This window comes from Oncorhynchus nerka, linkage group LG7 (assembly GCF_034236695.1).
Source record: "Oncorhynchus nerka isolate Pitt River linkage group LG7, Oner_Uvic_2.0, whole genome shotgun sequence".
NCBI lineage: Eukaryota > Metazoa > Chordata > Actinopteri > Salmoniformes > Salmonidae > Oncorhynchus > Oncorhynchus nerka.
Window position 1 is genome coordinate 35,466,919 of NC_088402.1, and position 144,179 is coordinate 35,611,097.

General features: G+C 43.4%; 14 protein-coding genes and 1 pseudogene across 14 annotated transcripts; all 15 read left to right on the top strand.

The window, feature by feature from the left end:
- Window positions 1–9,002: 9,002 nt before the first annotated feature.
- On the top strand, window positions 9,003–11,314 carry LOC135572628 (mucin-5AC-like; the record flags this gene model as incomplete). Its single annotated transcript, XM_065021053.1, has 5 exons — window positions 9,003–9,467; window positions 9,516–9,699; window positions 9,832–10,127; window positions 10,219–10,313; window positions 11,023–11,314. Coding segments are annotated over 5 exons (1,332 nt in total), but the record flags the coding sequence as incomplete, so codon positions are not given.
- On the top strand, window positions 11,314–25,637 carry LOC135572629 (mucin-5AC-like; the record flags this gene model as incomplete). The annotated part of the gene is made up of 10 exons (XM_065021054.1): window positions 11,314–11,342; window positions 12,409–12,755; window positions 22,106–22,255; window positions 22,403–22,698; window positions 22,796–23,338; window positions 23,681–23,753; window positions 23,889–24,515; window positions 24,606–24,742; window positions 25,130–25,368; window positions 25,421–25,637. Coding segments are annotated over exons 1-10 (2,658 nt in total), but the record flags the coding sequence as incomplete, so codon positions are not given.
- A 1,065-nt stretch (window positions 25,638–26,702) lies between these two features.
- On the top strand, window positions 26,703–29,457 carry LOC135572630 (mucin-2-like; the record flags this gene model as incomplete). Its single annotated transcript, XM_065021055.1, has 3 exons — window positions 26,703–27,627; window positions 27,865–28,785; window positions 28,898–29,457. Coding segments are annotated over 3 exons (2,406 nt in total), but the record flags the coding sequence as incomplete, so codon positions are not given.
- A 477-nt stretch (window positions 29,458–29,934) lies between these two features.
- Window positions 29,935–30,621, top strand: LOC135572327 (integumentary mucin C.1-like; the record flags this gene model as incomplete). The annotated part of the gene is made up of 2 exons (XM_065020040.1): window positions 29,935–30,059; window positions 30,231–30,621. Coding segments are annotated over 2 exons (516 nt in total), but the record flags the coding sequence as incomplete, so codon positions are not given.
- Window positions 30,622–31,121: 500 nt separating this feature from the next.
- LOC135572631 (mucin-2-like) lies at window positions 31,122–32,622 on the top strand (the record flags this gene model as incomplete). The annotated part of the gene is made up of 3 exons (XM_065021056.1): window positions 31,122–31,698; window positions 32,074–32,288; window positions 32,590–32,622. Coding segments are annotated over 3 exons (825 nt in total), but the record flags the coding sequence as incomplete, so codon positions are not given.
- A 605-nt stretch (window positions 32,623–33,227) lies between these two features.
- On the top strand, window positions 33,228–39,840 carry LOC135572632 (mucin-2-like; the record flags this gene model as incomplete). The annotated part of the gene is made up of 5 exons (XM_065021057.1): window positions 33,228–34,172; window positions 36,900–37,185; window positions 38,011–38,505; window positions 38,609–38,778; window positions 39,049–39,840. Coding segments are annotated over 5 exons (2,688 nt in total), but the record flags the coding sequence as incomplete, so codon positions are not given.
- A 1,812-nt stretch (window positions 39,841–41,652) lies between these two features.
- LOC135572633 (integumentary mucin C.1-like) lies at window positions 41,653–43,369 on the top strand (the record flags this gene model as incomplete). The annotated part of the gene is made up of 2 exons (XM_065021058.1): window positions 41,653–42,240; window positions 43,265–43,369. Coding segments are annotated over 2 exons (693 nt in total), but the record flags the coding sequence as incomplete, so codon positions are not given.
- Window positions 43,370–44,022: 653 nt separating this feature from the next.
- On the top strand, window positions 44,023–48,547 carry LOC135572634 (mucin-5AC-like; the record flags this gene model as incomplete). The annotated part of the gene is made up of 3 exons (XM_065021059.1): window positions 44,023–44,946; window positions 47,696–47,723; window positions 47,997–48,547. Coding segments are annotated over 3 exons (1,503 nt in total), but the record flags the coding sequence as incomplete, so codon positions are not given.
- Window positions 48,548–49,440: 893 nt separating this feature from the next.
- Window positions 49,441–50,568, top strand: LOC135572325 (integumentary mucin C.1-like; the record flags this gene model as incomplete). Its single annotated transcript, XM_065020038.1, has 2 exons — window positions 49,441–50,104; window positions 50,534–50,568. Coding segments are annotated over 2 exons (699 nt in total), but the record flags the coding sequence as incomplete, so codon positions are not given.
- Window positions 50,569–52,548: 1,980 nt separating this feature from the next.
- On the top strand, window positions 52,549–53,181 carry LOC135572326 (integumentary mucin C.1-like; the record flags this gene model as incomplete). The annotated part of the gene is made up of 1 exon (XM_065020039.1): window positions 52,549–53,181. A coding segment is annotated over one exon (633 nt), but the record flags the coding sequence as incomplete, so codon positions are not given.
- Window positions 53,182–56,959: 3,778 nt separating this feature from the next.
- Window positions 56,960–57,923, top strand: LOC135572635 (integumentary mucin C.1-like; the record flags this gene model as incomplete). Its single annotated transcript, XM_065021060.1, has 2 exons — window positions 56,960–57,602; window positions 57,892–57,923. Coding segments are annotated over 2 exons (675 nt in total), but the record flags the coding sequence as incomplete, so codon positions are not given.
- Window positions 57,924–58,132: 209 nt separating this feature from the next.
- Window positions 58,133–59,128, top strand: LOC135572324 (mucin-2-like; the record flags this gene model as incomplete). The annotated part of the gene is made up of 2 exons (XM_065020037.1): window positions 58,133–58,160; window positions 58,239–59,128. Coding segments are annotated over 2 exons (918 nt in total), but the record flags the coding sequence as incomplete, so codon positions are not given.
- Window positions 59,129–62,908: 3,780 nt separating this feature from the next.
- On the top strand, window positions 62,909–65,847 carry LOC135572637 (mucin-5AC-like). The gene is made up of 3 exons (XM_065021061.1): window positions 62,909–63,573; window positions 63,634–64,230; window positions 65,640–65,847. Exons 1-3 carry the CDS (start codon window positions 62,909–62,911, stop codon window positions 65,845–65,847), a joined length of 1,470 nt encoding a protein of 489 aa, XP_064877133.1.
- A 4,533-nt stretch (window positions 65,848–70,380) lies between these two features.
- Window positions 70,381–79,244, top strand: LOC115123035 (mucin-2-like). Its single transcript, XM_065020460.1, has 7 exons — window positions 70,381–76,537; window positions 77,334–77,482; window positions 77,675–77,805; window positions 77,890–77,951; window positions 78,105–78,205; window positions 78,381–78,559; window positions 78,688–79,244. Exons 1-7 carry the CDS (start codon window positions 70,410–70,412, stop codon window positions 78,781–78,783), a joined length of 6,846 nt encoding a protein of 2,281 aa, XP_064876532.1. The 5' UTR covers window positions 70,381–70,409; the 3' UTR covers window positions 78,784–79,244.
- A 54,144-nt stretch (window positions 79,245–133,388) lies between these two features.
- On the top strand, window positions 133,389–138,546 carry LOC115123036 (zona pellucida sperm-binding protein 4-like; annotated as a pseudogene).
- The last annotated feature ends 5,633 nt before the right edge of the window (window positions 138,547–144,179 follow it).

Consider the following 144,179-nt stretch of genomic DNA (forward strand, 5'->3'; position numbering starts at 1 on the left):
AAATTGTTGCATTTATATTTTTGTACAGTGTATATTATTCTTATTAACACAATTAAGTTCAACTCACTATAAAACTAGAATTCTGGAAATCCAAGATGATTTCCTCCGTTGTTGGGTTCACCATGTGGGGTCATTGTGAACCTCAATCATAGTTAGCAGCTGATTACAAAGTACCTTGACATGTCTTTTCTTAGAGATTCATAAACTGAATCTACATTTAAAAGAAACAGCTATGTTATGTTTATTAAAATATTTTGGAACTAGCAGGTATGTGAGTGTAGGTCTGTTAAATAAAAAAGTCTGAGTGATCACTTTAGGCCACTGACTAAATCAAATGAATGGCTCAAAAGTTAAGTAAATTAAGTGTAATTAAGCAAGTTTTGGGCTATAGAAAATCTTGAAAAATGTTTGTCACCTGACCAGTTTTCAGTACAAGAAGGTCAGTAACTGGGGAAAAAAACAATTGTAATTATACTCTCAAAGAGATTCACCTACCCATCTTTTGTCCCTACCTGTCACGTTCTGACCTTAGTTCCTTTGTTATGTCTTTGTTTTAGCTAGGTCAGGGCGTGAGTTGGGGCCTAGGATAGGATAAAGTAATCCTTCTCACCCCCCCCCCCCCTTAAAAGACCTAGATGCACTATTGTAAAGTGGCTGTTCCACTGGATGTCATAAGGTGAAAGCACCAATTTGTAAGTCGCTCTGGATAAGAGCGTCTGCTAAATGACTTAAATGTAAATGTAAATGTGGGTAGTCTATGTTCTTTTTCTATGTTTTCTGTTTTGTGTCTGCACCAGACAGAACTGTTTCGGTTTAATTTTTCGTTCTCTTGTTGTTTTTGTATTTAAGTGTTCTGTTCTATTAAATATCATGAACACTTACCACGGTGCGTATTGGTCCGATCTCTCATACTCCTCGTCAGAGGAGGACGAATCCCGTTACACTCCCCTTTTCACAGTATCTTTTGACCCTCCCACAAGTTTTCTTCAGAACACCTAACCAGTTTTCTTTCACCTGACCGGATTTCAATACCTCGCCAGTATCTTGGAAAAAAAAAAGATATATTATCCATAGACTGTATATTATTATATGACATAGCAGTGACCCCACCACTTTAGTTAACAGCTGGGAAAGGAGGTTGGATAAATGTAACCACTCTCAAATTCATGGATGCAAGGAATGACCATCAATGAGGTAAAAATGATGAGGACCAAGGCAGTCTTCAAAATATTGAAATGCCTTTATTTTAGTGTAGTTTCATGTTCAATAGAACAAATTAAAAAAACATATTTTAACACCTTTCATCATTATAGCAGTCGTCAGGCAGAGATACAAGTAAGCACTGTGATTATTATTATTTGACCCTGCTGTCATCTATGAACATTTGAACATCTTAGCCATGTTCTGTTATAATCTCTGGCCTTTCTAGGGAGTTTTTTCTCGCCACCGTGCTGCTACACATGCATCACTTGCTGTTTGGGGTTTTAGGCTGTGCTTCTGTACAGCACTTTGTGACATCAGCTGATGTAAGAAGTGATTTATAAATACATTTGATTTGATTTAAATAAAAATGCAATATTCTGATATGTAATTGATTATAAAGGGTTTAGCAAGTCACAGAATTAGTAATCTGTGGACAGCAACACCTAAGACAACAGTAAATGATCAGAAACGTGAAATCACAGTTCACATATCCAAAGTAGTGCTAAGAGTAAGTGTAAGAGTAGGTTGTACAATTCACATCTGATAAATATAAATAGTTGCGGATTGTTACAATTGGGTCCCTGCAATATGTTTGGTTCGGAGTTCAACATTGGGTGGCGGTCTCAAAATGGTCTCTCAATAGCCATTTTGTAGGGCTCACATCCTTAGGTTGTCCTCTGTCCTGGGGAAATGTAACTACTCAAATTCATAGACTTTTATGGATGCAATAATTAATACTTACCAATCCCGGATTGTCCATTTAAAGACTACCCAATCACTTTTTTATTAAAAAATGTTTTTATTCAGCCACGAGATAAAGACTTAGATTCATTTCTCTGAACATATTATCTGTGAAGTCCAAAAAAGAAAGGGTATTTTGCACACAAATAATAGACAGAATTTCAGAAATATTATAAAAAGTGTTTTTATTGCTTTTCACCAGGCACACACGGATGTTTTGGTGTCAACCTTCAGTTTCAATAATCAATGTTAAATAATTTTAGCATCTGAGAAAAGTGCCTTACAAATATATTATTCTTATTAATACAATTGATGATGTCCAACTCTGCATTAAAATAGACATTTTCTCCATTGTTGGACTCACCATGTGGGGTCTTTATGACCCTCAGTCATAGTTAGCAGCTGATTACAAAGACCCTTGATATCTCTTTTGTTAGAGATTCATAAACTTAATTTACTGATTAGAGAAACAGCTAGGTTATGTTAATAATATATATACGAAATAGCAGGTGTGTGAGTGTAGGACTGTTAAATAGAAAAAGGCGTAATTATAAACTTAGGCCACTGACTAAATAAAAGTATGTTTTTGACTATAGAAAATTTAGATTTTTTTTTATTGTTGCCTGACCAGTTTTCAATACAATAAGGTCAGTAAGTGGGGAAAACGAAATTGTTATTATACTCGCACACCGATTCACCTGCCCATATTTCGTTCCTCCCTTTTTCATATTATCTTTTGTCCCTCACAAGTTTTTTTGTCATAACACCTAACCAGTTTTCTTTCACCTGACCTGTTTTCAATACCACGTCAGTATCTTGGGAAAAAACAAAAACAGTATTATCCACAAGACCTTTCACATGCATTCAGCCGCCCATCCATTGTCCCTCCCTTTTTTCATAATCTTTATCTTATATTTTGTGCCTCCCAAAATATTTACGTCACTTGAAAGGTGAAGAATTTGTGGCATCAAAACAGCCCTAGAGGAATATAAATAGAAACTAGAAATACATTGACATGACAGTATACAAAGGAACAGTTCAATTGTAAGATTGAAATGGCAAACACAACTACAAGGATAATAACATTTTAGAGTGGATAGAAGCTAGATATTGTGAATATTTATTGTCAGTGACCAATTCCTTCCTCAATTGATATTTGGAGAAATTACAGAAATAAGGAGACTGGCAGTAAAGTGTTTTCTGTAGGTAAGTAATGACCTTTACTGTATAATGTAATCTATACATGGAAAAGCTTAGATTTTTTAACATATTTTAGTTGCACACAGTAAAAAATGTAATAGAAAATAAAACACAAGGTAGGTACACATGTCACATGAGGAAGAGAAACCCAAAATGGGCTTATACATTTACATTTACATTTAAGTCATTTAGCAGACGCTCTTATCCAGAGCGACTTACAAATTGGTGCATTCACCTTATGACCTCCAGTGGAACAGTAGTGCATCTAAATCTTTTCAGGGGGAGGGGGGGTGAGAGGGATTACTTTATCCTATCCTAGGTATTCCTTAAAGAGGTGGGGTTTCAGGTGTCTCCGGAAGGTGGTGATTGACTCCGCTGTCCTGGCGTCGTGAGGGAGTTTGTTCCACCATTGGGGGGCCAGAGCAGCGAACAGTTTTGACTGGGCTGAGCGGGAACTGTACTTCCTCAGTGGTAGGGAGGCGAGCAGGCCAGAGGTGGATGAACGCAGTGCCCTTGTTTGGGTGTAGGGCCTGATCAGAGCCTGGAGGTACTGAGGTGCCGTTCCCCTCACAGCTCCGTAGGCAAGCACCATGGTCTTGTAGCGGATGCGAGCTTCAACTGGAAGCCAGTGGAGGGAGCGGAGGAGCGGGGTGACGTGAGAACCCCGCTCCTCCCCCCTTCTATCCTTATAAGAAAGGATAGAAGTCCTACATGGATAATGTAAATGAAAAACATTGGTTATTGGTTAAAAACAACTATGGTTATTATGTATGTGTTCTATATGAAAACCCATCCACTTTGATGAACTACAACTACTACTGTCACAGAATATATATAGGATTCAGAATTTCTGGCAGACCGCTTGGAAACTTGAAATGACTTTTCCTCTTTTATGAAGTAACGGTTACATGATTTAAGTGATATGCATTCATCAGTATAATGGATGGATGTGGATTCCTTTCAAAAGCTTACACTATAGTTACGTGTGAGAGGATATTAAGCATAATTATTTATCCTCCTGTCTTCTTTATATGAATACAATAACATGTAGCCAAGTCCTGTGTTGCCATAATGAATGACACAAACATGTCTCCCATCTAAATCTACCACCTTTCCTTTTGAAGAATATAGACATTGGATTTATGAGCTTTATGATAGCCAAGTTTAAATACAAATGTTTCTTAAGCAGTAAAAGGCTGATTTCTCTTGACAAAATACAACCCTAATGTAGATGTTACTGTATTATTTGATGTATTATGTGTTATATTTGGAAAAACACTCCACTTTTGATGAACTGCATCTATTACTGTCACAGAATATGTATAGGTTTCAGAGTGTATTGCTGGGTGCTGGTAGACTGTTTGAAAACTAGAAATTACTTTTCTTCTTTTATGAAGTAACATGATTGACGTGCTACAGTAAAAGGTAGATTTCTCATAGAAAAAATACAACACAAATTTAGATTTTACGATAAAATTTCACTAGGGTGTATAAATTCATTTTTACAGCAGCCTACTATACAAAAAAGTATAGAAAACTTTTTGAGATCTTTACACCTCTTGATCTGGCAAACCTAAATGAGTTAAAGTGCACACGTTTCCTTACCAAGTTACACATTAAGTTTAACTTGAATGGAGTCCACCGTTGCACATTAATAGTGGTTCATATGAACAGTCAATAAAATTGATATTTTTCTTTCTGTTCAGAAAACAACTGCATCAACTGGGTTCAAAATGAAGGCAGAGAAAGTGACAGCTACTTTCACCATGGGTATGTAGTAAACTGAATTTCATTCTGTAGTCATGTTTCCAACTGTTTTACTGAATGCTAACTTCATGTCAACTAGTGTATTAATCCGAAATCAAAATATAAATGATCAAAAAGGCAGGATGCTGACATAAAATGTAATTATACTAATGAGCAACGATGTATTTTTTTTTGCATATGATGTTACAATGAATATAATTTTTTTGTAGTGTGGATAATTTTAAATGTTGCCTAATCTACTGTCAAATGTCACACCTCGATTAAATACATACATATTTAAAGGGAAAATTACTAAAGTGTAAGAGGAAAACATAATTACATGGCTATATATTTCTTCAATTATATTAACACGCTACTTACTGTAATGACAAATGTGATATCTTGTAAACAAACAAAAAATACAACTCAAGTGTGTTAATCTCTGTAAGGTATTATACAGTGCCTTCAGAAAGTATTCACACCCTTTCACTTTTTATACGTTGTTGAATTCCAGCCTGAATTTAGAATGGATTAAATTTAGATTTTTATGTCACTGGCCGACAGTCAATACCCGATAATGTCAAAGTGGAGTCATGTTTTTCAATTTTTTAAAACAAATTAATAAAAAATGAAAAGCTGAAATGTCTTGAGTTCATAAGTATTCAACCCCTTTCGCTATGGCAAGCCTACATAAGTTCAGGAGTAAAAATTTAATTTACAAGTCACATAATAAGTTGCAAGGACTCACTCTGTGTGCAATAATAGTGTTTAACATGATTTTTGTGTGACTAAGCCATCTCTGTACCCCACATATACAATTATCTGTAAGTTATCGAGCAGTGAATTTCAAACACAGATTCAACCACAAAGACCAGGAAGGTCTTCCAATGCCTCACAAAAAAAGCAGACATTGAATATCCCTTTGAGCATGGTGAAGTTATTAATTCAACTTTAGAAGGTGTATCAATACACCCAGTCACTACAAAGACACAGGCATCCTTCCTAATTAAGTTACCGGAGAGGAAGGAAAACTCTCACCATCAGGCCAATGGTAACTTTGAAACAGTTTAATGGCTGTGATAGGAGAAAACTGAGTATGGATAACAACATTGTATTTAATCCACAATACTAACCTAATTGACAGAGTGTAAAAGACAGAAACCTATACAGAATATGCAATTCACTTTTTGTCCTGAATATGTTTGGAGCAAATCCAATACAACACATTACTGAGTACCACTCCATATTTTCAAGCATAGTGGTAGATGCATCATGTTATGGGTATGCTTATAATCATTAAGGACTGGGGAGATTTTAAGGATAAAAAAGAAATGGAATGGAGCTAAGCGCAGGTGAAATCCTAGAGGAGGATCCTAGAGGAGTCTGCTTTCCACCAGACACTGGGAGATGAATTCTCACCTTTCAGCAGGACAATAACCTAAAAAGCGAGGCCACATCTACACTGGAGTTCATAATCAAGAAGACAGTGTGAATGTTCCAGTTTTGACTTGAATCTACTATGTAAATGTTTGTCTAGCAATGATCAACAACCAATTTGACAGAGCTTGAAGAATTCTGAAAAGAATAATGAGCAAATGTTGCACAATCCAGGTGTGGAAAGCTCTTAGATTGACACAAGGTGTTTTTACAAAGTATTGACTCGGGTGTGAATGCTTATTTAAATGAGATATTTCTGTATTTTATTTTCAATACATTTGCAAAAATGTTCTCAACATGTTTTCACTTTGTCATTATGGCTTATTGTGTGTAGATGGGTAAGAATTATTTAAAAAAAATACATTTTGAATTCAGGCTGTAAAACAACAAAATGTGGAATAAGTCAAGGGGTATGAACACTTTCTTAAGGCATTGTAGGTAATATTCTTAACAATCATTTACTCTTTATTTTTTGACATTTTTACATCATTATTTATTTTCTGAAAAAAATAAGGAGTGTGACTAAAATGTATAATTATTTAGTTTTATATGAAAATAATCAGAATATTTAAAAACTGCACTATCCAGATGAAGAGTAATCTTGGAAATATTGATAGTGTGCGCAATAAACATTTTAACCCTTCATCTCACAAACCACAGTGTTCTTATGTTGGATTATACATGGAGTTTCTTCGACAACCGCATCTTCAACAACTGCATCAACTGCAACTGCAGATCTTATTACGACAAAAACAACTGCAGCTCCTACGGCAACAACTGTTGCTCCATCGACAACTGTAGCTCCAACGACAACTGCAGCTCCAACGACAACTACAACTGCAGTACCTAATACAAAAACCACAACTGCAGTTCCTAATACAACTGTAGCTCCTACAACAATTAATACAGCTCCTACTACGACTACAACTATAGACCCGACTACAACTGTAGCTCCTACGGACACTACAAAGGTAACACCTACAATGACCACTGTAGCTCCCAGGCCACCTGCAGCTCCTACGACAACTGAAGCTCTGACGACAACAACTGCTGCTCCTACGACCACTACAACTCCAAAACCTACTACGACAGAACCTACTCCTATGACTGCTACGACTGCAGAACCTAACACGACAACCAGTGCAGCTCCTACTACAACAACTTCAGCTCCTACGACAACCACAACGACAGCACCTACAACAACTGTAGCTCCAATGACAACTGCAGCTCCTACGACAACTGAAGCTCTGACTACAACAACTGCTGCCCCTACGACCACTACAACTTCAGAACCTACTACGACAACCACTGCAGCTCCTACTACAACAACTGCAGCTCTTACGACAACAACGACTGCAACACCATCTACAACAACTACAACTTCAGCTCCTACGACAACCACAACAACAGCACCTCCAACAACTGTAGCTCCCATGACAACTGCAGCTCCTACAACAGCTTTACCATCTACGACAACCAGTGCAGCTCCTACTACAACAACTGCTGTTCTAACGACCACAGTGACTGCAGAACCTTCTACAATAACTACAACTTCAGCTCCTACGACAACCACAACAACAGCACCTACAACAACTGTAGCTCCCACAATAACTGCAGCTCCTACAACAGCTTTAGCATCTACGACAACCACTGCAGCCCTAACAACAACTGCTGCTCCTACGACCACTACTGCTCCAGAATCTATTACGACAACCACTGCAGCTCCTGCTACAACAACTACAACTTCAGCTCCTACGACAACCACAACAACAGCACCTCCAACAACTCCCACAACAACTGCAGCTCCTACAACAGCTTTAGCATCTACTTCAACACCTGCAGCCCTAACTACAACAACTGCTACTCCTACGACCACTGTAACTCCACAACCTACTACGACAACCAGTGCAGATCCTACTACAACAACTGCTGTTCTAACGACCACAGTCACTGCAGCACCTTCTACAATAACTACAACTTCAGCTCCTACGACAACCACAACAACAGCACCTACTACAACACCTGCAGTTCCTACAACTGTAGCTCCCACGACCACTCCACCTGATGTACTTACTACAACAATCACAACTACAGCTCCTGATACAACAACTTTAACTTCTACGTCAACCACAGCAGCTGCCTCTGCGACAACCACTGCAGCTGTAACTACAACAACTGCTGCTCCAACGACCACTACAACTCCAGAACCTATTACGACAACCACTGCAGCTCCTGCTACAACAACTACAACTTCAGCTCCTACGACAACCACAACAACAGCACCTCCAACAACTCCCACAACAACTGCAGCTCCTACAACAGCTTTAGCATCTACGACAAACACTGCAGCCCTAACTACAACAACTGCAGCTCCTGCTACAACAACTACAACTTCAGCTCCTACGACAACCACAACAACAGCACCTCCAACAACTCCCACAACAACTGCAGCTCCTACAACAGCTTTAGCATCTACGACAACCACTGCAGCCCTAACAACAACAACAGCTGCTGCTCCTACGACCACTACAGCTCCAGAACCTATTACGACAACTTCTGCAGCTTCTGCTACAACAACTACAACTTCAGCTCCTACGACAACCACAACAACAGCACCTACAACAACTGTAGCTGCCACGACAACTGCAGCTCCTACAACAGCTTTAGCATCTACGACAACCACTGCAGCCCTAACTACAACAACTGCTGCTCCTACGACCACGGCAACTCCACAACCTACTACGACAACCAGTGCAGCTCCTACTACAACAACTGCTGTTCTAACGACCACAGTGACTGCAGCACCTTCTACAATAACTACAACTTCAGCTCCTATGACAACCACAACAACAGCACCTACTACAACACCTGCAGTTCCTACAACTGTAGCTCCCACGACCACTCCACCTGATGTACTTACTACAACAATCACAACTACATCTCCTGATACAACAACTGTCATTTCTACATCAACCACAGCAGCTGCATCTACGACAACCACTGCAGCTCTAACTACAACAACTGCTGCTCCAACGACCACTACAACTCCAGAACCTATTACGACAACCACTGCAGCTCCTGCTACAACAACTACAACTTCAGCTCCTACAACAACCACAACAACAGCACCTACAACAACTGTAGCTCACACGACAACTGCAGCTCCAACAACAGCTTTAGCAGCTAAGACAACCACTGCAGCCCTAACTACAACAGCTGCTGCTCCTACGACCACGGCAACTCCACAACCTACTACGACAACCAGTGCAGCTCCTACTACAACAACTGCTGTTCTAACGACCACAGTGACTGCAGCACCTTCTACAATAACTACAACTTCAGCTCCTACGACAACCACAACAACAGCACCTACTACAACACCTGCAGTTCCTACAACTGTAGCTCCCACGACCACTCCACCTGATGTACTTACTACAACAATCACAACTACAGCTCCTGATACAACAACTTTAACTTCTACGTCAACCACAGCAGCTGCCTCTGCGACAACCACTGCAGCTGTAACTACAACAACTGCTGCTCCAACGACCACTACAACTCCAGAACCTATTACGACAACCACTGCAGCTCCTGCTACAACAACTACAACTTCAGCTCCTACGACAACCACAACAACAGCACCTCCAACAACTCCCACAACAACTGCAGCTCCGACAACAGCTTTAGCATCTACGACAAACACTGCAGCCCTAACTACAACAACTGCAGCTCCTGCTACAACAACTACAACTTCAGCTCCTACGACAACCACAACAACAGCACCTCCAACAACTCCCACAACAACTGCAGCTCCTACAACAGCTTTAGCATCTACGACAACCACTGCAGCCCTAACAACAACAACAACTGCTGCTCCTACGACCACTACAGCTCCAGAACCTATTACGACAACTTCTGCAGCTTCTGCTACAACAACTACAACTTCAGCTCCTACGACAACCACAACAACAGCACCTACAACAACTGTAGCTGCCACGACAACTGCAGCTCCTACAACAGCTATAGCATCTACGACAACCACTGCAGGACTAACAACAACAACTGCTGCTCCTACGACCACTACAGCTCCAGAACCTATTACGACAACCACTGCAGCTCCTGCTACAACAACTACAACTTCAGCTCCTACGACAACCACAACAACAGCACCTCCAACAACTCCCACAACAACTGCAGCTCCTACAACAGCTTTAGCATCTACGACAAACACTGCAGCCCTAACTACAACAACTGCAGCTCCTGCTACAACAACTACAACTTCAGCTCCTACGACAACCACAACAACAGCACCTCCAACAACTCCCACAACAACTGCAGCTCCTACAACAGCTTTAGCATCTACGACAACCACTGCAGCCCTAACAACAACAACAACTGCTGCTCCTACGACCACTACAGCTCCAGAACCTATTACGACAACTTCTGCAGCTTCTGCTACAACAACTACAACTTCAGCTCCTACGACAACCACAACAACAGCACCTACAACAACTGTAGCTGCCACGACAACTGCAGCTCCTACAACAGCTATAGCATCTACGACAACCACTGCAGGACTAACAACAACAACTGCTGCTCCTACGACCACTACAGCTCCAGAACCTATTACGACAACCACTGCAGCTCCTGCTACAACAACTACAACTTCAGCTCCTACGACAACCACAACAACAGCACCTCCAACAACTCCCACAACAACTGCAGCTCCTACAACAGCTTTAGCATCTACTTCAACACCTGCAGCCCTAACTACAACAACTGCTACTCCTACGACCACTGTAACTCCACAACCTACTACGACAACCAGTGCAGATCCTACTACAACAACTGCTGTTCTAACGACCACAGTCACTGCAGCACCTTCTACAATAACTACAACTTCAGCTCCTACGACAACCACAACAACAGCACCTACTACAACACCTGCAGTTCCTACAACTGTAGCTCCCACGACCACTCCACCTGATGTACTTACTACAACAATCACATCTACAGCTCCTGATACAACAACTTTAACTTCTACGTCAACCACAGCAGCTGCCTCTGCGACAACCACTGCAGCTGTAACTACAACAACTGCTGCTCCAACAACCACTACAACTCCAGAACCTATTACGACAACCACTGCAGCTCCTGCTACAACAACTACAACTTCAGCTCCTACGACAACCACAACAACAGCACCTCCAACAACTCCCACAACAACTGCAGCTCCTACAACAGCTTTAGCATCTACGACAAACACTGCAGCCCTAACTACAACAACTGCAGCTCCTGCTACAACAACTACAACTTCAGCTCCTACGACAACCACAACAACAGCACCTCCAACAACTCCCACAACAACTGCAGCTCCTACAACAGCTTTAGCATCTACGACAACCACTGCAGCCCTAACAACAACAACAGCTGCTGCTCCTACGACCACTACAGCTCCAGAACCTATTACGACAACTTCTGCAGCTTCTGCTACAACAACCACAACAACAGCACCTACTACAACACCTGCAGTTCCTACAACTGTAGCTCCCACGACCACCTCACCTGCTGTACTTACTACAACAATCACAACTACATCTCCTGATACAACAACTGTAATTTCTACATCAACCACAGCAGCTGCATCTACGACAACCACTGCAGCTCTAACTACAACAATTGCTACTCCAACGATCACTACAAATCTAGAACCTATTACGACAACTACTGCAGCTCCTGCTACAACAACTACAACTTCAGCTCCTACGACAACCACAACAACAGCACCTACTACAACACCTGTAGTTCCTACAACCACTCCTCCACCTGCTGTACTTACTACAACAATCACAACTACAGCTCCTGATACAACAACTTTAACTTCTACGTCAACCACAGCAGCTGCCTCTATGACAACCACAGCAGCTCTAACTACAACAACTGCTGCTCCAACGACCACTACAACTCCAGAACCTATTACGACAACCACTGCAGCTCCTGCTACAACAACTACAACTTCAGCTCCTACGACAACCACAACAACAGCACCTCCAACAACTGTAGCTCCCACGATAACTGCAGCTCCTACAACAGCTTTAGCATCTACGACAACCACTGCAGCCCTAACAACAACAACTGCTGCTCCTATGACCACTACAGCTCCAGTACCTATTACGACAACCACTGCAGCTCCTGCTACAACAACTACAACTTCAGCTCCTACGACAACCACAACAACAGCACCTCCAACAACTCCCACAACAACTGCAGCTCATACAATAGCTTTAGCATCTACGACAACCACTGCAGCCCTAACAACATCAACTGCTGCTCCTATGACCACTACAGCTCCAGAACCTATTATGACAACCACTGCAGCTCCTGCTACAACAACTACAACTTCAGCTCCTACGACAACCACAACAACAGCACCTCCAACAACTCCCACAACAACTGCAGCTCCTACAACAGCTTTAGCATCTACGACAACCACTGCAGCCCTAGCTACAACAACTGCAGCTCCTGCTACAACAACTACAACTTCAGCTCCTACGACAACCACAACAACAGCACCTCCAACAACTCCCACAACAACTGCAGCTCCTACAACAGCTTTAGCATCTACGATAACCACTGCAGCCTTAACTACAACAACTGCTGCTCCTACGACCACTGTAACTCCACAACCTACTACGACAACCAGTGCAGCTCCTACTACAACAACTGCTGTTCTAACGACCACAGTGACTGCAGCACCTTCTACAATAACTACAACTTCAGCTCCTACGACAACCATAACAACGGCACCTACTACAACACCTGTAGTTCCTACAACCACTCCACCTGCTGTACTTACTACAACAATCACAACTACAGCTCCTGATACAACAACTTTAACTTCTACGTCAACCACAGCAGCTGCCTCTGTGACAACCACTGCAGCTCTAACTACAACAACTGCTGCTCCAATGACCACTACAACTCCAGAACCTATTACGACAACCACTGCAGCTCCTGGTACAACAACTACAACTTCAGCTCCTACGACAACCACAACAACAGAACCTCCAACAACTGTAGCTCCCACGATAACTGCAGCTCCTACAACAGCTTTAGCATCTACGACAACCACTGCAGCCCTAACAACAACAACTGCTGCTCCTATGACCACTACAGCTCCAGAACCTATTACGACAACCACTGCAGCTCCTGCTACAACAACTACAACTTCAGCTCCTACGACAACCACAACAACAGCACCTCCAACAACTCCCACAACAACTGCAGCTCCTACAACAGCTTTAGCATCTACGACAACCACTGCAGCCTTAACTACAACAACTGCTGCTCCTACGACCACTGTAACTCCACAACCTACTACGACAACCAGTGCAGCTCCTACTACAACAACTGCTTTTCTAACGACCACAGTGACTGCAGCACCTTCTACAATAACTACAACTTCAGCTCCTACGACAACCATAACAACAGCACCTACTACAACACCTGTAGTTCCTACAACCACTCCACCTGCTGTACTTACTACAACAATCACAACTACAGCTCCTGATACAACAACTTTAACTTCTACGTCAACCACAGCAGCTGCCTCTGCGACAACCACTGCAGCTCTATCTACAACAACTGCTGCTCCAACGACCACTACAACTCCAGAACCTATTACGACAACCACTGCAGCTCCTGCTACAACAACTACAACTTCAGCTCCTACGACAACCACAACAACAGCACCTCCAACAACTGTAGCTCCCACGATAACTGCAGCTCCTACAACAGCTTTAGCATCTACGACAACCACTGCAGCCCTAACAACAACAACTGCTTCTCCTATGACCACTACAGCTCCAGAACCTATTACGACAACCACTGCAGCTCCTGCTACAACAAGTACAACTTCAGCTCCTACGACAACCACAACAACAGCACCTCCAACAACTCCCACAACAACTGCAGCTCCTACAACAGCCTTAGCATCTACGACAACCACTGCAGCCCTAACTACAACAACTGCTGCTCCTACGACCACTGCAACTCCACAACCTACTACAACAACTACAACTTCAGCTCCTACGACAACCACAACAACAGCACGTACTACAACACCTGTAGTTCCTACAACCACTCCACCTGCTGTACTTACTACAACAATCACAACTACAGCTCCTGATACAACAACTTTAACTTCTACGTCAACCACAGCAGCTGCCTTTGCGACAAACACTGCAGCTCTAACTACAACAACTGCTGCTCCAACGACCACTACAACTCCAGAACCTATTACGACAACCACTGCAGCTCCTGCTACAACAACTACAACTTCAGCTCCTATGACAACCACAACAACAGCACCTCCAACAACTCCCACAACAACTGCAGCTCCTACAACAGCTTTAACATCTACGACAACCACTGCAGCCTTAACTACAACAACTGCTGCTCCTACGACCACTGTAACTCCACAACCTACTACGACAACCAGTGCAGCTCCTACTACAACAACTGCTGTTCTAACGACCACAGTGACTGCAGCACCTTCTACAATAACTACAACTTCAGCTCCTACGACAACCACAACAACAGCACCTACATCAACTGTAGCTCCCACAACAACTGCAGCTCCTACAACAGCTTTAGCATCTACGACAACCACTGCAGCCTTAACTACAACAACTGCTGCTCCTACGACCACTGTAACTCCACAACCTACAACAACAACTACAACTTCAGCTCCTACGACAACCACAACAACAGCACCTACTACAACACCTGTAGTTCCTACAACCACTCCACCTGCTGTACTTACTACAACAATCACAACTACAGCTCCTGATACAACAACATTAACTTCTACGTCAACCACAGCAGCTGCCTCTGCGACAACCACTGCAGCTCTAACTACAACAACTGCTGCTCCAACGACCACTACAACTCCAGAACCTATTACGACAACCACTGCAGCTCCTGCTACAACAACTACAACTTCAGCTCCTATGACAACCACAACAACAGCACCTCCAACAACTCCCACAACAACTGCAGCTCCTACAACAGCTTTAGCATCTACGACAACCACTGCAGCCCTAACTACAACAACTGCAGCTCCTGCTACAACAACTACAACTTCAGCTCCTACGACAACCACAACAACAGCACCTCCAACAACTCCCACAACAACTGCAGCTCCTACAACAGCTTTAGCATCTACGACAACCACTGCAGCCTTAACTACAACAACTGCTGCTCCTACGACCACTGTAACTCCACAACCTACTACGACAACCAGTGCAGCTCCTACTACAACAACTGCTGTTCTAACGACCACAGTGACTGCAGCACCTTCTACAATAACTACAACTTCAGCTCCTACGACAACCACAACAACAGCACCTACATCAACTGTAGCTCCCACAACAACTGCAGCTCCTACAACAGCTTTAGCATCTACGACAACCACTGCAGCCTTAACTACAACAACTGCTGCTCCTACGACCACTGTAACTCCACAACCTACAACAACAACTACAACTTCAGCTCCTACGACAACCACAACAACAGCACCTACTACAACACCTGTAGTTCCTACAACCACTCCACCTGCTGTACTTACTACAACAATCACAACTACAGCTCCTGATACAACAACATTAACTTCTACGTCAACCACAGCAGCTGCCTCTGCGACAACCACTGCAGCTCTAACTACAACAACTGCTGCTCCAACGACCACTACAACTCCAGAACCTATTACGACAACCACTGCAGCTCCTGCTACAACAACTACAACTTCAGCTCCTACGACAACCACAACAACAGCACCTCCAACAACTGTAGCTTCCACGATAACTGCAGCTCCTACAACAGCTTTAGCATCTACGACAACCACTGCAGCCCTAACTACAACAACTGCAGCTCCTGCTACAACAACTACAACTTCAGCTCCTACGACAACCACAACAACAGCACCTCCAACAACTGTAGCTCCCACGATAACTGCAGCTCCTACAACAGCTTTAGCATCTACGACAACCACTGCAGCCCTAACAACAACAACTGCTGCTCCTATGACCACTACAGCTCCAGAACCTATTACGACAACCACTGCAGCTCCTGCTACAACAACTACAACTTCAGCTCCTACGACAACCACAACAACAGCACCTCCAACAACTCCCACAACAACTGCAGCTCCTACAACAGCTTTAGCATCTACGACAACCACTGCAGCCTTAACTACAACAACTGCTGCTCCTACGACCACTGTAACTCCACAACCTACTACGACAACCAGTGCAGCTCCTACTACAACAACTGCTGTTCTAACGACCACAGTGACTGCAGCACCTTCTACAATAACTACAACTTCAGCTCCTACGACAACCACAACAACAGCACCTACATCAACTGTAGCTCCCACGATAACTGCAGCTCCTACAACAGCTTTAGCATCTACGACAACCACTGCAGCCCTAACAACAACAACTGCTGCTCCTATGACCACTACAGCTCCAGAACCTATTATGACAACCACTGCAGCTCCTGCTACAACAACTACAACTTCAGCTCCTACGACAACCACAACAACAGCACCTCCAACAACTGTAGCTCCCACGATAACTGCAGCTCCTACAACAGCTTTAGCATCTACGACAACCACTGCAGCCCTAACAACAACAACTGCTGCAACTATGACCACTACAGCTCCAGAACCTATTACGACAACCACTGCAGCTCCTGCTACAACAACTACAACTTCAGCTCCTACGACAACCACAACAACAGCACCTCCAACAACTCCCACAACAACTGCAGCTCCTACAACAGCTTTAGCATCTCGACAACCACTGCAGCCCTAACTACAACAACTGCAGCTCCTGCTACAACAACTACAACTTCAGCTCCTACGACAACCACAACAACAGCACCTCCAACAACTCCCACAACAACTGCAGCTCCTACAACAGCTTTAGCATCTACGACAACCACTGCAGCCTTAACTACAACAACTGCTGCTCCTACGACCACTGTAACTCCACAACCTACTACGACAACCAGTGCAGCTCCTACTACAACAACTGCTTTTCTAACGACCACAGTGACTGCAGCACCTTCTACAATAACTACAACTTCAGCTCCTACGACAACCATAACAACAGCACCTACTACAACACCTGTAGTTCCTACAACCACTCCACCTGCTGTACTTACTACAACAATCACAACTACAGCTCCTGATACAACAACTTTAACTTCTACGTCAACCACAGCAGCTGCCTCTGCGACAACCACTGCAGCTCTATCTACAACAACTGCTGCTCCAACGACCACTACAACTCCAGAACCTATTACGACAACCACTGCAGCTCCTGGTACAACAACTACAACTTCAGCTCCTACGACAACCACAACAACAGCACCTCCAACAACTGTAGCTCCCACGATAACTGCAGCTCCTACAACAGCTTTAGCATCTACGACAACCACTGCAGCCCTAACAACAACAACTGCTGCTCCTATGACCACTACAGCTCCAGAACCTATTACAACAACCACTGCAGCTCCTGCTACAACAAGTACAACTTCAGCTCCTACGACAACCACAACAACAGCACCTCCAACAACTCCCACAACAACTGCAGCTCCTACAACAGCTTTAGCATCTACGACAACCACTGCAGCCTTAACTACAACAACTGCTGCTCCTACGACCACTGTAACTCCACAACCTACTACGACAACCAGTGCAGCTCCTACTACAACAACTGCTTTTCTAACGACCACAGTGACTGCAGCACCTTCTACAATAACTACAACTTCAGCTCCTACGACAACCATAACAACAGCACCTACTACAACACCTGTAGTTCCTACAACCACTCCACCTGCTGTACTTACTACAACAATCACAACTACAGCTCCTGATACAACAACTTTAACTTCTACGTCAACCACAGCAGCTGCCTCTGCGACAACCACTGCAGCTCTATCTACAACAACTGCTGCTCCAACGACCACTACAACTCCAGAACCTATTACGACAACCACTGCAGCTCCTGGTACAACAACTACAACTTCAGCTCCTACGACAACCACAACAACAGCACCTCCAACAACTGTAGCTCCCACGATAACTGCAGCTCCTACAACAGCTTTAGCATCTACGACAACCACTGCAGCCCTAACAACAACAACTGCTGCTCCTATGACCACTACAGCTCCAGAACCTATTACAACAACCACTGCAGCTCCTGCTACAACAAGTACAACTTCAGCTCCTACGACAACCACAACAACAGCACCTCCAACAACAGCCTTAGCATCTCGACAACCACTGCAGCCCTAACTACAACAACTGCTGCTCCTACGACCACTGCAACTCCACAACCTACTACAACAACTACAACTTCAGCTCCTACGACAACCACAACAACAGGACCTACTACAACAACTACAACTTCAGCTCCTACGACAACCACAACAACAGGACCTACTACAACACCTGTAGTTCCTACAACCACTCCACCTGCTGTACTTACTACAACAATCACAACTACAGCCTCTGATACAACAACTTTACCTTCTACGTTAACCACAGCAGCTGCCTCTTCGACAACCACTGCAGCTCTAACTACAACAACTGCTGCTCCAACGACCACTACAACTCCAGAACCTATTACGACAACCACTGCAGCTCCTGCTACAACAACTACAACTTCAGCTCCTACGACAACCACAACAACAGCACCTCCAACAACTGTAGCTCCCACGATAACTGCAGCTCCTACAACAGCTTTAGCATCTACGACAACCACTGCATCCCTAACTACAACAACTGCTGCTCCTACGACCACTGCAACTCCACAACCTACTACAACAACTACAACTTCAGCTCCTACGACAACCACAACAACAGCACGTACTACAACACCTGTAGTTCCTACAACCACTCCACCTGCTGTACTTACTACAACAATCACAACTACAGCTCCTGATACAACAACTTTAACTTCTACGTCAACCACAGCAGCTGCCTCTGCAACAAACACTGCAGCTCTAACTACAACAACTGCTGCTCCAACGACCACTACAACTCCAGAACCTATTACGACAACCACTGCAGCTCCTGCTACAACAACTACAACTTCAGCTCCTACGACAACCACAACAACAGCACCTCCAACAACTCCCACAACAACTGCAGCTCCTACAACAGCTTTAGCATCTCGACAACCACTGCAGCCCTAACTACAACAACTGCAGCTCCTGCTACAACAACTACAACTTCAGCTCCTACGACAACCACAACAACAGCACCTCCAACAACTCCCACAACAAATGCAGCTCCTACAACAGCTTTAGCATCTCGACAACCACTGCAGCCTTAACTACAACAACTGCTGCTCCTACGACCACTGTAACTCCACAACCTACTACAACAACTACAACTTCAGCTCCTACGACAACCACAACAACAGTACCTACATCAACTGTAGCTCCCACGACAACTGCAGCTCCTACAACAGCTTTAGCATCTACGACAACCACTGCAGCCCTAACTACAACAACTGCTGCTCCTACGACCACTGTAACTCCACAACCTACTACAACAACTACAACTTCAGCTCCTACGACAACCACAACAACAGCACCTCCAACAACTCCCACAACAACTGCAGCTCCTACAACAGCTTTAGCATCTACGACAACCACTGCAGCCTTAACTACAACAACTGCTGCTCCTACGACCACTGTAACTCCACAACCTACTACGACAACCAGTGCAGCTCCTACTACAACAACTGCTGTTCTAACGACCACAGTGACTGCAGCACCTTCTACAATAACTACAACTTCAGCTCCTACGACAACCACAACAACAGCACCTACATCAACTGTAGCTCCCACAACAACTGCAGCTCCTACAACAGCTTTAGCATCTACGACAACCACTGCAGCCTTAACTACAACAACTGCTGCTCCTACGACCACTGTAACTCCACAACCTACAACAACAACTACAACTTCAGCTCCTACGACAACCACAACAACAGCACCTACTACAACACCTGTAGTTCCTACAACCACTCCACCTGCTGTACTTACTACAACAATCACAACTACAGCTCCTGATACAACAACATTAACTTCTACGTCAACCACAGCAGCTGCCTCTGCGACAACCACTGCAGCTCTAACTACAACAACTGCTGCTCCAACGACCACTACAACTCCAGAACCTATTACGACAACCACTGCAGCTCCTGCTACAACAACTACAACTTCAGCTCCTACGACAACCACAACAACAGCACCTCCAACAACTGTAGCTTCCACGATAACTGCAGCTCCTACAACAGCTTTAGCATCTCGACAACCACTGCAGCCCTAACTACAACAACTGCAGCTCCTGCTACAACAACTACAACTTCAGCTCCTACGACAACCACAACAACAGCACCTCCAACAACTGTAGCTCCCACGATAACTGCAGCTCCTACAACAGCTTTAGCATCTACGACAACCACTGCAGCCCTAACAACAACAACTGCTGCTCCTATGACCACTACAGCTCCAGAACCTATTACGACAACCACTGCAGCTCCTGCTACAACAACTACAACTTCAGCTCCTACGACAACCACAACAACAGCACCTCCAACAACTCCCACAACAACTGCAGCTCCTACAACAGCTTTAGCATCTACGACAACCACTGCAGCCTTAACTACAACAACTGCTGCTCCTACGACCACTGTAACTCCACAACCTACTACGACAACCAGTGCAGCTCCTACTACAACAACTGCTGTTCTAACGACCACAGTGACTGCAGCACCTTCTACAATAACTACAACTTCAGCTCCTACGACAACCACAACAACAGCACCTACATCAACTGTAGCTCCCACGATAACTGCAGCTCCTACAACAGCTTTAGCATCTACGACAACCACTGCAGCCCTAACAACAACAACTGCTGCTCCTATGACCACTACAGCTCCAGAACCTATTATGACAACCACTGCAGCTCCTGCTACAACAACTACAACTTCAGCTCCTACGACAACCACAACAACAGCACCTCCAACAACTGTAGCTCCCACGATAACTGCAGCTCCTACAACAGCTTTAGCATCTACGACAACCACTGCAGCCCTAACAACAACAACTGCTGCAACTATGACCACTACAGCTCCAGAACCTATTACGACAACCACTGCAGCTCCTGCTACAACAACTACAACTTCAGCTCCTACGACAACCACAACAACAGCACCTCCAACAACTCCCACAACAACTGCAGCTCCTACAACAGCTTTAGCATCTACGACAACCACTGCAGCCCTAACTACAACAACTGCAGCTCCTGCTACAACAACTACAACTTCAGCTCCTACGACAACCACAACAACAGCACCTCCAACAACTCCCACAACAACTGCAGCTCCTACAACAGCTTTAGCATCTACGACAACCACTGCAGCCTTAACTACAACAACTGCTGCTCCTACGACCACTGTAACTCCACAACCTACTACGACAACCAGTGCAGCTCCTACTACAACAACTGCTTTTCTAACGACCACAGTGACTGCAGCACCTTCTACAATAACTACAACTTCAGCTCCTACGACAACCATAACAACAGCACCTACTACAACACCTGTAGTTCCTACAACCACTCCACCTGCTGTACTTACTACAACAATCACAACTACAGCTCCTGATACAACAACTTTAACTTCTACGTCAACCACAGCAGCTGCCTCTGCGACAACCACTGCAGCTCTATCTACAACAACTGCTGCTCCAACGACCACTACAACTCCAGAACCTATTACGACAACCACTGCAGCTCCTGGTACAACAACTACAACTTCAGCTCCTACGACAACCACAACAACAGCACCTCCAACAACTGTAGCTCCCACGATAACTGCAGCTCCTACAACAGCTTTAGCATCTACGACAACCACTGCAGCCCTAACAACAACAACTGCTGCTCCTATGACCACTACAGCTCCAGAACCTATTACAACAACCACTGCAGCTCCTGCTACAACAAGTACAACTTCAGCTCCTACGACAACCACAACAACAGCACCTCCAACAACTCCCACAACAACTGCAGCTCCTACAACAGCTTTAGCATCTACGACAACCACTGCAGCCTTAACTACAACAACTGCTGCTCCTACGACCACTGTAACTCCACAACCTACTACGACAACCAGTGCAGCTCCTACTACAACAACTGCTTTTCTAACGACCACAGTGACTGCAGCACCTTCTACAATAACTACAACTTCAGCTCCTACGACAACCATAACAACAGCACCTACTACAACACCTGTAGTTCCTACAACCACTCCACCTGCTGTACTTACTACAACAATCACAACTACAGCTCCTGATACAACAACTTTAACTTCTACGTCAACCACAGCAGCTGCCTCTGACAACCACTGCAGCTCTATCTACAACAACTGCTGCTCCAACGACCACTACAACTCCAGAACCTATTACGACAACCACTGCAGCTCCTGGTACAACAACTACAACTTCAGCTCCTACGACAACCACAACAACAGCACCTCCAACAACTGTAGCTCCCACGATAACTGCAGCTCCTACAACAGCTTTAGCATCTACGACAACCACTGCAGCCCTAACAACAACAACTGCTGCTCCTATGACCACTACAGGTCCAGAACCTATTACAACAACCACTGCAGCTCCTGCTACAACAAGTACAACTTCAGCTCCTACGACAACCACAACAACAGCACCTCCAACAACAGCCTTAGCATCTACGACAACCACTGCAGCCCTAACTACAACAACTGCTGCTCCTACGACCACTGCAACTCCACAACCTACTACAACAACTACAACTTCAGCTCCTACGACAACCACAACAACAGGACCTACTACAACAACTACAACTTCAGCTCCTACGACAACCACAACAACAGGACCTACTACAACACCTGTAGTTCCTACAACCACTCCACCTGCTGTACTTACTACAACAATCACAACTACAGCCTCTGATACAACAACTTTACCTTCTACGTTAACCACAGCAGCTGCCTCTTCGACAACCACTGCAGCTCTAACTACAACAACTGCTGCTCCAACGACCACTACAACTCCAGAACCTATTACGACAACCACTGCAGCTCCTGCTACAACAACTACAACTTCAGCTCCTACGACAACCACAACAACAGCACCTCCAACAACTGTAGCTCCCACGATAACTGCAGCTCCTACAACAGCTTTAGCATCTACGACAACCACTGCATCCCTAACTACAACAACTGCTGCTCCTACGACCACTGCAACTCCACAACCTACTACAACAACTACAACTTCAGCTCCTACGACAACCACAACAACAGCACGTACTACAACACCTGTAGTTCCTACAACCACTCCACCTGCTGTACTTACTACAACAATCACAACTACAGCTCCTGATACAACAACTTTAACTTCTACGTCAACCACAGCAGCTGCCTCTGCAACAAACACTGCAGCTCTAACTACAACAACTGCTGCTCCAACGACCACTACAACTCCAGAACCTATTACGACAACCACTGCAGCTCCTGCTACAACAACTACAACTTCAGCTCCTACGACAACCACAACAACAGCACCTCCAACAACTCCCACAACAACTGCAGCTCCTACAACAGCTTTAGCATCTACGACAACCACTGCAGCCCTAACTACAACAACTGCAGCTCCTGCTACAACAACTACAACTTCAGCTCCTACGACAACCACAACAACAGCACCTCCAACAACTCCCACAACAAATGCAGCTCCTACAACAGCTTTAGCATCTACGACAACCACTGCAGCCTTAACTACAACAACTGCTGCTCCTACGACCACTGTAACTCCACAACCTACTACAACAACTACAACTTCAGCTCCTACGACAACCACAACAACAGTACCTACATCAACTGTAGCTCCCACGACAACTGCAGCTCCTACAACAGCTTTAGCATCTACGACAACCACTGCAGCCCTAACTACAACAACTGCTGCTCCTACGACCACTGTAACTCCACAACCTACTACAACAACTACAACTTCAGCTCCTACGACAACCACAACAACAGCACCTACTACAACACCTGTAGTTCCTACAACCACTCCACCTGCTGTACTTACTACAACAATCACAACTACAGCTCCTGATACAACAACATTAACTTCTACGTCAACCACAGCAGCTGCCTCTGCGACAACCACTGCAGCTCTAACTACAACAACTGCTGCTCCAACGACCACTACAACTCCAGAACCTATTACGACAACCACTGCAGCTCCTGCTACAACAACTACAACTTCAGCTCCTACGACAACCACAACAACAGCACCTCCAACAACTGTAGCTCCCACGATAACTGCAGCTCCTACAACAGCTTTAGCATCTACGACAACCACTGTAGCCCTAACTACAACAACTGCAGCTCCTGCTACAACAACTACAACTTCAGCTCCTACGACAACCACAACAACAGCACCTACATCAACTGTAGCTCCCACGACAACTGCAGCTCCTACAACAGCTTTAGCATCTACGACAACCACCGCAGCCTTAACTACATTAACTGCTGCTCCTACGACCACTGCAACTCCACAACCTACTACAACAACTACAACTTCAGCTCCTACGACAACCACAACAACAGCACCTACTACAACACCTGTAGTTCCTACAACCACTCCACCTGCTGTACTTACTACAACAATCACAACTACATCTCCTGATACAACAACTTTAACTTCTACGTCAACCACAGCAGCTGCCTCTGCGACAACCACTGCAGCTCTAACTACAACAACTGCTGCTCCAACGACCACTACAACTCTAGAACCTATTACGACAACCACTGCAGCTCCTGCTACAACAACTACAACTTCAGCTCCTACGCCAACCACAACAACAGCACCTCCAACAACTCCCACAACAACTGCAGCTCCTACAACAGCTTTAGCATCTACACACCACTGCAGCCCTAACTACAACAACTGCAGCTCCTGCTACAACAACTACAACTTCAGCTCCTACGACAACCACAACAACAGCACCTCCAACAACTCCCACAACAACTGCAGCTCCTACAACAGCTTTAGCATCTACGACAACCACTGCAGCCCTAACAACAACAACTGCTGCTCCTATGACCACTACAGCTCCAGAACCTATTACGACAACCACTGCAGCTCCTGCTACAACAACTACAACTTCAGCTCCTACGACAACCACAACAACAGCACCTCCAACAACTCCCACAACAACTGCAGCTCCTACAACAGCTTTAGCATCTACGACAACCACTGCAGCCCTAACTACAACAACTGCAGCTCCTGCTACAACAACTACAACTTCAGCTCCTACGACAACCACAACAACAGCACCTCCAACAACTCCCACAACAAATGCAGCTCCTACAACAGCTTTAGCATCTACGACAACCACCGCAGCCTTAACTACATTAACTGCTGCTCCTACGACCACTGTAACTCCACAACCTACTACAACAACTACAACTTCAGCTCCTACGACAACCACAACAACAGCACCTACTACAACACCTGTAGTTCCTACAACCACTCCACCTACTGTACTTACTACAACAATCACAACTACAGCTCCTGATACAACAACATTAACTTCTACGTCAACCACAGCAGCTCCCTCTGCGACAACCACTGCAGCTCTAACTACAACAACTGCTGCTCCAACGACCACTACAACTCCAGAACCTATTACGACAACCACTGCAGCTCCTGCTACAACAACTACAACTTCAGCTCCTACGACAACCACAACAACAGCACCTCCAACAACTGTAGCTCCCACGATAACTGCAGCTCCTACAACAGCTTTAGCATCTACGACAACCACTGCAGCCCTAACAACAACAACTGCTGCTCCTATGACCACTACAGCTCCAGAACCTATTACGACAACCACTGCAGCTCCTGCTACAACAACTACAACTTCAGCTCCTACGACAACCACAACAACAGCACCTCCAACAACTCCCACAACAACTGCAGCTCCTACAACAGCTTTAGCATCTACGACAACCACTGCAGCCCTAACAACAACAACTGCTGCTCCTATGACCACTACAGCTCCAGAACCTATTACGACAACCACTGCAGCTCCTGCTACAACAACTACAACTTCAGCTCCTACGACAACCACAACAACAGCACCTCCAACAACTCCCACAACAACTGCAGCTCCTACAACAGCTTTAGCATCTACGACAACCACTGCAGCCCTAACTACAACAACTGCAGCTCCTGCTACAACAACTACAACTTCAGCTCCTACGACAACCACAACAACAGCACCTCCAACAACTCCCACAACAACTGCAGCTCCTACAACAGCTTTAGCATCTACGACAACCACCGCAGCCTTAACTACATTAACTGCTGCTCCTACGACCACTGTAACTCCACAACCTACTACAACAACTACAACTTCAGCTCCTACGACAACCACAACAACAGCACCTACTACAACACCTGTAGTTCCTACAACCACTCCACCTGCTGTACTTACTACAACAATCACAACTACAGCTCCTGATACAACAACATTAACTTCTACGTCAACCACAGCAGCTCCCTCTGCGACAACCACTGCAGCTCTAACTACAACAACTGCTGCTCCAACGACCACTACAACTCCAGAACCTATTACGACAACCACTGCAGCTCCTGCTACAACAACTACAACTTCAGCTCCTACGACAACCACAACAACAGCACCTCCAACAACTGTAGCTCCCACGATAACTGCAGCTCCTACAACAGCTTTAGCATCTACGACAACCACTGCAGCCCTAACAACAACAACTGCTGCTCCTATGACCACTACAGCTCCAGAACCTATTACGACAACCACTGCAGCTCCTGCTACAACAACTACAACTTCAGCTCCTACGACAACCACAACAACAGCACCTCCAACAACTCCCACAACAACTGCAGCTCCTACAACAGCTTTAGCATCTACGACAACCACTGCAGCCCTAACTACAACAACTGCAGCTCCTGCTACAACAACTACAACTTCAGCTCCTACGACAACCACAACAACAGCACCTCCAACAACTCCCACAACAACTGCAGCTCCTACAAAAGCTTTAGCATCTACGATAACCACTGCAGCCTTAACTACAACAACTGATGCTCCTACGACCACTGTAACTCCACAACCTACTACGACAACCAGTGATGCTCCTACTACAACAACTGCTGTTCTAACGACCACAGTGACTGCAGCACCTTCTACAATAACTACAACTTCAGCTCCAATGACAACCACAACAACAGCACCTACATCAACTGTAGCTCCCACGACAACTGCAGCTCCTACAACAGCTTTAGCATCTACGACAACCACTGTAGCCCTAACTACAACAACTACAGCTCCTGATACAACAACTTTAACTTCTACGTCAACCACAGCAGCTGCCTCTGCGACAACCACTGCAGCTCTAACTACAACAACTGCTGCTCCAACGACCACTACAACTCCAGAACCTATTACGACAACCACTGCAGCTCCTGCTACAACTACAACTTCAGCTCCTACGACAACCACAACAACAGCACCTCCAACAACTGTAGCTCCCACGATAACTGCAGCTCCTACAACAGCTTTAGCATCTACGACAACCACTGTAGCCCTAACTACAACAGCACCTACATCAACTGTAGCTCCCACAACAACTGCAGCTCCTACAACAGCTTTAGCATCTACGACAACCACTGCAGCCCTAACTACAACAACTGCTGCTCCTACGACCACTGTAAATCCACAACCTACTACGACAACCAGTGCAGCTCCTACTACAACAACTGCTGTTCTAACGACCACAGTGACTGCAGCACCTTCTACAATAACTACAACTTCAGCTCCAATGACAACCACAACAACAGCACCTACATCAACTGTAGCTCCCACGACAACTGCAGCTCCTACAACAGCTTTAGCATCTACGACAACCACTGTAGCCCTAACTACAACAACTACAGCTCCTGATACAACAACTTTAACTTCTACGTCAACCACAGCAGCTGCCTCTGCGACAACCACTGCAGCTCTAACTACAACAACTGCTGCTCCAACGACCACTACAACTCCAGAACCTATTACGACAACCACTGCAGCTCCTGCTACAACAACTACAACTTCAGCTCCTACGACAACCACAACAACAGCACCTCCAACAACTGTAGCTCCCACGATAACTGCAGCTCCTACAACAGCTTTAGCATCTACGACAACCACTGCAGCCCTAACTACAACAACTGCTGCTCCTACGACCACTGTAACTCCACAACCTACTACAACAACTACAACTTCAGCTCCTACGACAACCACAACAACAGCACCTACTACAACACCTGTAGTTCCTACAACCACTCCACCTGCTGTACTTACTACAACAATCACAACTACAGCTCCTGATACAACAACATTAACTTCCAACCACAGCAGCTGCCTCTGCGACAACCACTGCAGCTCTAACTACAACAACTGCTGCTCCAACGACCACTACAACTCCAGAACCTATTACGACAACCACTGCAGCTCCTGCTACAACAACTACAACTTCAGCTCCTACGACAACCACAACAACAGCACCTCCAACAACTCCCACAACAACTGCAGCTCCTACAACAGCTTTAGCATCTACGACAACCACTGCAGCCTTAACTACAACAACTGCTGCTCCTACGACCACTGCAACTCCACAACCTACTACAACAACTACAACTTCAGCTCCTACGACAACCACAACAACAGCACCTACTACAACACCTGTAGTTCCTACAACCACTCCACCTGCTGTACTTACTACAACAATCACAACTACAGCTCCTGATACAACAACTTTAACTTCTACGTCAACCACAGCAGCTGCCTCTGCGACAACCACTGCAGCTCTAACTACAACAACTGCTGCTCCAACGACCACTACAACTCCAGAACCTATTACGACAACCACTGCAGCTCCTGCTACAACAACTACAACTTCAGCTCCTACGACAACCACAACAACAGCACCTCCAACAACTGTAGCTCCCACGATAACTGCAGCTCCTACAACAGCTTTAGCATCTACGACAACCACTGTAGCCCTAACTACAACAACTGCAGCTCCTGCTACAACAACTACAACTTCAGCTCCTACGACAACCACAACAACAGCACCTACATCAACTGTAGCTCCCACGACAACTGCAGCTCCTACAACAGCTTTAGCATCTACGACAACCACCGCAGCCTTAACTACATTAACTGCTGCTCCTACGACCACTGCAACTCCACAACCTACTACAACAACTACAACTTCAGCTCCTACGACAACCACAACAACAGCACCTACTACAACACCTGTAGTTCCTACAACCACTCCACCTGCTGTACTTACTACAACAATCACAACTACAGCTCCTGATACAACAACATTAACTTCTACGTCAACCACAGCAGCTCCCTCTGCGACAACCACTGCAGCTCTAACTACAACAACTGCTGCTCCAACGACCACTACAACTCCAGAACCTATTACGACAACCACTGCAGCTCCTGCTACAACAACTACAACTTCAGCTCCTACGACAACCACAACAACAGCACCTCCAACAACTGTAGCTCCCACGATAACTGCAGCTCCTACAACAGCTTTAGCATCTACGACAACCACTGCAGCCCTAACAACAACTGCTGCTCCTAGACCACTAAGCTCCAGAACCTAACACAACCACTGCAGCTCCTGCTACAACAACTACAACTTCAGCTCCTACGACAACCACAACAACAGCACCTCATCAACAACTCCCACAACAACTGCAGCTCCTACAACAGCTTTAGCATCTACGACAACCACTGCAGCCTTAACTACAACAACTGCTGCTCCTACGACCACTGCAACTCCACAACCTACTACAACAACTACAACTTCAGCTCCTACGACAACCACAACAACAGCACCTACTACAACACCTGTAGTTCCTACAACCACTCCACCTGCTGTACTTACTACAACAATCACAACTACAGCTCCTGATACAACAACTTTAACTTCTACGTCAACCACAGCAGCTGCCTCTGCGACAACCACTGCAGCTCTAACTACAACAACTGCTGCTCCAACGACCACTACAACTCCAGAACCTATTACGACAACCACTGCAGCTCCTGCTACAACAACTACAACTTCAGCTCCTACGACAACCACAACAACAGCACCTCCAACAACTGTAGCTCCCACGATAACTGCAGCTCCTACAACAGCTTTAGCATCTACGACAACCACTGTAGCCCTAACTACAACAACTGCAGCTCCTGCTACAACAACTACAACTTCAGCTCCTAGACAACCACAACAACAGCACCTACATCAACTGTAGCTCCCACGACAACTGCAGCTCCTACAACAGCTTTAGCATCTACGACAACCACCGCAGCCTTAACTACATTAACTGCTGCTCCTACGACCACTGTAACTCCACAACCTACTACAACAACTACAACTTCAGCTCCTACGACAACCACAACAACAGCACCTACTACAACACCTGTAGTTCCTACAACCACTCCACCTGCTGTACTTACTACAACAATCACAACTACAGCTCCTGATACAACAACATTAACTTCTTCGTCAACCACAGCAGCTCCCTCTGCGACAACCACTGCAGCTCTAACTACAACAACTGCTGCTCCAACGACCACTACAACTCCAGAACCTATTACGACAACCACTGCAGCTCCTGCTACAACAACTACAACTTCAGCTCCTACGACAACCACAACAACAGCACCTCCAACAACTGTAGCTCCCACGATAACTGCAGCTCCTACAACAGCTTTAACATCTACGACAACCACTGCAGCCCTAACAACAACAACTGCTGCTCCTATGACCACTACAGCTCCAGAACCTATTACGACAACCACTGCAGCTCCTGCTACAACAACTACAACTTCAGCTCCTACGACAACCACAACAACAGCACCTCCAACAACTCCCACAACAACTGCAGCTCCTACAACAGCTTTAGCATCTATGACAACCACTGCAGCCCTAACTACAACAACTGCAGCTCCTGCTACAACAACTACAACTTCAGCTCCTACGACAACCACAACAACAGCACCTCCAACAACTCCCACAACAACTGCAGCTCCTACAACAGCTTTAGCATCTACGACAACCACTGCAGCCTTAACTACAACAACTGCTGCTCCTACGACCACTGTAACTCCACAACCTACTACGACAACCAGTGCAGCTCCTACTACAACAACTGCTGTTCTAACTACAGCACCTTCTACAATAACTACAACTTCAGCTCCTATGAAACCACAACAACAGCACCTACATCAACTGTAGCTCCCACGACAACTGCAGCTCCTACAACAGCTTTAGCATCTAACGACAACCACTGCAGCCCTAACTACAACAACTGCTGAACCTACGACCACTGCACTGCAGCAACCTACTACAACAACTACAACTTCAGCTCCTACGACAACCACAACAACAGCACCTACTACAACACCTGTAGTTCCTACAACCACTCCACCTACTGTACTTACTACAACAATCACAACTACAGCTCCTGATACAACAACTTTAACTTCTACGTCAACCACAGCAGCTGCCTCTGCGACAACCACTGCAGCTCTAACTACAACAACTGCTGCTCCAACGACCACTACAACTCCAGAACCTATTACGACAACCACTGCAGCTCCTGCTACAACAACTACAACTTCAGCTCCTACGACAACCACAACAACAGCACCTCCAACAACTGTAGCTCCCACGATAACTGCAGCTCCTACAACAGCTTTAGCATCTACGACAACCACTGTAGCCCTAACTACAACAGCACCTACATCAACTGTAGCTCCCACAACAACTGCAGCTCCTACAACAGCTTTAGCATCTACGACAACCACTGCAGCCCTAACTACAACAACTGCTGCTCCTACGACCACTGCAACTCCACAACCTACTACAACAACTACAACTTCAGCTCCTACGACAACCACAACAACAGCACCTACTACAACACCTGTAGTTCCTACAACCACTCCACCTGCTGTACTTACTACAACAATCACAACTACAGCTCCTGATACAACAACTTTAACTTCTACGTCAACCACAGCAGCTGCCTCTGCGACAACCACTGCAGCTCTAACTACAACAACTGCTGCTCCAACGACCACTACAACTCCAGAACCTATTACGACAACCACTGCAGCTCCTGCTACAACAACTACAACTTCAGCTCCTACGACAACCACAACAACAGCACCTCCAACAACTCCCACAACAACTGCAGCTCCTACAACAGCTTTAGCATCTACGACAACCACTGCAGCCCTAACTAAACAACTGCAGCTCCTGCTACAACAACTACAACTTCAGCTCCTTCCAACAACTCCCACAACAACTGCAGCTCCTACAACAGCTTTACATCTACGACAACCACTGCAGCCTAACAACAACAACTGCTGCTCCTATGACCACTACAGCTCCAGAACCTATTACGACAACCACTGCAGCTCCTGCTACAACAACTACAACTTCAGCTCCTACGACAACCACAACAACAGCACCTCCAACAACTCCCACAACAACTGCAGCTCCTACAACAGCTTTAGCATCTACAACCACTGCAGCAACCAACTGCAGACCACTAAGCTCCAGAACCTAACAACCACTGCAGCTCCTGCTACAACAACTACAACTTCAGCTCCTATGACAACCACAACAACAGCACCTCCAACAACTCCCACAACAACTGCAGCTCCTACAACAGCTTTAGCATCTACGACAACCACTGCAGCCTTAACTACAACAACTGCTGCTCCTACGACCACTGTAACTCCACAACCTACTACAACAACTACAACTTCAGCTCCTACGACAACCACAACAACAGCACCTACTACAACACCTGTAGTTCCTACAACCACTCCACCTGCTGTACTTACTACAACAATCACAACTACAGCTCCTGATACAACAACATTAACTTCTACGTCAACCACAGCAGCTCCCTCTGCGACAACCACTGCAGCTCTAACTACAACAACTGCTGCTCCAACGACCACTACAACTCCAGAACCTATTACGACAACCACTGCAGCTCCTGCTACAACAACTACAACTTCAGCTCCTGCTACAACAACTACAACTTCAGCTCCTACGACAACCACAACAACAGCACCTCCAACAACTGTAGCTCCCACGATAACTGCAGCTCCTACAACAGCTTTAGCATCTATGACAACCACTGCAGCCCTAACAACAACAACTGCTGCTCCTATGACCACTACAGCTCCAGAACCTATTACGACAACCACTGCAGCTCCTGCTACAACAACTACAACTTCAGCTCCTACGACAACCACAACAACAGCACCTCCAACAACTCCCACAACAACTGCAGCTCCTACAACAGCTTTAGCATCTACGACAACCACTGCAGCCCTAACTACAACAACTGCAGCTCCTGCTACAACAACTACAACTTCAGCTCCTACGACAACCACAACAACAGCACCTCCAACAACTCCCACAACAACTGCAGCTCCTACAACAGCTTTAGCATCTACGACAACCACTGCAGCCTTAACTACAACAACTGCTGCTCCTACGACCACTGTAACTCCACAACCTACTACAACAACTACAACTTCAGCTCCTACGACAACCACAACAACAGCACCTACTACAACACCTGTAGTTCCTACAACCACTCCACCTGCTGTACTTACTACAACAATCACAACTACAGCTCCTGATACAACAACTTTAACTTCTCGTCAACCACAGCAGCTGCCTCTGCGACAACCACTGCAGCTCTAACTACAACAACTGCTGCTCCAACGACCACTACAACTCCAGAACCTATTACGACAACCACTGCAGCTCCTGCTACAACAACTACAACTTCAGCTCCTACGACAACCACAACAACAGCACCTCCAACAACTGTAGCTCCCACGATAACTGCAGCTCCTACAACAGCTTTAGCATCTACGACAACCACTGTAGCCCTAACTACAACAACTGCAGCTCCTGCTACAACAACTACAACTTCAGATCCTACGACAACCACAACAACAGCACCTACATCAACTGTAGCTCCCACGACAACTGCAGCTCCTACAACAGCTTTAGCATCTACGACAACCACTGCAGCCCCAACTACAACAACTGCTGCTCCTACGACCACTGCAACTCCAACCAACTTCAGCTCCTACGACAACTACAAACCACCCTACTACAACCTTACTACAACAACTACAACTTCAGCTCCTACGACAACCACAACAACAGCACCTCTACAACCACTGCAGCTGTAACTCCAACAACTGCTGCTCCACCCAACTGCAGCACAACCTACAACTTTTACAACAGCTTTAGCCTCTACGACAACCACTGCAGCTCTAACACAACAACTGCTGCTCCAACGACCACTACAGCTCCAGAACCTATAACTGCAGCTCCTACGACCACTAACCACTGCAGCTCCTGCTACAACAACTACAACTTCAGCTCCTACGACAACCACAACAACAGCACCTCCAACAACTGTAGCTCCCACAACAACTGCAGCTCCTACAACAGCTTTAGCATCTACGACAACCACTGCAGCCCTAACTACAACAACTGCTGCTCCTACGACCACTGCAACTCCAACCAACCCCTACAACAACTACAACTTCAGCTCCTACGACAACCACAACAACAGCACCTCTACAACAACTGTAGTTCCTACAACACTCCACCTGCTGTACTTAACAACAATCACAACTACAGCTCCTGACAACAACTTTAACTTTAGCATCCTACGACAACCACTGCAGCTCTAACTACAACAACTGCTGCTCCAACGACCACTACAGCTCCAGAACCTATTACGACAACCACTGCAGCTCCTGCTACAACAACTACAACTTCAGCTCCTACGACAACCACAACAACAGCACCTCCAACAACTCCCACAACAACTGCAGCTCCTACAACAGCTTTAGCATCTACGACAACCACTGCAGCCCTAACAACAACAACTGCAGCTCCTATGACCACTTTACATCTCCAGAACCTATTACAACAACCACTGCAGCTCCTGCTACAACAACTACAACTTCAGCTCCTACGACAACCACAACAACAGCACCTCCAACAACTCCCACAACAACTGCAGCTCCTACAACAGCTTTAGCATCTACGACAACCACTGCAGCCCCAACTACAACAACTGCTGCTCCTACGACCACTGCAACTCCACAACCTACTACAACAACTACAACTTCAGCTCCTACGACAACCACAACAACAGCACCTACTACAACACCTGTAGTTCCTACAACCACTCCACCTGCTGTACTTACTACAACAATCACAACTACAGCTCCTGATACAACAACTTTAACTTCTACGTCACAGCAGCTGCCTCTGCGACAACCACTGCAGCTCTAACTACAACAACTGCTGCTCCAACGACCACTACAACTCCAGAACCTATTACGACAACCACTGCAGCTCCTGCTACAACAACTACAACTTCAGCTCCTACGACAACCACAACAACAGCACCTCCAACAACTCCCACAACAACTGCAGCTCCTACAACAGCTTTAGCATCTACGACAACCACTGCAGCCCTAACTACAACAACTGCAGCTCCTGCTACAACAACTACAACTTCAGCTCCTACGACAACCACAACAACAGCACCTCCAACAACTCCCACAACAACTGCAGCTCCTACAACAGCTTTAGCATCTACGACAACCACTGCAGCCTAACTACAACAACTGCTGCTCCTACGACCACTGCAACTCCACAACCTACTACAACAACTACAACTTCAGCTCCTACGACAACCACAACAACAGTACCTACTACAACACCTGTAGTTCCTACAACCACTCACCTGCTGTACTTACTACAACAATCACAACTACAGCTCCTGATACAACAACTTTAACTTCTCCTCAACCACAGCAGCTGCCTCTGCGACAAACACTGCAGCTCTAACTACAACAACTGCTGCTCCAACGACCACTACAACTCCAGAACCTATTACGACAACCACTGCAGCTCCTGCTACAACAACTACAACTTCAGCTCCTACGACAACCACAACAACAGCACCTCCAACAACTGTAGCTCCCACGATAACTGCAGCTCCTACAACAGCTTTAGCATCTACGACAACCACTGCAGCCCTAACAACAACAACTGCTGCTCCTATGACCACTACAGCTCCAGAACCTATTACGACAACCACTGCAGCTCCTGCTACAACAACTACAACTTCAGCTCCTACGACAACCACAACAACAGCACCTCCAACAACTCCCACAACAACTGCAGCTCCTACAACAGCTTTAGCATCTACGACAACCACTGCAGCCCTAACAACAACAACTGCAGCTCCTGCAACCACAACAACAGCACAACAACTACAACTTCAGCTCCTACGACAACCACTGCAAACAACAACTGCACTCCTCCAACAACTGTAGATCTCCAACCACAACAACAGCACCTGCTCCCACGAGCTCCTACAACAGCTTTAGCATCTACGACAACCACTGCAGCCCCAACTACAACAACTGCTGCTCCTACGACCACTGCAACTCCACAACCTACTACAACAACTACAACTTCAGCTCCTACGACAACCACAACAACAGCACCTACTACAACACCTGTAGTTCCTACAACCACTCCACCTGCTGTACTTACTACAACAATCACAACTACAGCTCCTGATACAACAACTTTAACTTCTCGTCAACCACAGCAGCTGCCTCTGCGACAACCACTGCAGCTCTAACTACAACAACTGCTGCTCCAACGACCACTACAACTCCAGAACCTATTACGACAACCACTGCAGCTCCTGCTACAACAACTACAACTTCAGCTCCTACGACAACCACAACAACAGCACCTCCAACAACTGTAGCTCCCACGATAACTGCAGCTCCTACAACAGCTTTAGCATCTACGACAACCACTGCAGCCCTAACAACAACAACTGCTGCTCCTATGACCACTACAGCTCCAGAACCTATTACGACAACCACTGCAGCTCCTGCTACAACAACTACAACTTCAGCTCCTACGACAACCACAACAACAGCACCTCCAACAACTCCCACAACAACTGCAGCTCCTACAACAGCTTTAGCATCTACGACAACCACTGCAGCCCTAACTACAACAACTGCAGCTCCTGCTACAACAACTACAACTTCAGCTCCTACGACAACCACAACAACAGCACCTCCAACAACTCCCACAACAACTGCTGCTCCTACAACAGCTTTAGCATCTACGACAACCACTGCAACCTTAACTACAACAACTGCTGCTCCTACGACCACTGTAACTCCACAACCTACTACAACAACTACAACTTCAGCTCCTACGACAACCACAACAACAGTACCTACTACAACACCTGTAGTTCCTACAACCACTCCACCTGCTGTACTTACTACAACAATCACAACTACAGCTCCTGATACAACAACTTTAACTTCTACGTCAACCACAGCAGCTGCCTCTGCGACAAACACTGCAGCTCTAACTACAACAACTGCTGCTCCAACGACCACTACAACTCCAGAACCTATTACGACAACCACTGCAGCTCCTGCTACAACAACTACAACTTCAGCTCCTACGACAACCACAACAACAGCACCTCCAACAACTGTAGCTCCCACGATAACTGCAGCTCCTACAACAGCTTTAGCATCTACGACAACCACTGCAGCCCTAACAACAACAACTGCTGCTCCTATGACCACTACAGCTCCAGAACCTATTACGACAACCACTGCAGCTCCTGCTACAACAACTACAACTTCAGCTCCTACGACAACCACAACAACAGCACCTCCAACAACTCCCACAACAACTGCAGCTCCTACAACAGCTTTAGCATCTACGACAACCACTGCAGCCCTAACTACAACAACTGCAGCTTCTGCAACAACAACTACAACTTCAGCTCCTACGACAACCACAACAACAGCACCTCCAACAACTCCCACAACAACTGCAGCTCCTACAACAGCTTTAGCATCTACGACAACCACTGCAGCCTTAACTACAACAACTGCTGCTCTCGACCACTGCAACTCCACAACCTACTACAACAACTACAACTTCAGCTCCTACGACAACCACAACAACAGCACCTACTACAACACCTGTAGTTCCTACAACCACTCCACCTGCTGTACTTACTACAACAATCACAACTACAGCTCCTGATACAACAACTTTAACTTCTACGTCAACCACAGCAGCTGCCTCTGCGACAACCACTGCAGCTCTAACTACAACAACTGCTGCTCCAACGACCACTACAACTCCAGAACCTATTACGACAACCACTGCAGCTCCTGCTACAACAACTACAACTTCAGCTCCTACGACAACCACAACAACAGCACCTCCAACAACTGTAGCTCCCACGATAACTGCAGCTCCTACAACAGCTTTAGCATCTACGACAACCACTGCAGCCCTAACAACAACAACTGCTGCTCCTATGACCACTACAGCTCCAGAACCTATTACGACAACCACTGCAGCTCCTGCTACAACAACTACAACTTCAGCTCCTACGACAACCACAACAACAGCACCTCCAACAACTCCCACAACAACTGCAGCTCCTACAACAGCTTTAGCATCTACGACAACCACTGCAGCCCTAACTACAACAACTGCAGCTCCTGCTACAACAACTACAACTTCAGATCCTACGACAACCACAACAACAGCACCTACATCAACTGTAGCTCCCACGACAACTGCAGCTCCTACAACAGCTTTAGCATCTACGACAACCACTGCAGCCCCAACTACAACAACTGCTGCTCCTACGACCACTGCAACTCCACAACCTACTACAACAACTACAACTTCAGCTCCTACGACAACCACAACAACAGCACCTACTACAACACCTGTAGTTCCTACAACCACTCCACCTGCTGTACTTACTACAACAATCACAACTACAGCTCCTGATACAACAACTTTAACTTCTACGTCAACCACAGCAGCTGCCTCTGCGACAACCACTGCAGCTCTAACTACAACAACTGCTGCTCCAACGACCACTACAACTCCAGAACCTATTACGACAACCACTGCAGCTCCTGCTACAACAACTACAACTTCAGCTCCTACGACAACCACAACAACAGCACCTCCAACAACTGTAGCTCCCACGATAACTGCAGCTCCTACAACAGCTTTAGCATCTACGACAACCACTGCAGCCCTAACAACAACAACTGCTGCTCCTATGACCACTACAGCTCCAGAACCTATTACGACAACCACTGCAGCTCCTGCTACAACAACTACAACTTCAGCTCCTACGACAACCACAACAACAGCACCTCCAACAACTCCCACAACAACTGCAGCTCCTACAACAGCTTTAGCATCTACGACAACCACTGCAGCCTTAACTACAACAACTGCTGCTCCTACGACCACTGTAACTCCACAACCTACTACGACAACCAGTGCAGCTCCTACGACAACCACAACAACAGCACCTACTACAACACCTGTAGTTCCTACAACCACTCCACCTGATGTACTTACTACAACAATCACAACTACAGCTCCTGATACAACAACTTTAACTTCTACGTCAACCACAGCAGCTGCCTCTGCGACAACCACTGCAGCTCTAACTACAACAACTGCTGCTCCAACGACCATTACAACTCCAGAACCTATTACGACAACCACTGCAGCTCCTGCTACAACAACTACAACTTCAGCTCCTACGACAACCACAACAACAGCACCTCCAACAACTGTAGCGCCCACGATAACTGCAGCTCCTACAACAGTTTTAGCATCTACGACAACCACTGCAGCCCTAACAGCAACAACTGCTGCTCCTATGACCACTACAGCTCCAGAACCTATTACGACAACCACTGCAGCTCCTGCTACAACAACTACAACTTCAGCTCCTACGACAACCACAACAACAGCACCTCCAACAACTGTAGTGCCCACGATAACTGCAGCTCCTACAACAGTTTTAGCATCTACGACAACCACTGCAGCCCTAACAGCAACAACTGCTGCTCCTATGACCACTACAGCTCCAGAACCTATTACGACAACCACTGCAGCTCCTGCTACAACAACTACAACTTCAGCTCCTACGACAACCACAACAACAGCACCTCCAACAACTCCCACAACAACTGCAGCTCCTACAACAGCTTTAGCATCTACAACAACCACTGCAGCCCTAATTACAACAACTGCAGCTCCTGCTACAACAACTACAACTTCAGCACCTACGACAACCACAACAACAGCACCTCCAACAACTCCCACAACAACTGCAGCTCCTACAACAGCTTTAGCATCTACGACAACCACTGCAGCCTTAACTACAACAACTGCAGCTCCTGCTACAACAACTACAACTTCAGCTCCTACGACAACCACAACAACAGCACCTCCAACAACTCCCACAACAACTGCAGCTCCTACAACAGCTTTAGCATCTACGACAACCACTGCAGCCCTAACTACAACAACTGCTGCTCCTACGACCACTGCAACTCCACAACCTACTACAACAACTACAACTTCAGCTCCTACGACAACCACAACAACAGCACCTACTACAACACCTGTAGTTCCCACAACCACTCCACCTGCTGTACTTACTACAACAATCACAACTACAGCTCCTGATACAACAACTTTAACTTCTACGTCAACCACAGCAGCTGCCTCTGCGACAACCACTGCAGCTCTAACTACAACAACTGCTGCTCCAACGACCACTACCATTCCAGAACCTATTACGACAACCACTGCAGCTCCTGATACAACAACTACAACTTCAGCTCCTACGACATCCACAACAACAGCACCTCCAACAACTCCCACAACAACTGCAGCTCCTACAACAGCTTTAGCATCTACGACAACCACTGCAGCCTTAACTACAACAACTGCTGCTCCTACGACCACTGTAACTCCACAACCTACTACGACAACCAGTGCAGCTCCTACTACAACAACTGCTGTTCTAATGACCACAGTGACTGCAGCACCTTCTACAATAACTACAACTTCAGCTCCTATGACAACCACAACAACAGCACCTCCAACAACCGCTGCTCCTACGACCACTGCAACTGCACGACCTACTACGACAACCAGTGCAGCTCTTACAACAACAACTACAACTTCAGCTCCTACGACAACCACAACAACAGCACCTCCAACAACTGTAGCTCCCACGATAACTGCAGCTCCTACAACAGCTTTAGGATCTACGACAACTACTGCAGCCCTAACACCAACAACTGCTGCTCCTACGACCACTACAGCTCCAGAACCTATTACGACAACCACTGCAGCTCCTGCTACAACAACTACAAATTCAGCTCCTACGACAACCACAACAACAGCACCTCCAACAACTGTAGCTCCCACGACAACTGCAGCTCCTACAACAGCTTTAGCATCTACGACAACCACTGCAGCCCTAGCTACAACAACTGCTGCTCCTACGACCACTGCAACTCCACAACCTACTACGACAACCAGTGCAGCTCCTACTACAACAACTACAACAACTACAACTTCAGCTCCTACGACAACCACAACAACAGCACCTCCAACAACTGCTGCTCCTACGACCACTGTGACTCCACCACCTGCTACGACAACCAGTGCAGCTCCTACTACAACAACTGCTGTTCTAACGACCACAGTGACTGCAGCACCTTCTACAATAACTACAACTTCAGCTCCTATGACAACCACAACAACAGCACCTCCAACAACTGTAGCTCCCACGATAACTGCAGCTCCTACAACAGCTTTAGCATCTACGACAACCACTTCAGCCCTAACAACAACAACTGCTGCTCCTACGACCACTACAGCTCCAGAACCTATTACGACAACCACTGCAGCTCATGCTACAACAACTACAATTTCAGCTCCTACGACAACCACAACAACAGCACCTCCAACAACTGCTGCTCCTACGACCACTGTAACTCCACAACCTACTACGACAACCAGTGCAGCTCCTACTACAACAACTGCTGTTATAACGACCACAGTGACTGCAGCACCTTCTACAATAACTACAACTTCAGCTCATACGACAACCACAACAACAGCACCTCCAACAACTGCTGCTCCTACGACCACTGCAACTGCACGACCTACTACGACAACCAGTGCAGCTCTTACTACAACAACTACAACTTCAGCTCCTACGACAACCACAACAACAGCACCTCCAACAACTGTAGCTCCCACGATAACTGCAGCTCCTACAACAGCTTTAGGATCTACGACAACTACTGCAGCCCTAACACCAACAACTGCTGCTCCTACGACCACTACAGCTCCAGAACCTATTACGACAACCACTGCAGCTCCTGCTAAAACAACTACAACTTCAGCTCCTACGACAACCACAACAACAGCACATCCATCAACTGTAGCTCCCACGACAACTGCAGCTCCTACAACAACTGCTGCTCCTACGACCACTGCAACTCCACAACCTACTACGACAACCAGTGCAGCTCCTACTACAACAACTGCTGTTCTAACGACCACAGTGACTGCAGCACCTTCTACAATAACTACAACTTCAGCTCCTACGACAACAACAACTGTAGCTCCCACGACAACTGCAGTTCCTACAACAGCTTTAGCATCTACGACAACCACTGCAGCCCTAACAACAACAACTGCTGCTCCTACGACCACTACAGCTCCAGAACCTATTACGACAACCACTGCAGCTCCTGCAACAACAACTACGACTTCAGCTCCTACGACAACCAGTGCAGCTCCTACCACAACAACTGCTGTTCTAACGACCACAGTGACTGCAGCACCTTCTACAATAACTACAACTTCAGCTCCTACGACAACCACAACAACAACTGTAGCTCCCACGACAACTGCAGCTCCTACAACAGCTTTAGCATCTACGACAACCACTGCAGCACTAACAACAACAACTGCTGTTCCTACGACCAATACAGCTCCAGAACCTATTACGACAACCATTGCAGCTCCTGCTACAACACTTACAACTTCAGCTCCTACGACAACCACAGCAACAGCACCTCCAACAACTGTAGCTCCCACGACAACTGCAGCTCCTACAACAGCTTTAGCATCTACGACAACCACTGCAGCCCTAGCTACAACAACTGCTGCTCCTACGACCACTGCAACTCCACAACCTACTACGACAACCAGTGCAGCTCCTACTACAACAACTGCTGTTCTAACGACCACAGTGACTGCAGCACCTTCTACAATAACTACAACTTCAGCTCCTACGACAACAACTGTAGCTCCCACGACAACTGCAGTTCCTACAACAGCTTTAGCATCTACGACAACCACTGCAGCCCTAACAACAACAACTGCTGCTCCTATGACCACTACAGCTCCAGAACCTATTACGACAACCACTGCAGCTCCTGCTACAACAACTACGACTTCAGCTCCTACGACAACCAGTGCAGCTCCTACTACAACAACTGCTGTTCTAACGACCACAGTGACTGCAGCACCTTCTACAATAACTACAACTTCAGCTCCTACGACCACTACAGCCCCAGAACCTATTACGACAACCACTGCAGCACCTTCTACAATAACTACAACTTCAGCACCTATGACAACAACAACTGTAGCTCCCACGACAACTGCAGCTCCTACAACAGCTTTAGCATCTACGACAACCACTGCAGCCCTAACAACAACAACTGCTGCTCCTACGACCACTACAGCCCCAGAACCTATTACGACAACAACTGCAGCTCCTGCTACAACAACTACAACTTCAGCTCCTACGACAACCACAACAACAGCACCTCCAACAACTGTAGCTCCCACGATAACTGCAGCTCCTACAACAGCTTTAGCATCTACGATAACCACTGCAGCCCTAACAACAACAACTGCTGCTCCTACGACCACTACAGCTCCAGAACCTATTACGACAACCACTGCAGCTCCTGCTACAACAACTACAACTTCAGCTCCTACGACAACCACAACAACAGCACCTCCAACAACTGTAGCTCCCACGATAGCTGCAGCTCCTACAACAGCTTTAGCATCTACGATAACCACTGCAGCCCTAACAACAACAACTGCTGCTCCTACGACCACTACAGCTCCAGAACCTATTACGACAACCACTGCAGCACCTTCTACAATAACTACAACTTCAGCACCTATGACAACAACAACTGTAGCTCCCACGACAACTGCAGCTCCTACAACAGCTTTAGCATCTACGACAACCACTGCAGCCCTAACAACAACAACTGCTGCTCCTACGACCACTACAGCCCCAGAACCTATTACGACAACAACTGCAGCTCCTGCTACAACAACTACAACTTCAGCTCCTACGACAACCACAACAACAGCACCTCCAACAACTGTAGCTCCCACGATAACTGCAGCTCCTACAACAGCTTTAGCATCTACGATAACCACTGCAGCCCTAACAACAACAACTGCTGCTCCTACGACCACTACAGCTCCAGAACCTATTACGACAACCACTGCAGCTCCTGCTACAACAACTACAACTTCAGCTCCTACGACAACCACAACAACAGCACCTCCAACAACTGTAGCTCCCACGACAACTGCAGCTCCTACAACAGCTTTAGCATCTACGACAACCACTGCAGCCCTAGCTACAACAACTGCTGCTCCTACGACCACTGCAACTCCACAACCTACTACGACAACCAGTGCAGCTCCTACTACAACAACTGCTGTTCTAACGACCACAGTGACTGCAGCACCTTCTACAATAACTACAACTTCAGCTCCTACGACAACAACAACTGTAGCTCCCACGACAACTGCAGTTCCTACAACAGCTTTAGAATCTCGACAACCACTGCAGCCCTAACAACAACAACTGCTGCTCCTACGACCACTACAGCTCCAGAACCTATTACGACAACCACTGCAGCTCCTGCTACAACAACTACGACTTCAGCTCCTACGACAACCAGTGCAGCTCCTACTACAACAACTGCTGTTCTAACCACCACAGTGACTGCAGCACCTTCTACAATAACTACAACTTCAGCTCCTACGACAACCACAACAACAACTGTAGCTCCCACGACAACTGCAGCTCCTACAACAGCTTTAGCATCTACGACAACCACTGCAGCACTAACAACAACAACTGCTGTTCCTACGACCACTACAGCTCCAGAACCTATTACGACAACCATTGCAGCTCCTGCTACAACAACTACAACTTCAGCTCCTACGACAACCACAGCAACAGCACCTCCAACAACTGTAGCTCCCACGACAACTGCAGCTCCTACAACAGCTTTAGCATCTACGACAACCACTGCAGCCCTAGCTACAACAACTGCTGCTCCTACGACCACTGCAACTCCACAACCTACTACGACAACCAGTGCAGCTCCTACTACAACAACTGCTGTTCTAACGACCACAGTGACTGCAGCACCTTCTACAATAACTACAACTTCAGCTCCTACGACAACAACAACTGTAGCTCCCACGACAACTGCAGTTCCTACAACAGCTTTAGAATCTACGACAACCACTGCAGCCCTAACAACAACAACTGCTGCTCCTACGACCACTACAGCTCCAGAACCTATTACGACAACCACTGCAGCACCTTCTACAATAACTACAACTTCAGCACCTATGACAACAACAACTGTAGCTCCCACGACAACTGCAGCTCCTACAACAGCTTTAGCATCTACGACAACCACTGCAGCCCTAACAACAACAACTGCTGCTCCTACGACCACTACAGCCCCAGAACCTATTACGACAACAACTGCAGCTCCTGCTACAACAACTACAACTTCAGCTCCTACGACAACCACAACAACAGCACCTCCAACAACTGTAGCTCCCACGATAACTGCAGCTCCTACAACAGCTTTAGCATCTACGATAACCACTGCAGCCCTAACAACAACAACTGCTGCTCCTACGACCACTACAGCTCCAGAACCTATTACGACAACCACTGCAGCTCCTGCTACAACAACTACAACTTCAGCTCCTACGACAACCACAACAACAGCACCTCCAACAACTGTAGCTCCCACGACAACTGCAGCTCCTACAACAGCTTTAGCATCTACGACAACCACTGCAGCCCTAGCTACAACAACTGCTGCTCCTACGACCACTGCAACTCCACAACCTACTACGACAACCAGTGCAGCTCCTACTACAACAACTGCTGTTCTAACGACCACAGTGACTGCAGCACCTTCTACAATAACTACAACTTCAGCTCCTACGACAACAACAACTGTAGCTCCCACGACAACTGCAGTTCCTACAACAGCTTTAGAATCTCGACAACCACTGCAGCCCTAACAACAACAACTGCTGCTCCTACGACCACTACAGCTCCAGAACCTATTACGACAACCACTGCAGCTCCTGCTACAACAACTACGACTTCAGCTCCTACGACAACCAGTGCAGCTCCTACTACAACAACTGCTGTTCTAACCACCACAGTGACTGCAGCACCTTCTACAATAACTACAACTTCAGCTCCTACGACAACCACAACAACAACTGTAGCTCCCACGACAACTGCAGCTCCTACAACAGCTTTAGCATCTACGACAACCACTGCAGCACTAACAACAACAACTGCTGTTCCTACGACCACTACAGCTCCAGAACCTATTACGACAACCATTGCAGCTCCTGCTACAACAACTACAACTTCAGCTCCTACGACAACCACAGCAACAGCACCTCCAACAACTGTAGCTCCCACGACAACTGCAGCTCCTACAACAGCTTTAGCATCTACGACAACCACTGCAGCCCTAGCTACAACAACTGCTGCTCCTACGACCACTGCAACTCCACAACCTACTACGACAACCAGTGCAGCTCCTACTACAACAACTGCTGTTCTAACGACCACAGTGACTGCAGCACCTTCTACAATAACTACAACTTCAGCTCCTACGACAACAACAACTGTAGCTCCCACGACAACTGCAGTTCCTACAACAGCTTTAGAATCTACGACAACCACTGCAGCCCTAACAACAACAACTGCTGCTCCTACGACCACTACAGCTCCAGAACCTATGACGACAACCACTGCAGCTCCTGCTACAACAACTACGACTTCAGCTCCTACGACAACCAGTGCAGCTCCTACTACAACAACTGCTGTTCTAACGACCACAGTGACTGCAGCACCTTCTACAATAACTACAACTTCAGCTCCTACGACAACCACAACAACAGCACCTACATCAACTGTAGCTCCCACGACAACTGCAGTTCCTACAACAGCTTTAGAATCTACGACAACCACTGCAGCCCTAACAACAACAACTGCTGCTCCTACGACCACTACAGCCCCAGAACCTATTACGACAACAACTGCAGCTCCTGCTACAACAACTACAACTTCAGCTCCTACGACAACCACAACAACAGCACCTCCAACAACTGTAGCTCCCACGATAACTGCAGCTCCTACAACAGCTTTAGCATCTACGATAACCACTGCAGCCCTAACAACAACAACTGCTGCTCCTACGACCACTACAGCTCCAGAACCTATTACGACAACCACTGCAGCTCCTGCTACAACAACTACAACTTCAGCTCCTACGACAACCACAACAACAGCACCTCCAACAACTGTAGCTCCCACGACAACTGCAGCTCCTACAACAGCTTTAGCATCTACGACAACCACTGCAGCCCTAGCTACAACAACTGCTGCTCCTACGACCACTGCAACTCCACAACCTACTACGACAACCAGTGCAGCTCCTACTACAACAACTGCTGTTCTAACGACCACAGTGACTGCAGCACCTTCTACAATAACTACAACTTCAGCTCCTACGACAACAACAACTGTAGCTCCCACGACAACTGCAGTTCCTACAACAGCTTTAGAATCTACGACAACCACTGCAGCCCTAACAACAACAACTGCTGCTCCTACGACCACTACAGCTCCAGAACCTATTACGACAACCACTGCAGCTCCTGCTACAACAACTACGACTTCAGCTCCTACGACAACCAGTGCAGCTCCTACTACAACAACTGCTGTTCTAACCACCACAGTGACTGCAGCACCTTCTACAATAACTACAACTTCAGCTCCTACGACAACCACAACAACAACTGTAGCTCCCACGACAACTGCAGCTCCTACAACAGCTTTAGCATCTACGACAACCACTGCAGCACTAACAACAACAACTGCTGTTCCTACGACCACTACAGCTCCAGAACCTATTACGACAACCATTGCAGCTCCTGCTACAACAACTACAACTTCAGCTCCTCGACAACCACAGCAACAGCACCTCCAACAACTGTAGCTCCCACGACAACTGCAGCTCCTACAACAGCTTTAGCATCTACGACAACCACTGCAGCCCTAGCTACAACAACTGCTGCTCCTACGACCACTGCAACTCCACAACCTACTACGACAACCAGTGCAGCTCCTACTACAACAACTGCTGTTCTAACGACCACAGTGACTGCAGCACCTTCTACAATAACTACAACTTCAGCTCCTACGACAACAACAACTGTAGCTCCCACGACAACTGCAGTTCCTACAACAGCTTTAGAATCTACGACAACCACTGCAGCCCTAACAACAACAACTGCTGCTCCTACGACCACTACAGCTCCAGAACCTATTACGACAACCACTGCAGCACCTTCTACAATAACTACAACTTCAGCACCTATGACAACAACAACTGTAGCTCCCACGACAACTGCAGCTCCTACAACAGCTTTAGCATCTACGACAACCACTGCAGCCCTAACAACAACAACTGCTGCTCCTACGACCACTACAGCCCCAGAACCTATTACGACAACAACTGCAGCTCCTGCTACAACAACTACAACTTCAGCTCCTACGACAACCACAACAACAGCACCTCCAACAACTGTAGCTCCCACGATAACTGCAGCTCCTACAACAGCTTTAGCATCTACGATAACCACTGCAGCCCTAACAACAACAACTGCTGCTCCTACGACCACTACAGCTCCAGAACCTATTACGACAACCACTGCAGCTCCTGCTACAACAACTACAACTTCAGCTCCTACGACAACCACAACAACAGCACCTCCAACAACTGTAGCTCCCACGACAACTGCAGCTCCTACAACAGCTTTAGCATCTACGACAACCACTGCAGCCCTAGCTACAACAACTGCTGCTCCTACGACCACTGCAACTCCACAACCTACTACGACAACCAGTGCAGCTCCTACTACAACAACTGCTGTTCTAACGACCACAGTGACTGCAGCACCTTCTACAATAACTACAACTTCAGCTCCTACGACAACAACAACTGTAGCTCCCACGACAACTGCAGTTCCTACAACAGCTTTAGAATCTACGACAACCACTGCAGCCCTAACAACAACAACTGCTGCTCCTACGACCACTACAGCTCCAGAACCTATTACGACAACCACTGCAGCTCCTGCTACAACAACTACGACTTCAGCTCCTACGACAACCAGTGCAGCTCCTACTACAACAACTGCTGTTCTAACCACCACAGTGACTGCAGCACCTTCTACAATAACTACAACTTCAGCTCCTACGACAACCACAACAACAACTGTAGCTCCCACGACAACTGCAGCTCCTACAACAGCTTTAGCATCTACGACAACCACTGCAGCACTAACAACAACAACTGCTGTTCCTACGACCAATACAGCTCCAGAACCTAGTACGACAACCATTGCAGCTCCTGCTACAACACTTACAACTTCAGCTCCTACGACAACCACAGCAACAGCACCTCCAACAACTGTAGCTCCCACGACAACTGCAGCTCCTACAACAGCTTTAGCATCTACGACAATCACTGCAGCCCTAACAACAACAACTGCTGCTCCTATGACCACTACAGCTCCAGAACCTATTACGACAACCACTGCAGCTCCTGCTACAACAACTACGACTTCAGCTCCTACGACAACCAGTGCAGCTCCTTCTACAACAACTGCTGTTCTAACGACCACAGTGACTGCAGCACCTTCTACAATAACTACAACTTCAGCTCCTACGACAACAACTGTAGCTCCCACGACAACTGCAGTTCCTACAACAGCTTTAGCATCTACGACAACCACTGCAGCCCTAACAACAACAACTGCTGCTCCTATGACCACTACAGCTCCAGAACCTATTACGACAACCACTGCAGCTCCTGCTACAACAACTACGACTTCAGCTCCTACGACAACCAGTGCAGCTCCTACTACAACAACTGCTGTTCTAACGACCACAGTGACTGCAGCACCTTCTACAATAACTACAACTTCAGCTCCTACGACAACCACAACAACAACTGTAGCTCCCACGACAACTGCAGCTCCTACAACAGCTTTAGCATCTACGACAACCACTGCAGCACTAACAACAACAACTGCTGTTCCTACGACCACTACAGCTCCAGAACCTCTTACGACAACCATTGCAGCTCCTGCTACAACAACTACAACTGCTGCTCCTACGACCACTGTGACTCCACCACCTACTACGACAACCAGTGCAGCTCCTACTACAACAACTGCTGTTCTAACGACCACAGTGACTGCAGCACCTTCAACAATAACTACAACTTCAGCTCCTATGACAACAACAACTGTAGCTCCCACGACAACTGCAGCTCCTACAACAGCTTTAGCATCTACGACAACCACTGAAGCCCTAACAACAACAACTGCTGCTCCTACGATCACTAAAGCCCCAGAACCTATTACGACAACAACTGCAGCTCCTGCTACAACAACTACAACTTCAGCTCCTACGACGACCACAACAACAGCACCTCCAACAACTGTAGCTCCCACGATAACTGCAGCTCCTACAACAGCTTTAGCATCTACGATAACCACTGCAGCCCTAACAACAACAACTGCTGCTCCTACGACCACTACAGCTCCAGAACCTATTACGACAACCACTGCAGCTCCTGCTACAACAACTACAACAACTACAACTTCAGCTCCTACGAAAACCACAACAAAAGCACCTCCAACAACTGCTGCTCCTACGACCACTGTAACTCCACAACCTACTACGACAACCAGTGCAGCTCCTACTACAACAACTGCTGTTCTAACGACCACAGTGACTGCAGCACCTTCTACAATAACTACAACTTCAGCTCCTACGACCACTACAGCCCCAGAACCTATTACGACAACCACTGCAGCACCTTCTACAATAACTACAACTTCAGCACCTATGACAACAACAACTGTAGCTCCCACGACAACTGCAGCTCCTACAACAGCTTTAGCATCTACGACAACCACTGCAGCCCTAACAACAACAACTGCTGCTCCTACGACCACTACAGCCCCAGAACCTATTACGACAACAACTGCAGCTCCTGCTACAACAACTACAACTTCAGCTCCTACGACAACCACAACAACAGCACCTCCAACAACTGTAGCTCCCACGATAACTGCAGCTCCTACAACAGCTTTAGCATCTACGATAACCACTGCAGCCCTAACAACAACAACTGCTGCTCCTACGACCACTACAGCTCCAGAACCTATTACGACAACCACTGCAGCTCCTGCTACAACAACTACAACTTCAGCTCCTACGACAACCACAACAACAGCACCTCCAACAACTGTAGCTCCCACGATAACTGCAGCTCCTACAACAGCTTTAGCATCTACGATAACCACTGCAGCCCTAACAACAACAACTGCTGCTCCTACGACCACTACAGCTCCAGAACCTATTACGACAACCACTGCAGCACCTTCTACAATAACTACAACTTCAGCACCTATGACAACAACAACTGTAGCTCCCACGACAACTGCAGCTCCTACAACAGCTTTAGCATCTACGACAACCACTGCAGCCCTAACAACAACAACTGCTGCTCCTACGACCACTACAGCCCCAGAACCTATTACGACAACAACTGCAGCTCCTGCTACAACAACTACAACTTCAGCTCCTACGACAACCACAACAACAGCACCTCCAACAACTGTAGCTCCCACGATAACTGCAGCTCCTACAACAGCTTTAGCATCTACGATAACCACTGCAGCCCTAACAACAACAACTGCTGCTCCTACGACCACTACAGCTCCAGAACCTATTACGACAACCACTGCAGCTCCTGCTACAACAACTACAACTTCAGCTCCTACGACAACCACAACAACAGCACCTCCAACAACTGTAGCTCCCACGACAACTGCAGCTCCTACAACAGCTTTAGCATCTACGACAACCACTGCAGCCCTAGCTACAACAACTGCTGCTCCTACGACCACTGCAACTCCACAACCTACTACGACAACCAGTGCAGCTCCTACTACAACAACTGCTGTTCTAACGACCACAGTGACTGCAGCACCTTCTACAATAACTACAACTTCAGCTCCTACGACAACAACAACTGTAGCTCCCACGACAACTGCAGTTCCTACAACAGCTTTAGAATCTACGACAACCACTGCAGCCCTAACAACAACAACTGCTGCTCCTACGACCACTACAGCTCCAGAACCTATTACGACAACCACTGCAGCTCCTGCTACAACAACTACGACTTCAGCTCCTACGACAACCAGTGCAGCTCCTACTACAACAACTGCTGTTCTAACCACCACAGTGACTGCAGCACCTTCTACAATAACTACAACTTCAGCTCCTACGACAACCACAACAACAACTGTAGCTCCCACGACAACTGCAGCTCCTACAACAGCTTTAGCATCTACGACAACCACTGCAGCACTAACAACAACAACTGCTGCTCCTACGACCACTACAGCTCCAGAACCTATTACGACAACCATTGCAGCTCCTGCTACAACAACTACAACTTCAGCTCCTACGACAACCACAGCAACAGCACCTCCAACAACTGTAGCTCCCACGACAACTGCAGCTCCTACAACAGCTTTAGCATCTACGACAACCACTGCAGCCCTAGCTACAACAACTGCTGCTCCTACGACCACTGCAACTCCACAACCTACTACGACAACCAGTGCAGCTCCTACTACAACAACTGCTGTTCTAACGACCACAGTGACTGCAGCACCTTCTACAATAACTACAACTTCAGCTCCTACGACAACAACAACTGTAGCTCCCACGACAACTGCAGTTCCTACAACAGCTTTAGCATCTACGACAACCACTGCAGCCCTAACAACAACAACTGCTGCTCCTACGACCACTACAGCTCCAGAACCTATTACGACAACCACTGCAGCTCCTGCTACAACAACTACGACTTCAGCTCCTACGACAACCAGTGCAGCTCCTACTACAACAACTGCTGTTCTAACGACCACAGTGACTGCAGCACCTTCTACAATAACTACAACTTCAGCTCCTACGACAACCACAACAACAACTGTAGCTCCCACGACAACTGCAGCTCCTACAACAGCTTTATCATCTACGACAACCACTGCAGCACTAACAACAACAACTGCTGTTCCTACGACCACTACAGCTCCAAAACCTATTACGACAACCATTGCAGCTCCTGCTACAACAACTACAACGTCAGGTCCTACGACAACCACAACAACAGCACCTCCAACAACTGTAGCTCCCACGATAACTGCAGCTCCTACAACAGCTTTAGCATCTACGATAACCACTGCAGCCCTAACAACAACAACTGCTGCTCCTACGACCACTACAGCTCCAGAACCTATTACGACAACCACTGCAGCTCCTGCTACAACAACTACAACAACTACAACTTCAGCTCCTACGACAACCACAACAAAAGCACCTCCAACAACTGCTGCTCCTACGACCACTGTAACTCCACAACCTACTACGACAACCAGTGCAGCTCCTACTACAACAACTGCTGTTCTAACGACCACAGTGACTGCAGCACCTTCTACAATATCTACAACTTCAGCTCCTACGACAACAACAACTGTAGCTCCCACGACAACTGCAGTTCCTACAACAGCTTTAGCATCTACGACAACCACTGCAGCCCTAGCTACAACAACTGCTGCTCCTACGACCACTACAGCTCCAGAACCTATTACGACAACCACTGCAGCTCCTGCTACAACAACTACAACTTCAGCTCCTACGACAACCAGTGCAGCTCCTACTAGAACAACTGCTGTTCTAACGACCACAGTGACTGCAGCACCTTCTACAATAACTACAACTTCAGCTCCTACGACAACCACAACAACAACTGTAGCTCCCACGACAACTGCAGCTCCTACAACAGCTTTAGCATCTCTACACATCCACTGCAGCCCTAACAACAACAACTGCCGCTCCTACGACCACTACAGCCCCAGAACCTATTACGACAACCACTGCAGCTCCTGCTACAACAACTACAACTTCAGGTCCTACGACAACCACAACAACAGCACCTCCAACAACTGTAGCTCCCACGACAACTGCAGCTCCTACAACAGCTTTAGCATCTAAGACAACCACTGCAGCCCTAGCTACAACAACTGCTGCACCTACGACCACTGCATCTCCACAACCTACTACGACAACCAGTGCAGCTCCTACTACAACAACTACAACAACTACAACTTCAGCTCCTACGACAACCACAACAACAGCACCTCCAACAACTGCTGCTCCTACGACCACTGCAACTCCACGACCTACTACGACAACCAGTGCAGCTCTTACTACAACAACTACAACTTCAGCTCCTACGACAACCACAACAACAGCACCTCCAACAACTGTAGCTCCCACGATAACTGCAGCTCCTACAACAGCTTTAGCATCTACGACAACCACTGCAGCCCTAACAACAACAACTGCTGCTCCTACGACCACTACAGCTCCAGAACCTATTACGACAACCACTGCAGCTCCTGCTACAACAACTACGACTTCAGCTCCTACGACAACCAGTGCAGCTCCTACTACAACAACTGCTGTTCTAACGACCACAGTGACTGCAGCACCTTCTACAATAACTACAACTTCAGCTCCTACGACAACCACAACAACAACTGTAGCTCCCACGACAACTGCAGCTCCTACAACAGCTTTAGCATCTACGACAACCACTGCAGCACTAACAACAACAACTGCTGTTCCTACGACCACTACAGCTCCAGAACCTATTACGACAACCATTGCAGCTCCTGCTACAACAACTACAACTTCAGCTCCTACGACAACCACAGCAACAGCACCTCCAACAACTGTAGCTCCCACGACAACTGCAGCTCCTACAACAGCTTTAGCATCTACGACAACCACTGCAGCCCTAGCTACAACAACTGCTGCTCCTACGACCACTGCAACTCCACAACCTACTACGACATCCAGTGCAGCTCCTACTACAACAACTGCTGTTCTAACGACCACAGTGACTGCAGCACCTTCTACAATAACTACAACTTCAGCTCCTACGACAACAACAACTGTAGCTCCCACGACAACTGCAGTTCCTACAACAGCTTTAGCATCTACGACAACCACTGCAGCCCTAGCTACAACAACTGCTGCTCCTACGACCACTACAGCTCCAGAACCTATTACGACAACCACTGCAGCTCCTGCTACAACAACTACAACTTCAGCTCCTACGACAACCACAACAAAAGCACCTCCAACAACTGCTGCTCCTACGACCACTGTAACTCCACAACCTACTACGACATCCAGTGCAGCTCCTACTACAACAACTGCTGTTCTAACGACCACAGTGACTGCAGCACCTTCTACAATAACTACAACTTCAGCTCCTACGACAACAACAACTGTAGCTCCCACGACAACTGCAGTTCCTACAACAGCTTTAGCATCTACGACAACCACTGCAGCCCTAGCTACAACAACTGCTGCTCCTACGACCACTACAGCTCCAGAACCTATTACGACAACCACTGCAGCTCCTGCTACAACAACTACAACTTCAGCTCCTACGACAACCAGTGCAGCTCCTACTAGAACAACTGCTGTTCTAACGACCACAGTGACTGCAGCACCTTCTACAATAACTACAACTTCAGCTCCTAGGACAACCACAACAACAACTGTAGCTCCCACGACAACTGCAGCTCCTACAACAGCTTTAGCATCTACGACATCCACTGCAGCCCTAACAACAACAACTGCTGCTCCTACGACCACTACAGCCCCAGAACCTATTACGACAACCACTGCAGCTCCTGCTACAACAACTACAACTTCAGGTCCTACGACAACCACAACAACAGCACCTCCAACAACTGTAGCTCCCACGACAACTGCATCTCCTACAACAGCTTTAGCATCTACGACAACCACTGCAGCCCTAGCTACAACAACTGCTGCACCTACGACCACTGCATCTCCACAACCTACTACGACAACCAGTGCAGCTCCTACTACAACAACTACAACAACTACAACTTCAGCTCCTACGACAACCACAACAACAGCACCTCCAACAACTGCTGCTCCTACGACCACTGCAACTCCACGACCTACTACGACAACCAGTGCAGCTCTTACTACAACAACTACAACTTCAGCTCCTACGACAACCACAACAACAGCACCTCCAACAACTGTAGCTCCCACGATAACTGCAGCTCCTACAACAGCTTTAGCATCTACGACAACCACTGCAGCTCTAACAACAACAACTGCTGCTCCTACGACCACTACAGCTCCAGAACCTATTACGACAACCACTGCAGCTCCTGCTACAACAACTACGACTTCAGCTCCTACGACAACCAGTGCAGCTCCTACTACAACAACTGCTGTTCTAACGACCACAGTGACTGCAGCACCTTCTACAATAACTACAACTTCAGCTCCTACGACAACCACAACAACAACTGTAGCTCCCACGACAACTGCAGCTCCTACAACAGCTTTAGCATCTACGACAACCACTGCAGCACTAACAACAACAACTGCTGTTCCTACGACCACTACAGCTCCAAAACCTATTACGACAACCATTGCAGCTCCTGCTACAACAACTACAACGTCAGGTCCTACGACAACCACAACAACAGCACCTCCAACAACTGTAGCTCCCACGATAACTGCAGCTCCTACAACAGCTATAGCATCTACGATAACCACTGCAGCCCTAACAACAACAACTGCTGCTCCTACGATCACTACAGCTCCAGAACCTATTACGACAACCACTGCAGCTCCTGCTACAACAACTACAACAACTACAACTTCAGCTCCTACGACAACCACAACAAAAGCACCTCCAACAACTGCTGCTCCTACGACCACTGTAACTCCACAACCTACTTCGACATCCAGTGCAGCTCCTACTACAACAACTGCTGTTCTAACGACCACAGTGACTGCAGCACCTTCTACAATAACTACAATTTCAGCTCCTACGACAACAACAACTGTAGCTCCCACGACAACTGCAGTTCCTACAACAGCTTTAGCATCTACGACAACCACTGCAGCCCTAGCTACAACAACTGCTGCTCCTACGACCACTACAGCTCCAGAACCTATTACGACAACCACTGCAGCTCCTGCTACAACAACTACAACTTCAGCTCCTACGACAACCAGTGCAGCTCCTACTAGAACAACTGCTGTTCTAACGACCACAGTGACTGCAGCACCTTCTACAATAACTACAACTTCAGCTCCTACGACAACCACAACAACAAATGTAGCTCCCACGACAACTGCAGCTCCTACAACAGCTTTAGCATCTACGACATCCACTGCAGCCCTAACAACAACAACTGCTGCTCCTACGACCACTACAGCCCCAGAACCTATTACGACAACCACTGCAGCTCCTGCTACAACAACTACAACTTCAGGTCCTACGACAACCACAACAACAGCACCTCCAACAACTGTAGCTCCCACGACAACTGCATCTCCTACAACAGCTTTAGCATCTACGACAACCACTGCAGCCCTAGCTACAACAACTGCTGCACCTACGACCACTGCATCTCCAAAACCTACTACGACAACCAGTGCAGCTCCTACTACAACAACTACAACAACTACAACTTCAGCTCCTACGACAACCACAACAACAGCACCTCCAACAACTGCTGCTCCTACGACCACTGCAACTCCACGACCTACTACGACAACCAGTGCAGCTCTTACTACAACAACTACAACTTCAGCTCCTACGACAACCACAACAACAGCACCTCCAACAACTGTAGCTCCCACGATAACTGCAGCTCCTACAACAGCTTTAGCATCTACGACAACCACTGCAGCCCTAACAACAACAACTGCTGCTCCTACGACCACTACAGCTCCAGAACCTATTACGACAACCACTGCAGCTCCTGCTACAACAACTACGACTTCAGCTCCTACGACAACCAGTGCAGCTCCTACTACAACAACTGCTGTTCTAACGACCACAGTGACTGCAGCACCTTCTACAATAACTACAACTTCAGCTCCTACGACAACCACAACAACAACTGTAGCTCCCACGACAACTGCAGCTCCTACAACAGCTTTAGCATCTACGACAACCACTGCAGCACTAACAACAACAACTGCTGTTCCTACGACCACTACAGCTCCAGAACCTATTACGACAACCATTGCAGCTCCTGCTACAACAACTACAACTTCAGCTCCTACGACAACCACAGCAACAGCACCTCCAACAACTGTAGCTCCCACGACAACTGCAGCTCCTACAACAGCTTTAGCATCTACGACAACCACTGCAGCCCTAGCTACAACAACTGCTGCTCCTACGACCACTACAGCTCCAGAACCTATTACGACAACCACTGCAGCTCCTGCTACAACAACTACAACTTCAGCTCCTACGACAACCAGTGCAGCTCCTACTAGAACAACTGCTGTTCTAACGACCACAGTGACTGCAGCACCTTCTACAATAACTACAACTTCAGCTCCTACGACAACCACAACAACAACTGTAGCTCCCACGACAACTGCAGCTCCTACAACAGCTTTAGCATCTACGACATCCACTGCAGCCCTAACAACAACAACTGCTGCTCCTACGACCACTACAGCCCCAGAACCTATTACGACAACCACTGCAGCTCCTGCTACAACAACTACAACTTCAGGTCCTACGACAACCACAACAACAGCACCTCCAACAACTGTAGCTCCCACGACAACTGCATCTCCTACAACAGCTTTAGCATCTACGACAACCACTGCAGCCCTAGCTACAACAACTGCTGCACCTACGACCACTGCATCTCCACAACCTACTACGACAACCAGTGCAGCTCCTACTACAACAACTACAACAACTACAACTTCAGCTCCTACGACAACCACAACAACAGCACCTCCAACAACTGCTGCTCCTACGACCACTGCAACTCCACGACCTACTACGACAACCAGTGCAGCTCTTACTACAACAACTACAACTTCAGCTCCTACGACAACCACAACAACAGCACCTCCAACAACTGTAGCTCCCACGATAACTGCAGCTCCTACAACAGCTTTAGCATCTACGACAACCACTGCAGCCCTAACAACAACAACTGCTGCTCCTATGACCACTACAAGTCCTGAACCTATTATAACAACCACTGCAGCTCCGACTACACCAACTACTATTCTTACGACCACCAAGACTGTAGCACCATCTCCAACAACTACATCTTTAGCTCCTACGTCAACCACAACAACTGCACCTACTACAACACCTGCAGTTCCTACAACTGTAGCTCCAGCTACCACTACACCTGGTGTACTTACTACAACAGTCACAACTGCAGCTCCTGTTACAACAACTGTAGCTTCTACGTCAACCACAGCATCTGCCTCTACGATTACCACTGCAACTCTAACTAAAACAACGGCTGCTCCAACGACCACTACGTCTCCAGAACCTGCTCTGACAGAACCTACTCCTACTAATGCTATGATTGCAGAACCTACAATGACAGCCACTGCAGCTCTAACTAAAACAACTGCTGCTCCAACGACCACTACAACTCCTGAACCTATTATGACAACTGCTGCAGCTCCGACTACACCAACTGCTATTCTTACGACCACCACGACTGCAGCACCATCTTCAACAACTACAACTTTAGCTCCCTCGTCAACCACAACTACTGCACCTACTACAATACCTGCAGTTCCTACAATTGTAGCTCCAGCTACCACTACACCTGGTGTACTTACTACAACAGTCACAACTGCAGCTCCTGTTACAACAACTGTAGCTTCTACGTCAACCACAGCATCTGCCTCTACGATTACCACTGCAGCTCTAACTAAAACAACGGCTGCTCCAACGACCACTACATCTCCAGAACCTGCTCTGACAGAACCTACTCCTACTAATGCTACAACTGCTGAACCTACCACGACAGCCAGTGCAGCTCTAACTAAAACAACTGCTGCTCCAACGACCACTACAACTCCTGAACCTATTATGACAACTGCTGCAGCTCTGACCACACCAACTGCTATTCTTACGACCACCACGACTGCAGCACCATCTTCAACAACTACAACTTTAGCTCCTACGACAACCACTTCAACAGCACCTACTACAATACCTGCAGTTCCTACAATTGTAGCTCCAGCTACCACTACACCTGATGTACTTACTACAACATTCAAAACTACAGCTCCTGCTACAACAACTGTAGCTTCTACGTCAAGCATAGCAGCTGCCTCTACGATAACCACTGCTGCTATTACTACAAAACCTGCTGCTCCAATAACCACTACAACTCCCGAAACTAATACGACAGAACCTACTCCTACGACTGCTTCGACTGCAGAACCTATCACGACAGCCACTTTAGCTTCTACGACAAACTCTGCTGCTCCAACGACCACTACATCTCCAGAACCTGCTCTGACAGAACTTACTCCTACTAATGCTACGACTGCAGAACCTACCACGACAGCCAGAGCAGCTCTAACTAAAACAACTGCTGCTCCAACGACCACTACAACTCCTGAACCTATTATGACAACTGCTGCAGCTCTGACTACACCAACTGCTTATCTTACGACCACCACGACTGCAACACCATCTTCAACAACTACAACTTTAGCTCCTACGACAACCACTTCAACAGCACCTACTACAACACCTGCAGTTCCTACAACTGTATCTCCAGCTACCACTACACCTGATGTACTTACTACAACATTCATAACTACAGCTCCTGTTACAACAACTGTAGCTTCTACGTCAAGCATAGCAGCTGCCTCTACGATAACCACTGCTGCTATTACTACAAAACCTGCTGCTCCAATAACCACTACAACTCCCGAAACTAATACGACAGAATCTACTCCTACGACTGCTTCGACTGCAGAACCTATCACGACAGCCACTTTAGCTTCTACGACAAACTCTGCTGTTCTTACGACCGCAACGACTGCAGCACCTTCTACAACAACTACAACTTCAGCTCCGACGACAACCACAACAAAAGCACCTACTACAACACCTGCAGTTCCTACAACTGTAACTTCAGCGACCACTACATCTGATACATTTACAATAACAATCACAACTGCAGCTCCTGCTACAACAACTGTAGCTTCTACGTCAACCACAGCATCTGCCTCTACGATAACCACTGCAACTCTAACTAAAACAACGGCTGCTCCAACGACCACTACATCTCCAGAACCTGCTCTGACAGAACCTACTCCTACTAATGCTACGATTGCAGAACCTACCATGACAGCCACTGCAGCTCTAACTAAAACAACTGCTGCTCCAACGACCACTACAACTCCTGAACCTATTATGACAACTGCTGCAGCTCCGACTACACCAACTGCTATTCTTACGACCACCACGACTGCAGCACCAACTTCAACAACTACAACTTTAGCTCCCTCGTCAATGACAACAACTGCACCTACTACAATACCTGCAGTTCCTACAATTGTAGCTCCAGCTACCACTACACCTGCTGTACTTACTACAGCAATCACAACTACAGCTCCTGCTACAACAACTGTAGCTTCTACGTCAAGCATAGCAGCTGCCTCTACGATAACCACTGCTGCTATTATTACAAAACCTGCTGCTCCAATAACCACTACAACTCCCGAAACTAATACGACAGAACCTACTCCTACGACTGCTTCGACTGCAGAACCTATCACGACAGCCACTTTAGCTTCTACGACAAACTCTGCTGCTCCAACGACCACTACATCTCCAGAACCTGCTCTGACAGAACTTACTCCTACTAATGCTACGACTGCAGAACCTACCACGACAGCCAGAGCAGCTCTAACTAAAACAACTGCTGCTCCAACGACCACTACAACTCCTGAACCTATTATGACAACTGCTGCAGCTCTGACTACACCAACTGCTTATCTTACGACCACCACGACTGCAGCACCATCTTCAACAACTACAACTTTAGCTCCTACGACAACCACTTCAACAGCACCTACTACAACACCTGCAGTTCCTACAACTGTATCTCCAGCTACCACTACACCTGATGTACTTACTACAACATTCATAACTACAGCTCCTGTTACAACAACTGTAGCTTCTACGTCAAGCATAGCAGCTGCCTCTACGATAACCACTGCTGCTATTACTACAAAACCTGCTGCTCCAATAACCACTACAACTCCCGAAACTAATACGACAGAATCTACTCCTACGACTGCTTCGACTGCAGAACCTATCACGACAGCCACTTTAGCTTCTACGACAAACTCTGCTGTTCTTACGACCGCAACGACTGCAGCACCTTCTACAACAACTACAACTTCAGCTCCGACGACAACCACAACAAAAGCACCTACTACAACACCTGCAGTTCCTACAACTGTAACTTCAGCGACCACTACATCTGATACATTTACAATAACAATCACAACTGCAGCTCCTGCTACAACAACTGTAGCTTCTACGTCAACCACAGCATCTGCCTCTACGATAACCACTGCAACTCTAACTAAAACAACGGCTGCTCCAACGACCACTACATCTCCAGAACCTGCTCTGACAGAACCTACTCCTACTAATGCTACGATTGCAGAACCTACCATGACAGCCACTGCAGCTCTAACTAAAACAACTGCTGCTCCAACGACCACTACAACTCCTGAACCTATTATGACAACTGCTGCAGCTCCGACTACACCAACTGCTATTCTTACGACCACCACGACTGCAGCACCAACTTCAACAACTACAACTTTAGCTCCCTCGTCAACCACAACAACTGCACCTACTACAATACCTGCAGTTCCTACAATTGTAGCTCCAGCTACCACTACACCTGCTGTACTTACTACAGCAATCACAACTGCAGCTCCTGTTACAACAACTGTAGCTTCTACGTCAACCACAGCATCTGCCTCTACGATAACCACTGCAACTCTACCTAAAACAACGGCTGCTCCAACGACCACTACATCTCCAGAACCTGCTCTGACAGAACCTACTCCTACTAATGCTACGACTGCAGAACCTACCACGACAGCCACTGCAGCTCTAACTAAAACAACTGCTGATCCAACGACCACTACAACTCCTGAACCTATTATGACAACTGCTGCAGCTCTGACTACACCAACTGCTATTCTTACGACCACCACGACTGCAGCACCAACTTCAACAACTACAACTTTAGCTCCCTCGTCAACCACAACAACTGCACCTACTACAATACCTGCAGTTCCTACAACTGTATCTCCAGCTACCACTACACCTGATGTACTTACTACAACATTCATAACTACAGCTCCTGCTACAACAACTGTAGCTTCTACGTCAAGCATAGCAGCTGCCTCTACGATAACCACTGCTGCTATTACTACAAAACCTGCTGCTCCAATAACCACTACAACTCCCGAAACTAATACGACAGAACCTACTCCTACGACTGCTTCGACTGCAGAACCTATCACGACAGCCACTTTAGCTTCTACAACAACTACGACTTCAGCTCCGACGACAACCACAACAAGAGCACCTACTACAACACCTGCAGTTCCTACAACTGTAACTTCAGTGACCACTACACCTGATATACTTACTACAACATTCATAACTACAGCTCCTGCTACAACAACTGTAGCTTCTACGTCAAGCATAGCAGCTGCCTCTACGATAACCACTGCTGCTATTACTACAAAACCTGCTGCTCCAATAACCACTACAACTCCCGAAACTAATACGACAGAACCTACTCCTACGACTGCTTCGACTGCAGAACCTATCACGACAGCCACTTTAGTTTCTACGACAAACTCTGCTGCTCCAACGACCACTACATCTCCAGAACCTGCTCTGACAGAACTTACTCCTACTAATGCTACGACTGCAGAACCTACCACGACAGCCAGAGCAGCTCTAACTAAAACAACTGCTGCTCCAACGACCACTACAACTCCTGAACCTATTATGACAACTGCTGCAGCTCTGACTACACCAACTGCTATTCTTACGACCACCACGACTGCAGCACCATCTTCAACAACTACAACTTTAGCTCCCTTGTCTACCAATACAACTGCAACTACTACAATACCTGCAGTTCCTACAATTGTATCTCCAGCTACCACTACACCTGCTGTACTTACTACAACAATCACAACTGCAGCTCCTGTTACAACAACTGTAGCTTCTACGTCAACCACAGCATCTGCCTCTACGATAACCACTGCAACTCTAACTAAAACAACTGCTGCTCCAACGACCACTACAACTCCTGAACCTATTATGACAACTGCTGCAGCTCTGACTACACCAACTGCTATTCTTACGACCACCACGACTGCAGCACCATCTTCAACAACTACAACTTTAGCTCCTACGACAACCACTTCAACAGCACCTACTACAACACCTGCAGTTCCTACAACTGTATCTCCAGCTACCACTACACCTGATGTACTTACTACAACATTCATAACTACAGCTCCTGTTACAACAACTGTAGCTTCTATGTCAAGCATAGCAGCTGCCTCTACGATAACCACTGCTGCTATTACTACAAAACCTGCTGCTCCAATAACCACTACAACTCCCGAAACTAATACGACAGAATCTACTCCTACGACTGCTTCGACTGCAGAACCTATCACGACAGCCACTTTAGCTTCTACGACAAACTCTGCTGTTCTTACGACCGCAACGACTGCAGCACCTTCTACAACAACTACAACTTCAGCTCCGACGACAACCACAACAAAAGCACCTACTACAACACCTGCAGTTCCTACAACTGTAACTTCAGCGACCACTACATCTGATACATTTACAATAACAATCACAACTGCAGCTCCTGCTACAACAACTGTAGCTTCTACGTCAACCACAGCATCTGCCTCTCGATAACCACTGCAACTCTAACTAAAACAACGGCTGCTCCAACGACCACTACATCTCCAGAACCTGCTCTGACAGAACCTACTCCTACTAATGCTACGATTGCAGAACCTACCATGACAGCCACTGCAGCTCTAACTAAAACAACTGCTGCTCCAACGACAACTACAACTCCTGAACCTATTATGACAACTGCTGCAGCTCCGACTACACCAACTGCTATTCTTACGACCACCAAGATTGTAGCACCATCTTCAACAACTACAACTTTAGCTCCCTTGTCTACCAATACAACTGCAACTACTACAATACCTGCAGTTCCTACAATTGTATCTCCAGCTACCACTACACCTGCTGTACTTACTACAACAATCACAACTGCAGCTCCTGTTACAACAACTGTAGCTTCTACGTCAACCACAGCATCTGCCTCTACGATAACCACTGCAACTCTACCTAAAACAACGGCTGCTCCAACGACCACTACATCTCCAGAACCTGCTCTGACAGAACCTACTCCTACTAATGCTACGACTGCAGAACCTACCACGACTGCCACTGCAGCTCTAACTAAAACAACTGCTGCTCCAACGACCACTACAACTCCTGAACCTATTATGACAACTGCTGCAGCTCTGACTACACCAACTGCTATTCTTACGACCACCACGACTGCAGCACCATCTTCAACAACTACAACTTTAGCTCCTACGACAACCACTTCAACAGAACCTACTACAATACCTGCAGTTCCTACAATTGTAGCTCCAGCTACCACTACACCTGATGTACTTACTACAACATTCATAACTACAGCTCCTGCTACAACAACTGTAGCTTCTACGTCAAGCATAGCAGCTGCCTCTACGATAACCACTGCTGCTATTACTACAAAACCTGCTGCTCCAATAACCACTACAACTCCCGAAACTAATACGACAGAACCTACTCCTACGACTGCTTCGACTGCAGAACCTATCACGACAGCCACTTTAGCTTCTACGACAAACTCTGCTGCTCCAACGACCACTACATCTCCAGAACCTGCTCTGACAGAACTTACTCCTACTAATGCTACGACTGCAGAACCTACCACGACAGCCAGAACAGCTCTAACTAAAACAACTGCTGCTCCAACGACCACTACAACTCCTGAACCTATTATGACAACTGCTGCAGCTCTGACTACACCAACTGCTATTCTTACGACCACCACGACTGCAGCACCATCTTCAACAACTACAACTTTAGCTCCTACGACAACCACTTCAACAGCACCTACTACAATACCTGCAGTTCCTACAATTGTAGCTCCAGCTACCACTACACCTGATGTACTTACTACAACATTCATAACTACAGCTCCTGCTACAACAACTGTAGCTTCTACGTCAAGCATAGCAGCTGCCTCTAGGATAACCACTGCTGCTATTACTACAAAACCTGCTGCTCCAATAACCACTACAACTCCCGAAACTAATACGACAGAACCTACTCCTACGACTGCTTCGACTGCAGAACCTATCACGACAGCCACTTTAGCTTCTACGACAAACTCTGCTGCTCCAACGACCACTACATCTCCAGAACCTGCTCTGACAGAACTTACTCCTACTAATGCTACGACTGCAGAACCTACCACGACAGCCAGAACAGCTCTAACTAAAACAACTGCTGCTCCAACGACCACTACAACTCCTGAACCTATTATGACAACTGCTGCAGCTCTGACTACACCAACTGCTATTCTTACGACCACCACGACTGCAGCACCATCTTCAACAACTACAACTTTAGCTCCTACGACAACCACTTCAACAGCACCTACTACAACACCTGCAGTTCCTACAACTGTATCTCCAGCTACCACTACACCTGATGTACTTACTACAACATTCATAACTACAGCTCCTGCTACAACAACTGTAGCTTCTACGTCAAGCATAGCAGCTGCCTCTACGATAACCACTGCTGCTATTACTACAAAACCTGCTGCTCCAATAACCACTACAACTCCCGAAACTAATACGACAGAACCTACTCCTACGACTGCTTCGACTGCAGAACCTATCACGACAGCCACTTTAGCTTCTACGACAAACTCTGCTGCTCCAACGACCACTACATCTCCAGAACCTGCTCTGACAGAACTTACTCCTACTAATGCTACGACTGCAGAACCTACCACGACAGCCAGAACAGCTCTAACTAAAACAACTGCTGCTCCAACGACCACTACAACTCCTGAACCTATTATGACAACTGCTGCAGCTCTGACTACACCAACTGCTATTCTTACGACCACCACGACTGCAGCACCATCTTCAACAACTACAACTTTAGCTCCTACGACAACCACTTCAACAGCACCTACTACAATACCTGCAGTTCCTACAATTGTAGCTCCAGCTACCACTACACCTGATGTACTTACTACAACATTCATAACTACAGCTCCTGCTACAACAACTGTAGCTTCTACGTCAAGCATAGCAGCTGCCTCTAGGATAACCACTGCTGCTATTACTACAAAACCTGCTGCTCCAATAACCACTACAACTCCCGAAACTAATACGACAGAACCTACTCCTACGACTGCTTCGACTGCAGAACCTATCACGACAGCCACTTTAGCTTCTACGACAAACTCTGCTGCTCCAACGACCACTACATCTCCAGAACCTGCTCTGACAGAACTTACTCCTACTAATGCTACGACTGCAGAACCTACCACGACAGCCAGAACAGCTCTAACTAAAACAACTGCTGCTCCAACGACCACTACAACTCCTGAACCTATTATGACAACTGCTGCAGCTCTGACTACACCAACTGCTATTCTTACGACCACCACGACTGCAGCACCATCTTCAACAACTACAACTTTAGCTCCTACGACAACCACTTCAACAGCACCTACTACAACACCTGCAGTTCCTACAACTGTATCTCCAGCTACCACTACACCTGATGTACTTACTACAACATTCATAACTACAGCTCCTGTTACAACAACTGTAGCTTCTACGTCAAGCATAGCAGCTGCCTCTCGATAACCACTGCTGCTATTACTACAAAACCTGCTGCTCCAATAACCACTACAACTCCCGAAACTAATACGACAGAATCTACTCCTACGACTGCTTCGACTGCAGAACCTATCACGACAGCCACTTTAGCTTCTACGACAAACTCTGCTGTTCTTACGACCATAACGACTGCAGCACCTTCTACAACAACTACAACTTCAGCTCCGACGACAACCACAACAAAAGCACCTACTACAACACCTGCAGTTCCTACAACTGTAACTTCAGCGACCACTACATCTGATACATTTACAATAACAATTACAACTGCAGCTCCTGCTACAACAACTGTAGCTTCTACGTCAACCACAGCATCTGCCTCTACGATAACCACTGCAACTCTAACTAAAACAACGGCTGCTCCAACGACCACTACATCTCCAGAACCTGCTCTGACAGAACCTACTCCTACTAATGCTACGATTGCAGAACCTACCATGACAGCCACTGCAGCTCTAACTAAAACAACTGCTGCTCCAACGACAACTACAACTCCTGAACCTATTATGACAACTGCTGCAGCTCAGACTACACCAACTGCTATTCTTACGACCACCAAGATTGTAGCACCATCTTCAACAACTACAACTTTAGCTCCCTTGTCTACCAATACAACTGCAACTACTACAATACCTGCAGTTCCTACAATTGTATCTCCAGCTACCACTACACCTGCTGTACTTACTACAACAATCACAACTGCAGCTCCTGTTACAACAACTGTAGCTTCTACGTCAACCACAGCATCTGCCTCTACGATAACCACTGCAACTCTACCTAAAACAACGGCTGCTCCAACGACCACTACATCTCCAGAACCTGCTCTGACAGAACCTACTCCTACTAATGCTACGACTGCAGAACCTACCACGACAGCCACTGCAGCTCTAACTAAAACAACTGCTGCTCCAACGACCACTACAACTCCTGAACCTATTATGACAACTGCTGCAGCTCTGACTACACCAACTGCTAACCTTACGACCACCACGACTGCAGCACCATCTTCAACAACTACAACTTTAGCTCCTACGACAACCACTTCAACAGCACCTACTACAATACCTGCAGTTCCTACAATTGTAGCTCCAGCTACCACTACACCTGATGTACTTACTACAACATTCATAACTACAGCTCCTGCTACAACAACTGTAGCTTCTACGTCAAGCATAGCAGCTGCCTCTACGATAACCACTGCTGCTATTACTACAAAACCTGCTGCTCCAATAACCACTACAACTCCCGAAACTAATAAGACAGAACCTACTCCTACGACTGCTTCGACTGCAGAACCTATCACGACAGCCACTTTAGCTTCTACGACAAACTCTGCTGCTCCAACGACCACTACATCTCCAGAACCTGCTCTGACAGAACTTACTCCTACTAATGCTATGACTGCAGAACCTACCACGACAGCCAGAACAGCTCTAACTAAAACAACTGCTGCTCCAACGACCACTACAACTCCTGAACCTATTATGACAACTGCTGCAGCTCTGACCACACCAACTGCTATTCTTACGACCACCACGACTGCAGCACCATCTTCAACAACTACAACTTTAGCTCCTACGACAACCACTTCAACAGCACCTACTACAACACCTGCAGTTCCTACAACTGTATCTCCAGCTACCACTACACCTGATGTACTTACTACAACATTCATAACTACAGCTCCTGTTACAACAACTGTAGCTTCTACGTCAAGCATAGCAGCTGCCTCTACGATAACCACTGCTGCTATTACTACAAAACCTGCTGCTCCAATAACCACTACAACTCCCGAAACTAATACGACAGAATCTACTCCTACGACTGCTTCGACTGCAGAACCTATCGCGACAGCCACTTTAGCTTCTACGACAAACTCTGCTGTTCTTACGACCGCAACGACTGCAGCACCTTCTACAACAACTACAACTTCAGCTCCGACGACAACCACAACAAAAGCACCTACTACAACACCTGCAGTTCCTACAACTGTAACTTCAGCGACCACTACATCTGATACATTTACAATAACAATCACAACTGCAGCTCCTGCTACAACAACTGTAGCTTCTACGTCAACCACAGCATCTGCCTCTACGATAACCACTGCAACTCTAACTAAAACAACGGCTGCTCCAACGACCACTACATCTCCAGAACCTGCTCTGACAGAACCTACTCCTACTAATGCTACGATTGCAGAACCTACCATGACAGCCACTGCAGCTCTAACTAAAACAACTGCTGCTCCAACGACAACTACAACTCCTGAACCTATTATGACAACTGCTGCAGCTCCGACTACACCAACTGCTATTCTTACGACCACCAAGATTGTAGCACCATCTTCAACAACTACAACTTTAGCTCCCTTGTCTACCAATACAACTGCAACTACCACAATACCTGCAGTTCCTACAATTGTATCTCCAGCTACCACTACACCTGCTGTACTTACTACAACAATCACAACTGCAGCTCCTGTTACAACAACTGTAGCTTCTACGTCAACCACAGCATCTGCCTCTACGATAACCACTGCAACTCTACCTAAAACAACGGCTGCTCCAACGACCACTACATCTCCAGAACCTGCTCTGACAGAACCTACTCCTACTAATGCTACGACTGCAGAACCTACCACGACAGCCACTGCAGCTCTAACTAAAACAACTGCTGCTCCAACGACCACTACAACTCCTGAACCTATTATGACAACTGCTGCAGCTCTGACCACACCAACTGCTATTCTTACGACCACCACGACTGCAGCACCATCTTCAACAACTACAACTTTAGCTCCTACGACAACCACTTCAACAGCACCTACTACAATACCTGCAGTTCCTACAATTGTATCTCCAGCTACCACTGCACCTGATGTACTTACTACAACATTCATAACTACAGCTCCTGCTACAACAACTGTAGCTTCTACGTCAAGCATAGCAGCTGCCTCTACGATAACCACTGCTGCTATTACTACAAAACCTGCTGCTCCAATAACCACTACAACTCCCGAAACTAATACGACAGAACCTACTCCTACGACTGCTTCGACTGCAGAACCTATCACGACAGCCACTTTAGCTTCTACGACAAACTCTGCTGCTCCAACGACCACTACATCTCCAGAACCTGCTCTGACAGAACTTACTCCTACTAATGCTACGACTGCAGAACCTACCACGACAACCAGAGCAGCTCTAACTAAAACAACTGCTGCTCCAACGACCACTACAACTCCTGAACCCATTATGACAACTGCTGCAGCTCTGACTACACCAACTGCTATTCTTACGACCACCACGACTGCAGCACCATCTTCAACAACTACAACTTTAGCTCCTACGACAACCACTTCAACAGCACCTACTACAACACCTGCAGTTCCTACAACTGTATCTCCAGCTACCACTACACCTGATGTACTTACTACAACATTCATAACTACAGCTCCTGTTACAACAACTGTAGCTTCTACGTCAAGCATAGCAGCTGCCTCTACGATAACCACTGCTGCTATTACTACAAAACCTGCTGCTCCAATAACCACTACAACTCCCGAAACTAATACGACAGAATCTACTCCTACGACTGCTTCGACTGCAGAACCTATCACGACAGCCACTTTAGCTTCTACGACAAACTCTGCTGTTCTTACGACCGCAACGACTGCAGCACCTTCTACAACAACTACAACTTCAGCTCCGACGACAACCACAACAAAAGCACCTACTACAACACCTGCAGTTCCTACAACTGTAACTTCAGCGACCACTACATCTGATACATTTACAATAACAATCACAACTGCAGCTCCTGCTACAACAACTGTAGCTTCTACGTCAACCACAGCATCTGCCTCTACGATAACCACTGCAACTCTAACTAAAACAACGGCTGCTCCAACGACCACTACATCTCCAGAACCTGCTCTGACAGAACCTACTCCTACTAATGCTACGATTGCAGAACCTACCATGACAGCCACTGCAGCTCTAACTAAAACAACTGCTGCTCCAACGACCACTACAACTCCTGAACCTATTATGACAAGTGCTGCAGCTCCGACTACACCAACTGCTATTCTTACGACCACCAAGACTGTAGCACCATCTTCAACAACTACAACTTTAGCTCCCTCGTCTACCAATACAACTGCACCTACTACAATACCTGCAGTTCCTACAATTGTATCTCCAGCTACCACTACACCTGCTGTACTGACTACAACAGTCAAAACTGCAGCTCCTGTTACAACAACTGTAGCTTCTACGTCAACCACAGCATCTGCCTCTACGATAACCACTGCAACTCTAACTAAAACAACGGCTGCTCCAATGACCACTACATCTCCAGAACCTGCTCTGACAGAACCTACTCCTACTAATGCTACGATTGCAGAACCTACCATGACAGCCACTGCAGCTCTAACTAAAACAACTGCTGCTCCAACGACCACTACAACTCCTGAACCTATTATGACAACTGCTGCAGCTCCGACTACACCAACTGCTATTCTTACGACCACCACGACTGCAGCACCAACTTCAACAACTACAACTTTAGCTCCCTCGTCAACCACAACAAAAGCACCTACTACAACACCTGCAGTTCCTACAACTGTAACTCTAGCGACCACTACACCTGATATACTTACAATAACAATCACAACTGCAGCTCCTGCTACAACAACTGTAGCTTCTACGTCAACCACAGCATCTGCCTCTACGATAACCACTGCTGCTCTTACTACAACAACTGCTGCTCCAATAACCACAACATCTCCAGAAACGAATACGACAGAACCTACTCCTACGACTGCTACGACTGCAGAACCTACCAGGACAGCCACTTTAGCTTCTACTACAAACACTGCTGTTCTCACGACTGCAATGACGGCAGCACCTTCTACAACAACTGAAGATCCTACAACTGTAACTTCAGCGAGCACTACACCTGATATACTTACAATAACAATCACAACTGCAGCTCCTGCTACAACAACTGTAGCTTCTACGTCAACCACAGCATCTGCCTCTACGATAACCACTGCTGCTCTTACTACAACAACTGCTGCTCCAATAACCACTACATCTCTAGAAACGAATACGACAGAACCTACTCCTACGACCGCAATGACTGCAGCACCTTCTACAACAACTACAACTTCAGCTCCGACGACAACCACAACAAAAGCACCTACTACAACACCTGCAGTTCTTACAACTGTAACTTCAGCGACCACTACACCTGATATACGTACAACAACAATCACAACTGCAGCTCCTGCTACAACAACTCTAGATTCTACATTATCCACAGTTGCTGTCTCTACAATAACCACTGCAGCTCTAACTAAAACAACTGCTGCTCCAATGACCACTACAGCTCCTGAACCTATTATGACAACCGATGCAGATCCTACTACACCAACTCCTATTCTTATGGCCACCACGACTGCAGCACCATCTTCAACAACTACAACTTTAGCTCCTATGACAACAACTTCAACAGCACCTACTACAATAACTGCAGTTCCAACAACTGTAGCTCCTGCTACCACTACACCTGCTGTACTTACTACAACAGTCACAACTGCAGCTCCTGTTACAACAACTGTAGCTTCTACGTCAACCACAGCATCTGCCTCTACGATAACCACTGCAGCTCTAACTAAAACAACGGCTGCTCCAATGACCACTTCATCTCCAGAACATTCTTTGACAGAACCTATTCCTACGACTGCTATGACTGCAGAACCTACCACAACAGGAACTGCAGCTCCTACAACATATGCTGTTCCTAATAAAGCAACATCTGCAGCACCTTCTACAACAACTACATCTTCAGCTCCTACGACAACCACAACAACAGCACCTACTACAACACCTGCAGTTTCTACAACTGTAGCTCCCACGACCTTTACACCTGCTGTACTTACTACAACAACCACAACTACATCTCCTGCTACAACAATTGTAGCTTCTCTGTCAACCATAGCAGCTGCCTCTACGACAACCACTTCAGCTCTAACTACAACAAGTGCTGCTACTACGATTACTACAACTCCAGATTCTACAACCACAGAACCCACTCATATGACTCCTATAACTGCATATATTTCCAGAACAACAACTGCAGCTGCTACTACAACAACTACAACTTCAGCGCAAACAACAACCACAACAACAGCACCTACTACAACACCTGCAGTTCCTACAACTGTAGCTCCTACGACCACGACACCTGCTTTACCTACTATAACAATTATAACTACAGCTCCTGCTACAACTGTAGCTTCTCTGTCAACCACAGCAGCTGCCCCTTTGACAACCACTGCAGCTCCTTTGACAACCACTGCAGCTCTTACGAAAACAACTGTAACTCATACGACAACAGCTGTTGGTCCTTTGACCACCACAACTGTAGAACCTATTTTAACATCTACATCTGAAGCTACAACAACAACCACAATTACATCAGCTAGTACAGCACCTGCAGTTCCTACAGCAAATGCCGCTTCTACGTCTGCAGCTCTTACGACAACTACTGTAGGTCCTACAACCAATACAACTGGAGCTACTACAACAACTGGAACCACAGGTCCTACTACAATAAATATAGCTCCTACAACATCAACTGTAGCTCCTACGGCCTCTGTGATTGCAGAACCTACTACGACAACTCTACCTCCTACGACAACACCTGCAGCTGCTACCACAATAACTGTATCTCTTCCAAACACTACAACAGCAGTAATTATTACAAATCCCACAATTAAAGCTCTTACTACAATAAATGTTGCTCCCATGACAACCACAACAACAGCCCCTACAACAACCAGTGCTGTTCTAACTACAACAACTGTGGGTTCAACAACCACTACATCTGCCGCATCTCCTACATCAACCACAACAGCAGCACCTACAACGACAACAGTAGCTTTTACAACAAATGAAGCTCCTACGTCAATAAATGTAGCTCCTATATCCACTACACCTGCAGTACATACTACTGTAGCTTCAATGCCCACTACAACAGCAGCACCTACAATGACAACTGAATCTCTTATGACCAATACAAATGCAGCACCAACTACGACAACTGCCATTCTTACTACAACCACAACTACAGCTTTTACAAGAACTTCCACTATCCCTACTACCACCAGCACAATAGAAACTCCTACTACCGTAACTATAATGGCAGCTCCTATAACCACCACATCTTTAGCTTCTTCTACGACAACCAAAACATCAACTGCAATAATGACAACTACAAATACATCTCCAACAATCGCAACTCAACCTCTTAAAACCACCTCCATCAATGTTGCTTCTATTACAACAATTAATACTGCAGGCCCTACAAGCACCACCACAACTGGTAGTTCTCATTCTACAACAACGACTCCAACTGCAGCACCTACAAGTACAACCGCAATTGTACTTCCTACCTCGACAACCAGAACTGCAACTTATAACTCAACTTCTATGGCTTCAGTGACATCAACAACTAGGTAAGCAAGATCATTTATTATAATTATTCCACAATTCAATTAACACTTTGTCAGTCAAGGACCCTTTGCAACAATGAACCATGTATATCCATGCTTGTGGCTTTAACTAATGATGTTTTAATAAAAGCATTCAAAAGGTCAGCCTTTCATTTGAAAAACTCTTTGAGTGCATCAATCAGTGAAAAGGAGCAATATAAATCCAATCCATTATTATTAATGTGCATGATGAAGGCATGACCACTAGATTTCTTACATTCTTCTTCTAATTATTTAAACATTTTCAAAACATGATAAACTACAACAACTTAAATAAGAATAACTTAACATATAATAACGCATCAAAAATAATAGTAACTTTTGAACCGTTCAAGCTAGAGAGACCGAACCAACTTTCATATGTTCAGGCTATCCTTTCCTTTCCTATCCATCAATCAATCTTTCCATCGACTTTCTTTTTCCAATTATAACCAGTCACTACCATTACTACTGCAGTGACTACCAATCCTGTAACTTATTTTACAACCATGATTACTTTAAGACAAGCTAGCAAGCACACCCATTTTCATTAGGAAAGTAATTTTCTATGTATTATTATTTTCTCTTAGATTCGGCACATCAATCAATCTTTCCATCGACCTACTTTTTCCAATTATAACTTGTCACTACCATTACTTCTAGAGTGACTTCCTCTACTATAACTTATTTTTACAAACATAAATTACTTTTAGACTAGGTTGCAAGTACACACATTTTCTTTAGGAAATGTAATTTTCCATGTATTATTATTTTCTCTTAGATTCGGCACAGTGGTGGTTTTTGTTAAACTGATATTCAAGCTCAAAACACCAGTCCCCACTGAGGATGATGTCCTTGGTGCCGTCAAGAAGCAATTGACTCGTCAATTCAGGACCACTCAAACCACCTACCAGAATGCAACTTATATCAGTGAGTTCAACAAATTAGGCTTCATGAAGGCATTTATTTTCACTCTGTAAAATAATTTCTTAATAAGTAAACAGTCAATTGCTCCTGCTATCTAAATACTTCTTGAACGTTTTTTAATGTTGCTGAAACTCCTAAATTGTAGCAGTTTATTTGATCTGTTGCTTTAGTGACCATTTTTTTGTGTGCTCACAGAACTTACAGATACTTCATTTTCCATCAACCTTGGTTTCAAAATAACCAATGTAACCCTGGAGTCTCTAAGTCATAGACTCACATTCAACAACGAGACCTACATCAAGATACAGGATTCAATTAACAGTCTAGTAAGATAATGTACATAAGATACATCCATGGTCATGTTCAGGTCATGATAGTAATTGACAACTTGATGTTTTGTCCCCTTTTAGCTCCATAAGGTTCTCAGTGAACCAGACGGCAAACAGTTTCAATTTCCCAACGCCAACTTCATGTAAGTACAACGTCATAACCTTGAACCAACCCGTCTTTCTCAACTGCACTCTTTAAAATTTCTGCAGATTTCATTTAGCTGCTGCTGGTACAGCTAAACAGGATGAAAGGAACATGTTTAACTCTCACACAAAACCCATTTTTACGTCCACAGTGCTGATGGCACTGAGATCACGGCAAACGTGACGTATGTATACAAAGAGGAAGATGTCAACCACCCTAGTGGTTTTCTACAGGAAGTCTTAAAAGTCTCAGGTATGCTGCTTTTGTTACCATACGGTTGTCATTTCTATGTTTATTTATGACAGTGAGTTATCAAACACCATGTAACGTGTATAATACTCAATCTCGAAAACACTTATATATCAATGTTATATGACATATTACAAGTTTATAATCCCTCTAAAATGTATTTCCATTTCTATTCTAGGTCTCCTGACCACCACTGTTGCCCCAACAACAACTACCAACACCACACCACTTCCTACGCTTTTGCTGACCACTCCTTTCAATACCACAAGTGTTGGAGGTTTTCCTGGCTGGGCTTTGGCCATTATCATTCCTTGTGGCATCGCTATCATTCTGGTACCCCTGTGGATCCTGCTATGTGTACGTATAGGCTTGTGTTCACATGTGTACTGTGAAAATAGTTTACAAAGTATTTAATCAAATAAGCTGTTTAAATTCTGCAATAATATTTTGCATGTGAATCATGCTTCCCCATCTTTCTTTTGCAGTGTATGCTATGTGGCTGCTGTGCAGCTGTAAGGAGACGCTGGCACAGACGCAGATCTTACAATGTACAGTACACCACCAGAAACGGACTCTTCTGAGGTGACAACACTAACATCAGTAGGCAACTGTCATCACAAGAACAGCCAATTATCTACCTATATCTGCTAATCAGGAGGTTTCATTGGGTACTTGCATCTATTTTTTTTAACACAAAAAGAAAATTCATAATGGGCTTAATAATCCACAGGTGTTTTGTGCATTGTACAATTTTTTATGTTATACATCTGGTTGTTAATCAAAGTTACAGCTGAGCTGAACAGCATGTATGTTTATGTATTTCTTAGCTATGTAATTTATGTGGTTTCAAGCTGTGCTGTCCACTGACTAAAACGGTTTTCAGTTATTTATTGAATGTATAATAAGGTAGATTAAAATATTAATTTTAGTTTTGTTATTTCCTCTCTTGATGAACTATTAACTAACATATTTTCAACTGCAATAAAGTACCTGTTTCTTCAACACACAGTTTGACAAATGTAATAAAGACTTTGCAAATCAGTATTAAGAAAACATTTTATGAATTGGTTTGACTCATGAGGGTGATTACAGACAGCACATCTAAACATCAAAGGAAGTCAAGATTGTCCGACCTGGCACCTTACGCTCAGAAATATCTAACACAATTTAATATCTACAGTACTCATTCAAGGGTTTTTCTTTCTTTTTACTATTTTCTACATTGTAGAATAATAGTGAAGATATCAAAACTGTGAAATAACACATATGAAATCATGTATTAACCAAAAAAGTGTTCAACAAATAAAAATATATTTTAGATTCTTCAAAGTAGCTACCCTTTGCCTTGATGGCAGCTTTGCACATGGTTGGCATTCTCTCAACCAGCTTCACATGGAATGGTTTTCCAACAGTCTTGAAGTAGTTCCCACATATGCTGAGCTGCTTTTCCTTCAATTTGCAGTCCAACTCATCCTAACCATCTCTATTGGGTTGAGGTCGGGTGATTGTGGAGGTTAGGTCATCTGATTTAGCACTCCATAACTCTTCTTCTTGGTCAAATAGCCCTCACACAACCTGGAGGAATGTCGGGTCATTGCCCTGTTGGAAAACAAATTATAGTCACACTAAGCGCAAAGCAGATGGGATGGCGTATCGTTGCAGAATGCTGTGGGTGCCATGCTGGTTAAGTGTACCTTGAATTCTAAATAAATCACAGACAGTGTCACCAGCAAAGCACCCTCACACCATCACACCTCTTACAAGTCTCTTCTTATTATTGGTATCATTTAGTAGTTGTTTCTTTTCAGCAATTCGACCATGAAGGCCTGATTCATGCAGTCATCTCGCTCTCTTCTCTTCTCTCCCCTCTCACTAATGTCGAGAACTGTTCTATAATTTAACATGTTTCTAGTTTGTCTATCTTTTCTGTGTCTTTGTCTACATGTTTATATATGTTTACAACAAGCAAGGGGAAGATATCAGAATAGTGACATTGGGGAATAATAACATATTGTATGGGAAACATTTGTACTGTAGTGAAGCCGTCTCTATAGTAATGCAATGCCTCTTTCATGATCATGTGAAATGTCAGTTGCTATGGAAATGCTGGGATGTGTTTTTCAATTATGTTAAAGGTAATTACGATGCAACTATGATGGTGATACGTATCCTCAACACTTCACACAGGAGCAACAGATCAATAGACACTCCACCCAGACCAGCGAGACACCCTTCAAGACCTGCAGGGCCCCCTCCCCCCATGAACCTACACATAGAGGACTCACGCCAAGAGGACTTACATACAGACCACAGCACCCCCAGACACATCCACACCCCCACCCCAACCAATCAACACTCCCCCCACGTCAACCATGCCCACACCCCATTTAGGCCCCCTCAGATCAGACCTATGCTACTCCTGCCCACCCCATGCACCCCACCCCTGCAAAGAGGGCCTCAATATGGAAGTCACACATATGCCCAGGTAGTGAGCGGGCAAACAGGCCCAAACCCCACTCTTACACTCGGCCAAGCCAATGGCAGGTACCAGATGCTCAGCAGGCTCTGCTCACACTTACTGGCCTGAGGCTAAACCACGACCAACAACATTGGACGCATTATGGAACAAAAAGCCTTCACTATATCATCCTGGAATATCCAAGGCCTGAGGTCATCTGCCTTTGGCCTAAAGAGCAGGAACCCGGACTTCACCAAAGAAATCGGTAATACAGACATTGTCATCCTGCAAGAAACCTGGTATAGAGGAGACGGACCCACTGGTTGCCCTCTAGGTTACAGAGAGCTGGTAGTTCCATCCACCAAACTACCAAGTGTGAAACAGCGAAGGGACTCATGGTGTATGCTAATTTGGTATAGAGCAGACCTAACTCACTCCATTAAATTAATCAAAACAGGAACATTTTACATTTTGCTAGAAATTCAAAAGGAAATTATCTTAACAGAGAAAAATGTCCTCCTGTGTGCTACCTATATCCCCCCACTAGAATCCCCATACTTTAATGAAGACAGCTTCTCCATCCTGGAGGGGGAAATCAATCATTTCCAGGCCCAGCGACATATACTAGTCTGTGGCGACCTAAATGCCAGAACCGGACAAGAACCTGACACCCTCAGCACACAGGGGGACAAACACCTGCCTGCAGGTGACAGCATTCCCTCCCACATATGTCCCCCTAGGCACAACTATGACAACATAACCAACAAAAACGTGTCACAACTCCTGCAGCTCTGTCGCACGCTGGGTATGTACATAGTCAATGGTAGGCTTCGAGGGGACTCCTATGGTAGGTACACCTATAGCTTATCTCTTGGCAGTAGTACTGTAGACTACTTTATCACTGACCTCAACCCAGAGTCTCTCAGAGCATTCACAGTCAGCCCACTGACACCCCTATCAGACCACAGCAAAATCACAGTCTACTTGAACAGAGCAATTCTCAATCATGAGGCATCAAAGCCAAAGGAAATGCTATAGATGGACGGAATGCATTTTGGAAACCTACCAAAAAACAATTCGGCAAAAACAAAATCAATCCCTTTCAGACAATTTCCTGGGTAAAACGTTCCACTGTAATAGTGAAGGTGTAAACTTGGCAGTAGAAAATCTTAACTGTATATTTGACCTCTCAGCTTCCCTATCAAATCTAAAAATTTCAAATAGAAAAGCGAAGAAAATGAACAACAATGACAAATTGTTTGATGAAGAATGCAAAAATCTAAGAAAGAAATTGAGAAACCTGTCCAACCAAAAACATAGAGACCCGAAAAACCTGAGTCTACGCCTTCACTATGGTGAATCACTAAAACAATACAGAAAAACATACAACATTATAAAATCCATGTACACAAACAACAAGTGTGCGGTTAAAATAGGTCAAAAACACACACATTTCTTCACACAGGTTCGTGGGGTGAGACAGGGATGCAGCTTAAGCCCCACCCTCTTCAACATATATATCAACGAATTGGCGCGGGCACTAGAAAAGTCTGCAGCACCCGGCCTCACCCTACTAGAATCCAAAGTCAAATGTCTAATGTTTGCTGATGATCTGGTGCTTCTGTCACCAACCAAGGAGGGCCTACAGCAGCACCTAGATCTTCTGCACAGATTCTGTCAGACCTGGGCCCTGACAGTAAATCTCAGTAAGACCAAAATAATGGTGTTCCAAAAAAGGTTCAGCCCCCAGGACCACAAATACAAATTCCATCTAGACACTGTTGCCCTAGAGCACACAAAAAACTATACATTCCTTGGCCTAAATATCAGCGCCACAGGTAACTTCCACGAAGCTGTGAACGATCTGAGAGACAAGGCAAGAAGGGCATTCTATGCCATCAAAAGGAACATACATTTCAACATACCAATTAGGATCTGGCTTAGAATACTCAAATCAGTCATAGAGCCCATTGCCCTTTATGGTTGTGAGGTCTGGGGTCTGCTCACCAACCAAGACTTCACAAAATGGGACAAACACCAAATTGAGACTCTGCATGCAGAATTCTGCAAAAATATCCTCCGTATACAACATAGAACACCAAATAATGCATGCAGAGCATACTTAGGCCGATACCCACTAATTATCAAAATCCAGAAAAGAACTGTTAAATTCTACAACCACCTAAAAGGAAGCGATTCCCAAACCTTCCACAACAAAGCCATCACCTACAGAGAGATGAACCTGGAGAAGAGTCCCCTAAGCAAGCTGGTCCTGGGGCTCTGTTCACAAACACAAACACACCCCACAGAGCTCCAGGACAGCAGCACAATTAGACCCAACCAAATCATGAGAAAACAAAAAGATAACTACTTGACACATTGGAAAGAATGAACAAAATAAACAGAGCAAACTAGAATGCTATTTGGCCCTAAACAGAGAGTACACAATGGCAGAATACCTGACCACTGTGACTGACCCAAACTTAAGGAATGCTTTGACTATGTATAGACTCAGTGAGCATAGCCTTGCTATTGAGAAAGGCCGACGTAGGCAGACATGGCTCTCAAGAGAAGACAGGCTATGTGCTCACTGCCCACAAAATGAGGTGGAAACTGAGCTGCACTTCCTAACCTCCTGCCCAATGTCTGACCATATTAGAGAGACATATTTCCCTCAGATTACACAGATCCACAAAGAATTCGAAAACAAATCACATTTTGATCAACTCCCATATCTACTGGGTAAAATTCCACAGTGTGCAATCACAGCAGCAAGATGTGTAACCTGTTGCCACAAGAAAAGGGCAACCAGTGAAGAACAAACACCATTGTAAATACAACCCATATTTCTGCTTATGTCACATTCTGACCTTTATTTCCTTTGTTTTGTCATTATTTAGTATAGTCAGGGCGTGAGTTGGGGTGGGCAGTCTATGTTTGTTTTTCTATGATTTGGGTATTTCTATGTTTCGGCCTAGTATGGTTCTCAATCAGAGGCAGGTGTCATTAGTTGTCTCTGATTGAGAATCATACTTAGGTAGCCTGGGTTTCACTGTGTTTTTGTGGGTGATTATTCCTTTCTCTGTGTTTGCACCAGATAGGACTGTTTTTGGTTTTCACGTTTCTTGTTTTTGTATTCAGTTGTTCATGTGTACATTTACGTATTAAAAGAACCATGGACACTTACCACGCCGCATATTGGTCCTCTGATCCTTTTCGCCTCTCCTCTTCGGAAGAAGAGGAGGAAATCCCTTACAGCTTATTTATTTTGCCTTGTGTACTTTAACCATTTGTACCTTGTTACAAAACTGTATATATATATATATATACATATATATATATATAATATGACATTTGTAATGTCTTCATTGTTTTGAAACTTCTGTATGTGTAATGTTTACTGTTCATTTTTATTGTTTATTTCACTTTTGTATATTATCTACCTCACTTGCTTTGGCAATGTTAACACGTTTCCCATGCCAATAAAGCCCCTTGAATCGAATTGAATTGATACGATATGGATTACAATTATCATCCTCAAAATTGTGGGCTACATGCACTACATGTTACACACATAGACACTCAACCATGCAAATTGGCGGGGATATTATTTATTTGGACATCACACATTATAGTCTTACTCTTAAACAGACATCGTACACACTCACTAAATCACATCCAATATCATATACATCAACCTACTCAGATTTACTACACAAATAATATCTTGTCTCAATTGTCTAACATCTGAGGCATTGGCTCACAGGCAAACAGGCACGGGAATAAAACAAATATTGCTAGAATCTATTTATTGAATTCTGAATATCAAACATTTGAAAGCTCTAATTTTGACCATCATACTACCTTTTATGTTAGTAAGTTTAAAGCACTAATTATGGTCAGAGATACTGATACTGAGAATAGTATCTAGTTATGGTAAGGGGTGAAATAAGTATAGCCAGTTATAATTGGTTTAGCAGATTATATATGGGGAGTTTGGGGAGTCTCCCACATGCCCTTTGGCGAACACCAAACGTTTTTTGATTTAAAAAAAAAATTAAGCAATAGCTTTTTTCTGGCCACTCTTCGGTTAAGCCCAGCTCTGTGGAGTGTACGGCTTAAAGTGGTCCTATGGACAGATACTCCAATCTCAGGGAGCTTTGCTGCTCCTTCAGGGTTATCCTTGGTCTTTTTGTTGCCTCTCTGATTCATGCCCTCCTTACCTGGTCCGTGAGTTTTGGTGGGCGGCCCTCTCTTGGTAGATTTGTTGTTGTGCCATATTCTTTAACATGGGATGTTCAAAGTTTCTGATATTTTTTTATAACCCAACCCTGATCTGATCTGTACTTCTCCACAACTTTGTCCCTGACCTGTTTGGAGAGCTCCTTGTTATTCATGGTGCCACTTGCTTGGTGGTGCCGCTTGCTTGGTGGTGCCCCTTGCTTAGTGGTGTTGCAGACTCTGGGGTCTTTCAGAACAGGTGTACATATACTGAGATCATGTGACAGATCATGTGACACAGGTTGCACACAGGTGACTTTATTGAACTAATTATGTGACTTCTAAAGGTTATTGTTTGCACCAGATCTTATTTAGGGGCTTCATAGCAAAGAGGTGAATACATATGCACCCACCAATTTTCCGTTTTTTATTTTTTAGAATTTTATGAAACATATCATTTTTATTCATTTCACTCCACCAATTTGGACTCTTTTGTGTATGTCCATCACACGACATCCAAATAAAATCCATTTAAATTACAGGTTGTAATGCAACAAAATAGGAAAAACGCCAAGGGGGATGAATACTTCTGCAAGGCACTGTATCAAGCCTTTTTTTATATACTAATCGCGCCATTGTTATATTGTTTTAACTATTCCTATAGAAATGGTAGTCTTTCAGGTACTCAGCAGGAAGGTCTGATTTCACTATTATTAAAACAAGACCCAGATGGCAAATATAAAGATCCAGTCTATCTAGAAAACTGGAGGCCCCTTTCACTTTAATCTGGTGATGCTAAAATACTATTGGAATGCAAAGTACTTAGAATTAAAAAGGTTTTACCAGGTATTGTTCATCCTGTTCAGACAGGTTTTTTACATGGACGATACACAGGTGCTAATATATGACAACTACTAGAAATAACAGAACATCATAAAACATCTAAGAAGCCAGGCTTGATATTTATAGCAGATTCTGAAAAGGCCTTTGATAAAGTAAGAGTGGATTTTATTTATAAATGCCCAGATTTTTTTCAATTTCGGTGATTCTCTTATAAAATGGCTAAAACTAATATACAGCTACCCCAGATGTAAAATAATAAATAGCGGCTACTTCTCAGAGAGTTTTGAATTGTCAAGAGCAGTTAAACAAGGTTGTCCGTTGTCACCATATCTATTTATTATGGCCATTGAAATGCTAGCTATTAATATCAGATCCATTAACATTAGAGGATAAGAAATCCAAGGCTTAAAAACAAAGGTGTCCATGTATGCCGATAACTACATTTTTAAATAAGTCCGCATGCTAGACTAAAACCAAATTATGATAAGTGTACAATATTACGTATTGGATCTTTAAAAAATACAACTTTTACATTACCCTGCAGTTTACCTATAAAATGGGCTGACGGTGAAGTAGACATTCTTGGTATTCATATCACAAAATATATAAATGAGCTCTCCACAATGAATTTCAATAGAAAACTAGATCCTGCAACAATGGACATGTACATATCTGTCTATTTATGAAAAAAATGCCCTGATTAACTATTTGGTCATAGCTTAAATTCTTGTTAATATAACTGCACTGTCCAATTGACATGAGCTATTACTGCGAAAACAAATGCCATGCTATTGTTTGGGGAGAGCTCCTAACAACAAAACACTTTTTTCACCGGGATAGGTTTGATAAATTCACCACTGAAGGTGAATTGCGTACTTACATTCGGAAATCTTGCTCTGATTTATCATCCAAAGCATCCCAGATATAACATGAAGCGTCGTTTTGTTGGATAAAATCCTATTTGATATCCTAAAAAGGTCCATATATCATGCACGATAGATTTTGTACTTCCACTCGTTCAATTTGCAAAGAAAGGAATCTGTGAAAATCTCACCCGTTGTTTCAAAGAGTCAAATCACATTCATATGTATTCCTCAGAGATCCTAGAAGGTAACAAGACTTCACTATATCATTAGGGGTGTAGTATATCCTATAGGACACCATATGTGGTTTGAGAGCGACGCCTTCATGGCACGCCGATGACGTGGGCGGCCATCACTTGAACGACTGTATCTTTGTCAAACAAGCACCAATCTTGGTCAAACAAAGCTAGCTAGATAGCCAATGAGCTGGGCTTTACGGGAGTATCCGGAAACACGTACAGTTGAAGTCGGAAGTTTACATACACCTTTACCAGGTACATTTATACTCAGTTTTTCCACATTTCCTGACATTTAATCTTAGTAAAAATTCCCTGTCTAAGGTCAGTTAGGATCACCACTTTATTTTAAGAATGTGAAATGTCAGAATTATAGTAGAGAGAATGATTTATTTCAGCTTTTATTTCTTTCATCACATTCACAGTGGGTAAGAAATGTACATACACTCAATTAGTATTTGGTAGCACTGCCTTGAAATTGCTTAGCTTGGGTCAAACCTTTCAGATAGCCTTCCACAAGCTTCCCACAATAAGTTGGGGGACGTTTGGCCCATTCTTCCTGACGGAGCTGGTGTAACTGAATCAGGTTTGTAGGCCTCCTTGCTCGCACATGCTTTTTCAGGTCTGCCCACAAATGTTCAATAGGATTGAGGTCAGGGCTTTGTGATGGCCACTCCAATACCTTGACTTTGTTGTCCTTAATCCATTTTGCCACAACTTTGGAAGTATGCTTGGGGTCATTGTTCATTTCGAAGACCCATTTGCGACCAAGCTTTAACTTCCTGACTGATGTCTGATGTTGCTTCAATATATCCACATAATTTTTTCCCCTCATGATGCCATCTATTTTGTGAAGTGCACCAGTCTCTCCTGCAGCAAAGCACCCCCACAACATGATGCTGCCACCCCCGTGCTTCACGGTTGGGATGGTGTTCTTCGGCTTGCAAGCCTCACCCTTTTTCCTCCAAACATAACGATGGTCATTATGAAACAGTTCTATTTTTGTTTCATCAGACCAGAGGACATTTCTCCAAAAAGTACAATCTTTGTCCCTATGTGCAGTTGCAAACCGTAGTCTGCCGTTTCTATGGCAGTTTTGGAGCAGTGGCATCTTCCTTGCTGAGCAGCCTTTCAGGTTATGTCGATATAGGACTCATTTTACTTTGGATATAGATACGTTTCTACCTGTTTCCTTCAGCATCTTCACAAGATCCTTTGCTGCTGTTCTGGGATTGATTTGCACTTTTCGCACCAAAGTACGGTCATCTCTAGGAGACAGAATGCGTCTCCTTCCTGAGCGGAGTGACGGCTGCGTGGTCCCATGGTGTTTATACTTGCATACTATTGTTTGTACAGATGAACATGGTACCTTCAGGCTTTTTGGAAACTGCTCCCAAGGATGAACCAGACTTCTGGGGGTCTACAATTTATTTCTGAGGTCTTGGCTGATTTCTTTAGACTTTCCTGTGATGTCAAGATAAGAGGCACTGAGTTTGAAGGTAAGCCTTGAAATCATCCACAGGTACACCTCCAATTGACTCAAATGATGTCAATTAGCCTATCAGAAGCTTCTAAAGAAAATTTCCAAGCTGTTTAAAGGCACAGTCAACTTAGTGTATGTAAACTTCTGATCCACTGGAATTGTGATACGTTGAATTATAAGTGAAATAATCTGTCTGTAAACAATTGTTGGAAAACTGACTTGTGTCATGCATGTAGATGTACTAACCGACTTGCCAAAACTATAGTTTGTTAACAAGAAATTTGTGGAGTGGTTGAAAAACAAGTTTTAATGACTCCAACCTAAGTGTATCTAAACGTCCGACTTCAACTGTATACAATGAATATGAATTGGGTGGGTTGAGATTATTAAATATAAAAGCACTAAACCTCACCCTAAAAGCTTCACTTATTCCAAAGTTTTACTTGAACCCTAAATGGTTCTCAGGTAGATTACTAAGAAAAGCTCATTCATTGTCTAAAAATTGCCTTTTTGTGAAGATTGCCATGTCTGATTTTCGCTGAATTGAAAATGATGCTTTTCTCAAAGTATCTCTCTTTCAAACAAGCATTGCAGAGCCTACTACAATTTAAATTTCATTCCCCTGAAAAGATATAACTATTATTACAACAAATATTATGGCTGAACTCAAATGTGCTGGTTGATAAAATACCTGTATTTATGGGAAAGATGTTTGAAAGGGGTATTTTGTTCTTAAATGATATTGTAAATTGGAATGGTAGAGTTACATATTTCATGGAGTTATCAGAATTGTATTGGAAGGTCTGCTCAATCCAAGAGTACAACCAATTGATTACACCATTACCCCAAACATGGAGGAAGCAGGAGGCAGCAGGATGAGATTGGGAACTGGTCTGTCTGTCCAATATAAAAGATCAAAACTGGCTGAGGAATAAAAATAGCATAAATAGGGAAGTATACCATTTTAATTTGAGGACCAGGATGTTGACAACTGTGCTATACAGATTGCAAAATAGTTAGGAAGAGATTTTTGATGTACTGATTCCACGGTACAGGGTTTAAGAATTGATATATAAAACGACGCAGGATTCAAGAATTTGTGCTTTTCAGATAAAATTATTATATAGAATTACTGAAACCAACAAAATGTTGAATTTTTGGGGCATAAAATGGGGCGGCAGGGTAGCCTAGTGGTTAGAGCGTTGGACTAGTAACCGAAAGGTTGCAAGTTTGAATCCCTGAGCTGACAAGGTACAAATCTGTCGTTCTGCCCCTGAACAGGCAGTTAACCCACTGTTCCTAGGCCGTCATTGAAAATAGGAATTTATTCTTAACTGACTTGCCTAGTTAAATAAAGGTAAAATTAAATAAAATCATTGAAGCTCTGCAGGTTTTGTTGTGAGGATACAGAATCAATAAACCATTTGTTTTGTTATTGCCCTCAGGTAGCCCGTTTCTGGTCTCCGGTTCAGGAATGTCTGAAAATGCATAACATTGATCTAAAATTGACCCTAGAAATAGTACTGACGGGAGATCTGGAGAGACCGGGTCAGTCAATTACTAATATACTAATACTCTTAGTAAAAGTATTTATCTTCAACTCACAATCTGTGGATTCTATTTGATTAGATAGATTGAAACTGTGGGTTAAACATCACTGCATATTTGAATGATATACACTACCGTTCAAAAGTTTGGGGTCACTCCGGGATGTTGGCCTTCTAGGCAGAGTTGCAAAGAAAAAGCCATATTTCTGTCCAGTGTCTGTGTTCTTTGGCCCATCTTAATCTTTTCTTTTCATTGGCCAGTCTGAGATATGGCTTTTTCTTTGCAACTCTGCCTATAAGGCCAGCATGCCGGGGGTCACCTCTTCACTGTTGACGTTGAGACTGGTGTTTTGCGGGTACTATTTAATGAAGCTGCCAGTTGAGGACTTGTGAGGCGTCTGTTTCTCAAACTAGTCACTCTAATTTCCTTGTCCTCTTGCTCAGTTGTGCACCGGGGCCTCCCACTCCTATTTCTATTCTGGTTAAAGACAGTTTGCGCCGTTCTGTGTAGGGAGTAGTACACAGTGTTGTACGAGATCTTCAGTTTCTTGGCAATTTCTCACATGGAATAGCCTTTATTTTTCAATACAAGTATAGACTGACGAGTTTCAGGAGGCCAGTTTTATTGCTTCTTTAATCAAAACAACAGTTTTCAGCTGTGTTAACATAATTGAAAAGGGTTTTCTAATAATCAATTAGCCTTTTAAAATGATAAACTTGGATTAGCTAACACAACGCGCCATTGGAACACTGGAGTGATGGTTGCTGATAATGGGCCTCTGTACGCCTATGTGCAATGATTCCTCCTTTAAAAGTTGCGAGCTTGCACCGCGGGATTTAGAGGTACCCAGCGTCACGGCTTCATTGCTCCAGACCACCACAAGGGGAAGTTAGAGCAATCATTATGCATTTGGTCCCAAGGATTTTATATGACCAATCATATCGAGTGCCAATGACGAATTTTGACGTGAGCCACTCGTGCCTGGTGCCGTTCTTCAACAAAGATGGCTGACAAAACATTACGGAGGAACCAAATGTAAGTTGTTTTAACGTCATAATGAGTCAAGCAAAAAATTTACAATTGAGAGGAATATTTTAGTTCATGTAGAGACACATGTTTGTGCATATTTTTTTTGTCATCAAGTTAATTTACGAAAATCGCTATTTAGCTAGTTATCTGACTAGCTAACATTAGCCAGCCAGCTAGTGTTAGGAGAATGAATTTGTAATTAGTGTTGTTTAATGTTTTAGGGACTCCTGGGAAAACCAGCTAATCAGGCTGTTGTCTTGTGAAACAGTGGATGTAAAGAATCTAGCTAGCTGAAGCATTTACTGCAAATTGAATGTACAATTATGTAAGCTTGCCTTGTAATGCAGCTGAAGTAACATAGCTAACTATTTACTTGCTTATTGTGTAGTGGAGAATAAAAATAACTGTTGTGTATGGACCCTGAAACGTTTGGTATGAATATTAGTTCAGAACCTAGCTATGAACCTCAGCTATCATAGTTGTTGTATCAACTTCAAGTCTGAATGGCGTTAATGAAGCCTATGTGTAACCGGTGTGAAATGGCTAGCTAGTTAGAGGGGTGTGAGCTAATAGCGTTTCAATCGGTGACGTCACTCGCTCTGAGACCTTGAGGTAGTTGTAACGATGCTTCGAGGGTGGCTGTTGTCGATGTGTGCAGAGGGTCCCTGGTTCGAGCCCAGCACAGGGACGGAAGCAAAACGTTTACACAGTAGAATATAATAACTTTATTGTGTCTAGGGAGGCAAGTCCTATATACACATGTACTGTAGTTATTACCACGCATGAGATTCCCACATTGTAGCTTGTACATTGAATATATTCACTGATCATGTACTCTTCCTTGGCAAATAAAGGTGTGGTTCAGGTATGAATCTCTGAGACATTTTTCAGTGATATCAAACTCCATTATTTGAATGATGCTGTGTCTGCATGTATGTATTACTATTATAAACTTTAACAGTGTTTCACCACTTCTGCTCCTGGGACATCAATAAGTACACATTGTAACTATGCAATAGACTCGAAACATGATTGATATGTAATTCATATATACAGAAAAAAAAACTATGCATATCTAACTCCCTTCATCTGCATTAATCTGAGGACAGAGGATAGTATTTCAATAAGATACTTAATTTCAACCAGGGGAGAATGTGAAATGCTTTATTGAAAGAAGTTCATTATCCAGGTGTTATAAATATATAAATGCATTATAATTACGATAATTGTAATATTATATTATGAATACAAGTTCAAACTGTACTTCAATGCACATATGGTGTGCATTATAAAACGAGGAAGAAAGACAAGGTGGGGAGAGAGGTGTAGAACACAAAAAGGGAAAGAGGTAAGAACAGTGGCCGACAGCATATGATTCATGAATTACAGTGCTACCCTAATATTCTCTCAGTTCATCATAATTGCGGTGTTTCCTAACCAGCTTCGGGCCCCCAGTTGACCTGAAGGTTATCTTAAGAGCGGGTGAGGGATCGATGACGGGACTGGCTTCCTCTCTCACATGAAAACACACCTGCAGACGAGGGACAGATGAATAGAGAGAGCATGGTTAAGCATGGTTATTTTTATAATTTATTATTATTTCAATGTAAAGCATCTCTTTAATAATACTTCCTGTTGACCCGACCAAGTGACATCTCACCTATGATCATGCTGTGCCCTTTGTGTCAGCCAGTTCAGATGCGGGAGGGGTTCACCAAAACAGCTGATATAACCTACAGGATTTAGGGAGAAGGGGGAGAGGGATGAAGTGAAGAAGAGAGACTGTTATTGTGTGTGTGTGGTCTCACCTGGTGCCCGCACTTAGTGGCTACAGAGTACTTTATGCTGAAAAACAGACACGTGAGGACAAACAATAGAAGATAATGTCAATAGAAGATACTGTATGTGACACAGACTAATGGAGTGTACCTGAAACATGTAAATATAGAGGGCTATGTGTCTCACCACCACACCACCAGGGAAATCATGACTTGGCAGCAAAAGATAGTAACATATAGTCCAGTGAAAATGGCTGTGTTAATTGGGTGAAAATGTGAAAATTAGGAGCTGACATCTTAAGTTTTTTTTTATTAATGCATGTGAGACAGGTTCCATATACAACAAGACAGGCCGAGATGGAGAAAAATAACACAGAAAAGTTTAATTACCTCTGGTTATGGACACTTTTTCCAGCAATAAAGCTTCTACGGCCTGTTCCTCGGACAGTGAACATCTGGCAATATCTACATTTTCGACCCCTTGATCTGCTCGGTCTCTGAAAGTAAAGAAAACAGCTTATTTTTTTATAGATATGAAACAATAACTGAGATATGACCGTTCAATCTAAAGTAGCAGATGTCATTTTTAGGATACTTCAATACAGCCCAGTGCTGCTTACCTGAGATGCCGTCTCCATAGGTGTCCGCTTTGACTTCCTTTGTGTCAGAAAAAGTTGCTTTCAGAACAATAATTTTTGAAGAAAAATAAAAAAAGTTTTGCCCTCGACAAAAAAACACAAATGTACCTCCATATCATATAAAAATTTGCCTGTGAATAACCACACCTTCATACAAACGTGCTACTGTATGCAGAATTCTTGACGCACACCGAATATGCCGCCATATCCTGCCAGCACGTCCCCAAAAGCAAGCCATTCGGTGGAAGAGGGAAAGGAATGAGATTGGAACAACAATTTGTTGCAGGTTGGGGAGGGGGGCTAATAGCTGACCAATAGACTATTCAACCTTTACTAAAGAATAGTCTAATAGCTGAGCTAGGTGTGGGAAAAACCCCTCCTATCGTAGACCAGATTTGCCCTAACGACCTAGGGGTAGCTTCCCACTCAATGTAATAAATTAATGACTTTTCAGATAAGTTATCTTACACGTTATGTTGGCTGACAATTTGTTAGCTACGCTGTCTTTACGACAATAGAACGAGCCAAAATTCACCCAAGGCTGAAAAAACAGCTTAAGAACGTTGGCTAAACTGGAGTTACGGTTAGAAAAAAAAAATATCAGTTTTTATTTTACCACTACAATCTGATCGTCGGACGAAACTGGAAAAAAACCAATTGTGTAGAAAGTAAACATCCGCACCTCGATGGTGTCAACTGTGCTTATGTCTGCGTGATCAAAACGTAGGGAAAAAATAAAAACTTCTGACTATTTCTGGTCTAGTGATTGATGACAAACGAGCTCCCTGCCCAGACTTATATAATTACAACGAGGAGATTCTCCTGATTAAAATGTTGCCTGTGTAACAGTTTTGCTTCAATCCCTCTCCTCGCCCCTACAACTATTTTAAGATCTCAGAGCGAGTGACGTCACCGATTGAAACTCTATTAGCGCGCACCCTGCTAACTAGCTGGCCATTTCACACCGTTTACACCCGACTTGGGAAAAAAAACGAAATATAAACAGTAAGATATTTGGCGAAATAGACCGGCATGCCTCTCTATAGGAAAATGGGAGCTAGCTGCCCAGCTAGCTGCCCAGGCTTACAAAATTAGAAAGAGGAGATTCTCATGATTAAAATGGCGTCTGACTTGAAAAAAATCAAAATATACACATTGCGAGATATTTGGCGAAATAGACAGACATGCCTATATTTCTCCATAGCAAACAATGGGAAGACCGCAGAGTTCCAAAATAATTTTTGTTGTTTTCATTGCCAATAATGGCGAAGCATGCATTGTGAGTGTCACGATTGTCATGGGAAGTAGACCAAAGCGCAGCGTGGTGAGCGTACATGTATTTTTATTTAAGATAAATGTCGCCAACAAAAACAATAAACAATACAAAATGACAGTGTAGCTTAACAGTGCTATAGTGCCCCTAACAAAGCTAACTTCCCACAAATAACAAAGGGAAAAAAGGCTGTCTAAGTATGATTCCCAATCAGAGACAACGATAGACAGCTGTTCCTGATAAAGTCGGTCCCTCTCCTTGTTCGGGCGGCGTTCAGCGGTCGACGTCACTGGCCTTCTAGCCATCGCCGGTCCACTTTTAATTTTCCATTTGTTTTGTCTTTGTTTTACACACCTGGTGGGCTAGGTTTTTGCATTGTATTATTGATTCCTGGAGTAAATTATGTTTTTTACTCATATCTGCTGTCCTGCTTCTGAATCCTCTTCACCAGCTACACACAGGCTTATTACATGAATAGAACATTCTGAAGGCGAGTTGGTGCCACGGTGCACAATTAAACTAATAGGAGCTGGCAGGGTGAAAAATGCAGATGTTAATTTAGTTATGGATCCATAACGAATTACTATGGGAATAAATATCACTGATTTACAGAAATATTGGAACAAAGTTGTCTAAAGAAGGCAAAACAATTTATAACCCTCCCATCCTGTAGCCTACTCCCGACAATCACGTTGTACAGCTCCATATTTTCCTTTCCATCCTAATGGAAACCCTTAGGATTTCGTTTTCCGTTTTTTCTCTGAATGGAAACACCATGATATTAATCAAATTAATGAAGCCACATTTCTTAAAATCAATCCCATATACTATGTTATTACAAAAAAGGTTTTAATTTCTCTGATAATGCCAATACGGAATACTTCTCAAAGATGCCCTCTGGTGGTCAAACTTGCAATAACTTGCAGTAACAGAAGAAATGGCTGAGAATTAAATGAAGTGCCACAAAATGCTGCAGCAGCACGCAGGGTGTGCCGCAGTATGACGCAACTTTTAAAGGAGGAACCACTGTAAAAATCTGCTGTTTCCAGCTACAATAGTCATTTAAAACATTAAGAATGTCTACACTGTATTTATGATCAATTTGATGTTATTTTAATAACCAAAAATGTGATTTTCTTTCAAAAACAAGAACATTTCTACGTGACCCCAGACTTTTTAATGGTAGTGTATGTTGCGTAGAAATTCGATGAGGGTGGCCGGCAGAAATTGGTGGGATGGGCTGAGGGAAGCTCAGGGTTGGGATGTGCAATTGGAAACAAGTGGGAGGGGAGTTGCTGGGTGGGGGATAGAATGATGATAACAGTATAAAAAAGAAACATACAAATAAAGTAAAAATAAAACATAATAATAAGTCCGTTTGAATGACACTGAGGGGCAGTGTTTTTACAGCTAATGCTGGTTTGCCTGAGGCAGAGGCCGTGCAGGTGTTTGTACACATGTATATACGCACACTCTCATTCAAATGTACACATACACGGACACAGACACATGTAAATAGTGGCAGGCATGCACTCAAACATATACAGTTGGCCTTGCTGTTATGATTTTAGTTGTTCTTGATGTCCTTTTTTTGCATTGTTGTTTTCTGTTGTTAGGTTCTTATTTTTCTGAGTAAATAACCCACGGACACAAGAGAAGCTTTAACCAAGTTCAATTCTTCCCAAAGGTCCTGTACAGCTGTAATCAGACAACTGAACATTTGTCCCATCCAGATATTTATATCCCATTTAAGACACTCCTCCTTCTCTCCGATCCTTACATTTTATGGCTCTACAGGAAGCTAATAAAGAGGGTAACAGGATACCAAACATGTATTACTCTCTTAAGAGAATCTGTCCTCACCTCCTCACCTCCTCACCTCCTGACCTCAACCCCTCCTTCATCTAATCCACAAATATCCATCTGTCTTCCCTATATCAACACGTTGCTTTCCTCTCCTCCATCAAACACATTCCAAAGCCTTCTGGCTTTCTACAGAGAACCCTTAACTTTCTCCTTTGATTCTATGCTTCTTCTCTTCTTGGTAGTTGATGCATTGGGTGGGTTCTTGGGTGTGGGGAATGGAATTATTTTAATACATTTTTTTATTTTTTTTATTGGGGCGCGACTGTGGGAGGGATCTTGGAGTGTTCGGGTCCCCATTGTATGGCCTTGTGGGAGATCTGTTGATGTAACCTTGAGCAGGGCATTGACCCTTGATGCTTCTGTTTGTTGGATGACTGGTGTGGTGTTGTTGTTGAGCGGCTTCACTGCAAGTATACTGTATGTTTTGGATATTCGATAAAATGAAATACATATACAAAAAATATTTTTAAAAAGAAATACCACAAATTAACTTTTAACAAAGCATACCTTTTAATTGAAATGCATTCCAGGTGATTACCTCATGAAGCTGGTTGAGAGAATGCCAAGACTGTGCAAAGCTGTCATCAAGGCAAAGGGTGGCTACTTTGAAGAATCTCAAATATAAAATATATTTTGATTTGTTTAACACTTTTGTGGTTACCACATGATTCCATATGTGTTATTTCATAGTTTTGATGACTTCACTATTATCTTACAATGTAGAAAATAGTACAAATAAAGAAAGACCATTGAAAGAGTACCTTTGTCCAAACTTTTGACTGGTACTCTACTATGAGAACCACAACCTCGTTTGTCATTTTATTTTACATTTAGCATCACTCCGTCAAGGGAAATATCATATTCTTTCTAATAAAGATATCTACATATACTGTATTACAGGATGTTATGTATCCCTGGAAATAATCTGAATTTCTGTAAACATTTTGAAAACATAGCTTGTCCAAAAAAAGTGGTATTGAACCACGGAGAGGGTAAGTTAAGCCGTCTGCAAATGTATGTACTGAATGAAATATTACCACTACCCTTTTAAAACCATGTCTATTTTTATTTCCAAAACACAATTCAACACAATCACTCTTTTAACTCAGTCTTAACAACTAAAAAAACACATTGTACACAAATGCTTTTAACAACGGCCAGGCCCTGTTGTTACCTTATATTCCAGCTATAATGCCTTGCATTACGCCTAGGAATTAAACACTTCAATTTCCTCAATTTGCCATTGGCTCAATCATTGGCTCAACTTACCCCAACATTTTGACTATGTTAGCCCACACAGCTACAAGGATGCACTTTCACGCTAGGTTTAGAACCCCATATTGAAGCTTATAGAGACCCCAACTGTTGTCCAGAAAAATCTTTAAATTATTTACTTTGGTTTAGAAATAAGCATCATGAAACCTCAAACACAATAAATTCATTTGACTTTGTGAAAATCTGTTTTTTGGACCTTTTTTGGACAAATTTTTCCATGTGGTTTCTTCCTTCACAGACTCCATGAAATGATGGCCTCTTCCTAAATATTTGGTGAAATTATATATTTTTGGGGGGTGGCTCACTCTCCCCTAATACTGTAACATTGTGAAAATGATAATAATGCCCGTTCAGTGTAAGAGCTGTTTGAAAAGGCCGCCGGACATTTCAGCGGGATGGAGTTTTGGCCTGCCTGGTAACATCACCAAGTGGTAAATTAGTTAATAGACCAATAAGAAATATAGTCCCAAACCTCTCTGCTAATGTAATGTAACCTTTATTTAACAGGACAATGACCCAACACAACTCCAGGCTGTGTAAGGGCTATTTGACCAAGAAGGAGAGTGATGGAGTGCTGCATCAGATGACCTGGCCTCCACAATCACCCGAACTCAACCCAATTGAGATGGTTTGGGATGAATTGGACCGCAGAGTGAAGGAAAATGAGCCAACAAATTCTCAGCATATGTGGGAACTCCTTCAGGACTGTCAAAGCATTCCAGGTGAAGCTGTTTGAGAGAATACCAAGAGTGTGCAAAGCTGTCATCAAGGCAAAGGGTGGCTACTTTGAAGATTCTAAAATATATTTTGATTTGTTTAACACTATTTTGGTTACTACATCATTCCATATGTGTTATTTCATAGTTTGGATGTCTTCACTATTATTATACAATGTATAAAATAGTATTAAAAAAAGAAAAACCCTTGAATAAGTAGGTGTTTCCAAACTTCTGACTGGTATTTTATATAAAGCTAAGTACTTCCATGTCTAAGGGCTCTTTAAGTGAACATGACGGTCACTATGAATAGGACATTTTTACAGCTTGCTTCTCTATTACAGATATAAATCAAAGATGGATTAACAATATTTCCCCCGTCAATGCTTAAAGGAGAGCCAGAGATTCCAGTTTGGATGTTTTCTTTCCGAGGTAGGTCGTTACAGAAATGTGAAAAGGTTTGTCCTATTAAAGTGATAGCTCTACTGGATAATAAGGCCTTACATGCTTTATAAATCCGTGAGAAAGAACTTAGGTCAACATTCTCAGAGACATACTGACATTTAAAATAACATTTAATTAGATACAGTATGCACAAACTGTGTAAACAAAGATTTAATCTCGATCAAACTTTCAATCCAAGACAATCCAAGACTTCAATATATTTTTTCACACATGATAATGACATTGTCAAGTGACATTGTTGTGTTTCTCTTCAGAGCGGAATGTCTTCAGATTGTTTCCCTGTAAGGGCTACAGAGTTTTTACATCACAGTTTTTTACATCACATGAATGCTTATGGGTTTAATCAATTGAATACATTTTCCTTATCACTTATCTATACTCATTTAACAGAGACAATATCCAAACATAGATTTATGCTCGACATTGAAGATATCGAAAGCTAGATTAAAATTCTGGAGATGGGAGGATTTACGGGGCATTCACGCGCTCGTGGGAAGTGGGAAACTGGGTAGTGGGATGTCGTAAAGCCGACATGATTGTGTTCAAGTGCTTTTAAGGTTGGAACAAATCTTCAACTAATAAGATTTTAGATTGCTTGATAAGCTAACTAATAATGAAGTTAGCTAGCTTGCTTAACATTGACAACATGGTCAAACTAGCTACACTATCCATATTGATTGAAGTTAGTAATGGTCAAATATTGATTTGTTGTCATCTTTTGGTTTAAAAGGTAACAGTTCAGTGGTGAAAACGAACATTCCCGGTTTCCACTTGTAATTACAAATTGGAGCTTACTTATTTTCCACCATAATTTGCAAATAAATTCATTAAAAATCCTACAATGTGATTTTCTGGAATTTTTTCTCATTTTGTCTGTCATAGTTGAAGTGTACCTATGATAAAAATTACAGGCCTCTCATCTTTTTAAGTGGGAGAACTTGCACAATTGGTGGCTGACTAAATACTTTTTTGCCCCACTGTATAGCTTCATGGTCGGTTTGTTTAAGTGTTCTTCGTCTTATTAAAGAAGATGTATTCATCTCACGCTGCGCCTTGGTCTCATCCATACAACGAACGTGACAGTTGCATTCAGACCCCTTGACTTTTTCCCACATTTTGTTACGTTACAGCCTTATTCTGAAATTGATTAAATAGTTTTCCCCCCTCATCAATCTACACACAATACCCCATAACAACAAAGCAAAACAAGTTTTTCAAAAATGTTGCAAAAAATCCAACAAAATTAACTGAAATATCCCATTTACATAAGTATTCAGAACCTTTACTCAGTACTCTGCTGAAGCACCTTTGGCATCGATTACAGCCTTGAGTCGTCTTGGTTATGATGCTACAAGCTTGGCACACCTGTATTTGGGGAGTTTCTCCCATTCTTCTCTGCAGATCTTCTCAAGTGTACAAATATTTGGGGGTGTGGTTTGATGACAAGCCGAGCTTCACTGTTCATATGGAGAACTTGAAAAGGAAGCTCAAGCTGAGAATAGGTTTTTATTACCGACATAAGGCTTATTTTTCTCTGGAGGCCAGGAAGGAGCTGGTACGATGTACATTACTGGCGGTTTTAGATTTTAGTGATGTTATGTATATGCAGGACTCAACCACTACCCTGAGAGCACTTGATTCAGTATATCATGCGGCCTTCCGGTAATGAACCTATCAAAAACATCTAACACATCATTGTGATCTCTACAGTGCCATTGGCTTGTCGTCATTGACCTAGCGTAGGCTTAAACACTGGTATACACTGATAAAACACTGTTCGTTTTTAATCTGGTCAGTCAATAAATATAAATTACGTTCTCATTCTCATTTGCTTTTAACAGTACCAAGAATTAGAACAGCTCATGGTAGGAATAGTTTTAGTTACTCAGCTCTGTGATCCTGGAATTCTCTCCTGAACATTTAAAAATGTGATGATTTGGTCACGTTGGTGGAGTTTAAACAGCTGGTTAATGTAAATATCATGGAAGAGTGTAGTTGTCTTTAGTACAGCTGTTTTTTAGTTATGACATTCGTGTTTCTTTAAGTAATATGTCATTGTTGTACTGTATGAGTCTATAGTTTTGTTCAATGTTGTGTCAGTGTATGTAAGTTGTTTTATCTGAAACGTTGTTCCCCCGGCTGCTGTTGCACCAGGTCTCTCTTGAAAAATAGATTTTATCTCAATGAGAAAAACCTGTATAAATAAGGAACTCTGGAGCTCTGTCAGAGTAACCATTGGGTTCTTGGTCACCTCCCTGACCAAGGCCCCTCTCTCTCGATTGCTCATTTTGGCCGGGCGGCCAGCTCAAGGAAGAGTCTTGGTGGTTCCCAACTTCTTCATTTTAAGAATGATGCAGGCCACTGTGTTCTCAGGGACATTCAAATCTGCAGACATTTTTGGTACCCTTCCCCATATATGTGCCTCGACCTTACTTAGACAGGTGTGTGCCTTTCCAAATCATGTCCAATCAATTGAATTTACCACAGGTGGACTCATGCCAAAACATGTCAAAGATGATCAATTATTATGCTTCCAAGCACAACGGTGCAAGAACCCTACTGTTTTGGTATTGGTTAGTCTTATTATTCTCGTAGATTGGTAAAACATAAATGGTAGAACCCATCAAGAGTTACTGAGAATGTTCATGGGAGACAGACACAAATGTGTGTTCAAAAATCATTTGAAGTAGCTGTGTCATAAACAGGATAATCAACTCTGGTCTGTGAAATTCTACAGTAATAATCAACTGTATGGAGGTATAATGGTGTTGTGTCAGGTCGGCATCTCAGCCCTGCGTCGCTGATTATTTCCTTAGAACGCAACAGCCCAAAGTTGATTAAATTCCTTACAAACCTGTCTATCAAACCTATGTTTTCTTTCTATCCAGAGAACACCCACATCAGCTGTCAAAATGAACACACAGACTTTGAGAGCAAATTTTCATCTTGGGTATGTTCTGTTTGTTTTTACAATAAAAGAGTAATTAAGGACTATTTTTGTAGTGTAATTGAAAACATATCATAACATTTTGGACAATGTAATAGTGAGACATTATGGAAAAACACATTTGTGTCAAATTAAATGGCAGGCAAATTCTTTAAACGACTCTTAAAGAATAAATAGATCCAAACTAGGCTGATCGGGCACGGTGTTGTTATCACATTTATACAACGGGTTACCAACATATTCAAATAAATATTGACATATTTTTATTAAAACGTTTTTTTAAATGCATTTATTCATACTATTTCTTCCATCCTCAAGATATAGTCCCGACACAAATCTAGGGTTGTTAGAGATTTCCATAGATACAGAACAAAAATAATTAACGACTTTGTTCTGTATCTATGGACGTGACCCAGTCGTTCGTTCTAAATGTTCCATTGCCATACTGGCTGGCAACGTTCTTATCCCTTGCTTGCTAGCTAGCCAACTATGGCTAACCTACAGTCATGTCAAAAATAACAGCCAGAATAACAGCAAAGTAGCTGCATTTGTTATGGGTGTAAAATGGCACAGTGATGCCATCTGTTGGTAAATGTTAATTACTGCAACTCCAGTGTTTTTACCGGTGTGCTTGAGATACCTGGATGTATTGCAATGTACAGTACTGAACAAGACTGGTTTCTCGCATCAATGCCTCTGTCTCATCATTCAACATTCAAAAATGGTGTCAGAAGTGGGATAACTAACCATGATTTCCGCAGATTAAGAGTCACCTGTTCTGGTTTACAAAAAAATGCTAATTTCAGTCAAATTTAGTCGGAATTGACCTTAGCTAGAATGAGTTTGCTAGTTAGTAGTTAGCTTCAGTGTTGTTAGCACCGGTTAGACATGGCAGCGAACATTCCCCCTCCCGCCGTTATGAAACTCAGCTGAGATTGAAGCCCGAACTGTGATACATTTAGAGGTGAATGGGAGGACTATGCACTAGCCACGGAACTTCTGGAAAAGGAAATTGAGGTAGTGGCTGCCACTTTAAGGACTATAATGGGAACTGAATGCAGACAGGCATACAAACACAACCTGAACCTAACAGCAACTTAGCAAGGTAACAGAACAGCTACTCTTGTAATAGTGCCTCTGTGTAGCTGGTGTAGAGGAGTCAGGCGCAGGACAGCAGATATGAGTAATAAACGTGATTTACTCAAATATTCACAAATACAACACAATAAACGAGCCCACAATAACGGACCGTATTACAAACAAACAATCACTCACAAACAACGTTTTAAAGTGTGCTTCGGAGCTCTGCGAGATTTCTGTGATTTTCTGTGATTTTCTGAAATAACACACACTCACTAAACCCTCCGTAAATAAGTCAGTTCTTAACATAAAGACTTAAAACTCAAAATTCCATAATTGCCTACGCCAAGGAGGATATGTGTTCACTTTCAGCTTCCTGTGTAAACCGGAAGTGCCTTAAAATGGTGTCATAGGTGCTGTTTCGAAGGGTTAGAAAGGTCAGATCTTTTCAAAAACTTCATATGTGTGATTAGGCAACCCCCATGAACTGTAAGTCAGTCATTTCTCCCAACAGATGTCAAAGAAAAGCTCTCTCACACACATGCCCCGCTTGACCGTAGCTCGCTCTGAGTGCAGCGACCGTTAAAAAAGTAGGCCCAAAATTAAGCCTGGCCCTAAATGTAATTTGCTTTTGGGTGACAGTGAGAGAACCGTTAGGGTGAGAAGCACAATTCGACCTCAGGTACGATCCTGAGGTCCTCCCGATCTGTGCAAGCCTAACCTTGACCGTGTGGCATTAACCCTTAACAGTAAAACAAGGTTTTTTGATCTCACAGATTACAATGACATCTCTCCCCATAGGAATACATTGCCTGCTCCTCTAAAGTCAACCTGAAGCCTATGTGGGTTATGAGTGCCTTATGAACCTGTCTTCAATGACAGTCCATCAGGACACTATGAGGTCTACCTGTGTCGATTCTAAGCTTCCTGAAGCAACTGGAAGTGGTTAAAATCACCCTAAACGTGTTTTTCCATACCCAACCAGCAGTTTGTGATAAATAGTGCATTCAACCCTGTGTAAATCAGTCAGTTCTTAACGTAAAGACTTAAAACTCAGGATTCTGTAAAGGCATACCCCAATGAGGATATGTGTTTACGTATAGCTTCCTGTGCCAACCGGAAGTGCCATAATTGGTGTCACAGGGGCTGTTTCGATGGGTTAAAAAGTCAGATCTTTCCAAAACTTCATATGTGTGATTAGGCAACACCCATGAACTGTAAATCAGTCATTTCTCCCATAAAATTTCAAAGAAAAACTAAATCACACACACACACAGCTTGGAAGGAGGGACACATTGGGGTGCGTAGAGACATACACTGCCTGCATTAGTTAACGTTGTTCGAACTATTAACCTGTTCTAGACCTCAGGTCGATAGTGCGTGGTGAGTTACGTGGCTTAGAAGGTTCTCGGACCGAGAAATAGCCTCGTACATTTGCAATGACTTCAATTCATTTTTGCATCACAAAAATGACGACATTTAGAAATCTCGGCAGATATAGACGGACCCCAACGTTTCTGTCCGATAGCTCATTCAAGGACCCCGTAGCAAGGCATGGAAAAAGTGGATTTTCAGCACCAATTAGGGTCTTGCTCGGGCACCAAATGACCTATCGAGCCAAAACTTGGGATTCGGGGTCGCCTCAGCTAGGCCATCACATAACATCAGAACTGGACCCACAGCTGGAACGTAACTACGTGTTTTACGTTTTTATTATGGTTTGAACAGAAGGCGTTGTGAATTTTGGGCCAGCTCCGTAGAATGTGATAGTTGGCTACTGAACGAGTTGGAAAAAGTGGGTTTGGTGTCAGTTTGTATCAGTTTGGTGTCAGAATGATATCTAATTGACTGATGGACAGTGACTTGCTGGTGACTATTGTCCATTTGCAATATGTTTAAACAGTGAGGTACCATCACCAAAGTGACATTCTGAAATCAACCCTAACGAGCGATAGAGAGAAACCAGAATCACTGCCCAGCCATCCCGAGTTCATCGGGCCAGTCAATTTTGCATTCCTGCAGGATTTTTGAGCATGCCAAATTTGTGATGGTAAATGCCCATTGAAACATATTGCAAATGCACTTTCATTTGCAAAATGATTCAATAGTGAAAAAACATCACCAAATGGACATGATGAAATCAACACAACGAGTGATGGAAATGAACAACTATCACTGCCTGGCCATCCTGTGTTCATCTGGTCAGTGAATTTAGCATTTCTGCAGGATTTTTGAGCATGACAAATTCGTGATGGTACATGGCAAATGGACATAACATCATGATTTGGCATTTTCAAATCTTTCATATTGCATTTGGACATTTCTTATGGCATTTGGCCAAAAAAAGTGACTTTTGACTTTGACTTTTGACTTCCTATGAAATCATATTGCAAATGGAGAAAACATATGCCTTATGCACAAGTAAAAAAAAAAATGATGATAATAAAATATGACTAAAGTATGTTGATACATTTCTTATACATGTGTAATTGACACAAAATTTGAAAGAATTTCGAAAAAACGGTCCAGAAAGCACATAAAAGTTATAATTTATGCACAAGTTAAAATAAAAATAAAATAATAATGATAATAAAATTGGACAAAAGTATATTCATACAGTTCTTACACATGTGTAATTGACAAAAAAATCTAAAGAATTTCTAATAATGGTCCGGATATTTTACTTTTGGATGTTGACTTGTGTTACATTTGCAATATGAAAAAACACGGTGGAGCGCACTCGCCACCTGTTGGATTTTTAAAGTGTTACAACTGGCATTTGCCATATGGCATTTGCAATCAACTTTGAATGAATTGAGTGGTATTGCACACCGTATATATGGTTTGTCCAGTGCCAATGACTTCCCATTCATTTTTGTCCATTTCAGGGGGGTGTTCCCTTACAAACCTCGGGGATTGGTCAAAGCTTAAATAATTGTTTAGTTAGCATAATTGGGATTGAAAATTCTCGTGACAACTTGGTCCTTCGAGCCGGATCTCAATACCTGTTTCTATCATCCCATGGGAGCTCCGAAAACCGTGCACGGGCGGATCGGAGATCCGTAGATTAAAGACCTGGCCCCATTCTGAGGGTTCTTTACAGGCCGGTGGCGAACTGGTACATGACACAAACGGTGACGAGATCGAACCAAAATTTGAATCTCAGCTGCAAGATAATGTCAGTAATCTTTCTTCATTTGTTTGGGGTTCAATTCTAAACTTACAAAAAATTGACTTAGAATGGACTTAATTAAATTCATATAAAGCATTGGTCAAGATAAATGTGAGGGAGGATTTTAACTGTAAAACTAACAGTAAGTAAGTAAGTAAGATTTGTATCGGGTATACCGTCCATATAATCTAATGTAGAGAAAGTTTAAGACAAAAGTATCTATGTTAGTGTTGGCGGCACTGGGTCACAGATCTCTCAGTAAGAAATGTCGAAGTAAGTAAGTTTGGGTCCGTAATGACCCAAGGTATTTGTGGCCACTACCAATGTAAACTACATAATGTTGAGACCTAAAAGTAAAACTGGTTGATATACATTAGCCAGAAAATGGAATATAGAAGGCGAAATATAATTATATAAATATAGATAAGAAAGTAAGTTACGTTAGTCTATTACTAATGGCAGTAAGTATAGTAAAAGTGAAAACACACACATAGATAGTCAAAAGTAAGCAAGATTAAGTATAATAACAGTAAGAAAGTAAGAGCACACATATAGATAGTCAAAAGTATATTAGGAGGGAAACTGATAAAATAATTATGTTCTCCAGGTACATAACCCAATTGAATTATATTACTCTCAAGTCTGCAAACCATAATTTGTAAGATCCTGGTTGAATGAAACAGACCCAGCTAAAATAGTCAAAAAGGTTTATTCACGGGAACGTTCTGGCGTGCACAGTACAAGGCAATTAATTTCATACTGACTTCTCACGCCCACACATACACACAACCATACGCACACACATACCCACAACCATACGCACACACATACACACAAACAGACGCACACAATGTCCTGCTACGCACACACTGTCTGTCTCACTACCCAGCCGACAGAGATTAGTGACCTTGTCCTTGAGACGTACTCCCCGTTCTCTCCCAAATCTCTAGTCAGGTCGGCACCGAGCTCAGGCAGTCTGTGTTTTAAAATACCATAAAGACATATTGTTTTACCCTAATTCTGACTAGGACTACACATTTATTGATTATGATTTCATACATTCTAATCAATTCCATACAATTATATGTTTCAGGGCGGAATATTCTAATCATTCAATTAACAGATAATTCTCAACTAACAGAAACTTAAAATAGAGCGTGTGAGATATGAGATATTAACCGAGTCAAAAGTCATAATAAGCGTTAACTCGTATATGTGTGAGACCTAATAGTTTATTGTCTAAAAGTAGAGATAGATATATTAATCAGTGGAGTCACAAAAACGATCATTCTCTCACGTGTGATACCTAATAATCTATCAAAAATCACCTCTATAGATACGTTTCAATAAAGTAAGTCAGAGACATAATTTGTATGAATATAGATCGCCTGTCAAAATACGCTTCAGGGGGGATAGTTGACATCCACCGGAGGTGCACACATAGGTCTGACTATTCCGAGAGGGAGGAATTAATGGTTAATTATTTGAGTAGGTCAGAGAGGTAAGACCTTATATTCTATCAAAAGTCATAAAAATAATTATTCTGAATTCCTAGGAGGGTAACAACGAGAAGGGTTAACTAATAATGGGGAATAAATCCTCAAAGGAGGTTCCGGAATTAACCGGAGATGAGAGATATGTAGAAGGAACATTTATTTTGGCCCAAAATGGAGAAAGAAGTACGAATTTGTTGGATGTTTAGATGTAGAAAAGAAGGCAAGAATGCAAGTGTAGAAAAAGTGAGCGAGAAAGTTTCAAGAAGCATATCAGCAGGGAAGAATGTGTGTGTGAGACCTAATAACTTATCAAAAGTCACAATAGTAATTATTCCTAAATTCTGAGGAGGACATAGAGAGAGTGACAGAAGTTAGAAAAAGAAAGAACGGAAAGGAGATCAGTATCTAATAGTAACTATTGGGGTAATTGTAGATAAGCATAAAGGAGGCGTTAAGGGGAAGAGACCAAAGAGAGAAGGGAGAAATGGACAGGATCAGACTATAGAAAGTATTTTAATTCTGATAAAACTGGTCATTTTGCTAGATACTGGCAAGGCACCCTGTTCCAGCTGTCATAAATCAGGGCACATTTCCCGAAAACTGTAAGACCAAAGGGAAAGGCAGGAGAGAAGATAAGGGAACATACAGAAAGAGAGAGACAGAGACAACGAGAGCAAGAGTAATGAGAATCATCGCCGGAGTAATGTTTGGACCTTTAAATTAGGGCTATTTTCTGGGAATTGTCTCGGTAGTACGTGCCTGATTTTACGACTACAGACAATTATAAACAGGGTTATTTGCTAGGAGTCTGCCTCATTTCAATAGCGTTGGTGGTTCAGTGGTAAAATTCTTGCCTAGCATGTGGGAGACTCAGGATTGTTTCCCAGCATATGCATCAATTGCCTAAAACTTTCAGGGTTTCTGGATTGTAATTCAACTATTGGTATGTTTTGCCTGGAAAGATACGGTCGTTAGTGTTTAAGATATAAACTGAACATTTTAATAGCTTGTTTAGGTTCAATTGAAAGACAAATTCATTCAAAAATAATAGCGAGGCAATTTTGATGTAATACGTTGTCTGTTGCCTAAATGGTCTGCTGGAATAACGTATTGAGACTTGGAGTCGAATTTAAATAACTGAATCAAAGGAGAGACAGTTACCTATATCTAATGAATTACAATAATAGCGGAGAGGTAATTGCAATATAATTGTGCCCACCGAAATGTTTTTATTCTAAAGGGTTGACTGATGTATGTTATAAATTAGGCAATTTACATGTTACTTTTAAGTCTTGGACATTTCACAAGTGTGAAACCGAAAGAGAAGAGAAAGTTGAAAAATGTGCTTGTTATCTTACGATAGAGGTAAGGCAGAACGTTGTTTAAGTAGGGGAATTTCATAGATTTGAAGTACAGTATTGTATCCAAGGGTAACACATGTTCAATTAAGTACATATAACCATTGAGGAAGTTTAAAACTAATGATTGGAGGGAGTACAATGGAATTATCATTATTATTAGGTTTTGTTTGTAGTCAACGTTTGGGTTTCTGAATCGGTGTAGATTAACTTAGAACTACCCATCCCGGATCTGGGAGAATTGTCATCAACTACACTAATTAGCATAACGCAACGGACAAAAAATCTTACTAGAAAATATTCAAATTCATGAAATCACAAGTGAAATATAGTGAAACACAGCTAAGCCTTTTGTTAATCACCATGTCATCTCAGATTTTGAAATTATGCTGTACAGCCAAAGCAAGACAAGCATTTGTGTAAGTTTATCGATAGCCTAGCATAGCATTATGTCCAGCTAGCAGCAGGCAGCTTGGTTACAAAAATCGGAACAGCAATGAAATTAAATAATTTACCTTTGATGAGCTTCGGATGTTTTCACTCACGAGACTCCCAGTTAGACAGCAAATGTTCCTTTTGTTCCATTAAGATTATTTTTATAGCCGAAATACCTCCATTTGTTCTTCACGTTTTGTTGAGAAATCCACCGGAAATTGCGGTCACGACAACGGTGAAAAATATTCCAAATGAGATCCATAATATCGACAGAAACATGGCAAACGTTTTTTATAATCAATCCTCAAGGTGTTTTTCAAATATATATTCGATAATATATCAACCGGGACAATTGGCGTCTTAGTAGGAGCGAGAGGAGCATTGGCCGCCTTTGTCTATTACGCACAAATCACTCTGAGAGCCACCAGCTGACCACTGACACAATGTTGTCGTTCACGCTCATTTTTCAAAATAAAAGCCAAACTATGCCTTGTGACTGTAGACACATTAGGGAAGGCATAGAAAAAGGAATCTGGTTGATATCCCTTTCAATGCTCAATAGGGAGGCATAGGAACGCAGAGGTTTCAAAATAAGAGTCACTTCCTGATTGGATTTTTCTCAGGCTTTCGCCTGCAATATCAAAAATAAGAACTGTTATACTCACAGACAATATTTTTACAGTTTTTTGAAACTTTAGAGTGTTTTATATCCTAAGCTGTCAATTATATGCATATTCTAGCATCTTGTCCTGAGAAATAGCTTGTTTACTTTGGGAATGTTATTTTTCCAAAGTTGAAAATACTGCCCCCTAGTCTCTTAATTAACCTGTCTAGGAAAAGCGTTCCGCTAGTGGAACCACACGACAACATTTAGCTGAAAAGGCAGTGCGCGAAATTCCAAAATATTTTTTTGAAATATGTAACTTTCACACGTTAACAAGTCCAATACATTAAATGAAAGATAAACATCTTGTTAATCTATCCACGGTGTCTGACTTCAGCAAAATACAGCAAATGTTGTGATTTTTTACTGCAAAATCACAACATATGATTAGGGTAGGTCAGAGTCAGGTCACAAAAACACACATAGCCATTTTCCAGCCAAAGAGAGGAGTCACAAAAAGCAGAAATATAGATAAAATGAATCACTAACCTTTGATGATCTTCATCAGATGACACTCATAGGACATCATGTTACACAATACATGTGTTTTGTTCAACAATGTGCATATTTATATCCAAAAATCTCAGTTTACATTGGCGCGTTACGTGCAGTGTTGTTTTGATTCGAAAACATCCGGTGAATAAATTACTGATTTGTTCCGTAAAGTTCCATAAAGCCCATCATTTAGCCACTTGTTGTTAGCGTGTTCAGCCCAGTAATCCATCTTCATGAGGAGCGAGCACTTTCTCCAGACAAAAACTCAAAAGGTTCCATTACAGGTCGTAGAAACAAGTCAAATGATTTTTGCAATCAATCTTTAGGATGTTTTTAACTTGTTGGGGATAGGGGGCAGTATTTTCACTTTGGATTAATTGCGTGCCCATAGTGAACTGCATCCTACTCTGTCCTAGATTGCTAATATATGCATATTATTATTACTATTGGATAAAAATCACTCTGAAGTTTCTAAAACTGTTTGAAATATGTCTGTGAATATAACAGAACTCATAGGGCAGGCAATCTTCCAAACAGGAAGTGAAATTCTGAATACATGTCTAATTTCAAGTCGTCGCCTACCACTTGCAAATAAGATATGGATCTTCCTACACCTACGCACTTCCTACGCCTTCCACTAGATGTCCTCATTCAGTAGAACGTGGAATGGAGCTTCTGGTGTGAACTTTGACCGAATGGGAGGGGAAATAGTCACGGTCTTGGCAGAATGCAATTTCCCTGTGGCGTATTTCTCTGTGGGTGTCACCGTCGTTCCATTTGGCTGCAGATGAAAACGTATGATCCAGTTGGAACGTTATTGGATATATATGAAAATAACATCCTGAAGATTGATTCTCTACTCAGTTTGACCAGTTTATTCGACCTGGAATATATCTCTTTGAAGTTTTCGTCCGAGTTGTCCTGGACCAGCGTCAGCTTTTGGGCACGTGAGCTGAAAGTGCTAGCAAATGCAGCTAATTGGACACTAGTATTGGACATTATTGAACAAAACAACGATTTATTGTGGAACTAGGACTCCTTGCACTGCATTCTGATGAAAGATCATCAAAGGTAAGGGACTATTTATGATGTAATTTCGTATTTCTGTTGACTCCAACATGGTGGAGAAATATATATACGTCTGAGCGCAGTCTCAGATTATAGCATGGTAGGCTTTATTCGTAACGTTTAAAAAAAATCTGACACAGCGGTTGCATTAAGAACCAGTGTATCTTTAATTATATGTAGAACATGTATTTTTAGTCAAAGTTTATGATGAGTATTTCTGTATTCTGGCGTAGCTTTCTATAATTCCTCCGGATATTTTGGAGGCATTTCTGAACATGGCGTCAATGTAAACCGAGATTTGTGGATATAAATATGCATATTATCGAACAAAACATAAATGTATTGTGTAACACGTCATATGAGTGTCATCTGATGAAGATTTTCAAAAAGTTAGTGATTCATTTTATCTCTAATCCTGCTTTTGTGACTATCTTTTGACTGGGATTTTTTTTTTGATTTGGTGGTGGTCTAACATAAGTATATGTTGTGTTAAAATGTAAAACATTTTAAAAATCGGACATGATGGGTAGATGAACAATATGTTTATCTTTCATTTACTGTATTGGACTTGTTAATGTGTGAAAGTTAAATATTTCTAAAGAATATTTTTGAATTCCCTGCGCCACCTTTTCAGCTGAAAGGGGGGTGGAGTTCCCCTCGGGGAACGTCTTCTTAAATCGTCAATAAGGTTCCAACCGGAGAATTTCATTGTCTGAAGAAAAGCATTGGAACGCGCGTCACTGAGGCTCTCTGCCAGACCACTCACTAAAAGAGCTCCTATGAGCCCCTCCTTTATAGTAGAATCCTAAAAATTGGATCTAAAGACGGTGACATCTAGTGGAAGCCCTAGGAAGTGCAAGCACATCCATGACTATCAGGGATTTGAATAGGCACTGTTTTGAATATCGATTTCTCACTTCCTGTTTGGATTTCTTCTCAGGTTTTTGTCTGTCATATGAGTTCTGTTATACTCACAGACATCATTCAAACAGTTTTAGAAACTTCAGAGTGTTTTCCAATCCAATACGACTAGTAATATGCATATATTAGCATTTGAGACAGAGTATGAGGCAGTTCAGTTTGGGCACGCTATTCATCCAAAAGTGAAAATGCTGCCCCCTGTCCCAAAGAAATGAAGCATATAAATTCCCTTATCACTAGACCATTGCGTTGCCTTGTAGTGGTGTGAGAGTTGAGAGAACAAAGGACAACAGGAATGAGGCTCCTTCCAAGGTCCTTCTTATCTGGGGAGTAAAGGAACGGCGAGAAACTGCCAGGCGCGTAGAAAAGTGATAAACTGTGTGTGTATGTGGGGGTTATAAAGACTGCTCACATATTGGTGGACTTTAGAACGTTCTCTGAATAAACCTTACGAACCTTTTGCAGAAGCTGAGTCTTTGCCTAATTATTATTAAACCCAGGGTCTTACAATACTCAGGGATTGGTCAAAGCTTAAATAAGTGTTTAGTTATCATCATTGTGATTGAAAATTCTCGTGACAGTGATTCTGATGGGCTTTCCCGACTGCAAGGAAGAAACTGCTTTAGCCGTCATAGTATATTGGCCAGTCAAAGAGGAGCTCAGTGTTCAAAACGGAGTAATATTCAAGGGTCAGAGAAGTTATTCCCCGGTCTTTGCGCCCTGAGATGTTGGCGCTCGTGCACTCAAGTCACATAAGAGGTGAGGCCTGTTACAGACAAGCATGTGACACACTGTATTGGCCAGGAATGCAGAGTGAAATCAAAGACTGTCAATAAATGCACAATCTGCAATGAATATGCCATTGAGCAACAGAGAGAGACGATGATGTCCCATGAGCTACCGATGCGCCCCTGGCAGATAATACGTCTAGATCTCTTCCAGCACAGTGGCAAAGACTTTCTGCTGGTAGTCAATCATTACTCAGACTTCTCCCCGACCTCTGAGCAGAGACAACGATCAAACGCTGCAAGGCTCAGTTTGCCCGCTACGGCCAGCCAGATAGGGTATTTTCAGATAATGGAACTAATTCTCCGGATTTGAGTTCTGAAAATTTGCTGCAGAACGGGAATTCTAGCACATCACCTCATCGCCATGACACCCAAAAGCTAATGGGAAGGTGGAGTTGGCAGTCAAAATCACAAAGAACCTCTGCTACGTCACAGAAGACATGTCTCCAAGTTCATCTATGACAAATCAGCAAAATAGTTACCTGAGGGTGTGTGAAACAGTGCGAAGCCACTATTAGGGGACCGGACGGGCCTCTGGAGACTCGAATCCTCCGTACAGAAAGTGGCACCACGGTCCTACTTGGTCAAAGTGAATGGATCTGTACCGTCGTAACAGGGTTGACCTTCGGATTGCTGAGCCAGCACCTACTCAGAACTCTGATGGTCATAGGGGTCGCATTACAAAAGACGGAACCCCGGCAAGTCACATGGGGCATGAGGCAGTGGGTGAAGAGCAAGGGGATCACAGGTCGGCCACTCCCTCGCCCATCAATACTCCCCTTAGACAGTCAGGTGACACGCCTGTGCGAGAATCCGCAGTCCTCGCAGACAAGCCCCCTGTCTTTTCATGCTGCGGGCGTCTGTCCCAGCCATCAAAAATAATTAATTTGTATGTTTCCCATTAGGGATTGTTGACAGACAGTGATAAAAGTGAAGAGACAACAGATTTTGATAAAGTTGTTACTTGAAGAGAAGAATAAAATACCTAAACTGTTCATGTTGGAAATTATTACTAGGTCTGTTTTGTTAGTGAATTGACAGCTTCTGTCCTATTTTATAAAAGTGTTGGAGGAAATTATAGTTGAAATGATTAATTATGTATACATTTAATTTAGAACCATTTATTTTAATAATATTATGTTGTGGTATGAAATGTATGGGTTTTTAGTTAAACTAGGACTGAAAATGTAGTTAAAACGAATGAATTGTCTGTACCTTGCGGGTTTAAGGAAGAGGGATGGTATATCTTTTCAGACAGATAAGAATGTTCTTTGATGTTCCATTAGTGGAGAAAAGTATATATTTTAGACAGATTGGAATGTTTGTTTTATGAGGGGAGTAGAAGACAATCTCCAGACCTGAAGACGCTGCGCTATTGTGTGGATCGGAGAAAGTGTGAGAACTGATGACGTCATTTTGATCTTCTCTTTAAAATGTAATGTTCTTTGGATTTTGGGTCAGTACTCTCTTGAATTAAACGCTGTTACCTGACTTTTAAGACTGGTCTCGATCTATTTCATGCAAAAATGATAAACTTACAACTTATTATGAAATAGATAGAGTGTGAATTTGGTTTTGGCTACAAAACATATAGGAATTTAGAATTTCTCTAACAATTGGTCCTTCGAGCCAGATCTAAATACCCCTCCCTGTTATCTGGAGGTAGTACGCTGAAAATCGTGCACGGTCGAGAGTTTGACTCGTTTTACTAAAGACCTGACCTCTGAATTGAGGTTAAAATTCAGGCCTGCGTATTATCACGGAATACAGGGAAGGTGACTAGATTCAAACGAACAGTGCTTTTCCCAGTCGGCAGCAGGTCAGTAAGCCTTTATTCTCGAATTTGGGAGGGATTATTTAGGATATTTATTGATTAAAATTTTATAAAGGAGTTGAATTTGATCAATAATAAGTGCTTGAATATTCTGAACAAATAAAATGGGTTTCTACCTTGGGTTTTAACCAAAATCGATAGGAAGGAAACCGTTCTGAAATTGACCTGTGGTAAGGTGCGCTACCATAAATAAACTAGAGCTTAATAAATCCTGGTTTTGCAAGCCAGAAGGTTATTAAGGAGAGATATAGTACGCAATGGAGAATTAGGACGCTTGTTCCGTACAAATAGGATAGCCATTAATTCAAAAAACATACCTAAATAAAGTTTGAACCTGAGTAGTCTATCTGTATATGGGAAGTAGTCTGACTATCAAGAAGTAGCAGATAAGATATATATATAACAGGTGAGGATAAATTAGGCTTGGTGAGAAGGCAGGCTAATTCTAGGCGAACAGAATAATTGAACCTGTACAATGCTGAAAGAAATGAATATCAAAGGATGAGGTTAACTTAGTCTAGAGTAGTGAGATATGAGACATTAACGTTGAAAGTCCCAAAAAGAATATCCTATGGGTGAAATGTGATGTCCGATCAAAAGTCTTCTATAGACGTGGTTCACAGGAGAGGTTAACTTAGTCTAGAGTAGTGAGATATGAGACATTAACGTTGAAAGTCCCAAAAAGAATATCCTATGGGTGAAATGTGATGTCCGATCAAAAGTCTTCTATGGACGCGGTTCACAGGAAGGAAAATACATACTGATTATTTTTAAAGAGACACACACATAGTCAGACAGAAAAGGACTAAAAGTAATTAAGTAACGGTAAATTGCTAATTCGTAGAAAGACACGCACATAGAATTTAAAATTAAATATAGTAAGGCATAGATAAGTGATTAACCTCTTGCTCCTACTCGGGACGCTTGCGTCCCAACTAGAGCTCTGGAAATGCAAATGCGCTACGCTAAATGCTAATAGTATTAGTTAAAACTCAAAAGTTCATTAAAATACACATGCAGGGTATCGAATTAAAGCTACACTCGTTGTGAATCCAGGCAACAAGTCAGATTTTTAAAATGCTTTTCGGTGAAAGCATGAGAAGCTATTATCTGATAGCATGTAACACCCCAAAAGACCCACAGGGGACGTAAACAAAATAATTAGCATTTCGGCGTTACACAAACCGCACAATAAAATAGAAAACATTCATTACCTTTCACCATCTTCTTTGTTGGCACTCCTAGATGTCCCATAAACACTATTTGGGTCTTTATTTCGATTAAATCGGTCCATATAAAGCCTAGATATCGTTATATGTAGACTGTGTGATAAACGAAAAAAACATCGTTTCATCGTTTTTTAAAATTCAAAAAGTCGACGATAAACTTTCACAAAACACTTCGAAATACGTTTGTAATGCAACTTTAGGTATTAGTAAACGTTAATAAGCGATAAAATTCATCAGGAGGCGATGTAAAGATCATTAGCTGTCCGTCTGGAAAAATGTCCGGCTAGAAACTCAACGAAAATATCCGGTCCTAGACCAGAGGAGATACGGTGCCCTGCATGTGTTTGACCAAGAAAAAACTCGAAGGGAAATGACAAGACTCTAGACACCGTGTGGAAGCTGTAGGTACTGCAACCTCAGTCAATTAATTGTGGTTCACCTTTATCAATGGGTTCAAGTAGCGCATGGATATATTTTCCCATTTTCAGTGATCAGTTTTTCCTGTGCTTTTCGATGTAAATGCCGTTCTGGTAAAGCCACAGCAGTGATTTAACCAGTTTTTTAAACGTCTGAGTGTTTTCTATCCACACAGACTAAGCAAATGCATATACTATATTCCTGGCATGAGTAGCAGGGCGCTGAAATGTTGCGCGATTTTTAACAGAATGTTCAAAAAAGTAGAGGGTCGACTTAAGAGGTTAAATACCATAGCTACTAGTAACGGTAAGGATTAAGAATGGGTGGAAATGCCTCAAAAGAAGCCCCGGAACTAACGGGAGATGAGCGTTATATGGAACAGAAAGACAAGAGAAACATCGATTTCGGTCTAAGATGGAGAAAGAAATACGATTTTGATGGCCATCTAAATGTAGAAAAGCTGGAATACCTTATAAAACAGATACATAAGGAATGTGGAAATAATGTGAAAAAGCTCCGTTCCCGCAGATGAAAAAGTTAACCAATTGGGTGGGCGTGAGGGTAACAAACTATATCTTCCTCGATTATACCAACAATACAGAGATAATCCAGTCGACGAAATAGTGGTTATAAGAATACGGCCGCAGGAGCTACCTGTGAAATTACCACCCAAGTATGTGGATCCCGCTGAAGCCGAGGGAGGTATAATGGAATTAGAGAAGGGAATAAAGTCGAGAAAAATGGACAAGGTGAGTCAAAAGAATAATATAAGATGTTTTAAATATAACAAAATTGGACATTTCGCCTGGGAGTGTAACACTCCCTGCAAACGTCGTCAACAAGGTTGTAATTTAACTGTGGGGAAAGTCCCGACAATCGGGTAAAGAAAAATAAGGGTCAGATACAAAGAGAGCGAGATTAATGAGAATCCTAACTGAGGGAAAACTTTGGGCGTTTAAATGTTAGGGTATGGTAAGTTGAGAAGTTGGGATGATTAAAATTTTAAACTGAATGCAATCTGAATAGGGAATATATATTTTACAGAGGCAGGCAGATGGGTGGTGTCGTTTCACGTTGAACAACATCGTTCTTCAAATTTAAACAGAGAAAAGGGGTTGTGGCATTTAGAGGGAAAATGCGTGCATTATAGCTTAGAGTTACTTTTCAAAAGCGGCCAAAAGTTCCAAATACATTTCTTTTAAAAAGGAGAAGTATGTAAAGATAGTCTGAAAAGATGCTACAGCTTGCAACGGAAGTGCTAGCCACTCAATGGGCTATATGGTGCAACGCTTTGGGACTATAAAATAGGTAAGAATAGTTTAATCGTGAAAAGTTGTGATTGTTTTCCTAAGTATTGATTTTTGGTTAGGTAACGCCAGTGAATTCGAACAAAAAGTAACGTATTCTAAACATGATCTGTTTTCCGTTTTCATTGCGGGGAAAAAATAAAATGTCTTATCTTAAAGGGACAGTGCACGTCAATCACAGTGGTTTGAGTGTATGGCAGTGTATAAAATATTTTGGGACGACAATTTGAAGATAGACTGAATGAGTTACATGAAACATTGAGAGATTTAAAACAAGTGAATAACGTATTGGGAATAGAGTCGTAATTAAAATACTAAGTCAAAGACGAGACAGTTACTTAGATCAAAATGAATTCTAAATAATAACGAAGAGACAATTACGATTTATGCCCATCGAAATGTTTTTATAAAATTAGTGAATTTAGAGATATTGGTTGGGGTGGTAAATTATAATTCAGGATTTGAACAGATGTGATAAATTAGGTTTGGTTTATCGAACAACAATTATTTACAATTCATTGAAAGTCGTTACGGATTGAGCCAAGGTTGAGCGCTTGATGATGATGTCACTAGCGAAGCATTATTGGTCGCCACGGAAATTACATTGTGAATGGGGGTAACGGAGAAAATTGTTTGTCTGTTAATGTGTGCATTAGTGTTTCGAGTAACTTTTCAGAAGTTGATATAAATTACAAAATACATTTTTAACAGTAATTTGAGAGTCGCCAGGATAGTCAGGAAAGATGCTAAAAACTATCAGCTGATACGTTAGGTAGGCATCATAAGATTTGTGGCGTTTGTTTGGATTGAACTAGGCTATGGGAGAGAGAGACTGGATGTATGAATCGTAAAACATTGTGGTAATGGATTCCGATGGTTGTGATTCCAGGTTTGATTGTTTGTTAACACCAGTGAATTTGAGCACTTTCCATTGTGTGGAACCATGTTAGGGTATTTAAAGTTTGAAAAGCAACCTCTATAGAAAAACATAACTGCATATATTTCGGGAAGTAAGCTAGGTTGAATTTGGTTATTCGAGCTTTTCCCTTGATACGTAGACATGCGTAACAGGGGCAAGTTGGGGTTTGTTTGTTTTTTCTTGAGGAACTAACAGATGTGAACGTGAGTCTCTGAGTAATTTTGCCATCTGAAGCATTATAAGTAGTGAGTTTTCGTATAGTTTGTTTTTAGCTGATAAAAGGGGTTTGTTTATTTGTTTGCTAGTTATGGTCAATTTTAGGGTTTGATTTAACTTAGTTAAACATTGTGTTCTGGCGTGTTTAGGTAGAATTCTTTGTTCCGGGATGGAGGGGAGTTACCTAAAATAAGTCAATTAAAGGAGCCATGGGAGAATACGAATGCATATTTATTAAATATCGGGGATTAAATTATGGATTTCTTACACTGAGAAATGTACGACATTTGCGGCAGAGGGGAAAAAGTAATACAATAATGTTATCGGGTTAATTGTATCTAAGGGTAGCATGTTCATTTAAGTTAACATATACATTGACGTTGTTTAAAATTTATGATTAATGATTTGCGTTAAAGGGGAATCATCATTAGGTTTAGTTTATAGTTCACTTTTGAGTTTCTGAATCGAAGTAGCATAGTGAATGCTAGTTAGGCGTGTTGTGTTCTTCTGGGAAAATTGATGTTTAGGTGTCTCAATTTTAGATGTTTCCTGGGATTATAATCTTGGGGAGAATGAGGCCATAGACGACCAAATTGGAAAAGGCCTGGAAGTTTTGATTAATCATTAAGGTTTGCAAATATATACACATAAAACATTTTTTAGGACTATTTGTTTTAGTACAAAGGTATTTTAAAGAGGCACGCTCACACAAGGAACTTTGAGTTTTTAGTTTGAGTTTTAATTATACAAGTGAATTTTTTTAATTTTATGACCTATTGATCTTATCGTGACTATCTTTTGAGGTCTGATCAGCCTCAGGGGAGAGTCATTTGTATAATGAATATGGTCATATTGAGTTACTAGTTTTAAGGTAAATTCATTATAATGGAGTTTTGGTTGGGGGGTTAGAATTATTGTTTGATCCGCAAATGAGAAAGTGGTTCAGGATTCTGTTTTACAACATTAGCTGTGAAGTTTTTGAATGGGCTATTAATGATTTGGTATTGTAACAGAGAAAAAAATAATATTTATCATTGAGAAAAAATAGGGGAAGATAAGATACATTGAGGTTTGGATAGGAGATAGATTAAGCCAATAGGGCAGGGAATTACATAGAAAAATAAATTACAGTTTTTAGGGGTGATAAATTATTTTAGATAAGGTATTCCACACTTTGCAACACATATTAAATTCATGTTATTGTCAGATAGAATACTGAGGGTCCCTGAAGGAAAGGGCTTGTTAGTGTAGGAAGGATTTTGATATGGTTAGCATTTATTAGACTTTGTTTGATTATTAGACGTTTTTAAATAGTATTACATTTAACAGGAATATAGGACATTGTGATGATTTAGGATTATTGTTAGGATTAAGATAGATTGATTAAGGAAATGTAAGGACTTTAGAGAAAAGACACTCAGACATGTTTTTTCTAAAATCAATGATTTTAGATAAAGTCAAACAGTTAGAAGCTTAGTGGTATTTGAGAGATATGAGAGAAATGGGTTACGATTTAAATTGGTAAATATATATATTTAAGAAAATATATAAGTAGCACAGATAGTTCTTAAAGTAGATAAGAAACTTGACAGAGTATTGTTACAGGATTGAACATGAATGGACGCCCAAGGGAGAATTGGACATGTGGAAAATTAAAAGGGGCTCCTACATGATGATGTCAGACATTAGGATAATTTACTAATCTTACCTAAGTCATTGTTTAAGAGTAGGCAAGGTTGTTACCTGGGCAGAGCCACGTAACAAAGGGGGGATGGGTAAATTGTGTTCTAGGATAGTGTTACGCCCCTGAAAACAGGGGAGAAATAATCACGAGAGTGATATGGTGTTGTATTCTCAAATCAACATTTAGTTCAATGAGAAAAGTCCGCGAATTTCCCCAGGAATATGGGTGGAGACCAGAGCAATCGATCTCCGGCTCATAGATTAAAAGCATTTCGTAGATCACAGATTAACACTTTTAGGCACCACAAAATAAAGTAATCAATATAACGTTTACACATTACTCTCACAATTCGTACCCTTTGACAGATTTGAACTTTAACACAATTATATGAATGTTATCAATCTCTATCAACTAATACTGAATGCATCTTTTTAACCTTAGATGTTTTAAGATCCTCACATACTATGAACTTACTAATACTTTTCAATGTATAACAGGCTATGAATATGTCCTTTAACCTGTCACACTCTCCCCGACAAAATAAATGTTGTCCCAACATTACCAACATTGTCTTCTTCAACAGTTCGTATCTTCTGTAAGATAGTACTTGAGCAGAGGTCAAGGGTCACAGTTCAAATATAACTAACAAGTTATATTCACAGTCCATATCTGTTGACCAGCTATATAACATAAGCAGTAATTTCTCATACTATTGATCAACAGTCCATCAATTTTAATGATCTATATGCATAGTCTGTAAATTGTCTCTTTTGACAGTCTGTGCAATCAGACAGTAGTCCATGGTCAAACATGTCAACTCTGTAGCCTCATGTTTGCTGAAGCCCATACATGTAAGGTGGCTGAAAGTAACATTGCTGTAGTGATGGCAGCCATGGAACCAGTCCTGGTGCAGAGTAGACAGGGAACAACTGTGGCTGTGGCTGTATACTGTAGCAGGAAGGGATACCAAGCTGATCATAGGTGATACGTCATGGAGGGTGTCTCTCTCTTTGTGGCAGCTGGTAGGCTGATTCCTCAGGTTCAGCAGCATCAGTATATGAAGGAAAGGCACTTGGTGGACGATCATCAGGCAAATTTTCAGCAGGCAAGTTAATCTCCTCAGCAGGCAGGTCTTTAACTGTTGTTGTCTCCTCCAGCCGCTTTTCAACAAGAGGCTGTGCTGGTAGCGTATCATGGACTGGCACTGCAACTGTCCGTTTCACTGTTGGGGGCCCGTGTTCCCACTCTCTCGCTGGTTCAGCATTCCTCTCCTCAGGTACTGTAGGAGATGTGGGAACCTGTAGCGGCTCATGATGAAGGTCATATTCATCCCCACTGTCTTCATCAGAATCTAGAGTCTGTGATGCAGGCTGGTGTCTCCTCGTTTTCTGACTTTTGTCCACTTTGGTCATTTCTGGTTGTGTCTCAAAAGGTAAGTGGTCACAGGACATGAGCAGATTTCTGTGCAGGACCCTGGAGCGTCCCCTGCCCTTTTCTGGTCTCAATTCATAAATCGGCAGGTCTGAACCCATTTGTCTCACCACTGTGTGAATTGTATCTTCCCAATAGTTACGGAGTTTTCCTGGTCCTCCTCTTGGTGTCAGGTTTTTAATCAGAACTCGCTCGCCAGGCTGTAGCACTGAACTCCTAACTTTAGTGTCATAGTACTTCTTACTTCTTTCAGCGGCTTTCTGAGCATTTTCATTTGCAATGGCGTATGCTTCTTCCATCCCTCGTTTCCAGTTCTCCACATATTCTCGCTGGTTACTGGAACCTGCCTCTGTGCACAATCCAAAGAGCATATCAACTGGGAGCCTGGGTGATCTCCCAAACAGAAGATAAAATGGTGAATAGCCAGTCACTTCAAACGGGTACAGTTATAGGCATAAACCAGTTTGTTCAGAGACTCCTTCCAATTTGACTTTTGTGTCTCAGTTAGTGTCTTTAACATTTGCAACAATGTTCTGTTCATGCGTTCCGCTTGACCGTTTCCCATCGGGTGATAGGGTGTTGTCCTGGCCCCCGCCATGCCACTGAGTTTCTTTAACTGATGGAACAACTGATTTTCAAATTCTCCCCCTTGGTCATGGTGGATGCGGGACGGAACCCAAACTTCAGGGCAAAATCATTGAAGATGAGATTTGCAGCAGTTTTACCTGACTTTGATGTGGTGGCGTAGGCTTGAGTGAAACGTGTAAAATGATCAACAATCACGAGGATGTACTCATATCCCTTTGCATCTGTCGAGATGAAGGAAGTCTATACATACCAGTTCAAATGGCTGTGTTGTCACAATGTTTGTCAGAGGAGCTCTTGTTGCATGGGCTGGCTTTTCTGCTTGACACAGCTACAAGTTTTAGTCACATAGTGCTCGATGTCAGATTGCATATATGGCCAGAAGAAGCGGTCACGTACTAGTGATACAGTGCGGTCAGTACCTTGGTGTCCCATGTTATTGTGCAACTCTTCCATCACTTTACCTTTGTACTGCTCTGGTAGAACTAACTGCTTGCGGGCTGTAGTGATTCTGTACAAAATGCCATCACTGTCTATTGTCAATTTGTCCCATTCTCTGAATAGGCATTTTGTCTTTGGACTGAATTTCTTTTGCTCTTTAACTGGTGGTTTGGAACCCGACAGTTTGAAATTGAGCACAGGACGGATGACTGGATCAGATTCTTGTGCTTCTCTAATCCCATCTTTTGGGATCGAGCTGGTTGTTGCAGTGGTTGTCTCACCTTCAGCTGATACTGACATAGATGCAGCTGAAAATGACCAAGGTACAACAGCCTCTTTCTGTACCTCAACTGCTTGTATCGTGGCGGCGATGGTGTCTGGTGGAAGCTCCTCAGAACATTCTCTCATCAGTGACTCTACATCCAGTGGCATCCTTGACAAAGCATCTGCATCACCGTTCTCTCTGCCTGGCCTGTACTTTATTGTAAAGTGGAAATCAGCCAAGTCTGCAACCCACCTGGAAGTGGTTGCGTTCAGTTTTGCAGTAGACAGAATGTAGCAGAGCGGGTTGTTATCGCTGTATACAGTGAAGGTCGGAGCATAGTACAAATAGTCATGGAACTTATCAGTGATTGCCCATTTTAGAGCTAGAAATTCTAGCTTGCTCGAGTGGTAGTGATAGTTCTTCTCAGCTGCTGTTAAAGTTCGAGAGCCATAAGCAATGACCCTAAGCTTCCCCTCTTGCTTTTGATAAAGAACTGCTCCCAAGCCAAGGTGTGACGCATCAGTGTGTACAACAAATGGCTGAGTGAAATCAGGGAAACCTAAAACTGGTGGGTGAAGCAAACACTCAATCAGCTGTTCAAGTGCCTGTTGATGCTGGTCAGTCCACAGGATTGGCTTGTTTGAGGGCACCACATGACTTACTTTCTTTGTTTTTGTTTTCCGTGGGTGGTCAGGTAATTTCTCTGAATCTGCTTTCAGGAGGTCATACAGGCAGCTGGCACTCCTAGAAAAATCTTTGATGTACTGTCTGTAGTACGTGAGTAAACCAAGCATTTTTCTGAACTGGCCCACAGTCTCTGGTCTGATTTCTTTCAATGCTCTTACTGCTTCAAAATCGGCTGGGTCAACTCGGCTGCCCTCTGCAGACACTATTCTGCCCAAATAACGGACCTGGGGTTTAAAGAGATCACACTTACTTGGTTTCAGTTTAATGCCATACTCTCTGAGACGCTGCAAAACTTTTCGCACATCATTCACATGGCTGTTGAATGTTTTACTGAAGACTAGCGTGTCGTCCAGATAAGGAATGCAGATGTTATCCCGGAGCCCTTCCAAACACTCCTCCATACACCGCTGAAAAGCTGCAGGAGCGTTCATGAGGCCGAATGGCATACGTATCCACTCATAGAGTCCCCACGGTGTCACAAATGCTGTCAGTGATCTGCTTTCTTCAGAGATTTTACTGTACTGTATCGTTTAGTCTTTTCGGTCATTGTCAGGATGTGCTCGATAACATTGAAACCTATGATGGGATGAGATAGGTGACAGCCTTTCATTACCAGCACTGGGATGATCAGTTCCTTTGTTTGGTCAGTTTCAGAGGCTAGACGAAAAGTTGTTTCAATCCATCCCAGGTACGGCATTTCAGTCCCATTTGCTGCAGTCAACCTTAGATCATCAGGTGAGTCCAAGATTTCTGAAACATCTCTCAGCCTTGCGTTTGGGAGAGATTCCTCTTTCCATCGTTCATCAATGACCGATACCTGAGAGCCTGTGTCCCATAAAGCTTGGAGGTGGTGGCGATTCAGGTGACACTCAATAAGGCACTGTCTGCTGACTAGCGAGGTGACCTTACGGGGGTGGCAACCTTGAGCTAGGGATGGTAAGGAGTGGGCATTTTTCTCTGTGCAGGAAAACCTTTCACTGGTAGAGTCAATTTTCAGGTGAGTGCATTTTTTCTTATGTTTAGTCCAATGTTGGTTTTGACATACTTTGGAACAGTACAGTGTCTCTTTACATGATGAACATTGTTTCAGGTTCTCAAATGACTCTTCTCTGGCACAATTTGCACATTTCTGGGACTTTTTGGTAGCTACGGTTAACACTCGTCCTCAGCGGTAACCCGTTTCCATTTAAAGGGGCCTCCCTTGATGGTCTGGCTCCCCGGTTTTACATCCAGCTTGAAAATGTTCTCCACTCCCACATCGGAAGCAGTGTGTGCAGCGTGCATCTGTTCTGGCCTGCTGGCAGACAAAACACCTCCTTGGAGCTTGAGCAGAGTGGTTGGTATACCGGTTAGGTGCATATTGATGCTGTGCAGGGTCAAGTGCTTGGGACCGACTGTAGTTGCTGTAATACTGCTGCTGGGAAACAGGTGGCTGGGGGTCCCTATCTGGCCTCCTAACTGGGGGGTGGGGCATAGGCACAAGGCTGTGACTGAAACATAGGCTGCTGTAATGTCTCCTTAATCTGAGCAATCTCTGCACTGAGACCTTTTAGAGAAGCTACACCTGTCTTAAGTTCAGCTAACTCTGTTAACAGTTCTGCGGGTATCGTAGCTTTGGCTTCCTTCACAGGACACTTTGCAGATGGCATATCCTCTAACTGGACTACACTTACAGTTGTAGCAGGCTGTGGGGCATTAAACCGCTTTTTGTTTCGTCTTTCTCTCTCATTAGCACAAGCAATGTTAAGCTTCTCTAGCAAAACCTCATCTGATGTTTCGCTCTCTAGCAGGAGAGGCTGCATGTCTATCCTGATACTGTCACTCTGGAGACCCGTAAGGACTGTGTGTAAACACATGCTCTGGACTAGAGCAGGGTCATACTTAAGCCCTGATTCTGACTCCTGGGATGCAAACAGTACTTTTTGCCTCAAATCTAAAATGCGCATCAGGAAGCTTTGAGGGGTCTCCTTGCTATGCTGTGCTTCTGAAGCTAGCTGTTTGTAAAGCTCTGTTGCACTCTTCTCTTGGAAGTGGGAACGCAGGATACATCTAAGTGTGGGAAGAGTAAGCTGGGGTTTACCTTCCAAGTAGCTGCGTAGCTGTGAGCCTGGAGAAATAGCCCTGACTACTGCGTCTACTATTTCTACCTCAGGATATCCTCTGTTAAGTCCATTTTCAATCTGATGGGCAAGGCTGGAAAAAATCAGTTTTTCTTTCTGGCCCGGTTCACCTATCTGACCAGAAATTTTAAACTCTTTGCGCCAGTATGAGCTGGGCTGTGCATTGGGTGAGAGCGGCACGCTCCCCTGAAGATTGGCATGGTGTTGGGGCTGACGCAGAGAATCACTGACTTTGGCTGCAGTAATCTGCTCAGTTCCCGCCCCTTGTTGTGGGGTTACAGTTCTCAGTTCCTCTATTCTGTGATGTGTTCCGGCTGGTTCAATATCATGGTCAAATTGTCCTGCTTTGTTATCTCTGCCACTGATCATCTCTGTCATTTCGTCTCTAAGTAGCAACAATTCCGACATGCCGCCATCTTCTAACTCTGCGACTTCCTCTCTTCCAAGGAACATCATAATGCGAGTCATTAATGATATGCGGGATTTATCTTTAACATCTCTCCTCTGTTCGCCTGATATTTCAAGGAAATCACATATCTCTAGTAATTTGTCTTTAGTCAGGGTGTGCAATTCTCCTACTACCTCTTCCTGTAGTTCTTCCAAGGCGCTTGTCATGTTGACAGAACAGAAGGAACTTTTACTGTGCAGGAGTTGACTCTGAATTAGATGGTCCTTACTGTCTCTGATGGTCGATCAATGGCCTCAGTTGACATGTACTTAACCACTAACTTTCCCCAAACAGCAACACTTTCCTCACTGCAGCCTGCCTGAGTTGTTATGTGGAGATTTAGCTGGCTCGGAATTCAGCGACCAGGATGTGGAAACTGGACATCTGAGCAGCTATCTCAGCGGAGCCTCCAAAAATGTTACGCCCCTGAAAACAGGGGAGAAATAATCACGAGAGTGATACGGTGTTGTATTCTCAAATCAACATTTAGTTCAATGAGAAAAGACCTCGAATTTCCCCAGGAATATGGGTGGAGACCAGAGCAATCGATCTCCGGCTCATAGATTAAAAGCATTTCGTAGATCACAGATTAACACTTTTAGGCACCACAAAATAAAGTAATCAATATAACGTTTACACATTACTCTCACAATTCGTACCCTTTGACAGATTTGAACTTTAACACAATTATATGAATGTTATCAATCTCTATCAACTAATACTGAATGCATCTTTTTAACCTTAGATGTTTTAAGATCCTCACATACTATGAACTTACTAATACTTTTCAATGTATAACAGGCTGTGAATATGTCCTTTAACCTGTCACAATAGCATGTGACCTACGGGATAATTAACTAATAAAAAATAAACAAATTATTAGCTAATAATCAAATAGAACAAATGAGAAACTGTTTGTTAACCAAACCTGTATGTCCAAGATTTTATGCACTGCAGGTGAATTACAGGTGAAGTCACTCAATCCAGTCCCTGAGGCCTGTTGGGGGGACCATACCAAGGACTCCTGGTGACAGCTAGCAGAAAGAACTACCCGGATTCACATCACACTGCGGGAGGGTAGGACACACTTACACTGCTGAACAATAACAGAGTTGAGGAGAACTGGAATTAACACAATTCTGGGGGCCATCTCTCAAATGAAAAATACCTTACCTGTCCTTTCCTCACTGTTCTTGTTCATAGAAGTGAAAATGTGTCTGACTCTTGCTAATGATGTGTTTTTCTGGAAGAGGGTGGGGCTTTATAGGTGAGCTGTCCATCCTAAGCTGTATGGTTGGAGATCTTATTCCTACAACATGAACCCGAAAAGGCCAGAGGGTAATATTGACATAATTAAATGAGAAATTAGTATTAACCAAGCATAAGAGATCACTTAATCTGGATAAACAGGAAGGGTGAGTAGGATAAGGAGGGATGTCTCAGTGGAGTTCTATGTAGACCAAGTGGTGTCTCTGATTCCTTGGCAGTGCAGGACTAAGAGTAGCTATTATGGAATACAGCTATGCAAGTCTCTGTGTAGTTCATGGAAACATGTTATAGCTCACATCATGTGAGAAGGCTACACAAATCTACATACCCAGCATGGAAGGAGATGGAGTGTATTGAAAGTAAGGGTTTCAGTTTATAACCTAGTGCATTCCAGGTAGAAAAGGTTAGAGCAGCTGATTGCTCTATAGTCAGCAGAATACAAGCAGAGTCCCTGACAAAGCAGATACTGACTGTGGAGTTGTCCAGAGCCAAGAGCCGGTGTGGATAGTTCAGAAATTGAATTATTCACCTAAGGGAACAGCCTGTATGGTAAAGCTATTCATGGAAACAGGAAAGCCAGATAATAAGTGGTATGGATTTGCACTATTTATATCCACATGTTCCTTTGAAATCTGAGCTTCCTCCTTTCACAGAGGCAATGAGAGACTGTTTATTGTTTGATTCAGTATAGTATTCCTGAGAAATATGTGAGGTAAAATCAGTACTGCAATAGGACAGATAATGTTACTTCTGATGCGACCAATGAGTGATTTGGCAGGCTGGTTGAGATCTGGGGATTTCAGTAAGACAAGGAGGCTCAGGGCTCACATCTGTTGGTTGTGTGGGAGAATGACATGATGGCCGAGTATTACTGGCTAATTGAACAGAGGTATGTGTATTGGTACATTTGAGAATGCTTTTTACACTCATTCGGGAGAAAAGAATTCCCCCGACTGGGTCTTTTGATGATAGGGTTTGTATTAATAACATCGTGGTTCCAAGGGTGGCAGATGAGATCAAAGCTATAAATTAGATCCTGGTAGGATTAGAGTCAAGTATTTTTTTGATGGTCCACCCTCAATGAGAATGTCGATTGGATCAATTATATCTATTAAAAATCCACAGCGCTTCACCAATTATATTAGAGATGTAATGAATGACTTGACAGAATATAATAGTCTTGGATGTTTGCTGGCTGAAGAGGGTGGGAGTGAAGGTAATTTGACTCCGGGATATACAGCTGGGATGGATCAGTGACCAAGGCCTTGTCTGGTTTACACACCCTAGTTCACGAGTTGGAAATTAACTCAGGGGTGGATACTTCACGGACAAATTGGGTTGACAGTGTGTTTGGAAGATGGAAAAATGTTATGATTACTGTGTTATGGGCTACCTTCACCTGTGTGACTGTGTTAGTTTTGTATGGACGTGGTTGATTGCGTGTATGTATGAAAGTTATCATTTCCAGGACTCTGGAGAAATCAATGACGATTCAGATGGTGAGATAGGGGCAGATTCCAAGTTCTGACCCGTGGGATGTGGAATGTGGATCTACTGAACAAGGGGATGAATCTGGATCTTTCATCATTGGGGAATTTATGTTTGATGATGTCACGCCCTGGTCGAAATATATTGTGTTTATCTTCATTTATTTGGTCAGGCTAGGGTGTGACATGGGTTGTTTGTGGTGTGTTTCGTCTTGGGGGTGTCTAGCATAGTCTATGGCTGCCTGAGGCGGTTCTCAATCAGTCAGGTGATTATCGTTGTCTCTGATTGGGAACCATATTTAGGCAGCCATATTCTTTGAGTATTTCGTGGGTGATTGTTCCTGTCTCTGTGTTTGTAGTTACCAGATAGGCTGTATAGGTTTTCACGTTCCGTTTGGTTGTTTTTGTATTGTTCATTTTCGTCATCAATAAATATGTATCAAAATTACCACGCTGCATTTTGGTCCGACTCTCCTTCGACGGAAGAAAACCATAACAGATGAGACTATTTTTGAGATGAAGAGGAATTAGATTGTACTTTGTTTCAAGGATTAGACTGTTTTTTTAATGAAGATTGTAACAAAAATCCTGATATAGGTTTAAAGGTTAGATTAAGGTTAAGGTTAGATTTGATTCATGATGGGTGAAGAGTCGGATAAACATTTGTAATAATGTTGGTTATGTGTCTATTCATATGATAATCTGATAAACCTTTATAATAAGGTTAATTATAAGTCTATTCGTATGATAAATCTGATAAACCTTTATAATAAGGTTAGTTATACGTTTGTTCATATTTCAATTTTTTATGTTTGATAAAACTAGATGTAGATTTGAATGTATAATATTTAATCAAAGGGAGGATTTGTTGGAGGAAATTATAGTTGAAATGATTAATTATGTATACATTTAAATTAGAACCATTTATTTTAATAATATTATGTTGTGGTATGAAATGTATGGGTTTTTAGTTAAACTAGGACTGAAAATGTAGTTAAAACGAATGAATTGTCTGTACCTTGCGGGTTTAAGGAAGAGGGATGGTATATCTTTTCAGACAGATAAGAATGTTCTTTGATGTTCCATTAGTGGAGAAGAGTATATCTTTTAGACAGATTGGAATGTTTGTTTCATGAGGGGAGTAGAAGACAATCTCCAGACCTGAAGACGCTGCGCTATTGTGTGGATCCGAGAAAGTGTGAGAACTGATGACGTCATTTCGATCTTCTCTTTAAAATGTAATGTTCTTTGTATTTTGGGTCAGTACTCTTGAATTAAACACTGTTACCTGACTTTTAAGACTGGTCTCGATCTATTTCATGCAAAAATGATAAACTTACAACTTATTATGAAATAGATAGAGTGTGAATTTGGTTTTGGCTACAAAACATATAGGAAATTAGAATTCCTCTAATAAAAAGGGAAGATGTTAGGGGTGTAAGATGGCACAGTGATGCCATCTGTTGGTAAATGTTAATTACTGCAACTCCAGTGTTTTTACCAGTGTGCTTGAGACACCCGGATGTATTGCAATGTACTGAACAAGACTGGTTACTCGCATCAGTGCCTCTGTCTCGTCATTTAATTACCATCCCGACACAAATATAGGGTTGCTAGAGACGCAACCCAGCCATTCAGTGTTTTTGTTCTGTATCTATGGACGCAACCGTTGTTCATTCTTTTTGTTCTGTATCTATGGACGCAACCGTTATTCATTCTTTTTGTACTGTATCTATGGACTTTATCCAGTCGTTAATTCTAAATGTTCCATTGCCATACTGTCTGGCAACGTTCTTATCCCTTGCTTGCAAGCTAGCCAACTATGGCTAACCTACAGTCATGTCAAAAATAACAGCCAGAATAACAGCAAAGTAGCTGCATTTGCATAAGCTCCTACTACGACAACTGCAGCCTTTACTATCGCAACAATGTCTGCAGATCCTGCAATAACAAATGCTGCTCCTACTACCAAAACAATGACAACAGCTCCTACAACAACAACTGCAGCTCCTACTATCTTGATAAGAACTGCAGCTCTATCAACAACAACCACCGCTCCTATTACGACAACCACTTGTAAGACGGCCACTACTTCAGCTCCTACCTCAACAACAAGTGCAGCTCAAACTACTACAAGCACAATCTGCAGCTCTTAACAACACAACATAGGTTAACCCTAACCCTAACCCTAACCCTAACCCAGCTCCTACAACAACAGTACTTACATCCGCCAACACGACAATAACAGCTGCAGCTCCTACAGCGACAACCACAGTTCCACAGCAACACACAATACAGCTACTATCGGCACCACAACTGAAGTGTTGACATTGACATCAAATGCTCCTCAAGTCTTCACAAAAACTGTCTCAACAACTTCCTCCAATGCAAAATCTATACTGGCAACTATAAGGCAAATTGAGAAATCTAATACTCTCTCTTACACTCCAACAACCTTCTCTCAAACAACTACAACAAACATCTGAGAGTTTATCTAAAACTTACAACATCAAATGGCCATACCACCCCAACCTCCTCTACAGCTTCGGCAAATCCAACATTAACAGTTAGTTTCCACAACAGCTACACCGAGAGGGACAATTCCTTCCACAACTCTGAAAATGTCTGCAACATATTTTCCTACAAAAGTAACAACTAGGTCAACATCTGGAAGTACAACAGCAGAAGTAACTCAGCTCACAACAAATACTGCCTCAACTACAGTGAGCACCATAATTAATTGGACAGTGACCATGTTTTTTGTTATTTTGGTTCTGTACTCTAGCACTTTGAGTTTGAAAGGATACAATAACAATGAGGGTGAAGTGCAGCTGGGTCATGCAAGCAAGGCTATTCTCCAAAACACACAATCAAATCTAAAAAGCAACAAATTTGAATATTGGAATGGCCGAGTACAAGTCCAGACCTTATCCCAATTGAAATATTGTGCCAGTTCTTGAAATGAGCAGTTCATTCTTGAAAAGCTTCAAATGTCACTGAGCTGCAGCAGCAAAATTCCTCTAAAGCGACGTGAGAGACTGATCAACAACTACAGGAAGCGTTTTGTTGGAGTCATTCCAGCTGAAGGTGGGGCACAACCAGTTATTGAGTGTAAGGGGTCAATTACATTTTTACACAAGGGCGTTGGGTGTTGCATAACTTTGTTTATGAAATAAATGAAATGAGTATGTAATTGTGTTATTTTTTCCATCGGGTTCCCTTTATCTAATATTAGGTTTTGGTTGAAGATCTGATAACATTCAATATCAAAAATATGCATGGCACTGTACAGACAATACTGGACAGTGAAAGCTTTGGGATGGCGCTATCCCTTGCATTCACCTGTCTAATCACGTTAGGATCATTGTGTATTATTACTATTCAGAGGGAGGAAGAAAGAATGCCGCTCTAAAGCACTCAAACCTAATATTCGAACTGGGCCCTGGGCAGCCAAATTCTGATCTTTTTTTTAACTAATTGGTCTTTTGACCAATCAGATCAGATCTGAAAAATATTTTGATTTGAAAATATCTAATGTGATCAGTGGAAAAAATTATCCGAATTGAGCTTCCTGTGTAAACGCAAACATAGTGGCGGGTAATAGATTATTCACTCCAGATGTTACCGTTTACCTTGTGAGAACGTATATTCTGATGGAGAGTAACGTTGTTCCAATTGGTAGAAAGGTGCAGCCAATTGCAAATACTTCCTATATATACCTAGGAGAGACATCAGCTGTAATACCGTTTTCAGCATTCGTTGAGGCATTGTGTGAAACCATGACTTGGCAAAGGAGCGCACTGCTTTTTTTCCCGGTTTGGCTTTGCTTTGCATTGCCTGCAGCGGGATGGGAGCGCGTTTCCGAAGAGGCAACCATTGCCCAAGACAACCTTGACACAGAGGAGAATTATACCAAAGACAAGGCTGTAGTGCAACTTGGAGACCCCGCCAATGTCGATCTTAACGCCGACCGTGGATTCCAGGTGCAATTCGAGGAGGTATCGGATGCAAAAAAGTGGGTATCCGTTACCGAAGCTGCCCCAGTCAGTTTAGCGGTTCTGTGCGGTGAGGATGAGTTTAAAGTAACACTGCCAGCTGGTCCAATGGGTGAAGTCAAGATTTTGGGTAAGTTATTTATAGGTTTAAAGATCATCATATGCAATTGGGCTACTTTGCTCATTTTTAACTTTCCCTACAGGACCCAACAGTATGCTCTCTGTTCTTGACGCCCCGGAATCCTGTGGATACTCCTTAAATCGAGGACAATATCAGAACGCCTTAACTGTCCGGTTTTCAGGCTGCCTCATTAGTCATCAGGTAGGGTTTTTCCTTTCCAATTTTAAATTATACATTTAAATGGTGTAAATGTGTCATTGGAATGATTGTACATTTCTTGCCACACTGACTCTGCAGGCTGGGCGGTACACCTTGATGGTGTTGTATATCAATGAAGCTGGCATAATGGATGTTTCTACAGTGTCCTGTGCGGCTAGCCCCAAATCCTCTTTGTCCTCGACCATCCACCTGCCCCTCTCTAATGGTCTTCACAATGCCCATGATGGGCCTCCTTCAAAGTGTCTTAATCCCACCCCTCGCAATCCCAGCGCTCAAAATCCCACCAAATATCCTGGTGAGTCTCATGAAATGTTTATTCTATTTCTTTGGATAAGCATCAATATTTGCTGTTATTGTGGTCTGAGGCAGTCCGTAAAGGAGCATTTTGTGACATTTTTAACAATGCTCCTAAGAACATTCTAACGATCAACTTGGCTCAGATGGACTTCTATCCACTGGTCATTGAGTTTTCAGCTATTAGTGAACAAACATAAATGCACTGACTTTACTGAGTTACAGTTCATATGGAAATCAGTCAATTGAAATTGATGTACTTTAGGTCCTAGTCTATGGCTTACATGTGACTGGGCAGGGGCACAGCCAATGGGAGGGTATAGGCCCACTGGCTGGGCCTGGCTCTCCAGTTACTCTGAGGAAGGTTTTTCCCCACCAGGGCTTTATTACAAATACTCCTTAGTTTCATCAGCTGTCTGGGTGGCTGGTCTCATACGATCCCACAGGTAAATAAACTGGATGTGGAGGTCCTGGGCTGGCATGGTTAAACCTGGTCTGCGGTTGTGAGGCTGGTTTGCACACTGCCTAATTCTTTAAAATGGAGGTGGCTTATGGTAGAGTAATGAACATTTCTGCAGTCAGCATGCCAATTGCATGCTCCCTGAACTTGAGACATCTGTGACATTGTGTTGTGACAGAGCTGCACATTTTATTGTACCCAGCACAAGGTGCACCTGTGTATCGATCATGCTATTTAATAAATCAAATGTATTTATATAGCCCTTCGTACATCAGCTGATATCTGAAAGTGCTGTACAGAAACTCAGCCTAAAACACCAAGCAGCAAGCAATGCAGGTGTAGCAGCACAGTGGCTAGGAAAAACTCCCTAGAAAGGCCAAAACCTAGAGGGGAACCAGGTTATGTGGGGTGGCTAGTCCTCTTCTGGCTGTGCCGGGTGGAGATTATAACAGAACATGGCCAAGATGTTCATAAATGACCAGCATGGTCAAATAATAATAATCACAGGCAGAACAGTTGCACCTGGAGCAGCAGCACGGCCAGGTGGACTCTCGACAGCAAGGAATCATGTCAGGTAGTCCTGAGGCATGGTCCTAGGACTCAGGTCCTGAGAAAGAGAGCATACTTAAATTCACTCAGGACACCGGATAGGACAGAAGTACTCCAGATATAGCAAACTGACCCTAGCCCCCCGACACACTACTGCAGCATAAATACTGGAGGCTGAGACAGGAGGGGTCAGGAGACACTGGCCCCATCGGATGACACCCCCGGATAGGGCCAAACTGGAAGGATATAACCCTACCCACTTTGCCAAAGCACCAACTTACCATCCTGAGACGAGGCCGAGTATAGGCCACAAAGATCTCTGCCACGGCACAACCCAATAAGCTTCTTGCTGTGCCTCAGGTGGATGAAATATCTTGGCAAAGGATAAATAATGACTAACAGGGATGTAAACACAATTGTGCACAGAATTAGCTTTCTTCACAAATGGAACAATTGTGTGTGCTTTCAGCTCATGAAACATGGGACTGACACTACATAACTTTTTTTTCTGAAGTATAATTCATTGGCTACTCATCCTCACTTCCAATGTTTTTTGTATTTCAGGCTGCAGTATTCCCCAGAACCAGCACTTGGCTTGTGGTTTCACTGGAATCTCGTCTTCCCAGTGTTTGGTGATTGGTTGCTGTGTGGATTCGGCAACTTCCGCCTGCTTCTACCCAATGGATGGTAAATACTCTTTCACAGGGCAAGATGATGTTTGTCTTTGAATAGTGAGGACTGATGTGTACCGCTCTCCCTCCCCAGAGTGCACTGCAGACCATCAGTTTATCTTTGCCGTTCACCATAACCGCACCACTTTCCTGTGACTCCCACCAAACTTGTGGTTGCTGGGAAGTCTAGCTGTGGCCCAGTCATTGTCACTGATAAGTTTGTGGTCTTCAAGTTCTCAGTCACTGAATGTGGAACTCGCTCATATGTAAGTGGACAAGAATATTACGTCTTCTGGAATCCTCCTGGTGCGGTTCTTGTTCCACACAATTACTTTATTGTTTTGATCTTAATTAGGAAATTGGCAATACCGTGATCTACACAGCAGAGGTACAGACGGCCGTCCGAACCCTTAACCTGAAGTATGGCATAATATCCAGAGACAACCCCCGCAGGTAATTCAGATGTCACATTTTGCAACAAACAAAATGGGCATTGTTTATTGGACAGGTTCTTCAGTTTGGTGTTAATGAACATCTCAATGTCTACACCTTCTAGATTTCTGTCTTTGCTATATGCCTCTGTCCTAGTGTTCCTATATATTGAGCTGATTCACCAGTTAAGTAGCTCAAAGTGTAAACCTTCAAACATTACTGTTGCAAATGCCACGAATACTTGGCACTTTCAGAATGTAATTTAATCTCACTAATTGAGGAATCATTAAATGCACATGCTGAGATTGACTAGTTACCCCCCCCCCCCCCCATGTTCGTCTCTAGAGTCATGGTTGAGTGCCGCTACCCTAAAACGCTGGGTACCCTGCCAACAGTGGCGAGTGTGGGCTACATGGTGAAAAGCCCCAGTGTAACATTCCCTTCAAAGGTGACATCCAAGGGACTGTTTGGTGTCGAACTCAGGATTGCTGAAGGTATCTGGCTGACATGTAAACACGCCATGGCCAGAACATAATGGTTACTGTCCCATTGTTGCGGACACTTTACATTGCTGACAAGCCCAATGCTTAAATTGCTCTTTTACCTCCCCACCAGACAAAACTTATACCAAGTACCTCAAACGGAACCATCAGCCCCTGCGTCTCTTCCTGGGTAAACTTGTGTATCTAGAAGTTCGTCTGACTTCTCCAAATCCAGAGGCGACACTTTTGGTGAACTACTGTCTGGCTTATCCCCGCTCTGCCAAGAATGTTCTGGTGCTCATTCACGAAGGGTAAGCACTGCAATGACTTGGTGTGACTGATTTGCCTAACGTACTGTAGATTACATATTGGTGGGCCACCTTGCTCTTGAACAGCCATTGGCTTTTATTAGAGGCTGAGATGGGATGGATGGACTCCAATGTTCTCTTAATTTTGGCAATGAGTCCCTTTATGTACTTACCCAGAGTCAGGTCAACTTGTGGCTCCGTTTGTCTGTATGCAGTTGAAGGAATTTTCTAACCAGCTTTGGCACAATGAAGACTAGGTATCTGCTAGCTTTGGCTAATGACACTACCAATCACTTCCTTCATATTGGCCATAGGGGCAGACAAATGGTATTTAAGTTAATCTCTATCAAAAGTAGATGAAGGGCCTCATTGCCAAAATCCTGAAGGATCCCTTTATGTCTTAACTTTGCCCTTTCCGTAGCCAAAGCATGACAGCCATTTTGTGACAGAACTCCTTATACCAAGGGTATTCAACTCTTACCCTATGAGTTCCAGAGCCTTCTAGTTTGAGGGCCTTGCGCTGCCAAGAGGAAGTTGTCATTGAGTTCTCTATCAATTTCTCACCTCTAGGTGTGCCAACCCTCAGGACCCCAATGTCTCCATCCTTAAATTCAGCAACCTGACCCAGAACCGCCACCAGCGTCGCTTCATGGTCCAAGCATTCCAGTTCATGGATCAACAGACCAACAATTATCTGGATGAGGAGGTGAGGAAGCAGAATATGGACTAGGATTCACACCTTGATTGGTGTCTTGTTACATGGTGAATGAGGCTTTCAAAAAGCTCTTTCTATTGTGTGCAACTTTTTTTTTTTTTTTTTTTGTTACACAAAGTCAAACCTGTTTAGTTGGTTTTGAATCTCACTTCATTCCTCAACAGATCTACTTCATGTGCTCTACTGAAGTGTGTATGCCCACAGAAAAAAATTGTGAAGAGCGCTGTTTTGATGGAATTAGGAGGTGAGGAAGACTGGGGACTTGCATCTTGATTGGTGTATTGTCACATGGTGACTGATGTACCAGAAAAGTGAACTGTAGTTGGCCTTCATTTCTTTACATTTTGTCACATTAATTATTTAGTTAGTATTTAATCTCACTTAATTTCTTCCCACCAGATCTACTACATGTGCTCTAGATAAAATAACTGAGAAGAGTGCTGCTTTAAATAAAAGGTGAGTCTTGCATATCTTTTGTTCCCAGATTTGAAAGTAACTTGCTTAAATAGGAGCACTTCTAGCTTTCACACTTTTTTGTTTTTCCAGGTCTGACAATCTGCAGGGTGACAAATCTGATGCTTGAACATGCTAAAGAAATGTGGTAATTTGACTAATGCATATTAAATATTTTTTTTTAATCTTGCCTATTTAACTGAGTTGTATTTATTGTAATGAGACTTAGGTCTGCTTTTTAACCCATTTTGTGAAATTGTACACTAACAGTTTCTGGTATACTGGTTTGCACTGCAGCGTACCTGACTTGGGCCACGTAACTAATTACTGTAGCCTCTACACCCTTGTAATTGTCAGCTTTGGTTAAATTGTGCATATGGCAGGTGTCATCACAAATTGATGTCTTGTGGTGACTTGGCTGTTTGGTGACAGACTTCTGTGTGCATTTTGATGCAGCCTAGAGGGATTTGTCTGTTCAAGGACATTATACCAAGGCACTGTCAACAATGCTAATCATTCCCGGTCGGGGTTTTCTGTGCTTAGTGACTCTCTGGATACGGTTTCCTAAAAGCAGCTTAAGACTAAATTCACATTAACCATAGGATACTAATACATTTAGCCTTAAGATGTTTTGGGGAAACAAGGACCTGTGCAAGGCAGTGCCTCCCGTCAGCTCATGTTCATTTAACTTCAGTAGCTTTTGACAGCCCTTGCTGGATTGGGGTGTAGTCATTATACAAAGACCTGAGCAAACTGTTGTGAAATGTTTAGCAACAAACCATTTACTGAATGTATAACATTAGTAATTAACCATATATTTGACATTCAGGGGTGTATTCACTAGGAGGGGCTAAACTGACTTTGTCCAATTGACAATTCTGGTTTGAACTTTTTCAGTTTGAGTAAACACTTGTTTTGGGATGCTATTTGTCTAAAGGAAGACACCCCTCCCCATTTACCCCTGGTGATGTTGCGTCACACCTGCACACAAACAATACTTCAAATGGACCAAGAAGCTCACGATGAGTCCCAAAACCAGACCCTACTAAATTGCCGTTGTCATGTGTTGCTGACAATTCCGAAGTTGACTTTCAGTGGCGCGGTGATTACTAAACGATGAACTTGGCAATACACGGACTTCAATGATGCAATTCATGCACCCCAATTTGTAGCTTGGAAAACATCTAAAATTGGGAGAATTTGTTTTGTGTGAAGTCTCAGACACGCATGTGTCGTAATTATGCACACCTTTCAATTATTTTGTATGAATATTGGCAAACTCCAAACATGTTGGGATAGCGCTTTGCTTGAGCCTGCAGCCTTGCTTGGTCATTAACTAATTAGCCCCCTACATAAGTAATAACTTTCACTCCCTCAGCATTGGGACATTTGTGCATATGGCAGAGGTGATTGTGAACCTGCAAATGGGGTGATTTAGGTTACCTCAGTCACAAACCCTGCCTGTTTCTTCAAGCGACTTGATTTAACCGCACTGCTAGCCTTAAATGAAGACTAAAGCACATTTTATGAAATAGCCCATTTTGCCTGTGGAAATTGATTTGTGTTTCAGCTTCACATTTCCAAATCGTATCGACAGCAAAAGATGCCAGGGTGGTGTTTTTGAATTTGAATCAGTTTACAATCTAGTCTTTCCTCTCGTAACTATAACCCCTCATCTACCAACATATTTTAAATGTATACTACCATTCAGAAGTTTGGGGTCAGTTAATTGTCTTTTTTTAAAGCAAAGCACTTGTCTGTTGAAATACAGTGTAGACGTTGTAAATGACTGCTGGAAACGGATTTATAGAATATCTAGAGGCACGTTAGCGTTTTTTTTAAATGCTAAACTTGGATCTGCTACTTGATCATTAAACCCTTTCAGCTGTGCTAACAATTGCAAACTGTTCTGATTTAAAGACTCACTAAAACTGGCCTTTAGACTAGTTGAGCGTCAGCATTTGTGGGTTTGATTACAGGCTCAATGGCAAAAAAAGACCTTTCTTCTGAAACTCGCCAGTCTTCTTCTGAGAAATGAAGGCTACTGCCTTAAACCAAGAGACCGTGTTTGTATGGGGCTTTAAAACTCTGTTTTACATTTGCAAACTATGTGACATGTATTAATGCCAAAAACAGAAGCCTCACATATCCTCAACTGGCAGCTTCATTAAATAGTACCTGCAAAACACCGGTCTCAACGTCGGTGGAGAGGCGACTGCGGGATGCTGTCCTTTTAGGCAGAGTTGCAAAGAGAGCCAAATCTCTAACTGGCCAATAAAGATGGGCAAAATAACACACACTGCACAAAATAAGTCTGCCTTGAAGGCCAGCACCCCGGAGTCGCCTCACTGTTGGCGTTCAGACTTTTGCAGGTAATATTGAATGAAGCTGCCAGTTGACTTGAGGTGTCTCTCTCTCAAACTAGACACACTAATGTACTTGTTGACCGGGGCCTCCCACTTTCTATTCTGGTTAGACAGTTTGCTGTTCTATGAAGGGAGTAGTACACAGCATTGTATGAGCTCTTCACTTTCTTGGCAATTTCTCAGAACAAGAATAGACTGACGAGTTTCAGAAAAGCTCTTTGTCTCTGGACATTTTGAGCCTGTAATCGAACCCACAAATGCTGATGCTCCAGATCTTCAACTACCCTAAAGAAGGCCAGTTTGTTTATAATGCATGTCTAGGGTTGTTAGCCCACCTGTCTATTTGGCTGGGTTTTCCTCCCTCTTCTCTCCCAAAAGCAACACGGGCCTAATAAGAGATGGTTACCTGTAAAGTAGTGAGTGACTTGCATGCTATTTTATGTCAATCATATTGCTACAAAGCCTATAACTGATTCTTCGTGGTCTTATGCTCCCATCTATTGGAAATATTTAGCAAATACGTTCATTCACATAAAAACAGTGAAGCAGCTGAGAAACTAATTTTCTTATTAATTCCTGAGATCCGTCTCAAACCTGCCCCACCTATCCCAGCCAATTGCTGGACTTTCACATAGGTTACTTGGTCACACCCAGCTCAAACCACATTTAAAAAATGTAAATGAAGCTTGTTTATCAGGTGTTCTGCCTTGCAATAATACATATAAAATAACTACATGTTAACCTATGCAATTATTTTTGATTAACCCCCATCAAAATGCTGTTGTACTATAATGGTATTTACTAACGTTACAACAGGTGTTCTAGGCTACCCTACCCGTGAATTAAGGTTAAGGCTAAAATAGGTTATACCTATTGTCGGGTTTGACCCACATCAAATTAACGAGCAGCTATTTAGAAACATCAAATTGTCCAAAAACCCATCTCCTGGCAGTTTAAATCGGCTACATCTTGCAAAAGGACAGGGACATGCGTTTTGTTTAGGTTTACACCTTTTCTGAAAGTAAATATGGTTAACCATGACCAGAAAATGTTTTAATGGCCATGAGCCAGCCATCATTAGCACTATTGGTCATAATGTGTACCTAGGCAAACAGTGAGCGTGCTCACAGACTAGCTGTAACTTTGTTAATACGTTACTTGAGTTAAGCAAAAGAGTCTAACGTGGGCATATCTTTTTACCAACGATAGCGACGCAGGCATTGTGACAGAACAGTGGGCTGGGAATAGAACGTTGTTCAGAAGGCGAGTTGGTGCTCAAATGAACCAATAGGAGCTGGCAGGGTGAAAAATGCACTAAAATAAGGCCTGTTTGTTCACGGTAACTCAAATTACGGCAAATAGGTGGTAATATTATGAAACTGGGCTCCACGGCAGATGCAATGAACTAGTTTATATCAGGAAAAAGCGTTAAATGTCGTGTCCAGTTTACTCCTGATTCTGGCATCGGCTGGAGCTGAGCTTCTAACGTTCGTTAAATTCATCTCCTTGTTTTGAATCCGCTTTGCTATATTCCGGTTGACACGTATGGTTGAATGTCACCATGTAGATAATAGATGCTCCATCGAATTTGTGTTGATGAGAGAAACCACTTAACCATTGTCTGGCCAGTTCTTTCAGGTTTACCCAAGTAATTGTTCTTCTTCGATGAGGTTTAACGGTGGTTGGCATCCAATATGTTGCATTACAGCCACCTACTAGACTGGAGAACAAATCCCTTATACTATGCTTGAAAGAATAAACAAATACCCTACCATAACACTACACTCACAGAAAAACTAAAAATAACACCACCCTACTCCACTATTTAGTCCTACCTCATGCCAACAACCTGAAAGGATGGGACATTACCACTTAACACACCCTGTAACTCTTCTCCCACACCCAAATGTATCTGCCACCACAACCTCAATTTTCTGCGACTTTTGTTCCATCTCAGATTGAGAAGGACTTGATAAAATCCTAGCCTGACATGCCTAGGCTATTGCTTTCACTTCTCCAACCCTTTTAGGTCACAAGAACTGACATGGTAGCACAACCTAGTCTCAGAGCATTTCATATTATTCTGCGCATAAATCCGAGACTTCATATAGTATGATATGTTACGTTTTGTATGGTATGTATTAATTTGTGGATGTCCATCACCCATTTCATATATGTTAGAAATTTGCTAAATGTATATTTTACGAGTTTGCTAAACGTTTGATATTTTATGAATTCTAGGCAGCTGGCTAATGTTAGCTAGGCTATGGGTTAGGGTTAAAGGGTTGAGGTAAGGGGAAGGGTTAGCTAACAGGCCAAGTAGTTGCAAGGTTTCTAATTAGATACAATTCTAAAGTTCTCTGTGATGAGATTTGAACTTGCAACCTTTGGGTTAATAGACGTTTGCGTTATACATCCTCCCCGACCAACCACCCTACTTTCGTTTTTGCCTTAACCATACCAAATGTAACATATATTAATTTGGGTGTCCCGGATTTACGTTTTCTATGCTTCATCTGGTCTATTAGACCAGGCTGGGTAGCAAAAACACCAGCACATAAAATAGGACACCAGGGTATTTGGATTAGATTTAGTGCCTAAGACTTCACTTCCTTGACACAATAACAGTCATGTGCTTGTGGGTTTTCCTATTAATACACTTGAAGAACAAGTATAGAGCAGGGACCTCACAATATATTATAACTATACTTAGGTGTCAATACGATATGTATTGCGACTCTCACGGTTCTATATGTATTGCTATTCGATACTGTGATTTATATTGGTATTTGACGTTCCGAGCATATTGCTCACCATATTATGTCTGCTGCAGAGGGACGAGGCGAGCTATGAGAACTAGTTCTGATCTACTAACAACCATCATTGCACAGGCAAATTTTCTTCTACAAACCCTGCTGAAACATATACCATAATTTCCTCTACTGCTCCAGTAGTAAGAACAACCAAAGTTAGGGCTTCCACCTCCACAAACTCTCACAACAAATGTTCCTACAACATTGACAACTAGGCCAACATCTGGAAGTATAACAGCAGGGGACAACAAATACTCTTCAACAAGATCAACATTTCCGAGTACAATTGGCAGTTCCACAGCCACACACAATACAGCTACTATCAGCACCACAACTGAAGTGTTGACATTGACATCAAATGCTCCTCAAGTCTTCACAAAAACTGTCTCAACTTCATCCAATGCAAAGTTTACACTGGCAACTATATGCAAATTGAGAAATCTAATACTCTCTCTTACATTCCAACAACCTTCTCTCAAACAACTACAACAAACACCTGAGAGTTTATCTAAAACCTACAACAGCAAATGACCATACCACCCCAACCTCCTCTACAGCTTTGGCAAATCCAACATTAACAGTTAGTTTCCACAACAGCTACACCGAGAGGGACAATTCCTTCCACAAATCTGAAAATGTCCAAC

Coding starts and splice junctions, on each gene's coding strand:
- LOC135572637 (XM_065021061.1), top strand. CDS start 62,909: ATGACAACTGCTGCAGCTCTGACTACACCAACTGCTTATCTTACGACC. Junction 63,574..63,633: donor GCTGCTCCAACGACCACTAC/ATCTCCAGAACC, acceptor TGCAGAACCTAC/CATGACAGCCACTGCAGCTC. Junction 64,231..65,639: donor ACTACAACTTTAGCTCCCTC/GTCAACCACAAC, acceptor CTAATACGACAG/AATCTACTCCTACGACTGCT.
- LOC115123035 (XM_065020460.1), top strand. CDS start 70,410: ATGACTGCAGAACCTACCACGACAGCCAGAACAGCTCTAACTAAAACA. Junction 77,806..77,889: donor AGGATTCAATTAACAGTCTA/GTAAGATAATGT, acceptor GTCCCCTTTTAG/CTCCATAAGGTTCTCAGTGA. Junction 78,560..78,687: donor CCCTGTGGATCCTGCTATGT/GTACGTATAGGC, acceptor TTTCTTTTGCAG/TGTATGCTATGTGGCTGCTG.